Raw genomic sequence first — 144,179 nt, 5'->3', positions numbered from 1 at the left:
AGGCTCATTGTTGTTTTTTTGGGGGGTGGGGGGGCTAATTAACAACTCAGTATAAGACACTTGAAATACAATTTTTCAAAATTTGATTTTGTTTCGCAATTGTTCTAACTTTTAGAGTAGTTTTTCTTATATGAGGAATGTTATTTAATTGATTGTGGTGTGGATTAAGTCAACTAGTCAGTGTAAAATCTTCCAGATTTCGATTTCCCCCCAAGGGTAATCCTATTAATCTAGACATGGCAGTAGAATCAAAATCCCTTCAGATATGACAATGAACTCGACAGTCGTTTATCGTATCGGCATTGTACAATTTAAACAGAAAAATCAAATTACAAAGGTATTTTAAACTCCCGAGTGCATTTTAACATTTTCCATATAGGAATCTACCAATTTTTGTAGAAAATGTTTTGAATAAAATGCTTAGTCAACCGGGTTTGGATTAAAATTACAGTCAGATTTATTTTGCCAATCAGTTGTGCCATTTTTGTACGACTCAAAATAAAAGTGCGAAATTTATTTTTGGGATTTAACTTTGCTCGCGATTACGTCCCAGGTTGACGTATATACCGCGTTTCCAATTACAATTGAACTACATATTTGAACTTTCTAGGTAATGATTTACAACAGTTGATTTGGAATTTTGCTTTATTGATTAAGGATTTATTGATTGAACTGATGGAATTGAAAAAAGGTTTGTTATTAAACTTTTGTGACTAAATACCTTATTATGTAACGGGTGCACTGTGCTGTAGTGTTCAGCGTCGAGGGGAGTTAAAAAAGCGATTTGTCGTTGAATGCGGAAGCAAAATATCCCACAATAATATTTGTTATCAACAAGACAAGCATTAAAGAACATCGATTTCCACACTGAAAATAAATGTAACTTTGTGGTTGCTGTGATATTTTCACATCGTAAGTCGCAAATCTCAAGTAAAGCGCTCATGACAGATGAATGATCATCTTATTCGAAAGCATAAGCAAATTGCTGTGTCGTATAAAACTAAAGACTTCCATTTTTAGATTGCTTCAATTAGATTTGGATTGCTCCAGTCGTAAAAATTGATTTCTAGTGCTTTTAAAATACCACGAAGGTACTGTAAAATTGGTACTAAATTGATCTTTATTATGAAATTTTTAAGTGAAATTGATCTGTCATGCACCATGGTATTAGTACTAGTGGCTAGCTCGACAATTCTCAATTCAGCCTGCAATAAGCCTGAAACAACTGTCGATATCATGATTGGGAATGAATCAACAACGCAATGTACTGAACAAAATTCAGATGAAAGTCCAGCTCCCTTGTCATCATTATCACCGTTGCAGTTTAATAGAAAGAAAATATACTTTGGACTAATCCTCACCTTTGGGGTATTGATTGTATTGACTGTTCTTGAATTCAAACATACGCTAAGAGGGTATTCCTATCAAATAGCCAGTAAAAAAATCGAAAACTTTTGCACTCGTAAATGGGAAATCTCATTTCATCTGGGGAAATTAATCCTTAACCTTTTTTGCCTTTTGTGGCCCTTGGTACTACCTTGCGTACAACCTTTGTCGTCGCAGTTTCAGCTATTTTCACTCCAACAAGTTTCATCACAAATAGTCATTTTATTAACAGAACAAATAGCATTTAGCTTGCTGTTTTTACGTGTCATTGAGTGGTTTCTTTCTACCATTTTCCCAACCGGATATGAAAATCCCCCAATTCTTACAATATTTCGTGCAATACTACTGGTCCGCCAAACTGTGGTGATGCTAAACAATGTTGTTTCGAGTTGTCTAAAAATACGACAAGTCATGCAAATATCTTATCAGTTACATGACGAATTGGTTTTATCAGAATCATTCAATTTCAACATTACGACTCTTGAGAATATGGAAACCCGGCGCAATATATTTGTTTCAATTATCAGCCTAAACATATACATATGCATGGAACAATTGAAATATATAAAATTACATTTGATTCCTGTATCAGACAAGAACAGTACAGATTGTAGACATGAAGGTTTTTACGCAATTCATTTTGTAAATAATCGATGGAAATCCGATAAAACCGCAGAAACGAAATTATTGGAATATAGCAAACCCACCATAATTCTTTTATTGCCAATTCACAGCATGTTGACAGAATTTTTAAATCCTAGCATGAAATGCCTGACTGATAATATTGTGGTGTATGTCTCAATACAACAGTATCGGTCAACTGATTGGTTTTCTCGGTTTGTGAAATTTATCATGTTGGCTCTGTTCAAGGTTTACGTACCAAAAATAGAAATATTAATTGGAAAGAAGGCCGATATTCTCTGCATAGTTCCTCAATCAACTATAGCGTCAGATGACACAATATCCAACTTCTCCACTGCTTCGTTCCGCAGTGACTTATCATCGTCGAACTCTAGCTTATCAGACCCGGATATATATTTTGATAACTCTTGTAATGATAGCGGTGCTGATTCCGATTCCAACATTTCGTTTTGTCCAGAAAACTTTAAAGTTGAAGCTTGGTCTGGTTCCGAATCATTTTCGCAGAACAGCGAAGATAGTTCAGTCGGTTATTCGTCTCTTAGTGATGATTTAAGTGAATAATGCACGTATCCTTAAAAACAAAATTATTTTCGCTCTGTAACACTTGATGATGAACTATATCATAAACACCGTCGTATTTTCCTATAATTATTCCTAAAATACTCTTCTGAAATATGTTTTATATTTATGATAAAAAAAAAGATTGATCGGGCCAAACCTAACGAGTTGGTGGCAGGCCCTTTTTCTACTACTGTTTTTCTACTAAATATCTACTGTATGAATATATTTGGTAGCTTCAAGTTTCACCTTGTCCAGTTTTTATTAGAGAATTAATTTTTCATTTGACGTTTCTATCACTTTAACTAATTATAGAAGATTTGCTTTTTTTACATGTTCAAATATTTTCTTATATCTTATTATACCATCGATTACTCCATGCTCTGATTTTGACAAAAATGTAAACATTGATTCTAATTATTAGTATCAAATAAAATATTCTGCATATCTTGATATCGTGGAATTATCTGAAATTGTTTAGAATATCCGAAGTCGCAGAATACTATGATTTTATCTGTTATTTTTTTTTTTTAATTTGAATGGTTTTCTTGGATTACTGCATTTAATTTTACAAGTTCGGTAGCTTGCAAGTACTCTTTGGTCGTGTATTAGTATATGCTCTTATATAAGGATTCAAAAAATATTGATCGAGGCGGCTACTGCTTCTCACTTTGTGATTGTGTTTTCCAAAAATCGGATAAGTTTTTGAAACTTATTTTACTGACTCGCTCAGAACAATAAGTCGGTGGGCTAACATAGTGACAAAAACTTTAGTTTAGAGCAGTGGTCGGTTTCTAACTATTTTTCTGATGTTTCTCCTTTTTCCTATTTTTGAACTCTTTATTACTCCGTCCCTATACAAAAAAACAACTTTATTTTGTTAAGTCTTCAATGGATATTTTGTTAGTGTTATGTGCCAGTCGCATTCCCATTTTTGAATGGTTTAAGTTGTTTGTTATGTGTTCATGAATAAGTATTTAGGTTTAGGCTGTTGATGGGTGCTAGATGCTTCCAGTCACTTGTTTGCACCGGTTGTTTTATTGGCCTTTGCTGCTGCCTTTGTTTCTTTCACATTCCCGCACTTTTTGGTAGTAATAAGAAAATCTAAAGAATATTATTACAGAAAAATTTAAAGCAAAATTTCATTTCAAGAACTGCAAAATTCTCCCTAGTTATAATCGTTGGTTTAGCGTTCTATTATGGAACTCAATTTTCTCGAGCATGCCCCACATATAGATTGAGCGTCAATGCATTCACCCCTATTGACCCGGCTGAATATAGTTAAATGTTTTGTTTCTATTTGTGTACGTGTCACGCGATACGACGCGCAGAGTCATTTGCGAGTCGTTTTAAACGAGCAGCATTTGTTATGTAAAGATTTTACTAATTTTTTTTATATTATAGTGCTAGTCTAGAAATTTCCTATGGCTCCTAAATTTATTATTTTATATTGGAAATTTTTTTTAAGCGGAATTCCAATATTACTTCCAATCTACACCAAACCTATATCTAAGGCGAATAGTGGTAGCCAATGTTCAACATTGAAGTCTTAGAACTTAGCCTGCTCAATATTCAAGGTGTGAATTTTCAATTTTATTTTATCTATAAAGTAAATTTCAAATAATGTAAATAAATTAGAACATATTATGTTTCTTTGTCTCCTTACAAAATTAGAAACCAGGCATCCAGATCATCCTAACCATGGTCCACAGTTGGAAAAACGCTGTCGATAAGCCATTTTTGAGATTCAATTTTATCAAGCACAACATGAATACCACGCAGACCGAGAACGTAATATCACGTGAAGTTTTGGTCTATTAACTCCGACGTCGGGCTTGAATTCTACGTGAGTGATCGTGGCCCACATCAATAATCGTACCATTTTAAAATGAGATGGTTCTGTATTATAGGATATTTCGTACAATCTTGTACACTTATAGCCTCCTGAACATTTTTATATGTTCAAATCCTTCTTTCTTAAATATATTTAAAAATGATTCTGTTTCACAAAATCAACGACTATTGTTACTTCGCCCTATTGAATATAAAGTTGAATACTAAACTAAGTAATCGCAATGGCGCTAAATGTCAAATTGTGAGTTGCCAGAAATTACCACATGACAGTGGATCGGTTCTTGGATTATTTATTGTAAACTTGTAAGATTTCCGTTTCTCTATTTCAGTAACATATTACCCAGAACGTATATTAAAATTGCGACCTCCTGATGTACGCGCACCAAGATGGCGCACAACCTGAACTCAGGATGTGTACCAGGTTAGGGTTCAGGTTGTACGACATCTTGGTGCGCATACTTCAGGAGTACCTAAAATTGTTTTTTTTTGCTAAAAATTTTTACAACAGGACTGCATCTGTATATTTTGCGTTTGTTACAATTGACCTAAAACTATGAGGTTGTTACCTGATAAGTTTTTAACGTCTCGAAAAAAGCTAAAGTAAGTCAGTCATTAATGCTTGTATTTATATTGAAATATGCAAGATCCATTATTGAAGTTGGTTTAACCATACAGATGTATCAGTTTCCTCAAAACCATAACCAACAAGGCGGAACATCGCTTTTCAATGTTAACCAAACTTCCATACCCGGTAAATCCCCAGGGTTGGTTGCTGAAATTAGTTATAATAAGTTGGTGTTAAGCAGTAGCTAGAAGTTAAATTCGAAGAGAGGGCGAATTGCAATTGAGCACAAAACAAATGAAGTTTATTGACACTCGATGTGACCTATGATATCGTAATTAATTGTTAATTGCGAAGCTTAGAATGTAAAAGGGTTAGCAAGTGTACATCAGTCGTCTAATGTAGATTGAGTACAATATCATGCGATGCATATATTTTAAAGTTTATAATCCAATGGGAATGTTTGAGCTTTTAGTTTGCAATTGCACTGAAGTTTGGTCACGAAACGGAGAAAGGCCTATTTTGAGTCGTCAACTTATGCTTCCGTTAATTTCGGATTGTTTCGGAAAAGCGAGGTACATTATGATTGATATATCAGTATATTATCCACCGCATAGAACAGGGGTGACCAACACGTCGATCGCGATTGACCGGTCGATCGCCAAGTCTCGAGTTTCTCAGATGTTTAGTGAAATAACAAATCCAAAAATTGCCCTTAAGCAGTTGCATGCCGCGCCTGGTATGTGTGTTGAAACAAGACGAATATAGTACTGTACTTGCGCAAATAATTCGAATAAATCTTAAATAAATGATGTAAATTTATTCCTGGTACAATTACATATTCAAATCAAATGGAGCATATAAAATACGAATTTTTGTGTCGTTTTCTTTAAATATGGTAGATGTGGAATTTTTTGTATGTATGTGTGCAGTTATCTGAATGTTCGGTACTTATTTGTTTTTGTGTAGAACCTTATTACCGATCAGTCGAACGCGAGCTATATTGAAGATTTTAGTCAATCACGGTCAAAAACAGGTTGGCCACTCTTGGCAATTCGTTGTATGAGTTTGTCAAGTAGTTCACAAGGTCATAAATGGTAAATGTAATTCAGCTTATTTTGGGCATTTGAGCCTATTTTTTAAGTTTTGTGTAGTGTTAGTGTTAATATGCTGGCATGTAATCTCTGCGACGTGTTTTCCTTTTCTGGGGCACTGTATCAGCAGTTTATAAAATTCATAAATCCCATTACCCATCTACTTAGACATCATTTCCAGTGTATCCGTACTACATAACATGCAATTTATATTAAACAAGGTGTACGCCGAATCAAACATGATACAAGTTTATATTTTACAATTTACGAACGATACTTGTGCCTCGACATTACATATTCAGTAAAGATAATTTTATTTGATCGTCGTCGGGGCTAACTGGATTGTATCGACTATAACTATAAAAACTGAAATCGTAGCTTAAATATCAATCATCGTGTTTACAAAATTTCGGTATTAACAATAAGGAATCAAAAATTTTAACCGAGAGTATTCTGAAATTTCCAATAGCAGTAGCATCGCTTCGAGAAGAAATGGTGATATAGCAAACAAATTTTGTGGCCTGAATTAATGATCCAGTGACTGGAAATTAGTCACCTATGAAGTTTTCAAAAGGAAACGTTTATCCAGGGGTGGGCAAGGTTTTTGGGCCAGGGGCCAAACATTTTGCCACCTGGACTGGCGGGCCGTGTATGTGTGACGTAAAATGTTACATTTCATGAACAATATTGACAGTGTTACAAAGGCAAAAATAGAAAACAATGAACCCCGTACCAAAACTTAATTTAATTGCAATCTCAACAAATTCATTGAGCAATTTTTCAGCTAAAACAACAAAATTTGGGTTGTGTCAGGCGGGCTAGATTGAACTACCAAACGGGCCGGATTTGGCCCGCGGGCCGCAGTTTGGCCTTGTTATATATATTTTTAGATTGTATTGCATTCTAGAAGAATAAAAGGTTTTATTAGAATTATTAATAGATTATTAAATATATATGTTACATTCAAGCCAATTGGATAATCACCCTCTTTGGAACCGTTCTTTTTTACCTGAGAACGAATGTTAAAGATGTCATAATACACATTCTTAATGAAAAGAATTTTTATTGGATGAACATTTGCTTGGTACTGGAAGATGAAAACATCTGCAATTTTAATGATGAAATCCGCTAGAGGTTTGTTCTTGTATATAACATTTGAAATTTATTCAAGTTTAAATATTTTTGTATTATTTAACACTTACGGACCCAAACTCATGACAGATCGCTTCACAATGGCTAATTTATTTTAATATAAAGTGTAATAATTTTGCCGCGGAAATATCATATATTATATGAGTATTGCATTTCCGTTTATATGTTCACCGTATGCTTCCAATCGGGAACTAATCTCCTTAAAATTATATTATCATTGAACAATCTTCATCTGTTCTAACAAAGTCGTGGTTAATCACTCATTTTATGACGTGAGAACTGCGCATTCGAAGGCCTAGCTTGCGGATAAAGCGCTGGTGTCAATCAGCGTTGGCATCGCAGGTTGGTTACACATCTTGGGTTCAAAGCTCATGTCCGATGTGTAATGAATTCGGTAAGATTCCGTAAAACTTCGGGAATTTGCAATAAGATGCATCGCCTTCTGTATCAGTGAATGTCATAAGCTCCTAATACAGGACCTTGTTCAAAGTGAATGGCGTGAAGAACGTCGTATAACTAAAATTAGGTCTGGTCTAGTTTGAAATTTGCCAATAAATATTTTGTCCGTGACGTCCTTCTTAGCTATTATTTCATAAAACATCTATTTATGTCAACGATAACTAGAATTAACTATATGTATGTTTATTCGCTTTAAAAATGTAACAGTAAATGAATAATAGTTCAACATTATAACAGAGACAGGATACATGTTCAAGACCTTACTGACCTATGACACAGATATGTCACATATAGCCCTGTACTAGAATTTTTCAATTGGATGAGTTATTTTATGCTCTAATGGCAGATTTCATGAACATCATTTTATGTTGAATCTTTAGAATGGGGTATCACATTTTAAGCAGCGTACATGAATTAGCAAACAATTCTAAGATTTAAAGCTTTATTTTAAATGATTGATAGACATTATGATCCTATATAGAAAGTTAAGAAAAAAAGAACTGATATCAGTATATTTTATTTTTCATATCTTTCAGGTGAAAGACGTCTGTTTGTAGCTGCAGTTGTACTCCTGGAAATTTCTCTGCTTGTTTGTGTCGCCTTTTTGTTTCATTGGAATCTCGTAATGATGATCTTCGGTCAATTATTTTCAATTGCTGGGACAACTGCTTTCGCCATATTTGACTGTAGAATTAATTTTAAGGAGATTATCTCTGAAGAACATGCAAAAAGTCACACAAAGCGCTACGTTACCAAATTGAAATTCAAATGTTATGTTGCGAGATGGCTGGGAATAATATTATTAAATGTAGTGCCTTGGATTCGTCCAAACATTCCAGCGGAATCCAAGAAAGTGATTAGTTGGCTTTACACATCAATAGCAACTTTTGTTATGACATGGACAGCTAGTTTCAGACTTTCAAAATTGTTGAGCAATGACGTCGAACGGAAGTTCTTAGAGATAGCATTTCCTCGCCAAACTTCAATGCACATAACACTTCACTATGCGTTATTAATATTGTCTTGCGGAATCGGACTATTTTTTTTTACTTTCTTCTATAGTTTTGTTTCCAATTCCGATATTGATGATCTTTCAATATCTTGGTCAACCTTAATGCTTGCTTGGTTAGGTGATATTATATGTATGAATATTATGGCTGCTATCAGTTTAATCAGATTTATCAATCTGTACCGAAAAAAAATACGAAAAATAAACGAGGAGTTGGTAAAAACAGAACAAATGAAAATGTCACTTCTCAATACTTCAACTCACAACATTGAAACAAAAATAACTTGCATTGACCATGTAATACATTTTGATCCAGATGTGTCATACCAACAAGGAAACCTCGCTATATCCAAAATGACAAAACCTGACTCTTTCAACCTGAGAAGGGCTTCTTTGAGTATCATTGAATCGCAGGCTCGCACCAACCGACTGCATAGTACGATTCCTAATTACTTTGTATCGCTGCAATTACCATTAAATAGCCAACAGACACCTCCACAATCAAAAGACTCAATCTCGATTTTTTCAACTGCATGTTCACACTCCCGCATCTCTTCTTCGTATTCATCCAGTGTCCCCGATCTTCGATCCGTCGGTAACCGAATTAGCACATCAATACCCAATTTGTCTGTATCGCTGGTATTGAGTCGTTTGCCAATTAATAGTCAACAGGCATCTCTCACGATCTCGAATTTTTCAACCGCATCACTCCGCACAGACCTTATGTCATTAAACAATAGTTTACCGAGCTCAGATGCAAATTTTCTGTCTCAAGCAAACGATGACAGCGAGGCAAGTTCAGGCCGCAACATTTCGTCAAATCATGATAATGTTGAGTTCGATGCTTGGTCTACTGAAGGGAATCCGAGCAGTATTTCAGTTCCAAGCGAGGGGTTAACCAACACAGATATACACACCATGAGTGCTATGTTTCATCAACCAAGATCTTCATATTCCTCTAGTGACCTCGAACTTTGGTCTGCACGAAACCTTATTAGCATATCGATACCCGGTCCAATTTTGTCTCAGTCACTGAATGCCAATTTGTGTAGTTTCCCATTGAACGATCAACAGGAATCTCCAAGATCAAGCGAAACGATCTCGAGTTTTGCAACTCCATCCATGCGCTCTGACAATATGTCATCAAACAATAGTTTACCGAGTTCGGGTGCAAATTCTCAATCTCGAACAACCGATGACAGCGGCGCAAGTTCAGGCTCCAACATTTCTTCAAATTACGATAGGGTTGAGGTCGATGCTTGGTCTGGTTCTATGTCGTCATTAAACCCCAACGGTGGTAGTTCAGCAGGTTATTCATCACTTAACGATGCAGACGCTAACCAATAAGTCATATGGTTTTTTGCGCCCCATTTTACGATGTATATAAGTATTTCCAAATAAACAATAAAGTTCATCTTTATACAGCGTGAAGCAACTCCCATACGTTTGTCCCCTTCGTGTTTTATTTTAGGATACGGACATTACGTAAATATAATAGCATCCCAATATAGATTGCAATATGCAGCAATCTTCGCTGTATCCTTATTAAAGTCAGGTAATTTCTCTCTCTCCTTAGGTGGTATATAAGACTCTAAAATTTAATTTGTTATAAATGTTATTTGTTTTGTGTTCGTTATTTGATTTCCTTGTTTCTTAGTTTTACATTTTGACAAATTTGGATTTTATATAATTTTTTCTCGATATTTTAATTCTATTTTCGTTCCATTTCTGGATTTTTAGTAACTTTCTCCGAGATATTTTTATTTAATCTGCCTAATAGTCTCAAATGTGTTTACTGTCGCAACTGCTGGTATTCGGTAATTGTGCCTAATTTAACTTTTTTATATACTAACCTGTATCAGCGTTGTATATATCGCTACTTGAAGACCTCTCTAGGTTCCTCACGACTCCGGTCACACAATTAGCATATTTATTCGATGTATTAGTTTTCAATACATCTTTCGATGACTAATAAACGATTAATTGATCACAGTTCATTAAATATAGACACACCTCGCTGCTATCCGAATATGTGTCTATTCAGCAATTGTGCGCGCAATTAGTGTAAGTAAACCCGCACCAAACCTTGGATAGTAATTAATACCATGAACATCATTGGCCTGATAACACAAAATCGTAATCATTTTGGGACTAATACCATTTTGTTGATAAATTTTGTATGTTTGACGCTTTAAGAAAATAGCATTCATTTTATTTTTAAGCTCTTGACTATGATATCTCATTATTGTGTTATCTTGAAATTTTCATATTATGTAGATTTTCAATTATCAGATATTTTGTACAAAACCCCCGCCACTTATGCAAAAATATGAGATTTGACAAAAACACGCTTGCCACGTTTGAAAACGAAAGAACAATAAATATCCAGTTAAGTTTAGTAAATATTCAAATTTCCCGCGCAATGTGCATTTCTAATCCTAAATATATAATTACAAATTTTCTTTCGTTTAGCGTTGGCGGGGGTTTAGTACAAAACATCCCAATCATCTTATAAAACTGAATTAATCATATTTCTATATGGTTTTTAATTTGTACTGTATTTTCGGTACTCTCGTAGTATGTGTACCAAGTTAGAGTTAGGCCATAATTTTATTCCGATTTTCCCCATTTTAAGTTCTATTACGAGCTCGGGGACTGTCTACGTTAGCCAAGTAAATATACACTCTGCCTATAGGTTTCAGTCATTTTACACAACTTGATGTAAAATAGGCGAACAAAATTAGTTACCTCCATATTGGTACACATACTTCTGGAGCGCCGTATTTTCTGCATCATAAAGCACAACCGCACATGATTGACATGTTCAGGAACCAAACCCGTTCAATGACCCTCCACGGAAGAGGCCACTCAGATATTCATTCATATTAGCCTCATATCCAACCCTATCCATAACTAACTATTTACATGGCAGCAAAAAGCGATTCAAATCCCAAATAGTGATTACCATTTCTATTTAATAACCCACTATTTATATCACATACCAATAGCCCTTTACCGTTGAGGGCATTCAAATAACGATTTTGATTTTATATACTTCCCTATTTCAAACCCGCTTTATATATCGCAGCCCAATATCCCTCTCGTGAGGGGGAGCATTCATATAGCGATATAGGACATATATCCATCCCCATTCCTAGCTGGTTACCATTGATATCAATGTCGAATGCTACGATACACAGTCAAAGCCAGATTGTTTTTACGCCACATGACAATATGTTATAAGTTTGTAATATAATTTCAAATTTTGAATCATTTCATTAGACCTAAGTTTTGTTTAAAACACATTAGTATTTTTGTACTGAATGGTGAACTTTATTGTTTCATTCATGACGGGATGTATCGGCCACCCGCGTTGTCGATCAGCCTGTAAAGATACCCTGCTAAAAAAAAAGTATATTCGATTTGGTTCACATGTGATTATAGCAAAGTAAAACAAAGCAGCTTTTCAATGGTTTGTTTTTACATTCACGAACACCATTTCCAATCATGGCATGTCCAGTCCACCCACCAGCCAATAATTATCACCACTCAGTAGTGTTTCAAAAATATTCAAGTGTTTACTGATATATTCGAAATAGTATAACAGATTTCTATTTAAAACTTTCGATTCGCGGATACTTAAATTAGAATTATAGTGTCTGTTACTGAGTTTATTAATCTTCAGCGATGAATTCGTTTATTGTCATTCACTCTTTTTTGACTAAACATTGCTGTTCATATTGCTTCAAACACTTTTATTTTTATACATTTCAAGGAAATATTTGTAATCGAAATTTCCTATTTTTCCTCCAATGCTTATATATGCCTAACGTGTTCCCCCCAAATAAGACCTAGTCCGAATTTAAAAAATGATTTTAATATCAACCCTTGAAATTAGACTAGCAATTTTCATAATAAAAATATAATAAAGTGTTATTCATAATTAAATGAATATCGGTTTTCATATTTTGCATATTTGAAAATCTATTAATCCTCTACTTTGTAATTTTGTTTTTGATAAATGAGAGGCACCCTTCCAAAATAAGCCCTAGTGCTATTTTTTGAATAAAAAGTGAAACACGGTAGGTATTTGAATCATAGCATAGATTCCCATTTAATACAATGAAACTCCTCATTTGACAACGACCCTGCCAGAACCACAAAAGCATGTATATTTCATTTATGAAAAAAAGTAACTTGTTTTTATCTAGCTTTATGCTGTTTATAAAACCTTTTCGTATTTTATACAAGTACTTGTAATTTCACTTTGGATTAATTTTCATATTTTTGTAAGTATGAGTATTCCGTTAAATTTGAGTTTCGTCAGTACTCTCAACAGTTCTATATTCTACTATTGTTTGTATCTAAGTATTTTTGATTTCAAAAATCAGTGTCTTTGTGTTTTGATATTGCTTGTTTCATTAATAAATTATACTCATAACATCTTTTGTGAATGACAGACTCAAGACGAGTGTTATATAATCAGACACGGGCACGTATATATCGTACACGGATCGAGTATGGGCCGAGCACTAATTTACGTCGTTCAGTGAAGGATTGGTTAATTTAGTGTTTTTGCCGTAGAAAGATCATGGATAAGCCATATAACTATTATTAACCCATATAGTGTAAAGGGTGTCCATAAAGTCTTTAAAAAGCTCAAAATTCAAGTGGGAAATCATCGATATCATATATTGTTTGGCTCTCACAGATGTATTGAATCAAGTAAAAATACTTGAACAATTCCAGATTAAAAAAACAACAAACCTGGTCAAGATATATTGAGAACTGACTTCATAATAAAATTGAAATAATAAAGGGACTTTTTGGACACCCTGTATATTTAAAATCTCACCTGAAACAATATTGTCCATCTTCGATATGGCCTGAGTGGACTTGACGTTATTATTATTCATGTCCATCAGCATCGACGTATTGGACACCAGTGATTTCACAAAATCAGTACGGTGTTGTCGCCTGTTTTATACTAAACCAGATTTTTAAAGTGGTATTTTTCTCGTGTAGCCCTGTTTTTTTTTTTTTAATTTTCAATATAAAAAAGCACTTCGTAAATTAGCATTTCATGCTGAACTTTAGAAAATATGTCACTCAAACGTAATGAAAAAACACTTCAAACTATTTGATTGTAGTAAAATTTACCACACTGAACCACGTTATTTTACCGATTACAGCAATTTTTTTAAAGCAGTTCGTCAACAACCGTGCTGCCGTCAGTTTTTGTTTTGATTGTGATATATCGTTTTCAGTATACCGGTATGTTTATTCCGACCGTTCAATATCGTATTTTTACATACAGCCCGCGACCGCCTGCGACGCTTCCCGCTTATTCAATAAACAAAATAATATTATTACACTCGAGACTAAAATCGGGCATCAAAAGTAGCGAACTTGACTTACTTGTTTTCACATCGCGCTGCTTTGATTCAACCATGATCCGCCACGACATAATATTTTTATCTGCGGACTATTTCATTTTTCAGTACGCTGACTTCTTGGAGAAGTCGGTCGCGTTTGAGTAAAGCTTTGCTTTCGTCCTTTGGTAAAGTCTGGATATGGCCGGGGCCTTGAAATAGTGCAACAATAACAGCTTTGAATTCCATCATTTAAAGGTTTGGCACTCAGTATGCTACTTGGTGAATTTTCCCCGATCATAAAAAAACAGCACGTTTGCGTCCAAAAAACATTCAGCTCAGTTGTTGCGCTTGGACTGCAGTATCAGTATCACTCAACTGGCCGTAAGAGTAAGATTTCGGAGTACTGCTGCGGCTTTCAATTGTGACGTAGGAATACCATTTATCAAAGTCTGTTTTATCATAAAGCATACTTTCCAAAGCATATCTCAAAAATGTGTTTGCTGGTATACTGCGACAATTTATTTTCATCTGGGGTCTGTCTGTCGACCCATGCTGCATAACATAATACTTCATTTGAGCACACATGTTGCGTTTCGCTCCTTGTCACCGTTGGGTGGTTCACGTAACCGCTGGTCGGCCACGTCTTTCTCTACCAACAAGACCATGCTGCCGAAAACTAAAAAAAAAATGGCTGACTAATCCCATACTCGGCATGGACTGGTAACCAGACCGGAGAGGCCATGGTTCGCCATATGATTAAGACGTTTTATCTTTCCTCTTTCCCGGGATAAATATGTAAATCCTAGCCTATTAGCGAAACTGCACCGCAATCATGTACCTCCAGCACGTCTTGGAGTTCTTGGTGTTTAATAACTATATGTATAAAAAGAGATATGCTCCTCCTAACTCAGTGAGCTTGGCTGAAGAAAACAGAAACGAAAATTAATGCTTTTGATCGTTATCTTTATTTTACTCACAAAGTCGAATTAGATAAGTCAGCGAAGAAATAAAAGCAAAGATTAAATATAAACAGTTAAAACTACTAAAGAAACCAATTCTTAGGTTTTTGTCAACAAAATTCTAAAGCAAAAGTTTATAACTCACGCATGGTGAGGAAGAGTGTATGTCGAATCATAAAGGTCCAAGGATGTTTATATATTAATACTAGTAGTATTCTGGAAATCCGTTTCAAAAATAATATCGATTCGGAATATGTTCTGAAGAAATCCATTGTAACAGAATAGTCTGTGGATGATGAGTCAAATCACAATTTTGTTATAAAATGTAAATAATTTCACAACAACAACAGCAATTTCAATCACTGAATATATTTCATTCCTAGTTTCGAATTTAGCAAAAATCAAATTTGTTAGTTATTCAAATCCTATACCCATTCACGTATCATTGGATACTTGCATGATTCCGAGGCGATAAACACTTAAATATTATTTTGGTATGAGATGACGTCCGTTGATATATTATTTATTTTTATGTGCGAAAATAATATGCTTTGGTGAGCGAGTAGGACAGTACAGTTAAGACAGAAATTTTAATATTTATACGGACAATAAATTTTCAGCAAGCCTAATTGGGGGGTGATATTATAAATAAATACAACAAAACTCAGGGACTAAAAAACTTATGGAAACGAAGCTACCGTCATATGCTATCCATTGGGCACAGACTGTCCTCATCGACCAGAAGAAAATACATACGGTGGAGCGGTTTTTTCAATAATCAGCAGAACACAATATTAAAAACATGTTAGGCAATAGGAAAAATAAAAACATTCTTAAGGGAATAAATTTCTGGAAAGCATTCTCAGCATTAATTACCGCACATTTCAATCGCGTCACGTTATTGCAGTTTATGGAATTTTGCCCAAAAGCAATAAAGAAATGCGATTAATAATACATGATTAATAACATCAAAATTATAAAAAATAATAATGACAAGCAACAAAAGTTAGCTGTAGTGACGTAGATGAGAGCTCACAACAGACTTTGCGGATCAATATGACATGAACACCAGGTTTCTCATTTCCAATGGTAAAATTAATCCAGTGGTAAATTAAATAAACAAAAAATTGAAACGGCGAGGATCAATATAAATTTGTAATCGAATTCATAGCCCTGGTTTCAATTCTTTCTGTGCAAAGGTTCATGAACATCCCAAAATAAAATTAAAAAAACAAACACGTGATATAACCATATTTACGGAGCAGACGCACTGCCACTAAATTAACTAGATTGAGTTGTTATCCAGACATAAGTCGCATCAGGCTATTGGACGGTTTTCAAAGCATTTTCGTACAGTTTTTACGTGTGGGCGAGAAAGCGTGGAGTATTACCTGATCAATACATTAGGCGCACCTGCTTATAAATCGCACGATGGTTTTTTAAGAAAAAAGGAGGAATTTAAAGTATGCGTATGTTCTGTAAAATACAGTACTATATTCCAGCCTTGAGCAGATTGAGTTAAAGCGTAATGTTATGCATCAGGTTCCCATCCATTCAGGGCGTAAACTTGATTAGCCCACGACCCGCCTTTGCCATCGCTCTTGCATTTTTGAGAAGGACCGTATTTGGAATACGTCTCATGAGCAGACGGCCCAGTCGCGCACCTGAAATGAAAATAATCGCTCGTGTAATCCATATATTGGCTTAGAGCAAGGTTTTTAACGTTAGGTTATTAATAGTGATGAAGGAGTGCCAGAATAAAATATAAAAAGATAATCTACCAACCCAACCCAGGGTGTAATTAATTAGGGGGAATGCTGAACCGAAAAGATTTATCGCATCTGGAAACTTTAGGAGGGCTCTACAGTCATTACTCCACATCTGTAATAGATGACTGTATCCTTAGGCAAATGTTTTTGTTTGCGAAACTACTCATCTCTGTGCTAAAAAACATTTAAAACGCAAATACTTTGTACCCTTCCTCAGAGGAAATTTTGCACACCCAAACCTCTCATCACGGTACACCCGTAGTGTGTTTACCAGATTGGGGTTGGGGAATAATTTTATTTCGGTTTTTCTTTTAGTTCTATTACGAGTCCGGGCACTGTCTGTGATAGCCAAGTGAACCCTGCCCATAGGTTTCAGTCCCTTTACACAACTTAATGTAAAGTAGTCGAACAAAATTATATACCTCCATATTGGTACACAACCTTCTGGAGCGCCCACATCACTATGCTAAACGAAAATCATTCATTTACCATCCTCCATCTTGGACAGCAAATACTCTGTAGCCTCCCGCAGCGGCGACTTTCGCACATTTTTCAATGGCGTTAACTCTTTGATGATAATTGTCCATCAGAGCGGAGTATTTTTTCTCAACTTCAGGAATAGCTCGTGTCCTATAATCTTGGAAGCAACCTAGGGTAGCATAAGACACTGGAAACAAAGGAATGTCATAAATTGGTTTTCGAATTGTGATATTATTTAAAAAAAAAGTTGTGCTTAAGTCTAATTAGAACACTTTTTTGCTTAATGACTTTTAGTTTTTGGACACGAAATGAACCTATGGCTCGTTCTTGCGAATTGTTGTTGGATTGTTCTTCTTCTTGTTACGTTATGTAATATATCCCTTTTCTCATTCACCAAAGGACCGATTGCTCTGAAATTTTCGATGGTCAAGAATTGTATTTTTCATTAGAAGGTTATTACTTTTATTTATTCCTAAATTTACTATGAATTCTATGAGATCCAAAATTTTACTCCATTTTTATTTTTTATGGAAACTCGATTTTTAATAATAAGTGTGACGACGTTTTCCGATGTTATCCGGAAGTCGGAGAATAATTGGTACCGGTATATATGGTACAAAAAGTTCTTTGTCTTAGACTTGGTGTTCATATATTTGAGCATCGCTCTTTTCTTATTTTATAATGATACGAATGAGAAATATCTGTCCAAACTTATAGGAGGTTCTAGACATTCGCGATTGGGAAAGATCCATATATGTAACAGCCAATCAACCACAATTGTACTCGTTACTCCTAAATGTCGGAACGGGCATCAGACATTGTTTATTTGATTGATTGTTAGTTTTAAGTGTATAACGGAAAAATCGGCCTAAACTCACTAGTAGGCTTAGAATCCGACAGAACCGGAATAATGTTGGTGTTGATATTCATATTATCCATGTTAGGATTAGCCGCTAGTTGGCGCTGAAGTGCTTCGGTAATGAACTTGATAATGTCAGGGTTGTTTTGTATGTCTTGAAAAATAGAAAAAAAATTACATATTTATTATTCAATTTATCAATGCAGCATTCAACAAAACCCTTGCCAAAATAGTGAAATATTGTCAAAATAAAATGTCTGCAAAAGCGTGCAAAAACAATGAAAAACCACCAAAAACGTGCAAAAACAAGTAAATAGGCATACAAATTGTTATTGCGATGTGTCCTATAAATAATGCTACCCCATTGCATTGACTGGAGAAAATATATTGCAAACTACAAGTGAGGCAATAATTTTTTCAATAGATATAGTAAAAGTGATGACGTAATTTGCTATTTTGTATATATGATTACCATGCTTGTTGAAACTTCACATACAAAGTATTACAAAACACGAATTTGAATACAGATACTGCTAAATCGAAATATAGAATGGTATAACTGTAGTAAATAGGGTATATACTTGCGAGAAAAGTGGATAGTTAACACGTACGTCACAACTTTACTCGTGATTAAGATTCCAAAATGCTAAGACTAGATATGAAAACGTCTCATAGTGCTTTCCTCAGAGTAGAGATTTGAACGCACCCTTTAATAATTATTAAAAATCATCATGATTGCGATATAGTTTAAAAATCTCCATTCATTAAAAAATGTCGCTACTTACCAAAAACCTCTTCCTGTAAAAGGAAAATAAAATTAATTTCTTTAATTTTATCATGTTTTGATCAAAGTAAATATTTACATTAACACGAAACAGTGGTTTAAGAGCTTCAATTCGTATAATTCTAACATCCCATTGAAATACATAGTTATTACGTTTATTGCCTAATTAATAACTTACTCTTGTTTCACCCAAATTCGTTGTTTCATAATGGGGTACTCCCGAAGTATGTGAGCCAAAATGGACACCGAAGAGATTCGGAATTTTACTCTGAACCGATTCGACTAATTTACTATTCGAATAATCGATTCGAGGTGCTCAGCCTTTAGTAAGGAATTGCGCAATATTTTTTGGCCATATGAGGCTTTTGTCAAATCGCACTGCAGTAAGAACATACAGTATTAGAAATAAGCCAGACCATGCGTTGAAAATTTATTATCATCAATTCCGCAGTTCCCGAACTTTTTGTTTGTGCGGCGCCAAATTATCAGGGAAAAAACTCACGGCCACTTGCACCAAAAAATGAAATTGAAAACATGTAGACGTGAAAAATGAAAGCAATGTCAATTTTTCTTCCTCATCTCTGATTGACTTGGCTTTGAAATACTAAACATTTAACTCATACTCGCTAAACTCGTTACTTTCCGACTGCTATGAGTTTTTTTGTTTCAAATTAAAAGTATTTGGAATATAACTTACCGCGGTAAGAGAAAATTTCTTGCACGTCCCACCGTTGCAGTCCGATTCATTTCCTTTGACCGCCGTGAAAATTATCCCTGAAAAATTAATTAGCATTATCAAGGATCAGGTCCTCATAAAATATAAAGAACATTTTCAATTCGTGACTGCTTGCACAGAGCCATGTTCATTGTAAACCAACCAACTGCTCGGCTGTGGGTTGTTGCGCGATGAAGCCTTTCGCTCTGCCCGAGATAAATATGAAAAGTTAAAGCATAAAAATAAGTCTAAATTACAGTGATGTGGGATTCACGTGACATCGCACACATAATTATTTTCTTATGAAACAGAACATGGCCATTTCGTGGATATTCGAAATTGGTTGCGTAGTACTTCGATACATTTTAATCTGGAACATATTGGACGGGAGTATTACGCTAGGCGTAACTACGTAACTCTACGCAACTGTTTTGATTTTATGAATGAACTCCCATGACCTTTCGTTCTGCATCAGGAAAGCAGCAAAACAACAAATAAAATGGCCGACACGTAGGCGCAGTGATGAACAATATTGTCACATCATTGTCATGAGGTATTGTAAACTCCGCGCATGGAAAATCATTTCGGGCAATTATGTAAATAACGATCCTCTATTTAAAAAGCCACCCATCATTTTGCTGTTGGATTCTACTTCAGAACAAATAAGTACATGGAGGTTTTTATTAATGCAATATTTTAAATTAGAGAAAACATGAATATTAATTACTTAATATATTTGTAGAGTTTCTAAATCAGGGATGCAGTCATGTTCTTTGAAAAGGAATGATCACGTCAAAGAAACTCCTCTTGCAGCGGCCTATAGAACACTTGCCGACACCCGCTGAAAAGCCTGATTTTTTTATTTAGTGATTCATTGTTGCAAAAAATATTCAATCAATGGTTATAACGACATTTCATAGTAATTACATTCAATGTTATTACACAGCTGTGTCGAAATCGTCAGATGACAGCATATTATAATTTGTTTTTAAATTAAAAAGTTGAATCTCAAAGATAATAAATTAATTCAAGTTACCTTGCATTAAAACATTGACCATCAGTGCACCAATACCCCAGAGCCTCGTCATAATGTCTTTTAGTTAAATTCAATTATTAAACTGAATGGTAAGTTGCAATGTGAGTTTTGGAAATGTGATCAAATACTAAGGTATTTAAACTTCCACTGGTACTGCTATCTCATCGGTTCCAAACTGGGTACCATGCCCGTTTGGATATAGCTATGGATAATGCCAGGCGCAAAACTGATATATATTAACTTTTCCATTTCACCTAGAAAAAATTCCTGTTCTTCCTAGTTTTATTGCTTGATAAGGTTATTTCACAGGGTGTTTTCGCTCAGTTGACCATAAGTGTTTGAATATAATAGGATTTGGAATATATTAATTAAAATAACACTATAAATACTATTGGTTGGAATAATAAACAGGGGGCCATGAGTGCTAAAAGCCTCTGGAAAGGGAACGAGGCATAAACAGTTGGGAACCATTGTGCTAATTCAACAGCTCGACTCTCACTTCTTTGTTTTAAAAGTACCAACTGAGACCTAAATAAATTCAGTCATTAGCTCAACTCCTCAAATTAAACTATTTATATTTAACTACAAATGCTACCTAAATTGTCTCAATACCGGCCCCATCGTAAATCAAGCTTCGACGACACTTTGAATTTTTTTTATTGCAAATGCACACCATAGAATTTTATTGTTATTATTATGATATATATAGCATAGACACTTTGCAATGAATCCATTTTGCGCAGATATTGATCACACTTTATATAAATATAAGATAGTACATTTAGTACCTAGCATGTAGCTCAAATGCGTTGTTGCACTAACTTTTAATTTTTCCAAATCATAACCAATCTCGACATGCAAATGCATTTAAATTTATTGCTTGCTCAAAATGCAATTTCCGCAAACTCGCAGCGGTAATAATGAGGTTGAACTCAAATGATTTTGAATAAATCTGCATAAGCTCGTTTTTAATCGCAGAGCATGTGCTATATCTGGTGCCTGCTTTTCAGTTACGTTTCTCCAAAAAAAAGTATTCGATTCGATTCTGAAATCATCAGGTATTCGAAAATGCCCAGCCCTATAGTCATATCCAATAGGAATTGAAAATATAGTGGTATACCTCACGCTCTAATATCACGAAATTACCTCCTGAGAGGCTCCTCATGGCACTTCAATGCTTCAAAAACCAAAGCCAGTCTCAAAATGAGGTACTCGTACATTTATAAATTCATAAAGCAATGACAATGCAAAATATTTTTGTCCTGGTTTTCTGTTAGCTTGTTAGCCCTGCAATGACACTCATCAGCTTATTACCTCGTTAAATCGAAATGTAAATTACTTCATTATGACGTGTTGAAATTATGCCTGTCTGATTCGGGAGGTATCATTGCTCATGATTGTCACGTGCCTATCTTTCAAATCAAATCTGCTGTCTGTATATTTAGCGAGTCATGGTACATATATCAACGAGGCCATTCGAATGGCGGGCGGGGCCACACAGCCGTCCTTATTACTGACTTGTTCATTATATTGCCGCCCAATAGCTCTTCGTGGAAGAGGTCATTCAAATGCCGACTGAAGTCATATATCCACCCCTGTTCCTAAACTTCGTGTACTCTGTATGTGACACCCCAACAGACCCCTACGAAGAAAGCCATTCAAAAGACGATTATGGCAAAGCATTCAAAGTGATGTTATTTGAACAATAACTATTGGTTTCAAAGTTATTCTGATGGAGAGTCAGAATAGTATCAGCGCAACTTCATACACACCGTCTGTATTTCGAGTTTGGTTAACGCTAGAGTTGGGGAAAAAATCCAAACTCAATGCACTTAGTTGGGTGATTGAAAGTTGTTGCATCACACTTTTTCACTGTTTTTGCAAGGTTTTTGGTGGTATTTCATTGCTTTTTAAACTCAATGCACTTAGTTGAGTGGTTGAAAGTCCTTGTATCACAGTTTATTTTACAAACTAAAAACTGCTTTTTCACCAAGAAAGTCTCAAACTTTGGCCAGACGAAATGATACAGATAAAATAAATTTGAGAGTACGATACAAGACCCTGAGATACTCAATATTCCATCTTCCCAGTCCGGAAAATCGTGTTAAAAAAGGATTTTTCTCTTATATTGATAGAGTGCCTGTAAAATTATGGAACGCTTGCCTAATATAACGCTGTGGCAATCACATTCTGGTAACTAAGGAAGTCTCTAACTTCGGTCAGACGGAATGATACATAAAAAAATTTTGAGAGCACGATACAAGAAGCTTAAAGCGCTCAATATTCCTATATCCCGGTTAAAAGAATCGTATTATTGAAGATATTTGCTCTTATATGCTGGGCAGAGTGCAATATATAAGCCTATGACAATCACTGTTAAGGTTAGGAACTGACCTCCCACTTGATTATTTCATATGAATGCTCGTCAATTCTATCTCAAAGATACATCATATTTTGAGCACATTTAAAATGAAATACCACAAAAAAAAATAAAAACGACATTTCTAAATACACTGTATATAAGTATTACATCAGGCATATGGGTAAAATAGAAAAAAAACTTATGTGGTGTTTACGTGGACAAATTTAGGTTATAATATTGGGAGCTGAAGTCGAAATTTAATTTTGTAATTAACAGAGTTTTATATGTTACGGTTTCGTGTGTCTAATCGGGTTGTGCCGCTTTTTCCAGTTATTTTAGACCTCATTTTTAGGAGTCTTTTGAATGAACTCGATGACAAGTTTTCAATATTTTGGCTGCAATTTTCCTCCATACATATTGTTTTAAATATTTCAATAGACAGTTTTTGCTACTTTTATCATAGAATGAACAAATCCGACTTCCAGTCAATATTGCGCATGCATTTGGCAAACAAAATAAAACTAAATTTTTTAAATATTATTCGAATAGTTTCTTAGATTCGGGGCTCATATAAAGACACTTTCCATAAAGAATTGGCACACTAGAAAATATACATATGGTGTGAAGCCAGACTTGAGATATTGATTACTGTTTAATTTAGTTAAAGTTACCTATAATTTTAAAGTTAAAACTAGTTTAAAACTAAACTGAGTGCGTAGGTTTCATAGCAACCGTTAAACATTTTGATATAAAAACGAATCGACTATTCATACAGTCCGGTACGGGAGTTAACCCATAAGAGAATATCTTAACCTCAGCTTATTTTATATAATATAAAACCGGACTAATATAAATTTATGTAGTAGGTATGTTAACTAGTCTCTAAAGGTACAAATATACTACACTCTTTGTAGTTTGCATTCTGGGCAAAACAAGTTAGCTGAAATAGTATTGCTAAGAAGTAACGGGAGCCCAATCTAAATGATATGATAAAACTTGAGATAAATTGGAGACATTTGCTGACGAATTTATTCATCTATCATAAACGTAATATTTCAAAGCTAAAAGCGATGCATGGCTAATTTTTTTTTAATTTTTTTGTCACGCTCGCTGTACCGCACCAGTACACTGTAAAATAGCGATAATGAAACATTGTAAGAGCTATATATAAATCACCTTTGTCAAAATGGCGCATCTTTGACACGCAACAATTACATTGTGTTGTTAAAAATTTCTTGCAAAGACGAGTAAAACAAATATAAAAAACGGATTCGACGATTTTACAACAGTTTGTTAAACTTTTCCTTCCATTTTTATGGCTAAGGATTGTTTGTACGTGTTGAATGACGTCTGGTCCGGGGAGGGCATGACCTTCGACACTACGGGTTCATCACGCATGCGTCGTACCCAACTTTGCAATTTGAGACATTCGTGATGGTCGATTTCTGGCATCCATGATCCGATCTGTATAATAGATTTATTTATATTCAGATAAGACTCAAGGTAAGCGAACCTAATTTTAACAAGATCTGGTCTAGAGGTTATTCGGCCTTTCGCGTCCGTTTGGTGTTGAAAATTTAATTTAAAATGAGGAAATGAATATTTAATTACACTAATAATATATTCATACAGAAGGACTAGAGATCGATGCTGAAATATATGAACACGGAGTCCAAGAAAAAGAACTTTTCGTAACGTACCAACCGGTATCAATTAATCTCCGAGTTCGAAATATCAGATCTCGTGGGATTCATAGAAAATTTAGTAATAAATAAAAGTAGTAACTTTCTAGCGAAAAATACAATCATATCCCTAAAGTTCAAAATAAGGAAATTAGTAATTATCTCGTTAGGGTGAGAAATGCTGATTCCGCTGGGAATTCAATGTTTCAAATCATTCCTGGATAATTCCACAATCTGGATAATTAGTCATTTTTATTTTAAAACGTGGCGGGGCTGTTTTTTTTTTCAAATCTCACATTTTTGTATTAGTGCAGGGGCTTTGTACAAAACATACTCGTTCAAACAAGTCTCGTTCACTTTGGAATACGTTCGCATGAACTTGTATCGAGGCAATTTGGTGCTCCAGGAGTATGCGCACCAAGATGTCGCACAACCTGAATCCTAACCGGTACACACATACTATTTTCAGGTTGTGCGCCATCTTGGTGCGCATACTTTTGGAGGTCCGGCAATTCTTTATAATAAAGCCAATGCAACAGCACATTTCAACATAAATTCAGATTTTCATTGCAGTGGTCGTAGCCTATAACTTTGCTAGGATATGAGTTTTGTTTACTTCTGAGTGATACTGATATAAGTAACTATGCAATTCAATAGTCCTTCTGCACCCTAACACAAATGTATTTCTGTAATGTTTCGTGCAGTTTAAAACCTGTTGATTTTGCTCAGACGAAACGTTACAGAAATACATTTGTGTTAGTGTGCAGAAGGACTATTGAATCACTTAGGATAGTTATTATTACTCTTGCTACAGCAGCCTTGCATTATACGCATACGGATATACTAGCACGAAGGCATTGGGAGTTACCTAGTCCCGTGCTACCTCTACTGATAGCGATATAAGCAAGATACGGTAACTAAATCGCGTTTCAGCTAAAAACCAAAGAACCGCGAAAATGAATTAATGAAGTACATCCACCTTTTCAATCCATGGAAAAAGACCATAATCGAGAATATCAGGGGATTTCCCCCCGAAGTAAGGGCCACTGGTCAATCTGTTCTCAAGGTATGATAAAGCTTCGAAGAACAAGTCAAGGCCTTCTCTGGGGTTTCCAGTAAGCACAGTGCGGTAGAAGAGTGGCTGGATCTAAATAAAAAATTGTTATATATCAGTTTTATTCAATTGTCGACTAACTAAAAAGTATTGAATGTAATGCTTGCAACAAACGATGTAATAGAGTATAGTTTTGGTCGGTCAATTGAAAAGATCCCTGCCATTCCAAATAACGATAGCTACTTACATAGGGTTAGATACCACTGGCTGCTTGATTGAATAAGCTTCGTTTAAGAAAATAGAGCGTGCACTGGAACCGTCGTGCTATTTTATAAATTGATCGTAAATATGAAGACCAACTAAAATTGATTCGAGGAAGGCACTATAGTCCAGTGTTTTTTCTAGATGTTCGACGACTGCAGAAAGTAGGCGTCATTCACCGCAGATGACGACTAGCGTTATAATTGTCATTTTAAAAGTTATGTTTTCGGTTTATATAAAGCCTGTCATTTTAATATAGCTTAAATTGTGACATTTTCTAAAATGGGAGAACCCGTTGTTAGTGAGTTCGATACAAAAGATAGTCCGTCCCTAGAATTTTGAATCATCACTTAAATTCGAAAAGACATATACTGGACAAACAAGTCAAACGATTTATTTACAATTTTGCTTCTGGCAACAAATTCATCCATCTGTAACCAAGCATAACCGTAAAAACGGGCTTGTCTAGAACTACAAGTTCGATGATTTCCGATTGGCTGACATACACACACGCCCTTGGCGAATAACCAATTAGAGAAAGAGTAAGTACCGCCTTGTCTGTGGCATAATTTATGTGTTTTAAAGGCTGTTTTTGTGCCTCGTGATGAAATGTAAATCAAATGAGCCAATAATTTTATAGTCGGTTCACGAGAATTAACGCTAAATATAGGAGTATCTACATGCATTTGAGCCCATGCTACTGCTTTTTTTAAAGTAAATATAAGCACGACACTTTGTTTTCAGCTCTACCAGAAGTCATACGAGAAATTACCTCCATATTGGTACAAACACTTCTGAAGCGCCCTAAATATTTGTTTATGAGATAAATAACTTACATTTTTCATAAAATATTCCAGAAATTTTTTTTGTTCTTCGTTTAAATCTGACTTGACAACATCCAATGCGGCAAGATAACTCACAGCCCGGCCATTACCGTTCTGGATTCCAGCTGCATTTTCCGAGTCTCCTTTAATATCAACTTTTTCATGTCTGAAAATGAATAATTTTTTTTACTATTTTGACCTTTCACCTCTATGCGTAATAATAGGAAATGTAAAAGCGCTAAATCATTGTGATATAGTCTATTACGTCACAAAGTGCAGAATCAATATTTGCTTTGCAATTATTTAACGGTTGAGAAGTAAACGTTCAAGTACTATTCAAAAAGTATGGTTAAATTTAATAAAAACACAATGTAATGCAATTTCTTTCAGATTTAATCGCCGTGTTAAATTAGGGCCACATGGTAATCTAGTTATTACTCCTTTTGTCTCTGCCTTAGTGTCAGTGGATTCATATACACCGACTACAATGATCCATAGTTCTAGGCCAATCTATAAGTCTTTGTGGGGTAAATTAGGGTAACATGTATTTGATACCATTCATTTTATCTCTGTCTTCATGTCTGTGGAACCATATGTGCCGCCTGCAAAGATACTAAAGGGCTAGACCGCCGGTTCCTAACCACATAAACTTTTTCAGATAAGCCACAAATCTATTAAAATTCCTAGACCTTTTGACAAATTTGTTAAATTTTGATTGTATTAAAAATGAATGATAATGTTGTTTTGCTACGAGTTTACGAGCTCTTTTATTTTCTTGTCATACCAACGACTTGACCTTTGGTCAAACAAAATATAAAAAAAACAATTCATTTCTACCCCTGTAGTTATGTCCAGTTTTGATAAACAATTATTACAGTGAAATGCTCTAACTTGCCCCATAGGGAATAACAAACAATTTCTTCGAAAGTTTCAATGAAAGGCCAATAAATTATCTTCCGGGCAGAATTACCGATGCCAATTAACGAAATTGTCGGCCACGTTTTTTCACGCTACCATCATTATCCAAATATCCAATCTCGTTGGATATAAATACCTCTCGGAATATGTATGCACTTGGCTGTGTAACGATTATTTCCCTATATTGCGTATGAATGACGAGCTCGCGGAATAAATCATGTAAGTGCTGTGTCGAAATAGTTTTAATTGTGTTATAATAGACCGAAGGTTTATGATTCCACGTCACAAGTTTTCTGAAGGCCGTATTAAATCGGCCAATGGTTAATTCAACAATAAAAACACCCAGAAGACCTTAGGTTTTCATACATTTTCTCGGGGCAAGGGGTCACTGATATATAAGAATGTACAAAAGCTTGAGAGTGAAATGATATCTAAGAATTATATCGGTTCAGTAATTATAAAAACTAAACATTGACGTATGACGAAATGGCGTAACAAAGGGTTCAAAGTACGAAACATATCATTTACCAAAGTGCATCAATATCCATATCTGCTTTTATAATTATATGAGTGAGTTATTGTGAGTTGCAACGCATTGATATTTACAAATATATTTTGTGTTTCTAAGATTACAAAACCTAGTTGCTTTACCGCCCAAAGCAAAATAGTCCTGTTTGAAATGTACTTTGTTCATTTTCATGCCGCGTTTTATATTACCGCTCCGAAATTGGCGCAAAAAAGCAAAGCATTTACTATATGCGGATGTGCTTCTATAATTACGAAACCGATTTGCGTTTTCACCACAGACAAATTTGTCCAGTTTGGAATGTTCTTTATTCAATTTCAAGATGCGTTTTATATTGCCGCTCCGAAGGCTTAAAACAAGCAAGGCATCGATATTTACAAATACATTTTGGGCTTCCGAGATTACAAATTCTATTGCGTCATCGCCCCAAGCAAAATTGTCCAGTTTAAAACATTCTGTTTATTTCCATGAGGCGTTTTACATTGTCACTTGAAGGAAGGCTCTAAACAAGCAGGTTTTTGCGGTTCTGAGATTACAAAACCTCATTTTGTTATCGCCCCAAGCAAAATTGTCCAGTTTGAAACGTACTTCATTTTCATGCAACGTTTTACATATTCGCTCTGCTCAAAACAAGCAAGGCATATGTACGGATATATTTTGTGATTCCAAGACTACAAAACCTAATTGTCGCCTCAGGCAAAATTGTCCACGTTAGAACGTTATTTGTCAATTCGCAAGCCACGTTTAACATCGTCGCTCCGAAGTGATTCAAAACAAGGCATCGATATGTACGGATATATTTTGCGCTACTGAAATCGAAAATGCTGATTGCGTTACCACCTAAGGCAAAATTGTCCCAGTTTGAAACGTTTCTTGTTCATTTTCTTGTCATGTTCCACATATTCGCTCAGGAAAAGGCCGTAGACAAACAAGCGATTTATTTATATTCATGTACGAAGTTACTGTGTGTTATAAAGAACTGTGAATGCAGCGTGAATGAATCGTGTATATTCAAAGTATTCCAATTAAAATGTTTATTTAAAATTTGGAAGTTTCTATACTATTTGAAATTGTTTCTTTGGAAGTATTTTGACAAAATTGTCACTTATACATTTACAGCAATTACCTTCAAAGTACACCCTCGCCTTCGACGTTTTTAGTTAATGACACTCACCTAAATACAGATGTACAAAAAGGCATTGCATAACATTTAAGCTGTCCAATGCCTCGTTTGACAATGGAATGATAGCTATTTTATTGGTCATTGTATTATGATATATAGATGCACCAACACCACAGTATAGAAATAGACGTATCTTTACGTGTTTCGTAATTGTTTTAACCATTTGTGAGTAAAGTAACGCAACAACTGTAATAAAATAATATTAATAACAATTTAACAGGTTGTTTAGAGTGTTTAGTAGGTGAATAACGCCACGTAACAAACTCGTAACGTCATATCAAATAACATACTGCAATAACGAGCGGCTTCGAGTATCATTTGGACAAAACATTTCCATGTGGACGCCGTATTGAGAAACTTATCGAACGAGCAAAAATATCGGGTGACGACATCGACGAGGAAAACAAATAATGAGGTCTCGCACGTACGCTTCGATGCCGACGTGACGAAATGACCTATGCGGGCGCGCAAAACCAAACAAAGAATCAACGATGGATAACGAAAACAATATAACAAATAGGGTTGGTCGCCAGTATCGTGTTTCCCAACCCTTGTCTTTTTCTATGCCCCTCAGTTGATTGCGTAGAAATATTGCAAATGTAGGCCTTACATTCACACATCGCAAATTTTATTTTGTAACGTTTAGTTTGTTTCAAGTTATGCTCCAAAACATGAGCAGTTTACAAAAATTTACTTGCGCTTGTATCAGGAAAAAACTTCCAAAAATGTGGTACAAGACATTAAAACCACGAAGCCTTTTTGATTATTGCTAGCGCACCCATGCTGTCAATGCCCAAGGAACAAAACTACTCAAATTCTGGTTGGAGTAGTGATCATTGGTTTGAGACCAACATTTTTAAATTACGACATATGTCCAATGCATAAAATACCATACCATGGATCAGGCGACCTATGATTTTAACCAATAATACCAATTATATACAAGTACTTACGGTATCTGCTTTGCCGCCAGCAGGAGCATAATACTTTGTGATGCGGGGTCACATCTGTCGTTGTAGAAAGTCAATGTTGCCATGTTATAGTGTTGGAGAAAAACCTCAAATAGATAGTTATGTAGTAATAAATCTTTAATAAAAAAAGAAAAATTCGGTTGTGATAATTTTCACGACATTTACTTGGAACAATGCAGGTGTATCCACTGAGTTGTGAGTAGCTACTATTTTAGACTGGAAAGATCTTTCGGGTTCGACGTTTTCAATCCAATTTAATTACATCTTTACGGACTGGTAAGCATGTGATTTGAAATCGGGATCTTAAAACGCTTTGACTCAGGGTTGTGCAACATTTTTTGTCGGCAAGAGAAGAGAAGCGACTAACGCTCAGCCTTACAGTAACAAATTCACCCGGCAAATCGGCAACGACAAGAGCAAAAAAATGTGTATTTTATCTATGCAAGTGCTTTTTCAAATACAAACTGTCGGATTAAAATGCGATACTTGATGGGGTAAAGTCTGAGTGTGGACAAGAGCGACACGAAATGGCTTGGCAGACCGGGTTGTGGCCGCGGGCCGCCTGTTATGTACAACCTGCTCTAACTAATACACCACTGCGCTCGCTACGATAAAAGTATAAGTTTATATCAATTCGAGATAGAAATTTGAAAGCGGCCAAGGTTCGCGTACCCAATCGTTCATTTTTATTTCTTTCATTTCACAAATTAATGAAAATTTTTTGAATCGTTTTTGGTTTGATCTCAATAAGCCAGATCTACAACAACCTTCGATTATAACCTATATATATGATATACATATGATACTGTATATCCGTTTCCACTTTTTTTTCTCGCGTTAAAAATAGGATGTCTCACAGACTGAATGAAATTTTGTGATCAATAAAAGTAATTTGATTGCAAAGCCAATGGCAAATGCTTATCCTGCTAATCATGTCTGCTCCTAATTTTATATTCAGTCATAATTACGTGACATGTCATTTAATTTTTAAAAGTTTATCATCAGCCGTACCATCCAAGTCTATGCCGCAATTGCACATATTGATTCTGAATACCCAAGGCAAGCCGTTTTGAATAAAATTAACTCATATGGATGTTCATGAAAGTTCGTTTCAAACCTTTAATCCGGACGAAGCCCTAGAACTGACATGTGAACACTGCGGACCGCGGGACAAATCTGACCCGTTGAGTAATTTAATCTGGCACGCCTGATGCTGCCACAACCAAACTAAAACCAAATTTTGATGTTTTAGCTTAAAAAAATAGCTCAAGGAATTCGTTGAGATTACGAATAAATATAGTTTTGGCACGAGGCTCTTTGTTTTCCACTTTTGCTTCTGTAACACTGTATATAAAATTCTGTTATTAAAATATTGTTTTCTATGTCGCGCTTGCGTGGCCCGCCAGTCTAGTTGGCCCCTGGTCGTAGAACAACCGATACCTAAGGAAAATCTGAATCTCAGCATTGCTTATTTAATTATTTATACCATGGGTGCGTTGGGGCGAGATCTTGGAACATTTACGCGAAAATAGTCAAGTTACCGTCCTAACTAATGAAGCCGAATTTACGCCTGATTTTATTGACCACAAAATAATTCAAGATTATTTTCGAAATTTATTTATTTTGAAAGGTGTATGCAACGCACTCGCCTGACTTCACTTCTATTTTGAAATTCGAAAAATTATCATTTTTAATCCTAGACCTTCAGAACTTGGAAAAATTCAAACATTTACATTAAAAAATGTGAAAAAAAGTGAACAATGAAGCTGATGCAATAGCGAATGAGAGTCGAATAACGCGACTCAGGTAGGCCATTACCACACTAGCGACGCGACGTCTTATTACAACCTACGGCGCGTGCTAATCACAAAGCATTGTTTGCAGAGCAGAACGGATTTCTGAATATCCTAGTTCTCTGATCAATTTCGAAATCTTCTCCGGGGTTCAACAAGCAAAGCGCGTTTGTCAAATTAAAAGGGCTAACCCCACAAGAAATACGTAACGCTTATCGCGATTATCAAAAAGTTTTGGCTTTTAGGTCTCTGAACACTTTTTCATTTCTTAATTCTATTTCTAAATTTCCTCTTCCAGTGGCATTCATTTGAACTAGTACTGTATTAGGAGTTTTCCGGGCAACCCTTGCTGCTTTAACGATGTGCAAAAAGTATAGATTGTCAGTTCAATGTATCAGTAGATAAGCCAACTCAACCATCCCCCAGAGTGTAAGAAATTTGGTTTGAACTATCATTCCGACAAGCAGAACGCACACCCTTTGAAAAGCACACGTTCATAGTTCTATCAGCAAATGAACTAGCTCGTCCGAAGTGTAATAAATTAAGAAGAAAATGTCGAAGTAGAAAGTTTTCAAAATAGTTGCAAACTGCGAGTAATTGAATTCTTGTTTCAGCGCGCAGGTGTTGAAAACCCAATACCGGTACCATTACATATGAAGTAGCATGTGGCAAAAAAACTAATAATTTGCTCAAGTGCTTTTGGTTACCGCGGTTACCCAATGAGTTTATTGAGCAATTAAACCCACACCATCGCGATAACTATTGCCACATAACGTATGAATGGCTTGCCTCTTGTATACACGGTGGTATCTTATCTTCATTTAAAAACGAGAAATTACGAACCCTTTCAACACTGTCTTTTGAGACTGCCAAAACAAAATACGTTTTTAAAATTGTCTGAAATTTCTTTCCTAATCTGGTATATCATTTTTGGCTTGTCTCGCACTTACATCGCGTCTGCTTGCCGAGAAAACCTGTTTGCGGTCTCATTCGATACAATTCTTATCATTAACAGGGTATAACTTACTGTTTCATTCTGATACCATTTATAAAGTTTCCGCGAAATTTCCCGAAGAAAATTTGTCAAAAACTGGCGGCAAGAACCATTTCACAATCACTTTTAACTGAGACGTCTTCATTTCATTGCGCAGAATTCTCGCTCTTATTCTCTTTTATTCCGACGCGATTTTTTTTCTCTCCTTTTGTTCGCGTAAACGTGCGTTTGTTTATTATAATAACTTCTCTCTTATTTTCTCGTTTCTCTCATTTTTTGCAAAATTGAATTTGATTGGTGAAGACAAATCATCTGTTACAAAAGGGAGCATATGATTGGCTGAGAGATGCTACGCCTTGTTACGACGCCGGCATCGACCACGTTCCAATTTCAACGTCCGCAGAAAAGCGACCTTTGTACCAAACGAACTGGCATGAACTCAGAGAAGTTTATGCGCCAACCGGGAACAGTGGTTCGCAACCTTCTTTGCTACCTTTCTCCCTTTGACTATTTCGAAACCCTTCCTTCCTCCGTCACAAGGCATAATTGTTTCAGTTGTTATTCAATATACAATGTGCCCTTAGCTAGTGATATGTGCACTCGCACTTTGGTGTTTAAATAGTTCATAACCTGTGTATAAACATGTATTACACTATTAATACTACACCCAAATTCCAAGTAACATTTCCTACCCCAAAACAGCCTTTCCTTGGCTCAGAAACGCTGCCATAGAATATTCAAAACTAGTTGGTTAACGGACGGCATTCTTTTTTTCCTCTCACCAACTGTAACGTTCTTTGTGGCCTAATTCGTGCGCGCTCGATTGCCGGCGGTTAAATCAATCAATCTTTGTAATTAATCTTGTACAAGATCCGTCTCGGAAACGTTGCCGCGTTCAAAAACCCAGTATCTTTGTGTAAAGCCATTGTAATACGCTTACAGATTACGCCCCCAAAGGACATGGAAATGAATACACAATGGCCTACTAGTGGCGTGTTGGACTTAATCAATTTTCATAGAGTGCCATACAGGGGTCGGCAACCTACGACCCGCGACGCTTCACTGAATTATAGTAACAAAACAGCTTTTTTACAATTACATTTTTCACGTTATACAATTCATTGTGAGACGCGTGTAGACTAAATTATATTATAATCAAACAAATATAAAAATCACAATTACTCGTTTAAATGAGCCTATAATTTAATTATAATTAGACAACTGGCAACAAAACACAGAAAAGTTTATGCTAAGTGCAAATGGTTTAATGGCGCAGAAAAATATTCAAAGGGAATTTTCTGGGATGTAATGCAACAAGAAAATAAATCTATATTCTATTCGACAGATGTATCACTGCTTGATTTTTGTTATAGTAGTATCATCCGTTCGGTTTTCGAATTTAAAAAATATTTGCGGCCCGCCAATGACTTGCAACCCTTCTGTGGGCCTGCGAGCGACAAAAGGTTGCCGACCCCTTGGTAATACATTGGGCAGACAATGCCTAACTGGTAACATTCAAATTTTTCTGTGCATATAGGTCATTGTGTACAGCGATTGCATATCTATGTATAGCGGGTGTCGCTGCTCGATAACTAGCTTTGGTTCCCCGCGACTTCCCTTCCCCAATAAAACTGTGTAAATTATCATTTTCTCTTAATCTATGTTTGTGATATTTTTTTACTGGTTGGAAAAATTAAACTTGACTTGCAGTTGTTCCCAACCTGCTATGGCTCGTGGGCCGCTCCGAAGGCTTTTAGCACTCATGGCCCCTTGTTCACCATTCCAGTGGTATATATAGTGTTATTTTGATTGATATATTCCAAGTCACATCATATCCAAACAATTCATGAACAAGAAAGTGAAAACACCCTGTAAAATACCCGTATCAAGCAATGAAACTAGAAAGAGTCGTGAATCTTCTAGTTAGAGGGAATGTAAAATTAGTTTTGCCCCCAGCAGTGTGGCACCCTTGTGTTTCGGATCTGCCTATTTAATGTATTGATCGAGCGAGCAAGAATCAAAACAATGAAAATTATACATGATGATGAATCTTATTTCATTGATCGCATTATTTTTTATGACTTCCACTATGAAAAGAACCCCGAGCGACCATCTGTACCTAAAGTGCCAGCTTTGGTATAATGACCGAACTTTTACGTTCTTGCATTGCCTATCCATTTTAGTTTTGGTGGACATTGGGAGCGAATCCCAGATTTAATTTGCGACGCCAAAAGCTAAGTCGAAAACTTCAGCCATCAAACCAGTGGTTTCCAACCAGGGGGCCCTGGGCCCACCAAGGGGGCCACGGAGCAGTTGGAGGGGGCCATCATGCCAGGCGTAAAACTGATTTAACTTTACTGGAAAACTCCATGTTCTTTCTAGTTTTTCATTATTGATAAGGTTATTCACATCTTGTTTTCACTTTATTGAGCATGAATTGTTGGAACATAATGGGATTTGGAATCTGCCAATCAAAGTAACACTAAAAGTACCGCTGGAATCATAAACAGGGAGACATGAGTGCCAAGAGCCTTCAAGAGGGGGTCACGGGATATGAAAGGTTGGGAGCCACGGAATTAAACCATTATTTAAGCCTTAACAGGTCTTTGAAAATAAATAATCCGTCGCCTTCGAGCTTGTATATTGACAGGTTAGATCTCGAAATTCCTTGCATCTTTTGACCTATGTAACGAATAAACGGACCTCCAGAAGTATCGGCACCCAGATGGCGCACAACCTTAACATATTATGTGTTTACCGGTTAGGATTCAGGTTGTGCGACATCTTGGTGCGCATACTTCTGAAGCCCCGAATAAACAATAAATAGTAACGTTTGAGCTGAAAGAATATCGTGTCAAGCATGATTGAACAGGCCACGCCCATGTATAATTTATCCTATCATATGCCGAATACGAAGAATAGAATAACTCGCCTCGGGGTAGCGCTTTTTCAACGGATTCGAAGCGACCACGTGCAAATATATACTCGAGGGGTTAAAACGACGTAATCGGTATTTATACAAGATATTGGAGACTGTATTGCGCCAGACAATCTGCAAACATGGCGGAGCAAACCAGGCCATATAATAAATAAACCATAAAGAGCAACGTTTCAGCTGAGCGAAAATCGTGACACGCTTGATTGAACAAACCACGCCCATGTATTATTATTTTGTATTATTTCGTCTCGGGGCCGCGCTTTTTGTGCAGATATATATTTATAGGTTGGGGGTGTAACGACGTAATTGGTATTTATACAAGATATTGCAGACTGTATTGCGCCAGACAATCTGCAAACATGGCGGATCAAACCAGTTCATTTTGCGCAATAATTAGTTACTGTCTTCTGGCTACACTGAGTATTTTTAAAACGTCTTTTATTACACTTTAACGAATTTTATTCCGTAACGTTTTGTCTGGTCAAAATCAATAAAGAATATTATAATCGTCAATCATGCAAGAATGATGTATGCTATTAATTATTCGAGTTATTGCGTGTCTGCATCGCCTATTCAATTTATTACAACCAAAGTGAGATAATGGCCATTGGCATAGGCGTAGCCATCGGGAAGGGACGGCTGAGGGACCACACTCTTCGTAATTTCTTACGCTTTTTCCAACATGATTATACTCTATTTTTTAACGATTCAATGAAAGATGACTTTTCCCTGTGCGCTTTGCACGACGAAGTAAGTCTGTTCGGAGAAAAACGAACGAGTAACGACGTAACTAGTATTTAAACAAGTTGTTGCTGACTGCTTTGAGCCAAACAATCTACAAACATGTGGAGCAAACCAGGTCAATTTACGCAATGGCCCCCATTACTCTGAAACTTATGTTGCGCTTTTTACAATGGTTCCGAAGAGACCATGTGCAAATATATAATCATAGGTGGCCGTACATTTGAACTCATGTGTATATCCACGGGTTCAATCTATATACATGTGCTAAAACCCAGGGGTTAGGGTTAGTATGGGTTCAAATATCCGTAAAACAAAAAAAATACCATAGGTGCAATTGTCGTGGGTTCAAATGTACGTGGGTTCAAATGTAATGGAACCATAACTATAGATTAGGGATGTAACGACGTAACTAGTATTTAAACAAGTTGTTGCAGACTGCTTTGAGCCAAACAATCTACAAACATGCGGAGCAAACCAGGTACGCAATGACCCATTACTTTGAAACCTTTGTTGCGTTTTTTACAAAGGTTCCGAACAGACTATGTGCAAATATATAATTATTGGTTAGGGGTGTAATGAGGTAACTAGTATTTAAACAAAATGTTGCAGACTGTCTATCGCAAAACAATCTGGAGCAAACCAGGTCAATTCACACAATGGCCCATTACTGTGACAATTATGTTGCGATTTTTACAAGGGTTTCGAACAGACTATGTGCAAATATATAATTATAGGTTAGGGGTGGAACGACGTAACTAGTATTTAAACAAGATGTTGCAAACTGCCTTGCGCAAAACAATCTGCAAACATCCGGAGCAAACCAGGTCAATTTACGCAATGCCCCATTGCTGCGAGACTAATGTATTAATTTAATATACATTTCAAGGTAAGCTTACAAGTTTTCCACGGGTAATATTTGCTGCATTTTAACCAACATTTGGTAGTCCCGAAGTATGTAAACCAAGATGGCGGACAACAGAACGTAGTATGTGTACCAGGTTAGGGTTGGGCCCTAATTTTCTTCCAATTTTCCTTATTTTAGGTATATTACGAGGTCGGGGACTAGCCAAGTGACTCCCGTAGTATTTGTACCTGGAATTATAACCTAACCCTAACCTGGTACATTACTACGTTTCAGTGTTCGCCATTTGGTTGACATACTTCGGGAGTACCAAATTTTGTAATCAGTATATCTATTTATTAAAATACTGCAAATGGTGAGAACGCGATACCAACCACGACAGACGTGATGACGACGACGACCGTCCTACCGTCGCTTCAAACCTAATTGCAAAATAATGTGCCATCGCAGTTCATGTACACAATGTGATTACCCAAATGATGAGAGCCACACCGCATCTCATCTATCCGTCTGATTAGTGTTAACTTGTAGATTTTGTTTATGGTCACTATTTAAGTTGTAATATTGAGTTTTGCCGCTGTTCTCAATAAACGGAGTTCAATTGTACGCGAGTTTTTTATTCTAAGCTGATAGCAATTAGGCAACGAAACAGTGCACTCAACAATGCAAAGTATATCGTTGTTATTTGCTGATATGGAAGTTATGTATATATATAAATATTGGTCACACGTCCCACTGCGTATCTTCACGTTGTTGTCCTATTGGCTACGAACAAGACTCAAGTGTTGGCTAACCAACAACCATGCGCTGATAAGTAAATCAGACTTTGAGCGCGTCCATCAGGCACCGGCGGAATGAGCTATTGGTGGATATCTCGACCACTAGCATAAAGTGGGATTCATGATGGAATGGATGTTTACCGGACCCTAGACCACTACAATATTCTCCATACATATTAATCATTGCAAAATTTACGACGAAGGCGCATACAACGTAAAAGTATGTGACGTCAAACTTCAAGAATGAATTGTCTACGCCAGCGGTTCCCAAAGTGTGCGCCGCGACGATTTGCCAAGTGCGCCGCGAAAATTAACAAAATTGTGGTAAACATTACTCATTATGATTGAATATATTACATATTGTATTTATTTTAAATGTTTCATTGCTTTTTTTTTTTTTATGATGTGTATATTCAATAATTTCATCATTTTTGTGCATGTGTGCCCTGATAATTTGGCGCCGCACGAACAAAAAGTTTGAGAACCGCTGGTCTACGCAACATCTTTTAGGCTTATATGGCGCAATAAAAAACCCACAGGCAGGGATAAATTGTTCGGCCTGCGGAGGAGAGCCAATTTTCAATGGTGTGCGAACTGCGAAACGAGTTTTTGATTCAATTTAATCTAGTGCGTGCGAGTAATTCCAATTCTTTTGAGTTGTAAAGCATATACCTTAAATAGTGCGAAGCGAACAACGGATGTCATAAGATAAATATCCTAATTTTGAGCCTGAACTACCAGAAAACCTATGTTAAATAAAGGTGCGGTCGGCTGTTTCGCCCAATTATTGATATCTGGCCTCCATTTTTAAAGGTTCACACCTCTGCAATAAAACCTTACAATTTCACTAAAATATGTTTTATTTAACCTTAAGAGGAGATCTTCCTAATAGGGATTCATTCCATGGTATAAACTTCAAGTTAACTCGAATATCAAATAATTAATCATTTAAAACGTGCAGGGGAGATTTTTTGCTATCGACTAGGTCTTATTTTAAGGGGAAGCTCATTTTGGGGAACACGTTATTTTTATGTATGTATGTATGTATGTATGTATGTATGTATGTATGTATGTATGTATGTATGTATGTATGTATGTATGTATGTATGTATGTATGTATGTATGTATGTATGTATGTATTAATGTATGTATGTATGTATGTATGTATGTATGTATGTATGTATGTATGTATGTATGTATGTATGTATGTATGTATGTATGTATGTATGTATGTATGTATGTATGTGTGTGTGTAAGTGTGTGTGTGTGTGTGTGTGTGTGTACGCAACATCTTTTAAGCTTTAATGACGCAATAAAAATCCCACAGGCAGGGACAAATTGTTCGGCCTGCGGAGGAGTGCCAGTTTTCAATGGTGTGCGAGCCGCGAAACGAGTTTTTAAATAAATTTAACCTAGTACGTGCGAGTAATTCCAATTCCTTTGCGTTGTAAAGCATATACCTGAACGAGTGCGAAGCGAACAACAGATGTCATAAGATAAATATCCTAATTTTGAGCCTGAACTACCAGAAAACCTATGTTAAATAAAGGTGCGGTCGGCTGTTTCGCCCAATTATTGATATCTGGCCTCCTTTTTTAAAGGTTCACACCTCTGCAATAAAACCTCACAATTTCACTAAAATATGTTTTATTTAATCTTAAGAGGAGATCTTCCTAATAGGAATTCATCCCATGATATAAACTTCAAGTTAACTCGAGTATCAAATAATTAATCATTTATAACGTGCAGGGGAGATTTTTTGCTATCGACTAGGTCTTATTTTAGGGGAAGCTTATTTTGGGGAACACGTTATTGTGTATGTATGTATTTATGTGTGTGTGTGTGTGTGTGTGTGAGAGAGAGAGATTTATTCGGGGAGGGGAGATTTATTGCTATCGACTAGGTCTCTCTTAAGGGGGGAGGCTCATTTTGGGGAACACGGTATTTATGTATGTGTGTGTGTGTGTTAATACACAAACGAGAAGTGATGCGTGTCGATATTTCGCATAGCGAACATTACCCAACGTAGTATACTGAATTCTGACTATGAATCGCTGAACCAGACATGGGCAAAGTACGGCCCGCGGGCCAATTTAATCTGGTCTGCCTCATGATGCCACAACCAAACTGAAACCAAATTCATACGTTTACCTAAAAATACCTCAAGGAATTTGTTGAGATTTATTTAGGTTTATTGTTTTCAACCTTATCTTTGTAACACTGTAGATATCGTTCATAAAATGTAACTTTTTACGTCACACTTACATGACCCGACAGACTGGGTGAGCATTTTCTTTTGACCCCTGGTTCAAAAACCTTGCACTAAACCCTGAGGCAAACGCAACGGCACACTTGATTATAATTCTGATTTATTTCACATATATCTGATGAAAAGTTGTGAATCGATAGATATAAAGATTACTGAATCGTAATGTGAATCGTAGTTGAATCGTAAAATAATAAAATACAATAAAATTACTGGTATTTACATGTAATCAGTTGACCATAATCCACGGGATGAATTACAGAATGAAAATAAAATACAACAAAAGTAAATTATTCACTCAATTAGAAATTTCTACAATAGAATTGTTCACTTCATTTAGTAAATTTGTTCCATAAAAATATTAATCCATAATTGTAACCGAGAGAGAAATACTTCAATATCTAAAGGCTTTTTAGAGACTCTTTTAATAATAAGGAAGGGTTGCCACATGGCATATAAAAGTAATCTCAAATTGGAATAAAACAGGAAAATTTGGAGCTGGAATATCAGGCCTGATTTATCGAGAGAAATTCGAAAAAATTGAAGTAACATCTTTCTTGACTCTTTTTCTATATGTAGGTGTTTTCATTAGGGCTGGGCATTTTCAAATACCTAATGATTTCCGAATCGAATCAAATATTTTTTTTTCGAATCGAATCGAATCTCGCATACCTGAGGAATGTAAAATTGTATGTAACTTTCCTATTCCAGATACATAAATTATTGAAAACATAGAATACATCACTCGGTCAGATTGCTGAGCGTTCACACACAATAAAAAACAGGTCATCAATAACTCACTACAGAAAAAAAGTCATATGTCAGAATTACGTTTAAAAAATATGGCTTCAATAAAAAAAATTGAAAAAGTTACCTTGACCAATGGCGGAAGGAAAAAAGCAGCGGCGATTGGAGATTTTGCTTGAAACCGGTTCGAATAATTTACTATTCGATTCGAATATTCGATTCGAAATGCCCAGCCTTAGTTTTTATATGCCAAATTAAAGTGTTTCCATGAAATGAAACAGTGAAGTTTTGAAAGAATATTGGGCCTCGATTGATTTAAAGTATCGAAATACCATAGTATCAGACTTCATCTAAATGAAAGTGCTCCCATATGCCATAAAAATGTGTTCTCATTATTAATCAAAATAAAACCATAAAATTTTGGAGAAAATGTTGCTCCCGGTGGGTCTCTCAAAAAAATCTCTAAGTTCAAGTTCAAAGACTCTAAGTTCATCGAATGAAAAAAAAAGTCACCCGAATCATGAAAATAATCATATTGGGATAAAATATAATAAAAACAAAGTTAATTTACTGGATTATGAGTATATGTAATATTCACAAAACGAAGTTCCCCTCAAATCTGTTACAAAACAATTGCGATTAATAGTTTGTGAGATCTTTCGATTGAAATAAGATATTTAGAATGTCAAACTATGAGTTTACGTGTCTACACAAGTAAAACAGATAAAAAAAATTTAACAGCATGTATCCGACTTGAAGTAAACTATAGGCGAACAAAATTAGTTACCCTTCATATTGGCACACATACTTCTGGAGCGCCGGATTGTTGTTTTAAAAATTGATTTTGAAGTTTTTTTATGTCGCTTATTATCTTCCCTCATTCAGTGTAATCAGTATTCAATAAGGCCACTAAATGCGAAACTAAATGAGATTGATTTTGAATATTCATTGTTTGAAATAAATTAAGATTTTCCGGTGCGGATGTGTGTGGATATCAGGGTGAGTTTGCGAGCGCGAGTGTTTTTTTGATCAGCATCTACCAATTCAATATCTTTCTTTCTATCAGCTTCATTCTCATAATCAGTGGCATTTTTATAAGCTTCAATGGCTTTAATATAATAATAATCTGCTTCTTTATATTCCTGCAGATCATGATGGTTTAGACCGATATTATGCAAGGATAAACCGTATATTTGATATTTTGAAGCATTTGAACGGAATTGTTGATCAAGAACTCCGAGTCCGCTAATGAATAGTGTTATACTTTTTTCGTATTCATCTGCCAGGGTATAGATGGACCCTATGAATTGTAAGCACGAAGACTCACTCAATGCTTTATTAACCGGATCAGCGTTTTCTATTACGCGAATATCATCCAGCATTTCTGTCATGTATTCTATGCCGTAATCTAATGCTATAGTTTTAGATCGACCACCGGCTTCAATCATTGGCTTTATGGCTTGATACATCTTATTAATACAAAGTCTAATTCGATTTATTGCATCGTCAGGGGATGTTACTCTAGCCTTGTACATATCGCTTGCTATTTGAAGCAATATTATAGCGCCAATGTGAGCGGAGTTCAAAATCAAGTCAGTAGCAAAGGCTTCGACGTCATCTGCGCTGGTTACCGATGACGTCATCGATATATTTCTGAGATTGCCAATAGCCGTTTCTGCTTCGTTTCTTCTGCCAAGATGTATGAAACACTCGACCACCGTAAGTATTGTATCCAAATCCTGATGGTTTTGTAGGGTTGCCAGTTCTTCTAAGATCGGGACTGCTTCTTCATAATAAGACTCGTTGAATAACTTGATTGATTTTTCTAAAAATAAAATAGGCTTCAAAAATAAATGACGAAGAAAACAATTAGGTTATTAGCTCAGCTTATTGTCTACTGTGCCGACGCATTGACCGCCTTTGTAAAAAGTATATATATCACTTATATGCAAGTGAAACCAATGGACATGTGCTAGCTACTTGCTATTATAAAACGAAAATATAATATGATTACATTGCAGTATTCATGATTTCATCAAAATATTCCCAGGTATTGGGTCGTTTGGGTCAGGCAAACGACAATTACATAAGAATGATGTTAAATTTGCTGATTTTTTTAAAGTATAGGATGATCCCCCAAAATGGAACCCAATCTAGATGGAACGTATTATATGAATTCCGTTATTGGACCGCTCTGTGTATATAAATACAGTTGCAAAGCAAGCAAGGGCTCATCGATTTAATTTATTATAGCTATATTGGTGTCGCAAGTCAATAACTTTCTTTGAGGTTTGAGCTGACATGCAGCGCCCGGTGTACTGTCCATTAACCTTCGGCCAGCGGAGTTTAATAATCTGGCCCGGGAAGCTTCACTGAATTATAGTAACAAAACGGTAGTTTTGACGATAAATTAATTTTATAATTCACGCTCCAGCAGTTGATCATATTCTCCACGTAACAGAATTTATTGTAAGATATGTGTAGATTAGAATATAACCTAACAATTTAGTGAACATTATTCGTTTAACGAGCCTACAATTTAATTATAATCAGACAAATGGCAACAAGAAGTAAAGTTGATGCCGAGTGCAGTCGGTTCAATGGCACAGAAAATATTCGAATGGAGCCTCTTGGAATGCAATACAATGTGGAAATAAAATCCATATTTTATTCGAGAGATGTATCACTGCCCAAATTTTATTAAAAATATTTTCTTAAAGGAAATCTCTATCCAAATTTGACACACCATGTGAAAAAATTCACATCGATGTTTGGAAGTGCATATGCGTGCGAACAATTACTTTTGAAAATGAACATTATAACGAAGAATCTGATTACTCGAATTAGTGGTGTCCATTTAGAAAATGTTCTAATCTTGGCTTCATGAACTGTTCCGCCTGATGTCGAAAAGCTATCGAGCATGATGCAACAAAGTGTTATTACTTATCGATCTTACGATCGGTAAGTATGTTGATAGGTATTTGTCTGTTTGTTTGTTTGTCTGTCTGTCTGTTAGATACACGCGATATCTCACGAAAGCGAGGTTAAATCTGCTCCAAATTTTGCATGTGCATTCATCATAGTTCGGAACAGAAGCCTATTAATTTTCGATGAATTAAGTCGTATAATTAGCGACTTATTGATTAATTAGTGATGGGACACACGGTGTCACTATGGAGTAAGAGCGCTGTTTTGGGGTATCCCCTAACCTCTGATCGATAAGTCTTCGGTCTCCGACCGATATTCTCGTATTAAATGTCATTTGTAAAAAAAAATCCTTCAGTTAGACGACTGAGTTGGGTTCTCTAGTTGTCGCAGTCTTTGCGTGCTGTTTGGAATCGAAAATTTCAACTTCTGACCTGCGTGAAAAAATTGTGATTCATCGGGCATTCGTTTGATTTTTATTTTTCTAAAAATATGTGCTGCCCGCCAAGACTTGCAACCCTTAATTTCGACCCGCGACTGACAAAAGATTGCCGACCCCTGAATACATGATTTAAACCTATGGATTTTGTTAGTCCTGTTGTTAAGTGATCTACTCACTTCGAAGAATTGAAATCTTCAGAGAATTATTCCCACGTCCTGCACAAATTCTACATGCTGACGTACTGGGAGGCGGCGGTGGCGCCCTTCTTTTTCGTCGGGTCGATTTGTCCTTCGTAGATTTCAATAGAATGTGTTGGTCCCCGAAATCACCTGGTAAAATAGAGATTCCAGGATAAAGGATAAAGCATGATGACTAGAGATTAGTACTCTGATTAATCATTAAAGTGTGATGAATTACCAAATTATGTTGTGACATAAGCCTAGCTTGAGTAAAAAACACACTTTAACGTTAGAACTGGGCGATGAATATAGAAGGAACATAAAACTCTTTATAAAGAAAAAGTTTTAACTCATCATTGACATGTAAGGCTATTTTATTTTCTGTTAATATCCAGCCAATTGAGACCGTAATCCCTACTACACTAATGACAACATACATATATATCTCACCTTTCCTTTTATTTCCGTCACTTTTTTTAACTTCGGGATTTCTTGTGGACAAATTCAAGGCGTCGACACCCTCAGCAATATTATCTGGTGGGACGTTGTCAGCTTCCGGTTGTTGTCCGACATTTTGAGCATCCTGTTGCGCTGCTGCCTGTTGAATATTTACCAGCCCAATATGCTTTGCAACAATCTTATTCGTTGTCGCTGTATTCCTTGTTCTAAATAAAATATTGCAACATAGATAAAGCGCATATAATTGGCCACATCCTGCTGACTATAATCAATCGTTCATGTATATTTAGTTACAAGAACTCAGCCCCTACGATTCGATATATTCAACTATATATCCGATATATTCACTGGTTGAGCCCACTGCTGGGCCACATCAACTCAGTCAGGTGGGCAACGAACACGTTGAGGTATTAACGAGAATATTGGTCAGAAACCGAGATCTTATCGATCGAAAGTTAGGGGATCCCCCAAAACAGCGCTATTACTTCATAGTGACACCTTGTGTCCTATCACTAATTAATTAATAACTCGCTAATAATACGACAAAATTCATCCAAAATCAATAGACTTCTGGATGAATACACATGCAAAATCTGGAGCAGATTCATTCTCGCTTTCGTGAGATATCGCGTGCATCTAACAGACATACAGACAGACAAACACACAGACAGACATATACCTATCAACCTACTTACCGATTAAAATCGATAAGTAATAAGTTGGGCGCTGTCGCTGCGGGGTAAATTTTGATTGTAGCTAGCAAAAAATAATGATACTGTTTTTTTATTTTGCTACTGGGGGGGGGGGGGGGGGGGTGATATTTACTCTAATTATTAAAGTGAAAGTGTCTGTTTCTGCAGACATGCTTCCACTCGCATGAAAAAGTTAATGGGCCCCAGAAAAACGAAAGAAAAAAGGTTGAAAACCACTGTTCTGGATCAAATCTAGGTTAGGGTTAGGCCATAATTCCGGGTACAAAAACTACGGGAGTCACTTGACTAGTCCCCGTACTCTTAATAGAACTAGAATAACAAAAATTAGAATAAAATTATGGCCTAACCCAGAGTCGTCCAACCCGTGGCCCGCGGGCCATATGTGGCCCACCAAATTTTCCCGAGTGGCCCGCATGGTATTATTGGAATCTCAATGTTTATTTTACAAATCTAAGTCATTATTGAAACCTTTAATAAAAAAATTATTTATCGTCGTTCAAACGCGCGAAAAGCACCACCCAGCTATCGAAAGCCTTTTTATGTCCCTTTGTAGGCGTTTTTGCTGGAAAGAGATGTTTGAATTTGTTTTGATTGTTTGCAAAGTATTTCGATCTGTTTTCATGTCTTTTTTTCTGTGAAGCTAGAAAAGCCGTTTTTACATGTGACAACACTTACATGTACGAGAAAGTATTTACACGGATGAACCATGTCGAACCCTCCGTGAGATCACTAATTTCTGACAGTCATATAAAAATTAGCGCTGCATTGCTACATAGTCCATCACCCCGAATATTGACAATATTATTGGATAAAAGCGGTGTCATACGTGACATTGAAATATCTATGTGTGGTAAAAACTTTCGACTTTACTGTATCTTCGTATTTTCAAGTTTCTTATAATTTTGGTGTAAGGGTTTTGTTTGTTTTTTCATCAACTTGTAGTCAATGTAGTGAAAACTAGAACATAACTGCCATGTCAATTGCCCGGCGCAATCATTCGTAAACTAAATGTGGCCCTTCGGCAAAAAAGGTTGGACAACCCTGGCCTAATCCTGTCCTGGTACACATACTACTTTCCTATCTTGGTCATATACTTCGGGAGTACCGAATCAATTTCTGAGTTAAATCTTAATGAACACAATCGATTTAGATATTATATTTTGTCCACGCACTATCTGCTGCATTCAATCAGGTATTTATTTGGATAAAACTAAAGTAAATTAACATGAAAAATGAGATCCTGCACAGCTATGACTGCGCGGTCTATCAGGAAATCATATTACACGAACTGAATTTATGCAACAAAAGCGTAGCCAATACATTTATAACTGAGCTATCGAATATCCAACTTACTGTATAATTTCCCTTTGGTTTTGCGCACTATAAATATTAATGTTGAATACAGTTTGCTGCTGGTTTTGAGGACCACCCTCAGCCATGTTCTCTTCTTACATTAACTCCCTCAACGTTTTGGCTTTGTTAAACTAAATTGCAAATAAAACTGTTCAATTTCAGTAGAGTAGGACGAGGCTACAACCAACGGGTCACGTCAAATAATTTTTAACGCTTTGCACACGTTGATTTGATAATAAGCAGTTAATATTGTAACGTCCGGTGTGTAAACTTGTTAATCGTTCACAAGCGTGGATTTTATAGAAAAAATAATAAAAGCGAAAACAAATATTGAGTACTGTTCGTTCTACGGGCCGAAATCAACATGCGGTTACACTGCAATATTACTAGTTGAAACATGCATATTTTTTTTGTGCTGAAAAAAAAAATGACTTCGGCAAATCGTCAGAATATTATTAATAAAATAAGATTTATACGTCATTGATCGTGCGCCCTTGAGTCGGTGCGCTTACGCCAGTGCTTTATTGCTTACTTTCAGAACCAGTACCGGTATTACTTTAAAATCGTTGAATATTTTAGCCCGATTCGTCTTATGTACGAGCGGAAACCTAAGTATTCTATTGGTAGTGCGGCACATGGAACGTAAAATACGGTGATTGTATGAGCACAGGTAGGACTTGTAATCATTGTTCATTTCCGCGAGCTAATCTGTAAAAAGCAGAAAAACATTGACGCACTTGTATACATTTTTATACAGCATTTATACTCGCGCATTTCTTTCGAACAAAGTCTTGCGGGAGAGTACATAGTGACCTTGGGACTTTTTTTCTACATATTTATTATTCTATAGAACACGATTGATCAGCTACAGCAGGGGTCGGCGACCTACGGCCGGATAGGATCCGGCCCGCGACAATTCACTGAATTGTAGTGACAAAATAGCTGTTTCGACGAATATATTCTTTACGTAACATAATTTATTGTGAGGCATGTGTAGACTAAACTATATTATAACCTAAAAAGTATATAATTCACAATTACTCGTTTAATGAACCTATAAGTAATTGTAATTAGACAATTTGCAATAAAACGCAAAAAATTGATGCTAAGTGGAAAGGGTTCAATGGCGCCAAAAATATTCCCATTTAAACTTTTTATAGATGCAATGCAATGAGGAAATAATTCTGTACTCTATTCGGGAGATGTATTACTGCTTGATTTTTATTAGAAAAAGTATCATCCGTTTGGTTTTCAGCTTTCTGAAAATATGTGCGGCCCGCCAATGACTTGCAACCCTCAATTTTGGCCCGCGAGCGGCAACAGGCTGCCGACCCCTTAATCACTCTTGAAAAATACACATTCTACACTTCATCCAAAATTCTATTCATTTTGCGTCACTACGCGTCATCTCGCCGGGCAGACTCCGCCATTCTTTAGATCAGTGGTACTCAAACTTTTTGAGCCGCGACTTTTTTTTTTATAATTTGCCAATTCACGCACCCCACCTCAAAAAATAACTAGCTAACAATAAGCTATAAATAACAGACAGTAAGACGAAAATATGTTTTATTAAAAAAACACGTTGGGAATACGTGGATGGAACGTAAATATTCATAATAACGAAATATAATTATCCAAAATAAGTAACTATCTGGTAAAAAAAAATTAATGTACTAAAATTACACCGCTTTGAAGACGATTTTGGGGGACAAAATTTGAAATTTTGAAGTTTCAATGAGAAATAACAATGCTCTTCACTGAATATAAATGTCAACAACCACCGCGTTTCCACGTTATTCAATTTTCTTTCGCAAAATATCACTAGAGCCTTTTTTGGAGGAATGTATTTTATTTTTATTTATCAAAAACAAAATTGAAAAAGTAGTTTCAAATATACAACATATGAAAACCAATATCAGTTTACTTGAAATAAACACGATTTTTAGGAAATTAATTGCTAAATATAGATTAATAACAATTTAAAATACGTAGGAACGATTTCTTGTTATCGAATAGGTCAAAAAATGCGCGCCGCCACTGGTCTTATGGGAGAGCTTATATTGATATTATCTTTAAAATTCAGGCTAGGTAAGCACCCAAGTTTTGTTTGTTCCCATGTTTGAGAATTTTCAACAAAACGGCGCCCCGTGTTGTGCACCCCTTCTCTAAAGTCTAACCAGTGGTTCACAACCTTTTTTCACGAGACTCAAATTATGTAAAAAATCAAATTTTGCATAGTCTCGCGACACATATGTATATTGGTACATATGTTGGTGCATATTGCGCGATGTTGATTGTTTGATTCCATTTATTATTCTCTGCGGCTTGACTATGCATTTAGTGCTTATGTGACCACAAAATTGAATTACTAATAACAAAAAACAATCATTTTTACATAGGATTTATTTCATAAATTTAACATTATTATTTGTTTGTCATCATCAATATTTTAAATCATGACGTGGCTTTACTCTCGCAAAATTAATGCCGACAAGTTGTTACGTTGTGATACCACATATACAATTACTATGAGAGCGAGTGTTGAGTAATCTATAACATAAAATACGAATTAAAGAATAAATTGGCTAGAAAACAAATCACTAATTTTTAGATTTTGTCGAAAAATAAAACGACCCATTTTAAGCCGAATTCGAAATCTTTAACTTTCTTTGATAATGACATACGCAATCACGTACATCTATATGAGCTATTTGTAGCTTCTCCTCCTCTATTGAAGATTGCACACCCCTGCAATAAACCATTAAAAGTGCACTAAAATACGTTTTATTTAACCTTAAGTGGAGATCTTTCGGATAGGAATCATCCCATGATATAAACTTCACGTGAAAATTCAAAACACATTCGCAAAATTAAAAATTAAGATCTCAAAAATAGATTGAGAAATTGAGTTACAAATCATTCTACTAAAATATGGAAAAGTAAAACCGCCGATAGAATAAGCAATCAAATACTTCGGAGATGAAAAAAGCAAAGTAAGTAAAAAATTTGTAAAAGTAAATACATAATTAAGCATAAACACAGACTAAAATGTGGGATTAGGTTTCGAGTTGAAAATGCCTGCCGGTAATAACGATTTGGCGAGCGCTAAAAAAAGTGTATTAAAAATAAATATAATCGGGCACTTTATCTCACGTTATTCTGTCCCCAGATTGTAAATAGTATTGCTTTTATATTTTGTTTTAGTATGAGTTGAACCGATAGTTACCTCGAACACAATTAAAGTAAAATAGAAAATTTTAAAATTTCGTATTTGTCATAAATTACAAATTACAAGTCATTGAACACTTTTATTCGCGGCGACCGTTTCAGAAGCCGTTGCATGGAAGATTCCGATTTTGACACCCCTCTTTTCAAAATCCTCGCTTCGCCACTGAGGCCTGTTATATTATTCAGAATTAATAAATATCTATGATACATTGTTAGCGATGGCAGGTCGGTTTTAATATGTCATTTAGGATTTCGAGCCCACCTCTACACAGGGGTTAATACAGTCATTTAAATACGATGGGATTACATTTACATTACATCGAATTTTCTTGTTTTTCTACATTACATAGTATCGCAATATTCCACAGGCGGGAATACTTGGCGACAATAGTCGAGTGCGGAAATAGCACTTAGTAGTAAACATAGCCCTGAAGTAAACCAAAGGTACGAATTCGAAAGAAATGGTTTTGCCTATGATGACGTAATATCAACGTATATGAATTCAATGGAGACAATGAATAAAATACAAAATTCGAAAAGCTATAAAACATGCACAAGCTTTATGAAAACAAGCCACTGTATCCAAATGAAATAGGGGTGGATATACGACAGCAATCGCTATATGAATGACCTCCATTGGATGGGTTTGAGGCAACAGCTACGACATGTATACAAGTGAAACCGTGAGAGGTATTTCTCATTAGAGGGAAAATGTAATACTGTGAAACAAAATCCTTATGTCTAAAAAGAAGCATAAAATATTGTATATTCAGTGGTGTATGCAGAAATAGACGAGACGAAAAAGAAAAATTTAGTCAACTGGCATTCACTTAGAAGATAACAATATAAAAAATAAGATAGCCATGAAGAGGAGAAAATTAAAATTATTCATGTTATCTTATGACACAGTGTGTTTTCAATTCATTATACACAAAATAGATAGTACCGAACCAAACCACGATTTTGTTTTATCCGAATATAAAATGCTAATCATTTTGACCATTATCAAAGGTTTGTTTCCAGCTTTCAACAGAAAGTGCATACGCAACTGGTGAGCGATCTATTGCCCTCATGAAGTGTTTGTATAAACCAGTTATTCACGGCATTTTATGGCCCGTGGGCTCCCTTTCGGAGGCGTTTGACGCTCATGGACCCTGTTTATCATTCCAGTGGTATTTATATCGTTATTTTCATTGCATTCAAAAACCAATTACGTTCGAACAATTCAGGCTCAATTACCGGTAAGTGGAAACAGCCTGTGAAATAATTATCGAGCCATGAAACTAAGAAGGACGGGAAAAAAACGGAAAATTTCTTGTAGAGTAAAAAACGAAATCAGCTTTGCTCCTGACCTGACATTCCCTCCTCATTCGAAAGCCATGAGCACCCGGTTGGCCACCGCTGGTATGAACATGGTGAAAATTAATATTGTTCGCTTTTCCGATAGTGCGTGTACTTACTGCCGTAATCATTCAAATCTGGAATCACGTGAAACGTCACGTCCCAGTTGCACCCATTTTTGTTTGATAGACGCGAAAGTTATTTTTTGCTGCTTACTTATGAAACGTCACACCCAATATCGTTTGAAATGTGGCAAACAATATTTCTTAGCTGCTAACACATGGAACGCACATGAAATAGACTCGAATCGCAATTTGAGCGGCTCCTGGACTGTCATATAGAGTCATAGACAGTGAGTTGAACAAAATTTTGCTGTTTATCTAGTTAAGGTGAGAATAAGACTTGGTTGTGTAATCATATTCACATTTGCCAATACTTAATGAAAAATATTCCGGCATTTAAATAAACTTGGTTATAAAAATGTTGAGAAATAAAAATGTACGTAAACGGTTTTGCTGAAAAAACATTGTAATATAACGTTTAATCCTATCACATTTTGTATTAAAATTGTGGAACTTTCTTTGGCGATGTAGCTTTTGTTTAGCAAATTTATAACGATGTCTTCTGTGGGCAGATGAAACATGTATAGTCAAGACTGGCCCGATTTATTACGCTTCGATCAAGTGTGTTCTGTTAGAACTGAAAATGTGTTGTGTGGGGGTAGTTTTCTTTGTTATTATCATTATTGTTTTGCGTTTTGTTCGGTTCGAATAAATATGAGAATCGAATTACCTCAAACACAAAAAGACGTCAACTGAATTACACAGTGTCTGAAGGATGAGAGATTGATATGTTTAGAGTGGAGTTGAGTTGGAATATGGCTTGGCGCAGTGGTTCACAAACGGTGTAGCGTTGAGCTAATTAAAAAAAATGGATTCGATCTTGCTCGTCCAATTTATTTCTACCGGGCCAATATTAGGGTCTGATAACTCAAATTGTTTCATTAAACACTAAGGCACCATCGAAAAATTGTCTTCCAAATTTCTGTGGTGCATGCCCTCCTTCTTTTAGTGGCCTAAGCACGCGCTTATTTTGCTCAATAGTTAATCAAGCCCTGAGTTATTGGTATCTCAGGTATAAAAGTGGGATTCATGGTAAGATTGATATTGCGTTCCAAATGACATCAAATCAATGGCAAACCACTTTGCAAACGCAATACACCCAAACGTTGCAAAATACAGTGTGACTCCAAAAAATAGAACCCAGTTAATTTGGAATATATGTATTCTAGAAAAAATTTCACTTTTGTACAAAGCGCCCTTGATTAGTGAAACTTCTGGGTCTAATTCTACACAAACATAAGTTCAAATGTCAAAAGTGTAAGTTGATATTTATGACGTCATTATTAATGGTTTGTTTATGTCGATTGATGTTTTGTCGAATATAAAACGGCCCATTTTAAGCAGAATTCGGAAATCTTTAACTTCCTTTGATAATGTCATACGCATCCACGTACATCTATATGAGCTATTTGTAGCTTTTCCTCCTCTATTGAAGATTGCATACCCCTGCCATAAACCAATAAAGGTTCACTAAAATACGTTTTATTTAACCTTAAGTGAAGATCTTTTGAATAGGAATCATCCTATGATATAAACTTCACGTGAACTTGAATATAAAAAAATTTAAAACACACTCGCAAAATTAAAAATTAAGATCTCAAAAATAGATTGAGAAAATGAGTTACAAATCACTGCTGAGCTCTCTTTCTCTCTCTCTCTCTTATAGCATTGCACGTTCCCGATTGCTATGATTTATGATGTTTTTATACATCCATGATAAACTCAAACATCCTGAACAGTTCTTACAAACAAACAGATAGCAGGAGATTACAAGTTAAGTGTTGAAAGTCTTCGGATAATAAGTTTAAAAAGTAGTGATCTAACCGAAAAGCATTGGCGACGACAGAATACCTAAAGTCAATATTAAAGAGCGCCAAATGTTTTTATTATTACCTAAACGAACAATGTGATAATACAACAATTATTATGACTATTTAGCTCATTTACCACAAATTGAAGACCAAAACATCTCGGCATTGCAGTCAAGTTTCTGAAACCGTCGGTTCGAGTATCTCGCCATAGCAGAACCCATTAAAAACTGCTTTCGGCAAAATTCTGTTCTTTCTTCTGGGGTGCTTGGCATTCCTACGCAACTAATAGGCAGTACGTAAAGTTGGAAAAATTGTTAATAAAAGGTCCCAATCCCGTGCCCGTGTTTGTTCAATAATTGCGTGACTGACATTCGTCCCATGTGCATTATTCGCCAGAAAATCAGTGGCAAAACAAACAGTAACATTGATAATACGTTACTTGAAATTTATTTTTAAAAAAATGAAATTTAAAATAATCAGACATTTAGCATTAGTATCGACCAAACTTTCATTTAAAAATATACTATATCTTCGTATAAATACGGAAAATGACCCAAAATGACCACGACATGTATATATAAAATGTGAAAAATCCTATAAGCTATACGAGGCTAGTTGAAAAAATCAAACGCATACAATAAACTTGGGTGGTGCAACCTGCGAGGCAAATACAACCCACAAGGGAAACTTGTGCGACCTTGCATTCCTGCAATGAACAAAATTTCACTCAATTACCTTCACCTTAATTAATTGAGTGGATATCTTTTGAATAACAATGCATACTATGATATAAATTTCAAATTAAATGAAATATCAAATAACCCAAAACACATTCGCAAAATTAAAAACTGAGACCTCAAAAATAGAGTAATATTTAAGTCACAAATCTTTCTACTTAACATGGAGCACTAAAAACGCAGGGTAAATAGACAATCAAATACTTTGGAAATAAAAAAGTCAGCGTAATAAATATCACAAACGAAGATTGATAAGCGCAATAACAGACTAAAATATGAGAGATTTCAAATTGAAAATGCCGAATTAAAAACTATCTATGGAACATTGTTGGCGATTACAGGCAAGAGCGTAAACAGCCCAAATTATTGGAGGTGGGCCAATTTATCTTGTTTAATTACGTAACACGAGGCTCATACGTGCATTTTGATCCGAACAAAGACCTTAGAGAAACTCTTTACAAACTTCGCTGTCGAGCCGTCCGGTTTTCAGAAAATGGTTCAAGGATAGAGCAAAATGATGGTAAAAAGTGTATATGCCTCTCAGCCCCCTTCCCATGGCTACGCCTACGATAGGTTGATTTTAATTATACATTTGGGCTACATCAGATTATAGATCAGAAACAGGGGCTAATACAGCCATTTATATGCAATGGAATTACATGTACATTACATCGAATTTTATTGTTTTGCTACATTACATAGTATCGCATTACTTTACAGGCGGGATCACTTAACGACAATAGTCGAGTGCAGAAATACCACTTAGTAGTAAACATAGCCCAGGAAAAAAATAAAAGTTCAAATGAAATTGTATTGCTTATGGTGACTCAATATTAACGCATATGAATTCAATGAGGATGAAAAATGCAATACAAATTACGAAAAGCTTTAGAACATGATAAAGCTATATGAAAACAAGCTACTGTATCCAAATGAAATAGGCGTGGATATACCTCAGCAATCACGATATGAGCTCCATTAGATGGGTGTAGGGCAACAGCTACGGTATGTATACGAGTGGGAATTATATCTCACTGGAGATAAAATGTAATGCTGTGAAACAAAATCTATATGTCTACAAAAAAACATAAAATAAATTCAGTAGTTTGTACAACAAAATAGACAAGACGAAACATAAAAATTTAGTACTCTACAATTCAATCAGACGAAAAAATATAAAAAAAAAGGGATAGCTATGAAGATAATAAAATAAAAATATAAATGCTTTCTTTTAACACATTGTATTGTCAATTAATGAGACAATAAATAAATAGTATCGAACCACGTTACGATTTTGTTTTATCAGACCATAAAATGTGACGATTTTGACTATTAGGTTCGTTACCAGACTTTTAACAGTAAGTGCATACGTTAAGTTTAAAGAGGTATGTTTTATAAACATTCGGAACTTGAAATATTGATATAGTTCGCTTTTCCGATTGTGCGTGTACTTACTGTCGTAAGCATTCAAATTTTTGGACATGACAAGCAATAAAATGTACGCGTTATATTTGTCCACCAATAAAAGTCGACATGCTTACAACATAACTCGGGAATATATATAGAGAGGGTAGGAATAAGCGCAAAGAACAATCCGACTTATTGGCTCATATTATCATTACCTAGAGATGAATAACCTGCTGAACTACCACCGCTGTGAACGGATATTGACATAGAACCAGACCAAGCATTGACCTCAGCGATATCGTGATTTGAAGAAATGTTGGAGCCTGAACTTGCGCCGCTGTCATCGGTTGTTAGAGATTGAGTTTGATGACATATTGTCAGAGCGCAAGGATGCAGTCGAAAAATTGGAAATCTTCTCTCCGGATTGCAGAGATGCCTGTGGACTAATACTTAACAAACGGCTCATATTGGTATCCAGTGATCTTGACAAATAGGGATTACGTAGTATTGAGCTCATTCGGTTGATGAGAGCCTGCGCTTCGTTACCAGAAGAACAAAGTGGTTGTGACTGACTGAACATGGAATTCTTCGTTTGAATATCTGTGTTAGTTAAACCCTCGCTTGACAGTGGAATACTACTACGAAACGATGCAGTGGAGAAATTAGAGACATGCGTAAAAATATTTGTTGTCTGGTATTTCAACTGAGAACAACTTCTGGATTTTGAGTGTGAAATATCTTCAAACGTGAAGAAATCAGCTGAAATGATTCTGGATTTAGAATGGGTTTTTTGTTGGTTTGACACAACTGGACTGGTATATATTATGTGATCATCGGTGAAGCTTTTGGTTTCAATATCAAACGTCGAAGTTTTGAGCGGTGATACTTGATTTTGATCTGCGGACATAAGGTTCCTTTTATTAAGAAAACGTATCCACCTGATTAGATTGACGGTGGTCATGATAACCATGGCTATTAAAATGCAAAACCAAGTATAAAACACAGTTTTTAACGCTGGTAAAAAAATGGGCGAGTTAAAATGGATAAAGAAAATGGCGCAAAAACACAATAAGATTCCGATAGAAAAGAATAACAGCGCATGGTGAAATATTGTGCATATTGATGTTTTGCGAGGAAAAACCATCCCGAATAACCTCCAACTGGCGTTAATGCTCATTGATTGTGAAAGCATGAAACTAATTGCCCATGTCGTGCAGAAGGTTACTATTGATGAAGATAACCACGATAGAAACAAACTACCTGGCGTTGGATCAGTCCACGTAATAATAAAACACAAAGAAGCTACCAGCCACATAAAGAAGAATGGTACTAATATCAACGCTGTTTCACAGCATATCGTGTAGTGTTTTGCTGTTTTCCCAAGAGCAACTTTTCTGAGCTTGATTTTACATGAGATAATAATATTAATAATTAAGGAAGTTATTCCTACAATTGAAAACAATTGCCCAAGGATTGTGATTCCCTGTCTCCAGTGCAGCAGTGATACGCCAAAAATTAGGAGAGAAATATCCATAAATGAAACTGCTGCTACGAACAGGTAACGGTTGCCTGAAAAATATAAAGTATAATCAAATTATTTTTGAATTTTTTTAAATTAGATGAAAAAAGTCAGGAAAGAAACGGTGCTCATCCTTCAAAATGATGTATGAAATTTGGGATTTGTGCTCTCGAATATTTTCACTCCCAAAAGAAGCATTATGTTTATGATGGGAGGGGGGGGGGGTATGAGTTGAAATAGCCCAATCAACTTATAGAGTACAGACATCGAAAATAGCTAGCTAGCAATAAACTACAAATAAATTATAGTAGAGTAAAAATTAGTTTTTTTTAAAAAGTTAAAAACACACTCAAAATACGCGGAAGGAACATAAATGATGAAATGAATGAAAAGTTTTAAAAACAAGCAAAATTTGTAGCTCTCTGCCATCTCTGAACACTAAAGAAATGTAGATATCCCAAAAAAGGCGGCAAGATATATTCTAACAAATATTTTTATTCTTAGTTAGCACGTCCCCTCAAAAAATTGTCTACAAGTTGCTCATAGCATTACGACGGCTAACGTGACGGCATCCATTTTGCTAATTAAGGCCATGCATGCCACGACTTCGTAAACGAGTGCAGTGCAGCTTCCCCAATTTGAGGTAAAAAAGCATCTGATGTGAAAAAGTTTGTTTTATATTTGTGATATATTCAGGACTACATGTCGTTTAGTATTTGAGCATATCCTTGCTTCGGTGCTCCCGAAGTATGCGAACCAAGATGGCGGACATCGGAACGTAACATGGGTAACAGGTTAGGGTGAGGCGATAATTTTTTTCCAATTTTCCTTATTTTAGTCCTATTATCAGTTCGAAGACTATCCAAGAGCCTCCCGTAGGATTTATATCTAAAATTATGGCCTAACCCTAACCTAGTACACATATTACATTCCGATGTCCGCCATCTTGGTTCGCATACTTAGGGAGCCACCTTGCTTCTCTAGATTTTACAAAAAATATTTTTCAAAAAATTTGGGTTCGCTTGGAAAAAGGTTGGGAACCATCCTCAAGTATACAAAATTATAAAAGTTCGAAGAATATGCAAACCTTTATATAATTTCATCTTAAAAACTTGAGGTCTTCTCTTTTCGTCTTGCTAAGAATCTACTCATTCGTCAAAAATACCCAAGTGTCTTCTTTACTTGAATCCACGTCTCTATGGGTTTCTGTTCACTGATGAAAATTGAACCCGCGATAGATAAGTTGGAATCAAAGTTACAAGGCTTCAACACAATTCGTCTTTTTTTATAAAAGTCATACGAATATTTATAACTGAAAAATGAGCTTGAAACGAATGAAAACATTTTTTTAAAGCACATCCAATTAATGGTAGAAATTAGGTATTTAAAATACTCATGGTGTCTTAATAACAGCTAGTAATGCGAAAGTATGTTTTATATAGAAAACACATTCAAAATACGTGGATGATGTTACAAAATCCGCTGACAACTATCCTGAGTTTAGCTGTTATCAAAACGTTGCTGTCATGAATTAGGAATGTTACAAAATCCGCTTTTTCGCGCCAAAAAATGTACGCATCACGTCTGCGAATTACCGTTACGCCGTGTTGGAATACCGCTCATAAAAACGACTACGGACTTTCCCAACATTTGACCTTTTTAAAAATTACGCTCCAGTTATACGTAGTGCAAATTAATGATATTGTCTATGGACACAAATAAAATTTACATGGGCGTGTGTATTTCTTTCCTAACTTGATACTTACCAGTTTTTATACAATCAGAACATTGTTAATTATTACCCACACTGGAACACTGTCAAACTATCATGTACAACTCCAGCGTTTATTGCGACGATTTTTCGGCGGTGTCAATGACCGTTGCCATAATAAAATCCTGAAATAGTCTCAATATTTCATAGATGTGACGCATATCGAAAGATTAGCTATTGATATGTGTTCTTTTTTCTTTATTACATTTTTTATCAAAAAAGTATTACAATCCTTATGGAAAAAATTGGCCTGTCAGGCGGTACTAAAATTACAATATCTCCGTTATTTCTTGACTGTTTTTTATAAACTTGATATCGTTTTCTATTTTTCTCTCAGATCTATACACCGGCGCAGTTTATTTAAATCGGATAAACTTTAATTTTTTTGTAACATACCTACATGAATATCCACATTTAAGCAGTACAAAAGTTAGTGTGACTTGTGAAATTGGAGCAATACGCGAAGGACCACAGTTCTGTTAGCGCAAAAAGCACATTCGACGTTTATTTTAGCACAAGAAACGTAAAGAGTTTCGTCGAAAGCACGCGCCATGAGTGTACAAGTTCATCTTTCGCAGAAAACGTTGCGTGCCAGGAGAGAATTTTTTTAGCCTATTTTGTCCCAGCTATTTCTAGACTAATTTTTCATCACTACTAATTAAAACTACAACTCCTAAGGAGGCAAATGATGATTGACTTATTCGATTCATACTTAAATTTCCGAAACACAACCAAAAACTAACGAATTGCATTCAAAGTTGCAAAAACGAAGTATTGTTTCGGAATCTGTCAGGGTGACAAAAGTGTCTGAGCGAATGCGAAAAGGCCTATTATTACGTCACTTTTTTTTGGATTTTGCTGATTGGCCAATATTACGAAATAAACAAGGAAGACGATGCTCGGGAAAATCTTCCTTGGAAAAAAATTTAGCCAGTTTTGCGTGTTATTGCGGGCCGGATAAAATGACGCCGCGGGCCGTAGTTTGGTGACCCCTGCTGTAAACAATATGGCCAAACTATATTCCAACCTCAACTCAACTCTAACCATGTCGATCTCGAAGTGATATCTCCCCTCTTTCAGACACTGTGTCATCCAACTGACGTCTTTTAAAAGCAAACTGCTTTGTGTTTGAGGTAATTCGATTCTCATATTTATTCGAACCGAACAAAACCAAAAACAATGATAATAAAAACAAAAGACACCACGCACTTCATGTACTGTACAAAACACGCTTGAACGAAGCGAAATAAGTCGGGCCGGTTTAGGCGATACATGTTTCATCTGTCTATAGGAGAAATCGTTATTCTTCACTACATTACTTTACTTTAAAGCCTCATCGCCAAAGAAAGTCCTTCAATATTAATACAAAGTGTGATATCATGAAACGTTTGTAATAAATAAATGTAGTATTCCGCAATCCCTCTTTTGTGCATTTCTAATTCGCAACATTTTTACAATCAAGTTTACTCCAATACCGGAATATTTTTCATTAGATATTGGCACATGTGCATATGACTAAATAAATATGTTTTTATTACGGGAGCGACAATAATTTAGCTATTATTTATCACTGCTATAGTGGGCAGGGGTTCACTGGCTTGTATCATTGGTCAAGACCATGAAACCGGAAGCACACACAGTACATTTGCTCATCTATACTTTACCTGTTTATAGACGACAATTATCATTTACCGCAACCCATTCATGTATAGTTTCTTTATTGAATTAAATTTAATAACTGAAGATTCTGTTTAAATGTATATTTAATCGGAATAGACTGCCATTTCAAACAACATTATCAGAAATGAATATCGGTTGCATTCGGGTCATAGCCAGTTTGAGGGGTAAACTCACGATCGATTTTCGCCCCCAAAAAACGATTCAAAGTGCACCATATGGTTTATAAAATTCGGTATTGAATTTACTTTTATCACACCGAAATCGACTTGTTATGAATTATTAGTATATTACTATATTATATAGGTTGTCCATAAAGTCTCAAAATTGCAAAGGGAATTTAAAGATATCGTATATTGTTTTGGCCCTCACAGATGTATTGAATGAAGCAAAAAAATTGCAATTACTGATCAAAAAACAACAAACCTGGTTAAAATACATTGAGGACTGACTTCATAACAAAAGTGAAATTGTAAAGAGACTTTATGGACACCCTGTATATTATGTCATACGCGATGTTTTCGATGAGATATAAATCTTCCATTAAATAATAAATATATATTTTCTGAAAATTTGCTGAAGTCGTTTTTTTTTCAGCACGGATAATATTGCAAGCCACGGCGTCCCGATTGATGGAACAGTACTCGATATTTGTTTTGCCTTGAAAATTTCTGACAATTAATTCATTCATTTTCAGCCCGGATAAAAATATGCAGCTTGTATCCAGAAATGGTGTCGCAGACTCATGATGACGAGTTCTGGCCATTTGCTGCAAAATTCTGTCAATTGCTATAAAATCTGGTATTTTTGTGTCTCGATATGAATTATTTGTGATTTCCTGCATGAAAAAATGAACTTATTGTCTATCGCCTATTGGAATGTCACGGTCCCAAATGAACAAACAGTACTCAGTATTTGATTTCGCTTTCATTGCTTTTTCTATAAAATTTCTGACAATTTGCCGAAATCATCAGCACGAATAAAAGTTTGCAGCATTTACCCAAGTATATTACAATGTCACGAGGCAATAAACTTGGTCCCAATTGAACAGTGCTCAGTATTTATTTTGCTTTTATTATTTTCTATATGAAATCCATGCACGTGAACGATTAACAAGTTTACATACGGAACGTTACAAATATATACTTTTTCAATTATAGAAACGCGCCATGTTCTCGTCGATTGATAGATGTTTTGAAGTTCATTGGTTGTCACGAGCTGTCCCTCCGTGGGCACGATGAACGGGCTGGCTCTTCTAATAGAGGGGTATTTTTGGATATGGTGGAATACACCGCATCCCTAGATACAGTATTGAGAGATCATCTTGATGCCGCAACTGTTTCGAAAGGGACATCTAGGGATATCCAAAATGATTTGCTCGACTCAATGTATAAAATTTATTTACAACATTTGGCTCTGGAAATTGAGAATTGCCAGTTCTTTTCGATTCAGTCTGACGAGACAACTGACATCACGTGCGTTTCCCAACTGGCTGTGATTTTTCGGTTTGTGAAAGATGGTAAACCTACCGAGAGATTTCACAGCTTTGTACCAATTGTTGATCGCACGGCTTGCGGGATATCGGCTGTACTGAAAGAAGTGTTACAGCCTTACAACGCGAAGTCAAAATTGATAGCTCAAACTTATGACAGTCATGAGTGGGTCGAAACATGGTGTTCAAGTTTATATAAAAGAAGATTTTCCTAATGCGCATTTTTTACATTGTTATGCACACCAATTTAACCTCGTTATTAAAAATATGTGTCTTGATACCCCTCTCGTCCGTATATTTTTTGCAAATGTTTCGGGGTTTTCTTCATTTTTTCCGTTTCGCCGAAGCGCTCTGACCTCCTTCGCCAGATATGTAGCCGCCGTCTCCCAGCTTTTGCACCAACACGTTGGAACTTCCAATCACGCGTGGTGCAGGGCGTGTTCGAAATTAGGTCTGAGCTCATTGAGTGTTTCAATGGCATTCTGAGCTCTCCGGTTTGGGACGAACGCTCTGTGAGGGAGGCGGCAGGTCTAAAGCGTCTGCTAGAAGATGGTGAGTTTTCATTTTTTCTCGTTTTTTTCCCCACAATATTCTATCACGTGGATGTATTATACGGCGCATTGCAGTCGTGTATTTCAGACTTCTGCGATGCTGTATCTCGTAGCCGGGAAACAATAAAATACGACGACACATGGAGTGCTTCTTTACGCCGCGGGCAAACAACGCAGCGTTTGATTTTGTCTGCAAAGGAATGCTGTGACATTCTGGTGAATCAAATAGGCGATCGTCTGCGCACTGAATACCTTGCCGCGTTCTCTTTGATGAACCCCGAAAATTTTTCAAAATTTGCACGTCAATTTCCCATCCATTTGTTGGCTACTGTCTCCAAATTTTACCCCATGATAAACGTGGGTAAATTGGAAAATGAATTGCGATGTATATACACCAATCGAACTTTTTTGAACATCACATCAACTTGCACGCTCTATGGGTTCCTCATAGATAACACTCTAGTAACTACCTTTGCGGCGTCTGCAAAATTTCTGGACATCATTTTGACGACGCCTATTTCTTCCGCCGACATTCAGCACGCTGAAGCGTATTAAAACGTATATCAGAAACACAATGAAGCAAGATAGATTAAATTCCTTGGCTGTTTTATCCATTCACAGAGACGTTATTTCTGGGATGCATGACTTTAATCAGCGCGTTATTGAGCATTTTGCTTCCAAGAAACCGCGGCGTGTTGCATATATGTTCAAGCAGTAGAAGTCTAGCAGCATATATATCTATGAGTGAGCGCCGCATGTCCTTATCTTTGCATTAACTTTCCTTTCTTCATAGTAACGTTTTAAACCTTATTTTAGGTTTTGTCTGCTTTCCCGAAGTTTCTGTTAATATGTCATTGTATTTATCTGGATATATATTGCCTTTCCTTTTGAAAGAGGTTTCAAAATAAACTATGTCTATATTTATTAATCCCTTGACTTGGACCGGTTTTAATGACACTTTCTTATCGTTAAAAATTGTCGCTTTTGCCGATTGGTTGTTACCGATGGAATGGTTTTTATACTCATAAAATGATGGGAGAACTTACAGCGCTCATCCTGTCCCCGTAGATGGGGGTGACTTGGTCGCGCAGTAGTTTGACCCGGTTGTCAAAATGACCACGCGCCGCCACTGATAAATCCTATAATATTAAATAATAATTATTTTCTGAAATTTGCTGAAGTCGTTTTTTTCAGTACGAATATTATTGCATGCCACGGCGTCCCGATTGATGGAACAGTACTCGATATTTGATTTGCTTTGAAAATTTCTGACAATTTGCCGAAGTCATTCATTTTAAGCCCGGATAAAAAGCCAACTTTTATCCAGGAATGGTGTCGCAGACTCATGATGACGAGTTCTGGCCATTTGCTGCAAAATTCTGTCAATTGCTATAAAATCTGGTATTTTTGTGTCTCAATATGATTTATTTGTGATTTCCTGCATGAAGAAATGAACTTATTGTCTGTCGCCTATTGGAATGTCACGGTCCCAAATGAACGAACAGTACTCAGTATTTGCTTTCGCTTTCATTGCTTTTTCTATAAAATTTCTGACAATTTTCCGAAGTCATCAGCACGAATAAAAATTTGCAGCATTTAACCAAGTATATTGCAATGTCACGAGTCAATAAACTTGGTCCCAATTGAACAGTACTCAGTATTTATTTTGCTTTTAATATTTTCTATATGAAATCCATGCACGTGAACGATTAACAAGTTTACATACGGAACGTTACAAATATATACTTTTTTAATTATAGATACGCGCGCAAGGGGTTAATTATTTGACGTTACAAAACCTGTTCGTTGCCTGGCCCCGCCCTACTGAAGTCGAACAATTTTGTTCATACTCTGGATTTATGAAGCTGAAACATTGAGCGAGTTATTGTGATAATAGAAAATGGCTGAGGGCGGACAGCAAAACCAACAGCCAACTGTATATAACAATTGTACTATTGTGAACAACCAAACGGAAATTGTACAGTAAGTGAATTATTTAATTCGATACTTGTTCTTGCTAAGTTTTTGCCTGTAAGTTTTTCTGAATAGAAATTCGAAAAGTCACCAAGTTATATCGTTTTGCTAACACTGGTTGTGCTTTATTCATCTTCGACACAAATATATCTGGTGCCAATCGTGCGCAATACAACCCGATCGGTTTATTTCAAACAGTAGGATGTGGCCGGTTTTACAAGTGTCGTGATATTTTGTTTAGAATACCAATAAAACTGTTACAATTATTTCTTGGAATATGTGGTCGGTGTCATTAGATTGAAATGAATATATCTATTACTAGATATATTCATACCATTAAATTATTCATACCATAAAACTAGAGTGCTTAAATTGACTGACATCTATAAACTAGAAATCTCAAAAATTATGCATCAATTTCAAAACAATCAATTACCAGCAGCTTTTGACAATTATTTTGTCACGCTAAGTTCAGTGCATGAACATAACACTCGTTCTTCAACAAGGCGTAACTACTTTGTTCCTCGCTTCTCACTTGCCAAATCCCAAAAGTCCCTCAAATTCATAGGTGTGCGAATTTGGAATAACCTACCCCAAACCCTACGTGATTCGTCTTATGCCGCTTTCAAAATAGAGTATAAAAAACTCATGATTTCCACCTACCGGTCCAGTTGAATTTGCAAAGTGAATTCTCCAGGATTACTTGATCAAACAATGAGTTTACTCGACTTGATCCACAGTCCTCGAGTCCAAGTAACCTGTAATAAACATTTTACTATTCTTAATAAACGGAATTATCAATGTTTATTTGGCAAATTTTTCGGATATCTACTTAAAATACTTTTATTGATATATATTGTTAATATACTGACTCACTTATGCCCTCACAGATATATGTGGAGGTACATTTACGCTTTTTCAAAAAACAAAATGTCTCTAAAATTAGAGGCAGCATATGCCAGGATTCTGGTTCCAGTAGATTTGACAGCACAGTCTAGGCCAAAATAGGATTATGTTGATCAGCTACTACAGCTGTCCGACTGACCCATACTATTAGTATATTTATTTTATATGTTTGTAATTCGGTGAATTTTTCATTTTTATAATTGAGTGACTTATATATTCTGCATGAATTGCCTTATCATAGTAGGCTATTGTACTGCTGTGACTTTAAATTTATGTAATTTATTGACATAAATTCTGCATGAACCGTCCTATTGAACTGTTGTGTATATACATTTTTTTAATTCAATGATTTCTATATTCTACATGACCTATTCGATCGCACTTCAGAACCGTTGTGATTTAAAATTCTGAAATTAGTTATATTTATGCCACACAAAATGACTATTTGTAAGTAATGTAACTCAATGCAATTACCTGGTTTAGTGATCTCTTAATCTGTTGCCCAAACCTGTAGATACATTTTATTCTTTTTTCTCTCTTCATATTATCCTCGTGTACAAATTCGTCCCCAGCCTTTATGAACCATGCATCAGCACAGTGCCGGTACCGTCCAACTCAGCTTGCAATATGGTGCTCCAGTCACTTAGACGTTACCGTATTTGTGCCGTAGTTGTCATGGTTATCTGCCAGTCGGCGTTCGGAGTCGTTTGCTTAGTGAGTCCGGAAATATCCGGTCTTTTTGAACATATTTCTGCCAATGTTAGTATTTTGGCGTCCGACTCCTCACTTTAGTACTGTATTTAGTTCGATTTTTGTTCTTGTATAACCCAATGTTAGACTATTCATAGGTGTCGTTGCTCGATAACCAATGCTGGTTTATCGCGTCCCCTTTCACCCTGAAATGCATTATTTTCCTTTCTTTTCTTATCTCGTTCTGTATGTACAGTGTGTATTTCTTGGTGATAAAATAAATTACTGATTACTGATATATACACTAAAGATACACTAAAGATTTATAAATATTAGATCAAAAAGAATGAACGCCAGATTCTCATACTTGTAGCCGAAATGGTTGGAATAAGCCAAATGTGGCGAGTTTGAAACGCCTTATCTATGTCTCCGTATTTTATTCAGAACAAAGACAACTGAGATTACCGCAGAGGAGATTGGACAGATAATTATTCCACAGAGAGATGAACAACAGAATTCCCACAATGTCAAGCAACAACATGAAGCTGCCAACGCTCCACCAGATAATACTGCTGAAGGTGTCGACGCCATGAATTTGTCGCAAAGAAATTCCGAAGCTCCTCAAAGAGGTGATGCCGTTAGCGTACTAAGTTTGGGGGGATGACGCAAATATATTTTTTTCAAAGAATATCACATCAGAATTGTGCAGTTATTATATTAGCACCAACCCTCGCTTTCAACAAAATCCTGTGTCGGAATTTTTTATTATTTATGATTAATTGCCTGAAAAGATAGTAGACTCTAATGGCCATTGCGCAGTTATACCGTTAAAAGTTAAAGGTGGTCGTGCTTGCTTCATTTTTCGTCTGTTTGGTTAAAACACCCAAAAATTTGTCTGCAAATTATAGTTGTATATATAATGTATAGTAATTAATAACTCTATAGTCTGTGGTCATCGTGTTCCTAAATGTCAATAGAAATCTATATTTCTTCCAGATGATCTCAGAGCCCAAGAAAATTCAAGAAATTCTTCAAGAGAATTAGATCAACTAAGACCGCGGTCATCTCTCAACACTGCAGCAGGTGGAAATAACCCTTTGAGAATTTCAAAGCTGCGAAGTAAGTAAATTACGTAGCAAAATGCCCAACAATCTTAACAAAATCCTGCTATCGGATTTGAACAAAATGAGATTTTTCTCATCCTATCACGAACAATGAGGACAATCCCGAAGTATGTGAACCAAGATGACGGACACCGAAAAGTAGTTTGTGTACCAGGTTAGAACTAGGCCATATTTTCAGATACAAATACTACGGGAGTCACTTGGCTAGTCCCCAAACTCGTGATAGACCTGAAATAAGAAAAATTGGAATAAAATTATGGCCTAACCCTAACCTGGTACGCATACCACGTTCCGGTGTCCGTCCGGTGGTGCACATACTTCGGGAGCACCGAAGTTTGACCCGAATACTACACGTCAGCTAAAACCTCATAGCAATGGTCTTGGACTTGCGACGCCAATAGAGGCTGTATTTAAACGCACTAACCATTGGAATGCCATGATTAGTGATATTTCCTACAATTTTCTAATTGCAGCTGAATATGCTGTTAAAATGTCGGAAAAATTGAACTACTTTATTTTCCAGTTATTCAGTTCGTTCTCTTCACCCCGAAGGTTTTGACAAAATTGTGAATTACTCGTGAATTATACAACTCATTGTATTTTCATTTGTTTGACATGTATTCCTATGTCTGTTTGCAGCGAAATATGCCCAACTGGTGCCCCTCGTACTAGCTATGCTATGTCTCTGATTGTTTCGTTTGCCATTTATTTTTAAACTTTTTTCCAGTGATATCCTCCAAGTTATTGGACAAGTCTAAATATGAAGAGGCAGTTGGGATCTTAGAGGAACTGGCAACCCTACTAAACCCCCAAGATTTTGACACGACTCTTATGCTGGCCGAATGTTTTCTACATCTTCGCAAGCGGAACGAAGCGGAAAAGGCAATCGACAATCTCAGAAATATTTTGACGTCATCGACGGCCAATGCTGATGACGTCAAAGCTTTTGCCACGTTTTTGATTTCGAATTCCGCTTACATTCGCGCTATAATATTGCTTGGAATAGCAAGTGATATGTACAAGATCCGCGCAAAATCGTCCAATGAGCTTATGAATTGGATCGAACCTTGTATAAGGGAAATTTCTAATGTGCTAAACAAAAAAGGCAGTGGTCGATCTATAAATATAAGAGTAGATTACGGCATAAAATGCATGAAAGAAATAAGCAATAAAATATTTACCGACGAATTTGAGCAGCAGTTTCATGTGAAAGCTTCAGAGTATAAAATCTACGGTAAATTGCTGCATAATATCGGTGTAGCGTATCAAAACCGAAGGAATTATGCAGTAGCAAGATCTTATTTTACCAAAGCCATTGAAGCTAAACAGTATGCTACCGACTATGAGAATGAAACTAAGAAAAAGAAATCAATTAACAAGTCAAAAAAGACTCGCGCACAATGTAACTGAAATCAGGGCACCCTGCATATATCGCATACTCACGACAAATCGTGATTTGAAATCGTAACTGAAATTATGTCAAACAATGAATTTTTAAACATTTCATTTAGATTCGTATCTTATCTAGTTGTACAATAGGCATAAATATTCAAAATTCATCCCACCCCGGTACAGACAAAAGCATAGAAATATTTTTTCAAACTTTGCCAGAATACCAAGATTTTAGATTGACCATTATCAATCAAGTTCGAAAAATTTACACATACTATGTTCAGGTTGTGCGCCATCTTGGTACACATACTATCGTACGGCCGCAGGTTGTGCACCCCCGATTCATGGGAACACTTATCATGCGATATGGAAGATGCACATGAAAGCCTATTAATTCGTATTTTATTTTTCAATTTCTTGTCCCAAGGACGAGCGATTCTACTCCAAATCTAAGCGTTTTACTTTAATCTATGGGATCCCTTTTACGTGATAGAAGTGCCTGAATGGCTATCAAATATTACTAGGGAACGCTTGTTCTGAAATATTGGAACACTATATTTTTAGTGAATGAAGTGAAATTTGCTTTTCAAATATTTTATGTATTTCTAATTAATTAAATTGATTTTTTTTAATTGTATTTTATTCGATTTTTATTCGCTGAATTGGTAAATTTAACTCATATTTCAAATGTTACTATATTTTTTTTGATTACGCATTGAAATATCACAAAATGTGATGTTTTATTTATATACCAAACCATAAAATTCGAAGTGATAGTAAATTTTAGTCAACATGTCAAACTTTCTAAAAATTATACTCATTCCGTAGTTTACTTGAATCAAGTTTTTTTTATGACATATGAGAACACTTTTATACTAAAGATGTCTCACTTTAATGATTTGATCCTTTTTTTTTGTTATTTGGGGATAAAAATATACTTCCAAAATAAACTACATGGCTGTCAAATATTACTGTTCTGGGTTTTGAAGAGATGAATTCGTTTGGTATAATGGATCACGCTAAATTAATTGAACTTCGTTTTCTGAATATTGAACATATTTTTAATCAAACACATTGACTTTATTTTATTGTATTTTATCCCGATTTGAATACTTTCGTGATTCGAGTGATTTACTTTTATTTTTCATTCAATGAAATTATTGTATTTTAGACAGTATGATTCAACTAATAAGTTTCTTTATATCTATCGATTCACAACTTTTCATCAGATATATAAACCAGAATTATAATCAAGTGTGGCATTGGGTTATTCCCAAGATTTTGCGTTACGTAGCTTATGGCGGTTCATAAATACTCAGCGGGATTCAGTATTCTACGTTTGGTAATGTTCGCTATGAAATATATCGACATGCACCACCTCTCGCTTGTGTATTAATACATACAAAATACGGCGTTTCCCCGCAAAGGCACTTCTCTTAAAATCATACCTGGTCGATAGCAAGAAATCTCGCCAACACGTTTTAATGATTAATAATAATCTATGTTTAGCAGTTATTTTAAATAAAAACGTGTTATTTATAAGTAAATGCATCTCGATTTTCATATTTTGTATATTTAAAAATTCTTCACTTTGTAATTTTGTTTTTGATGAATAAAAATAAATGACATCCCCCAGAATAAGCCCCAGTGTTATTTTTCGAATATTGAAATGAGATCCGATTCTATTTAACGACTTTCGAATCTTTCCACAGAGAATGAGAAGCATTTGAAACGCTTGGTTAAATCGGGAATTGACCGCAGGCCGGCTGTGTTTGGCCGGATGTATAATACGAGTGGCAAAAACAGGTTGACACGGACGGTAATAATTAGCGGCGACAATAACCGGATTTTGACTACTCTATTCCACCATCTAGCGGTAACAAAACTAGAGCATAATAAATCTGTTTTCTCAATTTTATTCCAATTTCCTAAATCATGGATGCGCAACCTGCGCCCGGAGGCAAATGTGGTCCACAAAAAAAAAATTGTGCTGCCCGCGCAGCGGTTTTATTTTTAAAAAGTGTGCGGCCCGCGAAACTAGTCTAGTTTTTAGCAGGCGTGTGAGTATTTCCAATCCCCAATTTATCATATATGCGTATAATGTTATAATGCTCTAACAGCTAGCTTGTGCGAAGCGAAATACACATCTCATAGGATCAATACCCCAAATTTTTGTGTCTATAACTACTAGAAAGCATAGGTTGATTGAAAATGCGGGCGGAGGTTTCACCCGGTTATTCCTATCGGGCCTCCTCAATTAAATGTTGCAATGTCCTAAGTAATAGTGAATTCAGTAATCGCAGTCGTTCATCAAATCAAAATGAATCGATTCTACACCATTTGACATTGCCCTGAAGCTAATGTTTATAACACCGAATAACAGCGTGGTTCTCCTGATACTAGACGTCTTTTCCGCTCATAGGTTACTAATCGACTGCATTAAAATGTTATTACTCTTTGCAGTCTCATGCAGTGCGCGATTCTAGTTCAACTGTTTGTCTGTGATTTTTCTACACCCAATACTCACCCCGGGGTGACACCCAGCTCAAATTACACCAACACTTCCCCTGATTTTCAGGTGTGACGCTATACTTTAAGTATTAACGTAAATATAAATGAATCCGAATATTCAGAAAGTGGGTCATATGTGGGTGAAGATGGCCAGTCAAATACATAACACATTTTTATGAGCCCCCCCCCCCCCCCCCCCGTTTTAAAATAATGAAAAACCTGTAATTACTTATCGATCTTAAGATCGGTAAGTATGTTGATCGGTATTTGTCTGTTTGTTTGTTTGTTTGTCTGTTAGATACACGTGATATCTCACGAAAGCGAGATTGAATCTGCTCCAAATTTCGCATATGCATTCATCATATCTCGGATCAGAAGCCTATTGATTTTGGATGAATTATATCGTATATTTAGCGACTTATTTATTAATTAGTGATGGGACACAAGGTGTCAATATGGAGTGAGAGCGCTGTTTTTGGGGATCCCTAACTTTCGATCGATAAGTCTTCGGTCTCTGACCAATATTCTCGTTATTCAGTAAGCGGTATGAGTGCAGATTGTGTTTAATTTTAAATCCTTCCTACCTAGTCCCAACTGGATAATTACGATGTTTTTATTTTACAACGTGGCGGGTCGTCTCAAATCTCACATTTTTACATTAGTGGCGAGGGATTTCTACAGAAGATCTTAGTGGACTTGTGGGCATTCATGGGAACGATGGAAAGGAGACGGAATTACGGCAATTTGCAGCGGACTAAGCTGCACATCCTAGGTTGCAACAAAAATACCTGATATCATCGTTCGTATATTTATACATAACATAGTCTAGTTTGGCGAAAAGGCGCTCCAAAATATGTCTGCCAATATGGAGGTAACTCATTTTGTTCGCCTACTTTTCATCAAGATGTGTAAAGTGACTGGAGCCCATGGGCAGGGAGTACCGGCAAAAATATAAATTTCACACTGGGTCGATGTTAGTATAATGCCAACGTAGGGTATAGAAAAACTCAGATACCGGTAGGACAAGACACACCTCAGAAATAGGAAAACACCTCACTTGCCTTCTTCGATCTACTAATGAAGATTTGCAGTATATGCGGCAAAATCAAACGAATCATTCTTGAGTATCCATGAAATCCTATTTTAAAATGCGCCCTGCCAGCCTCCCAGAAGTGTGACATACTTTACAAAATTGCTTGCCCGGTGTCCGCCATCTTGATTCGCATACTACAAGAGTACCCTTTATTGTCCATAGTTATATCATAGACAGGACAGTGAGTTATTACAAATGATTTAAAAGTTTAAATCTATCCTCCAAACCTTGCTCGATTGTCAGTTTATTAAGAATTTGTAAAAAAAAAATGATTTGCCCGAAATATTGTTGTCGGCCTCCTGTTCTACACAATATGAATAGGAAAGCATATGACGGATAATTATCGCAACAACTGTTAGTAACTAATAGTATATAAAAATGTTTGCAAAACACTCACTTCGCTGCTAAAAATGTCGTCACGTCTTATCCCTCCCACAGCCGGTAAGCCCATATGGGCTTTTCAGCGCTATTAAGGCTAGCTCATGGTAACCTACTGTTACTATCGCTCTTAGCTGTTTATTGACGTAATGCCCTGGTATGAGAGAAGCGATAAAACCTTCCAGCCGTGACGCAAAGTGCGAATCGTATATATAGCGTGGATTTCAAAATTGCCTGTCAGACGTCTGAAAATGTCGACTCAGCTCAGACAGGAAATACTCCTTTATAACGACTTATTATTGTTTTAGCATGTATTTTCAGTCATACTAACCATCCCTGACCATCCCTGGCGCTGTGTTGTTTTGATAAATATGATTTCGACTGCTCCTTAGTTGGCAGAGGTATGGAGATTTTTTGTATGTAAAAAAAACGTAAAATTAATGGTAATTTTACCGCGTAAATGTGCGTATGGGATTGTTTACGTCGTTCTACGCGCATTTCCGTCGAAAAAATTTAATTTTTTTGCATTGGGGGTGGTCTGTGCAGTAATAATAAGAGCTGTGACGTCATCAATATCGGTAATTTGACCTTGAACTTGACAATACTGTAAATACAATTGTGAATTTCAGAGTAATAACCATTTATGCTATAATAGTCGTTTTGGTATTGTTATGTTAGGAAAAACTTGACGAAAACGTTGAAGAAAAAATTAATTAATTAGGAATTAATTATTAACCCTCTACTGTACACAAAATATTTCAAAGTTCAATTTTTTTTTAAAAATTTTTGAAATTTTTTTGCAAAAAATTTTTTTCGATGAGTGTGTTTTAAAGATATATTGCTGAATAGAACTCTAGCAGACGCTTTCAAAAAGCCATGAGTTAAGATTTAGGGCTTAATGGTTGACAAAAAAAATAGGTTTAAAAAGACCCCTAAAATGGTCAGGGATTTGAGCTGTCCGAAGGTTATAGGTGTCGTACTCTGACATGGACAAAGTACGGCCTGCGGGCTAAATCCGCTTAAGAAATTTATTGAGATTGCGATTAAATTTAGTTTCGGCTTGAGACTTATCGTTTTCCACTTTTGCTTTTGTAACATTGCAAATATTGTGCCAATGATTTGGTTTCTGCGAGACAAACTACTTATCCTTCCTCTATGCTTTTGTGCCGGCGGATCCGTATGCATATAACGCAAGGATGCTGTAGCAAGAGTAAAGATAACTATTCTGAATGACTATCCTATGTATGTCTGAAGAAGTCTGACCTTGGTCAGACGAAACGTTACAGAAATATATTTGTGTTAGTGTGCAGCAAGACTCTTGAATCACTTAGGATTGTAACTTTCACTTCACACTTAAATGACCCGCCAGTCCAGATGGGCAAAACCTTGTCCACCCCTGGACTGTTACGAGATCGGCCTTCGCTTCTGCCAAAACTGGTAGGTGAATAGTTATTGTCGTTAAAACCTGCCCAATCTACATTTCATGCGAAATATATTTGCAGAAAATCTATTGCGTTGAAGAATCAGTATCCTTTACAAAATAACAGTAGGCTACTCTTTACATAGACTCGTCATATCGTATGAGAAAACATATATTGTACGGAACATATATTTCTGCTCGATCAAACCTTGCGAAACATTGCTCAAGCGTCGGTACTCTCGAAGTATGTGAACCAAGATGGCGGACAGCCGGACACCGGAACGTAGTATGTGTACCAGGTTAATTGCTGTGTCAACGAATTTGGTATCGGTCGAACGAATATTTCTCAATATTTTGTATTCATGTGCGATCTCTGTAAAATATGTTTCACGTTAAATCATGCATGAAGAGTTAGATGACTTATCACACGAACAAATAAGACTGGATAAGATTTTCGGAAGAAAGTCGTCTTTTCGTAAATGGCCACATGGCTTAGTCAGCGTTCCAAATGTCTATACAGAGAATATCGTAACGTTCGTTGATAAATTGATCGTTTAAATTAGAAATTGGCTACATTCAAAATTGTTTTGGTCCAGATTTGCCCCACTTGTCCCGCCTATCCCACTTTTACCACTTGTTCAATTTGTCATACCCGTGCCACTAGTCTCAGATTTGTCCACGCTCTTTCACACTTGTCCCGCTTATTACACACTCATCCCACAATTGTACCACTTTCATCAATTGTTCAATTTGTCATACTTGTACCACTAGTCCCAGATTTGTCCAACTTGTTTCACACCTGTCCCGCTAATTACATACTTGTCCCACAATTGCTTCACAATTGTCCCACTTTCACCACTTGTCCCACGTCACTGCCGCCTATCCCATATTTTCCACTTGTTCAATTTGTCATACCCGTACTACTTGTACAAGATTTGTCCAACATTTTTCACACTTGTCCCGCTAGTTACACACTCGTCCCACAATTGTCCAACTTTTACCTCTCGTTCACCACTTGTCCCAATAATTCCACACTTGACACCAGTACATCAGTAAACATTTACCCGTACCCATCCTTGTACCCATATTATGGACCAAAACCTTGAAACACAATTTCTGAAAAAAGCCGATCTGTATGTAAAGCTATTGAAACATTTCAATCACAGACATAAAGTCGTGCAGTATAAAAGTAGGATGCTCCCGTAGTATGTGCACAAAGGTGGCGCACAGCCTGAACATAGTATGCGTACCAGGTCAAGGTTATCAGGTTGTGCGCCGTCTTGGTGTACATACTACGGGAGCGCCGAAAGTAGTATTCATTTGACAAATAGAAAGACAAGATCAAATAGCATTGAAATTAGCCAATGAAACTCTTGCAATCAATAAATTATTCGTCGTCACAAAAAACAACAAACGCACAAAAAATTGGTACAGGAAATAAATACACTAATAATGTTAGTTGTGCGACAGCAGTCGCCAGGGACCTTGTTAAGCCTTCAAGCAGCGCTGTTACCGGTTCAGTGTAAAAAATAACCACATAAGCTACAAACATTGACTATGCAATAGTCGTTATGGTGAACATATTTTGACTTATAAATTATTGAAAAACTTTGCAGCAAACGCAACTTAAAATTATATATTAGAATAAAAAAAAGAAAAACAACTCGAGGAGAAATTTACAAAAGGCATCTTTGGATAAATGTATATAAGTTATAAAACGAACGATAAGCGAGTTTTGCCGAACCGTGTGTGACGTTGATATTTTCGAATTGAAAGGAAATTTCTTGCGTTCTTTTTTCTAATTTTATATAGAGGGCAAACTAAAGTTTAGATCAGGAGTTTTCAATCCGCAGCCTCCGCTCGCTAGGAGTCCACGAGCAGTTGTCTGGGATCCGTTAGCAAGATCGTGCCAAACAATTCTATTGACCTGAGCAAGTTTCTAATAATGATTCCCCTTGTAACAAACACTGGCTTACATCTTGCAGAGTCTCCTAATACTATGCACAACATAGAGCTGTGGAGAGATGTCGAAAATTTGATCCGAACCATTCGCCTGTTATGATGATGATGTATACTCGGCTTGCATACAAGTAAATGGTTGTATTAAAAATGAAACTTGGCTGCTTTCTTCGATTTGATTCTGATTTCGAGACATTGGTCCGGCCTAATCATCTCTTATTATCATTAAGATAAATTGACATGATCACAGAAAGGCGTGTACTTATTCAGTTCGGGAAATTGTGCTCACTCTGGCAGCACATTAGGTTAGTTTTTATGGGCAAATTGAAAATGCTTTGTCGGTATCTTTGCTGAGTTTTATTATGAAACCTTTTACAAGATGTTTTTTAAAACATGCGGTTTAAGAAGCGCCAACATAATTAGATCCGATGCTATCCACGACTAGGCCAATGGTTCCCAACCAATGACTCGCCCAAATACTAATGGTAGAGCTGGGAGAACAAGAGTCGTCGAAATAAAATGAGTTCAATTCGTCATCAATCCATTTAAATCACTATTTGACTTGACTTTTATCATAGACTCGAAATTCGTATAACCCGTGACTCGGCCTGACTCGTGGTTCAGGGAATTCCACCCAGCACTACTACGATTACTGTATATTGTTTATTGAGCACTCGCTCACTAAAATATCTTTTCAGAAAGTCAACTCATCAATGCTCTTTCAAAACCAGCAAATTTGGGGTTAAGTCAAGTCAAGTCTATTTTTTCAAACCAGTTTAAAAGTAAATAAATAATACAAGCACAAATTACGAGAAAATGATAATGTACATCTTTTTATTGGGAATGGGAAGTCCAGGGGAACCAAAACTGGTTATCGAGCAGCGACACTGAGTTGCCAAAATAGTTAAATCCAGCGCTAACCACCCGGCCAATGATTTTCAGCAGTGTCCCTCTAAGGCACTGGTTCTCAACCAGTGGGCCATGGCCCACTGCTGGGCCACAGGAAATTCAGGGGGCCACAGACCTAATAAAAATAGCTAAAGTTGTTGATAAATTTAGGTAAATTTGATTGTAGTAACAACGAATGATGATGCATTCTGTTACAGGGCGGTTGTCTCCTAATCAATATTATAATAAAAGTGCGATTTTTGCAGCAAGATTTCTTTGTTTTTCTTGTAGTTTTTACCTAGCATGAAAAAGTTAGTGGGACACATAATTTTTGTGCAACAAAAATGGGCCGCGAAAGAGGAAAGGTTGAGTACCACTGCTCTAAGAGAACCACAGAGTGAACGTGGGGGGCACAATTATATGTGAAAATTTATGTTTAATGCGATTTTATTTGAACAGTTTTCACTCGGAAGAAAATGTCTCTTTCACCGTAGTTACTACTTCGAAGGTTATTTTCAGTCACACGGTCTTTTCTCGGTACTCTCGTAGTGTGTGTACCAGGTTAGGGTTGGGCCATAAATTAATTCCGATTTTCCTTATTTTAGTTCTATTACGAGTTCGGGGATTGTCTGTGTTAGCCAAGTGAATATACACCCTGTCCATAGGTTTCCGTCCCTTTACACAACTTGATGTAAAGTATGCGAACAAAATTACGACGCTAACCAATTAGTCTTTGCCATATAATCTTAAAAATTCTTAGAAGAAAAAAACATTAGTTATTGATAACACGAAAAACTGAATATATTTGCATGAAAAAAAGTTATGAAAAGAGTAAAAAACTATTAAAATATTAAGATCTGAATATTTACTCTGGACACGTCTAGGAAACGAAAATAAAATATTAAATTTAACGTCTACGCTACAGTTGAATTTATTTGCACAAAAAAAAAATTCCGAAAAGAAAAAATACTCTAAAATATAAAAAACTGATTATTTACCCTGGACATGTCTATAAAACGAAAATAAAATATTAAATTTAACGTCTACGCTACAGTTGTAGCGTTCACTCGGAATGAGGGCATGTACAAACGTTCACTAATATCTCACGATGTTCAATGGGCTACTAATATTGGAAGAATTGGAATCTTTCCGGTTCGTAATTTGCGACCCCGTCTACAACCTCCAGTGTGTGGTGGTAAGGATGAGATTTGAACCTGAGATATGTAACCTGCAATGCAGATATAGTTAACAGCTCGCGTCGGATCGATGGCCTAGCGCAGAGCTTTCGTCGCTCGCGGGCCAAAATTTAGGGCTGCAAGTCATTGGCGGGCCGCACATGTTTTAGAAAGTTAAAAAAACGCACGAATGGTCGATGAATCGCATTTTTTTACACAGATCAGATCTCAAAAAAATTCCTTTGAATATTTTTTGCGCCATTGAACCCTTTGCACTTCGCATCAAGTTTGTTGCCGTTTGTCTGATTATAATTAATTATAGGCTCCGGCGGGTCCGGCCCGCGAGCCGTAGAATGCCGACCCCTGGCCTAGCGGGTAAGGTGTTAAACTTAACTGTGATAGCATTACAGATTGCAAATTGCACCCCACGTCGCACAAGATGTAATAAATCGTGAGGCAATGCCAAACTAGGCCTCCAAATAACAGTGGCTTGAGACATCAGTTGCCTTGTTCGAGGCCTAAGGCGATGTAATCAAAAAGTCTATCGTTTGACCTCCATTTCTACGGTTAGTATGGCAAACTTATATAATGATATTAGTTTCAAATAATTTCAAAATAAACTATAACAGGCCATGTCGAACCGAAAATAATTCCGAACTTCATTTTCTAATATTATTTTTTTTAAGTTTTTCCGAAACAAGGCATACGTGCAAAAATTCAAACACCAAAAAAAATTACGGATTGGTTATGAGCTTTGGAAATGATTTCACGCATTTGAGTTTAGATTGCATTAAGTACTTACCCTGATAAGTTTCAATCTTTCATTCTAAATAAGACTCTGGATAAGAAGTCAAATCTACATACATAGATATATAGTTTCAAGGAAAAGCCTCTCCCATTTATCAGACTTTGCCAAGGAATTATCTACCCGAGTTCCAGTTTGTATTTCCGGGTTCAAAAAAGGTCATGACCTCGAAATACAAATCTAATAACAGGAAGTTTCAAAATTTTCATTTCATTTAAACATCTCTGTTCCGGGATTTCAACAAAATTAAACTAAAACTCAATTATTCTTAAATTGTACATCTGGTATTGTGTATGGTTTAAACTTGAGGCTTTTTATATTGTGATGTCAGGAACCAAGGCAATAACCACTAGGCCAAAGCTGATAGCGTAATTAGAAGTCTACTTCTCTTCTTGAATAGTTAAATAACACGATTACTATACTTGAGTATAACTGGTCTAATTTGCGCTACGGGAATTGCCAAAAGAATCAAATTAATATTCTTATAGTGCAGCCGCAGGTCCGGCTTGTACTTCCTGATTGAATAAAGGTTGTGACCTCGGAATACAAATCTAATTGATGGAAGTTTGAAATTTTCATTTCTTTTGAAATCAGTCACTGCGTCGCGATTTCCACGGAATTGTACTAAAACTCATTTATCTTTAGAACGCTGACGTAATAGATTTAACCTTTCTTCAGTTTTTGTTATTTCAGACCCTTTCTGTCCTTCGTATTCCCAGTCGTTTGAAGCGTTGTATGATTTAAGGGCATCAAGAAAGTGTTTTTCAGCTTCGGCGTAATTTCCTAAATGCGAATGAGCCACTCCTGTGTTGTGTAGTAATTGGCCATAAAAATAGTGCTCCATTGCACTGCTTTTGTATTTTCTCTCAAACAAATCCATTCCCTCGCGAAAATACGTGATTGAATCTAAATTGTGATTTAACCTTGAATGAGACACACCTACGTTACTTAAAGTCCAAGTTTCATATTCAAACATAACCTCGGCATTAACCGATGTGACGTCTCGTAGATTTCCAAGCATTTTTAGAATAATATTCACACCAAAGTCTTCGGCTATTGTGTGCATTCTTCCTCCGATATCCTTCATATGTCTAATGACTTGATCATATTTGTAAGCACAAGAAGAGATTTCATGTCCAGCCGTATCTGGGTCGGAATCCGAAACATGCAGCTCAGCCGCCCAAGAAAGCAAAACAGCAGCTTTGATATAGGATGAGTTATCAAAATATTTATCGGCGATTTCTGTTACCTCGGCTGCTTTGGGTCTAGTTGATGACGTCATCAATTTCTTGATCTCGCTCAAACAAAAATTTGCTTTTGATTTTCTCCCTGTCATAAAACAGTTGTCAAGCTCATCCAGTAACGATTGCAGAGTACGTTCTTTCCTTTTTATCGGTTTTATAGCATCTGGTGTTGGTGTATCTATAGTAAAAAGTATGTCGTTTAGGGATTCAATTCATCGGGTCGGCAAACAGTGGCCCACGGACAATTGAATTGCGTTAATTGCAACTTTGGAACTTCCTCACTGTTGATGCATAAAACCAAATCATCTCATAAACTCATTATTGTTGTCTGCACATCAAATTATGTCGTAAGAATGGTCTGCATACGAAATAAGATATCATTCACTGTTTGAGGGACACGTCATCATTCTGAAACTATTAGAAAATATCACTCAAGGTTCAAAGGTAATAGGTCAAAGATCAGATACCACTCACCTTTTACTTTTGACTCTGCTTTCTTTGGTTCGGAGATTTTCGTTTCTGAGTTTCTAAAGATTTAAAATTGTATTTGTAACGCAAGGATAGCAAATTTGCTCAGAAAGTTTAAATATGTGGCAAACTACGGCATATCGTCCGTAAAATAGCAACGATATAGTAGAAGCTAAGACGTGAATTTGAATCATGTGTTCCTAAACTTTTTTGGCCGCGGGCAAAAAATTAGAATCTGGAGGATGTTCGCGAGTCAGAAAAGTGTAGTGCCCGAAAGTGCGCGACGGTTTAGCTGGGGTTCTGTTGATTCACTTTCATTTAACATTTGTTTTGCAACATGTTTGTTGGACTCAAAATGGCGCTTAAAGTCGTATTCTTTCAAAACTAGTATAGTTTATTGGCAGAGAACACATATCGCTGAAGTCTGACTCGTTTTAATGAAGAAATACGAACGCTAACATTTATCCAAGACACGTCCGTTTTCAGCGTCTTGTTTTGTTTGCTTTTTGACATCTCTAAGCTTCCACTTAAGCTCGGCGAGCCATTTTAAATCGTTATGCAGGCCGGATTCGGCCCGCGGGCCGTGGTTTGGTAATCCCCGATTTAAATAATTTAGCAATACATTCGTTCAGAATCATCGAGCTTGGATTCTCAACCAATGTAAAGTTTATTATCTAATAAGCACGGCTTGTGAAGTGTATCTTTACCCTCGGGAAGCAAGTTTTACAAGATTTGGAATTGTTAGATGCGAGGTGATCGGAGTTTCATAATTGGAATCAAATCCGAAGTCATAATTTCAAAATAACCGGAGTCGGAGTCAAACTTGGGAACTTGGGTGCTGTTTTTTAAAACCAAATTTTCTCGCTAAATTTTTCCTATAATAAGTATCCTAAGTTTCGACAACGTGACAAGTTTTACTATGCAATTCAAGTGTCCTGCATGGTCATGTTCATTCCTGCTACAGCATGCTTGTCTTACAAGCATACGCACCCACTAGAGCAAAAGCATTGAAGAAGGAATAGGAAGTAGTCTCGCGTAACCTTCAGTGATAGTTTCAGTTATTAATATTTTTAGAGAGGAATCTGGTTTGAAGACAAGTAATTCATATCTTTCACATGATTTCGATTATTTTTGATTCATAAACAACAATTTAAATAAGTGGTTTTCAAAAGGTGAGGCGTGCTGCACAAGGGGGTGTGTAGGGGCCGTGAAGTTATTAAAAAAGTGTTAGATTTGGTCTTGTTAGCCTTATTAGACACGTAGTAGACATAGCGATTGTTTCAATATTATGTTGTTGTTGGACTTGTTGTTCTTTGACACGTTTTTGAACACCTAGTGGAAAACCTAAAAAGTCATTTTTCTTTTTGATTACTGGACCAATTGCTCTGAAATTTTTAGCGGTTACAGATAAAATTTTTCTCCAGAAGGCAATTACTTTTATTTATTTCAAATATTCCTGTTAGCTCTGTGAGACTTGTTTTTGTTTGCTATGACGTCACCGAACATTCTGCGGACATCGGACGCCATTTTGTGTCCGGCTGTACTGCTTCGCTTGGTGTCAGTATATTTGTAGAGTCTGATCTGACGGTACGGTAAACCATACTGTACTGCAAGCAGACGTGTCCATATATTAGGGCGTAGCTCTCATGTTTTAGATATTTACGTTTAGTACACGTATTTTCAACGTGTTTTTATTTTCTAATAAAACATACTTTCGCCTTGCTATCTGTTATTTGTAGCTTATTTTTATTTTTGAAGTGAGAGCGAAACTTGACAAATTCTAAAAAAGAGACGTGGATTAACAAGTTTGAGGACCATTGATCTCAATGCTGGTAGGTTGCTAAAATCACAAGATGGCTACTCACACTCCTTTTGCTGCATCTTGACGATTTTCCAAAGTTTTCATTCTCTTTTCTAACATCGTCATCCGCTCGAATAATATTTTATCGATTTCCCGAATATCTAAAATATTTTGAAGAAAGTTTTCATAAAGTGTCGCATAGTCTTGTTCAAACTATTCTGTGATTGAGCTAAGTAGTTTGTTTCCAAAACTCATTTCCACGGGATGTGTCAAACTTTTATGGGCGCTCCCGAAGTATGTGAACCAAGATGGCGGACACCGGAACTTATTATTTGTACCAGATTAGGGTTAGAACATAATTTTAGTCTAATTTTCCTTATTTTATTACGAGTTCGGGGACTAGCCAAGTGACTCCCGTGGTATTTGTACCTGAAAATATGGCCTAACCTGGTACACATACTACGTTCCGATGTCCGCCATCTTGATTCACACACTATCCTTTTATAATGCCAGGGCGAGTTTTTGGTAATGATGCCCCTTACACTTAACTTCGAATGAATAATTCGAGGGAATATAGATGTTGGTATACATTAGAATAAACAAATTAGAGGTCATGTAAAGGTGAAATGTTTGAAATATTATTATTTAAATCATCGAACTTAGCATGCCATAGACACGCCCCTGTTATCCCCTATATTTATTATCAGGTATTTCGACATATCTATGCCACTGCTTCCGGTACTCCCGAGGTATGTAAACCAAGATGGCGGACACCGGTACGTAGTATGTGTACCAGGTTAGGATTAGGCTATAATTCAAGGTACAAATACTACGGGTGTCACTAGGCTAGTCCCCGATAGTAATATATATTTAGTAATATAACTAAAATTATGGCCTAACCCGGTACACGCACTACGTTCCGCTGTCCGCCATCTTGGTTCACATAATTCGGGAGTACTAGAATTTCTATATTACAAATATCCCCTTCGTAATTTCCAAGACAGATTCAACTTGGATCTAATGAAATCTCGAGTCAACGCTTTGTACGAATATTTTGGTATCTTGGGTGGTGATCGGATTCGCATTATAAAACATTGCGGATTCGAAGTAAAAACTTTTATTTTAATTAAAGCAGAATAAACTTTATTTATAAATCGATATTTTGAGAGACGGAGTCGATTTACCAAGATCTGAAACCGAAATTAAGTACAATAAGTTCAAATATGATTAATCTGATGGGGGAATCAAATCCGGAGTCAAATTTAATAACTGGGGTTTAGATCCGGAATCGGATTCAGATGGTGTCATTCCGAGTAAGTGTTGTCATATAGTTGTGAGGTAGAGCTAGAGTCAATTTTTTGGTAATACCGAAGTATGTGTACGTGGTGTATTTTTACTTTTACCTTCTGAGCTTGTGGCTCTTCTATCAGGAGAGAAGTCTTCGTACGAAGTAAGATGTGCAATGTTAATTGTACTGAAATCTCTGTCTTTGTATTCTTTTCTTTTTTCTGAGTAAAATCAAATGGAAATTTGCTGAACACCTGGGTTGTACTGGTCGAATCATAGAGTATGGCGGAAATCAGGTTAAATATCACTGATCTGGAGCAGGGGTGAGCAACCTTCAATACAGTAGGGCCAGATACAAATAACTGGATGAACCGGCGGGCCGCACCTTCACTTAACATAGGCTTTCTAGTAGTTGCGGACCTATAAAATTTGGTTATTGATCTTGTGACATGCGTTGTTTGCTTTGGACAAGCTCAGATATAGGCATTGCAACTCAAAGGAGTTGGAATTGCTCGCACATACCAGATTAAATAAAAAACTCGTTTCGCTGCCTGAACATCATTATTCAAATGTGGCGCTACTCCGCGGGCCGCACAATCTTTCCTTGCGAGCTGAGTTTGGCCCGCGGGCCACAGGTTGCACACCCCTGATCTAGAGAGATGGAGTCATTTTTTAAACCAAGTTTTAGGGAAGTTTTAATTGAATCAATCTGATGGAAGCCTAAATCCGGAGTCAATTTTATGAACCGGAATTTGAATCCGGAATCGGTTCCCAGATAGCGTCATTGAGGAAGATTGTTATTCTATAGTTGTGAAGCGTCGTCAATTTTTGGGCCGAAATTGGAAACCGGAATCGGATTCCAGACATAGCCATTGAGACAGATTGGTGTTAGAAAATCTTGAGGTAGAGCTGGAGTCAATTTTGTTTCAGAGTGAGTCAAGTCCGGTAAAGAGTTAGAATTTCTCCAATATGAAGTTGAAGTCGGATACTCGAATGACATGGAGTCGAATCGAGTCCGCATTTTTACTTTTACCTTCTGAGCTTGTGGCTCTCCTATCAGGAGAGAAGTCTTCGTACGAAGTAAGCTGTGCAATGTTAATTGTACTGAAATTTCTGTCTTTGTAGTCGTTTCTTTTTTCTGAGTAAAAAATGATTTATTTCAATATCTCTGTATATCAGGAGTTTCAACCTTTTTGTTGGAGCAGAATCAAATGGAAATTTATGGAACACCTGGGTTGTACTGGTCGAATCATAGGGTATGGCGTAAATCAGGTTGAATATCACTGATCTATAGAGATGGAAGCATTTTTTCAACCAAGTTTTAGGGAAGTTTTAATTTAATCAATCTGATGGAAGCATAAATCCGGAGTCAATTTTATGAACTGGAGTTTGAATCTGGAATCGGTTCTCAGATAGCGTCATTGAGGAAGATCACTAATCCATAGTTGAAAGCGGAATCAATTTTTGGACCGAAATTGGAAACCGGAATCGGATTCCAGACATAGCCATTGAGAAAGGTTGGTGTTGGAAAATTGTGAGGGAGAGCTGGAGTCAATTTTGTTTCAGAGTGATTCAAATCCGGTAAAGAGTTAGAATTACTCCAATAAGGAGTTGGAAGTCGGATACTCGAATGACATGGAATCGAATCGAGTCTGCAATCCTACTTTTACCTTCTGAGCTTGTGGTTCTTCTATCAGGAGAGAAGTCTTCGTACGAAGTAAGCTGCGCAATATTGATTGTACTGAAATCTCTGTCTTCGTAATCGCTCCTATTTTCTGAATGTAAAATGATTCAATTTCAATATTTGCGTATAGAATGAATGTACAGTAAGACAGGGTTTCCCAAACTGGGGTCTGCGGACCCCTGGGGGTCCAGGACAACAGCACAAGATGTCTGCAACAATATAAAACAAGTCTGAACGATATTTAATGATTGATTTCAATCAAAAAGCAATTGCATATTTTTGGTCGAGCGTTGCGGACGAATATCCATTGCTGTCAGAAAAGGCAACTAAAATTTTATCGCCATTTGCAACGACCTACATGCGTGAGGCAGCATTTTCACCTCCTATAAATATGATGAAACATTATCTTTACTCGTTGGTTAGGCTCAAAAATTGATAGGACCATAGGATGGGGGTCCGTTAAAACTGAGATTCTTAAATATTGGGTACGCCACCCTAAAAGTTTGGGTAACTCTGCAATAAGGTATTATAAATGAGAAACAAGTTTGGTTTGAGACACGAATTAGACCTGAAGAACGTTTTGAAAATTTGTACGCCATCTAAAAAATCGGTGCTCCTGAAGTATGCGCAGCAAGATGTCGCATAACCTGAACCCTAACCTGGTACACAACCTGAGTTCAGGTTGTGCGCCATCTTGGTGCGCATACTTCAGGAGGTCCAAAAAATCTTTGCTCGCGTTAAAATTAACAAACATGAAACATCAATAGAACATGACAGAAAGTATTTTAAGAATATAGCTTCAATGGAAAAAATTCACTCTGGCTTTTAGTGGCCGAAATAAAACAAAGCCACGGCGATATAAAATATCTGTCTGAGCCGATTCGAATAATTTACTGTTTGATTCGATTCAAAAAGCTAGTCCACGTCCCATGTCTTAGTCCTGTTTTCGGGGACACTCTGCGTCATGTTTTATTTACATACCTTGTGCATACTGGGCCTGCCTGTTCTGATCATCTGGTTTAGAATTACTTGCGCCCTCTTTCAATTGATTCGGGTCTTCATACTCCGAATGTGGTGCGGACCTCAAAGGAAAAGTAATATATTATATCAGTGGTTGCCAAACTTTTTAGAGTTGGTACCCACTATTTTTTACCACAGCTTAACTTTAATAAATTAATAAAACATTGATGGAGGAAACAAATTCGTTTTCTCAAATTGAATTTTCAGTGAAGCTAGTCAGAAAGATGAGATTGTTTCTTGCTATTTTCCATAATAGACTTGACATTTATTTCAATTTCAGATAGTTTTAGACGTAAAAAATTGAAAAGTTTATTTCGAAATTTGCTTTTAAATCTGCTTTGCCACCGATCCTAATACCCAGTATAATTAATCAAAGCTTTCTACATCTTTTCACGACCCACTGAGATTCCTCTTTCGACCCACCAGTGAATGGCGACCCATAGTTTGGGAACCGCTGAATTATACCACTGGTTCTCAACCAGTGGGCCATGGCCCTCTGCTGGGCCACAGGGACATTTCAAGTGGGCCACGGTCCTATTAATACTAGAGTTGTCGACAAAGTTAGTTAAATTTGATGGTAGTAGCAATGAATGATACATTTTTTTGTGACAGGGCGGTAATTTTCACTTAAATATTATTGAACTGAAAGTGTCTATATTCGCAGAAAAAATTCTATGTTTATCTTGAAGTTTTTCTCCCGCATGAAAAGGTTAGTTGGCCACAGCATTTTTGTGAGACGAAAATGGGCCACAAAAAAAAAGGTTGAGAACTAATGCATTATAACAATTGTTTTCAATCGGGATTCCGCGGTAGCCATTGTCTCCCCCAAAGTACAGTTTGGGGGTTTTGCTAGTTTCCATTTAAATCCGATAATCTATATCAAGGGTAGTATGTGTTAGGGTTAGGCCATAATTTCAGGTACAAGTACTACGGGAGTCACTTGCCTTGTCCCCGAACTCGTAATAGAACTGAAATAAGGAAAATTGGAATAAAATTATGACCTAACCCTAACCTGGTACACATTCTACGTTCAGATGTCTGCTATCTTGGTTCACATACTACGGGAGCGTCCAAATAACTGGGTGAAACCGTGGGCCAAAATTAAAAATTTGTTTCGCGGGACGCACACCATTCAAAGTTGGCAATTCTCCGCGGGCGACACAATTTTCCTCATGAGCTATAGGTTACACATTCTGGTTTATGTTATATGCATATTATTTAAATAGGTATTCCCGAAGTATGTAAACCAAGATTGTGGACACCGGAACGTATTATGTGTACCAGGTTAGGGTTAGGCCATAATTTCAGGTACAAATACTACGGGAGTATCTTGGCTAATCTCCGAACTCGTAATAGAACTGAAATAAGGAAAATTGGAATAAAATTATGACCTAACCCTAACCTGGTACACATTCTACGTTCAGATGTCTGCTATCTTGGTTCACATACTACGGGAGCGTCCAAATAACTGGGTGAAACCGTGGGCCAAAATTAAAAATTTGTTTCGCGGGACGCACACCATTCAAAGTTGGCAATTCTCCGCGGGCGACACAATTTTCCTCATGAGCTATAGGTTACACATTCTGGTTTATGTTATATGCATATTATTTAAATAGGTATTCCCGAAGTATGTAAACCAAGATTGTGGACACCGGAACGTATTATGTGTACCAGGTTAGGGTTAGGCCATAATTTCAGGTACAAATACTACGGGAGTATCTTGGCTAATCTCCGAACTCGTAATAGAACTAAAATAAGGAAAATTGGATTAAAATTATGGCCTAACCCTAACCTGGTACACATACTACGTTCCGGTGTCCGCCATCTTGGTTCACATACTTCGGGAGTACCTTCAAATATACCTAAATACTTATTAGATTTGTCCCTATCATAAAACTTGCTAAATTTTGAAGATCTTTTTATTTTGCCAGTATTAGGGTTTGCTTATATGAATATATTTATAGTTTATATAATTCAGACAATAAAAGCCAATTAAACCAGTGTGCATGATGTTTCATTAGTATTCCGTTCAAACCAAAGGGGTTGAAAACTGCTGCATTACTAAAAATCATTTTTATCCCAGGGTAGAAGAAAGTCTATAACGCGCTTTAAATACAAATCGCACAACTGCCTCTCGTCCCAATTCATGCCAGGTATGGGATTTGTTAGCAAGTTATTCGTTTCAGATGTATGGACTTCATAGTGGAAAAAGCCGTGGCCGACTAGTGGTAATTTGACGGCGGTGATAATTCAGCATTCCTCTCCCATATAAATAATCCATTGTTTCGGTCTATTGTACAATAATTGCAACGGCAACTCTTTCGCTAGTTGTCTCAGCTAGCCATAACACTAGTCAATTCAGTGTATTTAGTGATGTAACAATATGTCAAGAGATTTTTCTGGTTAAATTCATGACAAAAAAACACCAACAGATTTTTTGATGAATCTCCGAATGCGACGCGGGCCACCGCTAATGAAGCTGCGGGCCACATAATCAGTAATTGTTCAAGTATTTTACCTTCATTTGTGAGGGCCAAAACAATATATGGTATCGATAAATTTGCTTTGCAATTTAAAAAAAAATTAGGACTTCATAGACACACTATATCAGGGTGGTCCAAACCCTGGCCCGCGGGCCACATGTGGCCCGCCGCTAGATTATCTGTGGCCCGCGTCGCATTGGCGGGCGAGTAAAAAAAACGCGTTTGGTGTTGTTTCGTCAAAAATATTTTTTTTTGCAAGTTTTAATGGGGTTTTTGCATATTTTAGCTTGATAAATGACAAATATTGAAAAGAGTTTGTTTTGTATTGCTCTGTTTACCTATTCTTGACACTATTGTGGCCCGCGAACAATATGAAAATAATAGTTTGGCCCGCGAGACCGACAACCTTGGACCACCCTGCGCTATATATTAAAATTATGAATTACCCAAATTTCTTCTCATACTTATTTTTAGTCCCAGACTTTTGATTTTCTTGTTTGCAAGCCATTTTTGGACAATATTTTTCAACAAGTTATACTCCAGGTGGATTCTGGGTCTTCAACAAAAAGTGAAAAGTAGATACTGAAGAGTTGTTTGCGGCATGTTTAAAGAACTATATATATATATAGGTATAGGTTTATTACTGCTAAAGAGATGTATGTGAATATCAAACGCCGATTGATTCGATTTATTGTATTGTTAAAATTGTTGTTGTTATTTATTTAATATTGTTAAAATTAGCTGGTTCGATGTATCATTTTTAACGAAATCTGATATAGGTCAAGTGAACTCTGTTAGGAACCTGGACAACCTGAACATAGTATGTGTACCAGGTTAGGGTTCAGGTTATGCGTCATCTTGGTACACATACTTCGGAGCGCCGGGAAAAGTATGGATGGAAAGGAATAACCCAAAGCCACCCCATTGAAGAAAAGTTCTGACTGAATCCGGATTTCAAAAAATGACTTCCGGTTTCCATTTCACACTCTGGATAGAACAAAATTTTGACTCCGGCTCTGGAATAACAAATTAACAGGGCCGTAACAAGTTTTAAGGGGAATTATACAAAAACCCGAAGTTAAAAATTTTTTGATGAAGCGGAAACCGAGCGGATAGAACAAAATTTTGACTGAAGCTCTGAAACAACAAATTAACATCGTCGTTATCAATTTTCTTCTGACGAGTAGTTAGTTCTTAAACTGTTATAATCGTTCGGAAAATTCTAACCTAGTTTCGCTTTAACGAGTTTTCATCGGTTATTTTACGCACCACATTTGAATGATAAAAAAACCAACAAACTAAAGCAAATGAATAAAAATTAAACAATTGGACGAATCGCAGCCAATTTGCTTTAAATTAATGCATTCAACGCGAATATTGCCCAGTGAACCCTTCGCTCGGGACCTCTGAGACCGCTCCGGAGCCGCCCACGAGATCTGAACACTGATCTGATCCCTTTGAAAACTGCCTTACGGTCTTTATGGGAGCCGAGGTCATGGAAACCGATTGGTTTAGCTATCTCTATATTATATGTATCCTGCATAATACGCTGTTGCCTTTTTCTTTTCGTAAATAATAGTCAATCTCTTCACGGGCTCCATAACACAAAAAGTTTGAGAACTCCTACTCTAGAACAGGGCTACTCAACTGGCGGACCGCGTTCGAGTGTTGGATTCTGGCCGCACCTAATTCTTCATTTTGATCATTAGCCCCACTTTTTAGGTTTCTCTTTATAAAATGACTTTGATAGTTTTGAATATATATGAAAAGAACTATAAAACTATATTAAAAATCTAGATTTGCTCAAAATCATTAGCCGACAGAGGAAGTGCGCGTTTAAGGAGGCCGAAATAAAATTTCTGGAAAGACAGGACCCAAATATTTTTGTATGCGGATTCTAGGTAAAAATAGTTGAGTAGCGTGCTCTAGGTCTAGGACAGGGTGGTCCAAACCTAGGCCCGCGGGCCACATGTGGTGCCGCTTCATTATCTCTGGCCCGCGTCACATTCGGGAAGTAATCAAAAAATCGCATTTCGTGTTGTTTCGTCATAAAATGAATCAGAAAAATCTTTTGACATATTGTCATCACTGAAGTCACTAAATTAAATAGTGGTATGGCTAGCAGGGGAAACTAGCAAAGTTAAATGATATGCCTGGCAGTCTGAATTGTTATCTGGCTTTCTAACTTTTTGGTCGGGAATAAATGCTAACAATATAGGCATCATAGAAAACTAAAAATCGAATGCAGATTCTATTAGCTAAAAATGGCTAAGCCTGATAACTATGTGTTTGCACAATAAAAGTGTTTGTTTTGTATTGCACTGTTTACCTACCTATGCTTGGCACCATTGTGGCCTGCGAACAATGCAAAAATAATTTTGTGGCCCGCGGAACCGACAACCTTGGATCACTTTGCTCTAGGGCATGCTATAGCTGGTGTGTATTTAACCTGAATATTACGTTGTTCTATTTCCCTGTCTGTCTAAGAATGCTATACTGGATTATAAACCCGTATTTACGTTATATCAGTCAATATTAGATTCCAAAATATTCCAAAGACTTTGAATTTACCTGCATTTTGAAGTAAATATTACTTTATTTATCAAACGCTATTATCCCATATATGCTAACATCTTACCGTCTTATGAACCCCATGTTGCTTTCACAGTGTTATAATTAACCAACGACAAACGAATCTTGTTTCAAACTACATTTAATAACCGTTATTTGTCACTGATTTTACTAAATATTATTCATAGTGCTAGCACATTGTTTCCGTCTATTGTTCAGTACTTGCAACGCCAATAAATACAATTCCAATACTCGCTTACTCCCGTCCATTACTCTTTAAACTGTTCTTGGACACATTAACGTCTTATGTACCTATTGATGCTTTCAGATTGTTGAAAAAGGCAACGGCAAAAGAGGCTTGCTTCAAACTATTTTTAATAACCCTTATATGTAACTGATTTTACTGAATACTGCTTACAGTCATTACTTCCGTCTATTGTACAATTATTGCAACGCTATGAAAAGAGATGGGTACGCAAACTGTTGACATCCATCGATGGGAAATATCGAAAATAACTAACAAGCTAACATTATTACAATATTGTTACAGCGGCCTTTAATCTCATGCTCACTTTGCATTCTGTTCGCAATAGCTTTGTGCAAATTAAGCGTTTGATTCAGCGAGGCTCAAATTCTAACGTAAATCAGAACTCGTATATATATTTAAGTTTGTGGCCCAAGAAATGTTGATTAGTTTGTGCGATTTTGAAATGGACAAAGCAGACAAATCTACTTTAAATAAAAAATATTTAAAAATAAACCTTCAAAAACATTTTTACATACATTTTGTTTTAGTCACGATCTCCAATTAAAAATACCTACATGACCTTAATTTCCTGTGTGCCATTTCCAAGCTTGTCAAGATAATATTGCCCACTCATTATTGTAATATTTTCAGTCGACAATTTCAAAAACACGGTTCGCCATATGATTGAGCCCTACTATTAAGTCGTCTATGACTAAAAATTAGGACAAAATAATCAGTCAACAATGCACATTCGGACTCGAACTGTGTTGAAACGGGCTGGACAAATATTTTTGTCAATGCAATATAATAAATTCCCAAAAGTTTGGAAATCCATTCAATTCATTAAGCAATATAAATTCTACATTTCTGAATTCTTGAATATTAAATTCTATATCGCAGAATATAGATCAAGAACATCATAGCAAAACAAATATACAAGATTTCTAGACAACTATCTTGAGGTTAACTGTTTGCAAAACAATTGCTGTCATGAATATCCACATGCCGCAGTACAAAAGCTAAAGTGACTTGTACTATTAGCGCAAAATGCAGGCTCGCCGTTCATTTTAGCACGAGAAACGTACACAACACTTCGCATAAAACGTGTATCGGTAGAAAATTTTAGCCTATTTTATCACAGACAACTTTTGATTACTGCAATTAAGGGGCTCCCGAAGTATGCGAACCAAGATGGCGGACATCGGAATGTAACATGTGTACTAGGTTAGGGTTAGGCCATAATTTTAGGTATGAATACTACGGGAGGCTCTTGGCTAGTCTTCGAACTGATAATAGGACTAAAATAAGGAAAATTGGAAAAAAATTATCGCCTAACCCTAACCTGTTACCCATGTTACGTTCCGATGGCCGCCATCTTGGTTCGCATACTTCGGGAGCACCGCAATTAAACTACAACTTCTGAAAAGACAAAATTATGATTGACTTATTTCATTTATACTTAAGTTTCGGAATCGCGATCAAAAACGTATAGCATTCAAAATCGCGAAAACGAGGTATTGTTTGAAACCACGACTGAAAATCTGTCCGAGTGACAAAAGTGTCTATTCAAAAGGGTCTATTGTTACGTCATTTTTTGCATCTTGCTGATTGGCCAATGTTACAAAATGAACAAGGAAGTCGTTGCTCGGGGAAACATCCATTGGAAAAAAACGCCATTTTTCTTAGTGTTATTGCGGGCCAGATGAAAGGACGCCACGGGCCAGTCAGTGGCGTGCCTAGAGGGTGGCGAAAGGCAGCCGCCCCGGGCAGCACGTTGTAAAATAACAAATTAGTAATTATCAAGTTAGAGTTAAGGGTGAGGAAAGATTTCAGTTTCCATCGCAATCTACATTTCTAACCCTATCTAGATAACTACTGTTTTTTTTTTCTTGTTTTTTTTGAGCGGGGGTGTTTTTTGACGAGATATTGTACAAAAGATCCCAAATGCCTTGTCAAGATGGAACACTGACACAAAAATAATACTTCTTTTTCCAACTCGATTTTATTTCAGTATTTTTTTTAAACAAGAAAAGTTATTTTGTAATTCCAAACAGTTTCTTCTCAACATTCAGTATGTTCCTAATCGAGTTGTCCGTTAGAGTGCGTCGTGCTGTTCAAATTAAAAAATACAGTATATATATTTTATATGTATGTTTATGGTGTAGCGAATGTGGAATATACCTATAAATTCAAAAGTATTTCATTTCTGGGTGTGAATAGCATGTTGAATTCAATGAAAATAGGCCATTTCAGAATTCTCTTCAACTTTTTACTTAAAGTTTCAATCCTGTTCTAACCTGGAATATATTTCGTTCTGTTACGATAACTTCAACTTTAAGGACAGATTTTGAAACTAGCAGAAAGACTATTCAAACAGAACTTTTCTCCTATGGGACGGCTTTAGGTTATTCCCTCCCATCCGTATTTTTCCTAACAGAGTTAACTTGAATTATATCAGGTTTTGTTTACCTGTTATTCACTTACATCTTTTTGGCAACAATACAGGGTGTCTTAAAAGTAAATATATACTTACCATCAATATTTTGTATTTCTTGTGAGATTCCCAACAATCCCCCTGAAATTAATAAAACTGAATTTTGATTCCATACGCAAGACCATACGCTAGACAGAAGTCAAAATATGTTGTCTGGAAGGACGAAACCTTTCCGGTTCGGCTGCAATGCTGAAAAGTCAAGTCTAACGCTCTAGCTGAATGTTGATATGAAGAGAATTACATTCTGTACAGGTTTTTACTTATCGATTTCAATCGGTAAGTACGTTGATAGGTATTTGTCTGTCTGTATGTCTGTTTGTTTGTCTGTTAGATGCACGCGATATCTCACGAAAGCGGACCAGAAGCCTATTGATTTTGGGCGAATTATGTCGTATAATTAGAGAGTTATTAATTATTTAGTGATGGGAAACAAGGTGTCACTATGGAGTAAGAGCGCTGTTTTGGGGGATCCCCTAACTTTCGATCGAGAAGTCTTCGGTCTCTGACCGATATTCTCGTTTGTACCTTTGCGGCTGCAAAATTGCATTTTTTGCTGTGATGGAAATTGAAAACAAAACCGAGGACAACTTCTTAGAATTGACGTACCGTCGTTGAAACATGTAACATTAATTTTGTCAAATGTAATAATATTTAAAACTTTTATTGGTGATAAATGCGCTGCCACGTTGTGGAACCACTACTCTAGCCGCTAGGCTACGGTCATCTTTATATGATGCCAGGAAAGTAAAATATCCCTAAATTATTTACAAACAAATTTATAACATTATTACCTGGCGTTGATGGATCAAGCTCAACTCCGGAACCTAAAATTAAAAGTTACCGATAAGTAACGTTTGACGTGACCTGGTCAGAAAAACAGGCCTAGAGATGCACGGAGTAGCTCTTTAGAAGTCTGATGTGAAGCTCTTTAAGATTGGATTTAAAGATTTATGCCGGAGAATAACTCGTTGGCTTGAACCTTGCATTGTATAAAGAAGATTGCATTAGCATCTCTGTTGCAAAGTAAGTTTATGTGCAGACGGTGGTCTTGATCAAAAATTCCATAGTCGTTAAATATTTCAACTGATTATTGAACAATGCAATGAAACTATAAAATACTCACTCGTGACAAATGTTGATGAACCCCCTGAAATATATTTGATAAATTGAAAAACGGCAAAATAAAACCAAAAGTGTAATACCACTAATAGGAAATTTCGCACTCGAGGCGCATACATGATCATAAGCTAAAATTGTGCTTTCTCCGTGCCTAAATGTCTGTTTTTTTGCGCTAAAAATCCAGTCAAATGGGTAACAGGATGTCGAAGTCGTTTTTTAATCGATGTTATTCAGATTGAACTACTTTTTCTCTGCAAATATAGTATCCAGAATTGGCCTTGAACTTCGCAACGTTCAGCAAGATTCTGCAAATACAGTGACGTGCTGAATAGATAACTTATTGGGGAAAGCTGTTGTTTTAACAATTTCATGTTTTTTCTATCGATCCTGTTTTTTTACCATTTGTCCAGAGATTCATTAAGAAGGAAGGTATGGAACATCCAAGAGCGTAGCCAGCCCACAATTTGAATTTTGGGGGCAATTTTGTTTTGTATAACGACGTTATTAGACGCTTACTCGTGTCTTTTGCTTGGAATGTTGTGTCCCTGACACTGACTAATGAACTATACAAGCATCCAGCTTGATAGAAACATCAAGTTTAATGAAACATCAGTTTAATGAAAACAAACAATAACACCGCTTAGCAAGCAAACTTAGAACAGCGTACCAATCCACTAATATTTCGTTTCGTTCATTAGGGGGAAGGATTAATGTACAGTTATCCTGGAAACATCCGGTTTTCAGCAAATTGTTAGGGAATAGAGCAAAATGGTGTTAAAAAATGGTGTCTTACTGCAAACGCTGCAGAAATGCAGTTCAAGTAAAATGTGAATTTTTTTTTAAGCGGGGGGACATAGCCAATGGGGATATCCCGTAAAATACCTGATCATTGTATTGAATTAAAGTCAAACCTCCCGATCCTTCGCTTTGCATGGCTTCAACTAATCTTGTCATTTCGCTGAAGAAGTCTTTCATAGACTTATAATTTGCGTCTAGATAGTTGTATCTGGCTTCGGGCGAGTCAGGTACTGTTGGAGACAGGTAATTACCATCGAAAATGTCCAAACTGTCTTCGCATCTGGCAAGTGTGAAAACGACCCATAAGAATGCTATTTTGAAACAATACATTGCTTCAGTTGTCGCACGTTGACTAATCTTTACTTAATCTAAATATTTAATCGAAAAAAAAAATTCAGTTGAGGCACTCAAGAACATGAATAATATTTTTTTCTGAGCTTCTGCAACTCTTCTTTGCTATCTTTTAATAAATTTCATTCAATTATCTTTTGCAGCGGTTCCCAAAACGCGGCTCGCGGGCCAATTACGACCCGCCGTTTCGGGCGAAACGTTACAGAAATATATTTGTGTTAGTGTGCAGCAAGACTCTTGAATCACTTAACAAAAATCGTATTGTAAAAATTTGATCTATAAATATCAATACCAGTGGTTCTAAAAAGTTTTAGGCCGCGCTTCCCTTTTTAGAATTTGTCAAGTCTCGCGCGTGCCCCCAAAGTGACTAGCTAACAATAAGCTACAAATAACAGATAGCAAGGCGAATGTTTTATTCGAAAAACAGGTTGAACATACGTGAATGGAACGTTAATATCCATAATAATAAAATGTGAATATCAAACAAATATTTTTTAGTTAGCTTCCCGCCCACCAAAAAATTGTCTACGTCTTACTTGCGGGCGCGCCCCGTTTGAGAACTAGTTGTCTATACGCCTTCTTTCAATTAATAACTTCACGGACTAGCACTCTGTCAAATATCATGAGTATGAATAGCAGTAGTCCCAAATAGTATTAAAATTTTAAAATTTTACAACAAATCATTTATCTTTTACCACTTGGCGAATAAGTCCTCGCTAAACTGAAAATTCTTGGATATCTTCGTAGTTATTTCGCAAAAGTATTAACCATATTGAAGTATACGCAATGTTACTACGCTGTTCGGTATTATAATATATCATAACCACCACCGCACAATGTGCGGTGAGATAGCACTGAAACAAAGTAGGGCCTACAGCCAGTCGCAACAACAATACAAACAACAATATGTTCAACACACGTAAGATTACTACGTTATTCAATAAAATTGTTTTAGCATATGGGCAAACATACATCCAAAGAATAGCTGTATGGAGCCTATTGTATGGAGATGTACTATTACCACTGGTAATTCAAGTAAAAAATTATTTTCCAATATTTTATTTGTTGGTTTGTGTGAGGCTGACACACATGGCAGGCACCCTTTCCTCCTCGCATCTCTCCCCGAATCAAGTAAGTTTCAACCAGTACAAAACAAATTGTGTACAAATAACCAGAAAATAGCACTTACAGTTTTAGTGGGGAAGAAAAGCCGCAGGAAACCCAAAACATGTTGACTAAGCAGCGATATTCAAGGTGCGAATGCTTTTAAAATTGCTGAGTTATGGAGTATGAAAAAACATTGGTGTTCAGTAATACTATTTCTATAATTAAATTACCCGATCTTTTTAACTAGATATTAGAAGCTTACGTGTCGCTGCTCGATAACTAGAATTAGTTTTCCGTCTGGAATTAAATAAGTAAGTAAGTTTCGGTATTGTTGTGAGAAACACTTCAAACGGTTGTTCTCGGCTGGCGTTCGTTATTCGAAACTTCTTGCTTAAAAGAAGCGATGAGATTGGACGGAAATTTGAAGTTTCAATTTTTCTTCGACTGCTCTGGGGCTTCGTTGTTTTTCTCACCTTATATATATATAATTTATATTTTTTATTCACCCCACGCTTGCTTGCTACGCACGTCGTTTCTTCTTTTCATCGTCACATTCTAAAAACACATTTCAGGTGTTCTCATAATGTCTTCAGGCAGCGACACCTGAATTGTATTATATTTTTTGCATAATATTTTCTTGCTTGCACTCCGGCAGCACGATTGTACCATTTCGTGACCAACTTTCCTTCTGGTCCTTTGCCTGCTGGTCGGGCCTATTTCCTCTCTCCTCGACCAGTCTGCTGGTAGCGTCCCTTGCTCGGCGCTCCTCTCTTGTGCGGATCAGCCTGCCTGCCATTTCTTTTCTCGGCCGCCTTTCCTCTCGTCTTGTCTGCTGAGCATATCCTGGTGGCTGGGTCTGCTGCCCTTTCTTTCCTCGGTGCACGTGCTGGTCCTCTACTGCAGCTCGGTCTGCCTTTTCTTTTCTTGACGACCTGCCTGTCTTGTCTGGCGGTGCTATCCTGCGGCTTTGTCTGCTATCTCCTTCATCGACGGGCCCGCTGGTTCTTCCTCCCTATCCTGCGGCTGGGTATGCTATCTCTTTGCTCTGCGCATCTGCTGGTCTCCTCTTCTACGGCTCACAGCCCGTCTGTCCTTTCTTTTCTCGACCACCTGGCTAACCTGTCTGCTGGCCCTCTGCTACAACTCGATCCACCCCGTGAGTTTCGAACCTGCGCTCGTGCCTGACCTGATGTTTGACAACGTCTCTGCGTTTCTCCTGCGCCACCGTCACTTACAAGGACCGAGCTGGCCAGAAACTTGGTTATTTAACAACGTCACGCTTAGCAGCCCACGACAAAACTAATTACCCCGAAATAATTATTACTTTAAACATACTGCGTTGATTCGAAGCAGGTGTATTCACGTTTTAATGTATGCTAAGTCGTTCAACTGGGACTATAGTGTGCGCTCCTGTAACTCTTAAATGTGCGGATTTGGAAAATAATATGATATCCTGTTTCTAATCGTGGTTCAGTTTAGTTCTTTTTATAAAAAAAAGGAACAGTAATTCTGCAATCATTGTCGATAATGTGCGTTAGATAATTAAAAGAGCGAATCCGTAAACCCCAATTCTGACTGTCAGTAAAGGAATACAAAGACTGGAAGACGATTCATCGATTTGATCATTTTTTACCTCTTGTGCTAACTGACCGCCCTATATCTGGTTTACTGTTTCTAAATTTAATAAACATCTCACGAAAAATCTTGAAATTGGCGCGGCGTTATGTTCTTTTACAGAATAAAACGATATTATACAAACTGGTAATAAAACGAAAAACCCGACAAGTTTTGCCCAGTGACAGGTAAAACATGCCATCCCGCCTAATGCACTAAAAATGAAACGCAGTAAATTGCGCGTGCGATGTACCTTTCTATTCGCTCAGTATCTGCGTCAAAGCCACACGCCATATTTTTCCGGATTATGATGAAATATAATCTAATCAATGTAAAGTAGCCTATGGTCGATCAGTTTCTAATATACTAAAATAAATGCATAACCGTAGGATTTTATAGCAGATCTTCTTCATTTCTATATTTCCCTGTGAAGGTTCATATCCGAATATCTACCTTCATATTCATTTACGTCGTGGAAAACTAATAAACAATATGAAATAAATAAAATGCATGAAACAAATTACAGAAACAGATATCGGCTTGTTGCAGTGGACGAGGTGTCGCGAAAAACTCATCAGTCCACAAGTCAACCAGTCAACGACACTTTGAAGCAGCAAATATAGCAACGGAAGAACCCAATATTAAACATTTACCTAATTAGACACAATAATATGATTAATAACAATAAAAAGAATAAGAAATAAACTACAGATGCCACAATGACTATGGAATATTACCTAAATGCTTACTTAGTAATTAGACACAATCATACAAAAAGAACAACAAAAATTCAAATTAAACTTCGAAATGCCACAACACCTATCTGTTTTGAGCATTAGCATGATTGATTAGTTTGATATTTTTTGCAGGGGGGGGGGGGGAGCCTAATTCCTTATCTGGTGTACCACGGCCCCCCGTCAGATTACGACCAGTTTATGCAGGGTAGGAGATCAGTTAGCCAGATATTTGTTCCAGTTGCATGGGCTTGTTTGGGATTTTCTTGGTCGAATAAGCCTAATCGTTTCTTAACTCTCATTTGGAATTATCAAAAATAAAATTTTTAGGTACAAAAATTTACAAATGTTTTTTTTTTATGTAGATTACGCAAGTCGTTATTTTAAATCCGGTTTTGACTGAGTATAAAATTTAGAAATATTAAATAAAAAATAATTATTAGATTCTTGGTTGTTATTATTCATATTATTGGTAAACTGTTATTTATGTTATGCAATTAATTTTTCATTTCAAGTCTCAAGTATATTTTATGTCTGTCCCATTTGTGTTATGTAAATACGGCTATAGACTCCGGTCATCGAGAACATTGTTTTTGCACTTGTTTTGCCGTCGAACGGGCCGCCCTTTAATGCTCAGCTGATTCCCAGATTAGGTGCTAACGTTTACTTATGTCTGTATTTGAAAAAAAATTTATTGTGAATTAACATAAAATATATAGTGCACTAGTGCAGTACCGATAGTCCTAGATAAGGATACGAGAGAGAGAGAAATTTATTTTTCGTAAACCAGAAAAAAAATACGGAAATAGCAAACAATAAAAAGTTATTCAGTATAGACTGCTACCGGTACTAGACTAGACTACGAGCTACTGAACTGCGACGTTTTTTGATCCACTATGGCTTCTATTTCTGTATTTATAAAATTAGGCCTCTATCTGTCTATAGCCTGTACAGCTGTACGGTTCTCCAATTTCAAGAATGGTCCCCACATTGAAATACATAAATTAGGATAAAACGGTGAGTGCAAACCTCTGGTTTACGAGACAGTTTGGGCCCCATAAATAGGCATATTTCAGTAATTTGGCAAACCAGTTCTGCGCAATAAACTAAAAGAAAGCACAATCTAAAACCTCACCATAGGATTCCTCATAAAAAAATGTATTGATGAAAAATTTTTTACAGTAGCATATAAATATATTTTGGTTTTCTCGTAAAAAATATCATACACAAAAACCAAACAATGAATGCACAGAAGATTAGGAAAATTGGGGGAACTGGCAAAACCTCTATAAAGGTTTAATGCAAGTAAATATACATGCAAACATGCTGCATAAATATGCACACGAGCGTTTTCAGCAAAATGAACACAATTTTGGTCTTGTGACGGCCACGTTCAATTTAGATCATTATCGAGACGAGCATGGTGCAATCTGACGCATCCGCCATCATGCCAGACTCACTCGTTTCAGGATCAAATAGAGTATTTGTTTAATTGAACAAATAGTCTGGCAATCTTGGAATCGAAGAACTGTGTCCTTCTGATTGCCAATGATGTTTTCGTTATAACCATTGCTATGAAACATTCAGACATTAGCCAAAATACAGCAGTGAGACGTAAAGTTTTCAAACTTATTATAAAACTGTGAACTATGAATTATACAAATTTAATTTGAACTTTTCAAATTAATGTTGAAAAGTAAATATTAAAAACATTCATAAGCCACCATTTTTGGCAGCGCCAGATCCAACTATTAGGAGGAGCTGCATTAAACACAGTGACCCTGCGGCTCCAGCTCTGGGTAAATATCTCTTTATCATCTCAATTTGAAGGGGCACTACATATTGACGCATCGTGCTAATCTTCAGGAATATGCTGACCACCGCATCTCTGGTTATCCTGATTGGGTTTGCAGGTTCAAATCTCATGCAGGGTTAATTATGTGCGAGAGGATTGCTGGACTCCACATCCAGTACAGCACACTATCCAAATTCCAAGAATTTGCCTCAATAAAACAAACACTCCATGTGTCTCATAAACGAGGGGCGTCTGGGACCACGACAGATGCTTCATATTGCGCCATGCTTGTCTCAATAATAATCTAAATTAATCGCGGCCGTCACATGACCAAAATTGTTGTTTTTTGCTAAAAACTCTCGAATGCTACGAAAAAAAATTTTTCTTTGGTAAATCAGATTATTTTTTCTCAAGGAATTCAATGATGACGATACTAGATTGCGCTTTTTTGTAGTATTTTGCGCAACTTCATCATACTGTATTATTACTAATATTGAGGGACAACAATGTCCAGATGTCTCCCGAAGGAGGGGTCTGATCATCTAAAAGTAGGGTTTTTCTGAAACGGGACAATGTCACCCGATTTGTATAGTGTGCCGTACTGACATTGCCGGAGGGTGGTTCCATAACCCCTCTCCACGATCAATTACATGCTTCCGAAATAAAATAACTGGCTAACCAATCCCATACCTGACATGGACAGGTAGCCCGACGAGAGACTGTGGGTTGCCATATTATTAAACTTTTTATAGGGTGTGCTCGTCCCTATGATAAATATGTAAATCCTACCCATATTATAGACTACTAGACCAGTAAATAAATCAACTTCCGAAGTTGGAATAAATTTTTAAAATAGGAACACTCTTTATTTTGCGATTACAGTTAAAATCTAAAAGATGGCGACTGCTGCGCCTTTACGGCCTCCACAGGGAAGTACACATTCGTCCACGAGTTCGTCATCGCCCAGCGTTCATCGTAGAATGCTTAATCGATCTGGTGTTAGTTGGACGGATGATTTACCAGTCTGTAATTTGTCGGATATTGGAATAGCTCCGAACGTTGTCTATCTTCAGGATGGTAAAACAATGGAAGCTCATCAGTATGCCGACTTTTCTTTCAATTTCAGGTTGGTAAAGATGTTTAAAATGAGTGCAGCAAGTCTCATGAATTGAATAGAATAGCCATTTACACTCTTGCTACAGCATCCTAACGTAATACACATACGGATCCACCTGCGCAAAGGCATAGAGAGCAAGGAAAGGTAGTTAGTTTCACGCAACCTCAACTGTTAGTAAAATTTGTACGTTGTTGTTTTGTTCTGTAAAGCTTTTTTGAATAGAAATATCAAATTTTTATAATTCAAATTGATTTTATTCAAAAATTATTATTTCAATCAGTGGTTATATGACAGTCAAAAAAATGCAGTCATTCTATATTCAAATATGTAAATCATTTGAGATATTTTGTACTCTGTCTGTCTGGTGCAAGATTTCAGGAGTGAAGTTGAATGTTTTATTAAAATCGAAATAATTTTGAAATGCCAAATCCAACTATCTTTGCATTGGTTGGTTCTTCAATAGCTTTGTTTGCTAGTTGACCATGTAGTGATGACTCATGTTTATTGAAGTCCTTGTCATTGTTATATTTAGCAGATTCAATGAATTTATTGTTTATTGGATGACGCATATTTCAGCATTTTTATGTTGAACCAGTTATGTGTGACCAATGGCCGAGATGTATCATGATTATGAATATAGATAGTTCTATATGGGTTCTTTAGTAATACAGGCAGTTATAATCATTACTTATTGATCTTTAGATCGGTAAGTATGTTGATAGGTATTTGTCTGTCTGTCTGTCTGTCTGTTACATGCATGCAATATCTCAAGAAGGTGTGGTTGAATCTGCTCCAAATTTTGCATGTGCATTCATCATATCTCGGACCAGAAGCCTATTGATTATGAATGAATTCTGTCGTATAATTAGCGAGTTATCAATTAATTAGTGATGGGACACGCAGTATCACTATAGAGTCATGAATCGAATCCGCAGTTTCGATCGATAAGTCTTCGGTCTCCGACCGATATTCTCATTTAAATATTTGTCACAAAATTTTTCAAAACCTATAATCTACTACGGTAATTTAGTAGTGGGCAAGGTTTTCGGACCAGGGCATCATAATGAGAGTGACATGGAAGTTACATTTCATGAACAATATTTACAGTGTTTCAAAACTGAAAGTGGAAAACTTAATTTTATCGCTATCTCAACAAATTCCTTGAGCTAAAACATCAAAATTTGGTTTTGGCAGCGTCAGGCGGGCCAAATCGAATTACCCAGTCGGCCGGATTTAGCCCATGGGCCAAAGTTTGCCTATATGTCAGATCTATTTTATTGCCAATTAGCGACTTTTTCGACATACTGGACATGGGTTCTTTTCCAGATTTTTCAACTGGCCGTGTTCATCATTCTAAATATCTGAATATTCTCATCATGGTTCTATAGTCTGAAGTAATTCTGCCATGCTGTACATTCAAATTAATATTTCAATAGGTTTACATTTTGTTGTACATTATTCATGGTAAAAGTCACTTAGTAACTTTTGAAATTTATTCCAGATTCTCTTTGATTTTGACACAGAAAGACATTTAATTGGGGCCTCCAGCGGGTTCCCTTACTTTTTCTATTCATAGTTTTTGCGCATTTCACTCTGTATAAGGAGTTACTAGATTTTGGGAAGAAAATAATTTTATTTGGTTTGGCATTTCTTATCTAATTTATTACACCTTGGGTGGCCGTAGCTGCATGGGATTGTCTGATGTTATTACTTATCGATTTTAATCGCTAAGTATGATGATTGGTATTTGTCTGTATGTATGTCTGTTAGATGCACGCGATAAAGCGAGATTGAATCTGCTCCAGATTTTGCATTTGCATTCATCATATCTCGGACCAGAAGCCTAGATTTTAATGAAAATTTGAGCTTCTTTCACTGGACTTTTGAGTTTGGTCATGTGGTGGTATCAATAAGCTTGTACATTTTCTATAGCATAAGCATAGAGCGATGCTTATGGGCCTGTTTTACAGTAAGCCATGGTACAAACTACAAACTGCTAAATTTAACATGGTTTGTCTAATCTTAGATGATTTGTACATCCATCCTCTACCATACCTCAGCGACCCCACCGACTCCATGACCTGTTTGCAACCCTACCTAATTATCACTCCGACCCAATTTGGGGTCGCGACCCCTGGTTTGGGAACCCCTGTATTAGACTCTCAGTGAGGGGATAAGAATGATTGATAAACTTAGGACAGGATTTACATATTTCACCTGTGAGAAAGGAAAGTTGATAAGACGGCTCAATCATATGATTGACCTTCGATTCGACCTATGGTGAATAAAAAAAAAACAAGAAGAAAGCCGATAGGACAGCTTAATCATATGGCGAACCACGGCCTCTTATCCGGTTACCGTTCCATGTCGGGTATGGGATTAGTTAGCCAGGTGTTTGTTTCCGGAAGCATGGACCTGATAGGGGAGGAAGGTGTAACCGATCAGCAGTTACGTGAACCAACCTACGGTGGCGAGGAGTGTAGAAATCCATGGGATTTGAACCTGCGAACACGCAGGGCTGTGGCGAGCATATTTCTAGCTCTTAGCATGTTGCGCCACACCATTTAACCTGATATGTCATTATAGTTAATCCGGACGCTTTAGCCATCTCGCTTAGTAATGAAATATGTTACAGTTTATTTGTCTACATTGCAAACATTTCTAGTTGCAATCACTCATAATTTAGTCCTGTCTCATATTAGATCAAGTTGTATTTCAATAACTAGAGAGTAGTGTTTACCGATGTGCTCAGAAACAAAGTTTTCAGTCTATAGGTGACTCATTTTTATGCACATGAATTTCAAAATTTTTTTTGTATGTGGACTTTGAACGGGCTATTCCAAGTGACACTACAAGACAATTCCAGAAATTTTTCATGTTGTTAGATGCAATATATTTTTACATTTTCAGCTACATGTTTTGTTTTATTGTCCAATCAGTTGCTTTATTGAATATGTAAAAAAAAAATTGCACAAAAGTTAAAACCAAGACATACTTAGTGGATATAAAAAATAACGTAAAATATAGTGTGACAACACAGGACAGCAAATCCACCTTGCACTAACAGTACTTATGCTGTAATTTTTTGCGATGGTACAGCAGGAGCCCATAATATTTTCTGGTGCAGTAGCTGAAGGAGCTCTATGTGTAGCTCAATTCACCTAATGTAACAGTGTAAATCCATGCCAATAATTTGCATTTTGTATGTGACACTACAGGACGATACACCACAAGACATTTTTCCACTTCGGAACAGCGGCCTCTATCATCTCTCAAAATTCTGGTAATAAATTGTTAAATAGGCGAAGAAATTTCCTACAGCACTGCAAACATTTAAACTTTATTAACTTAAATTCAGTGAGTCCATTTCATATGAAAAAAATTTATCACACAATCAAACACTTTGTGTCACGAATCATCACAAAATATGCCAATTATACCACAATTTCTACATTTTAGGCCATTTTTTAAAAACCATCAAAAACCTAGGTGAAATTTCAACTTTTTCGATGAAAGGGATGCAGTCCAATAAAATTCCAATGTCATTTAATATAAAAAATACAAAAAAATTACTTTCACTACACTTTTAAAAAAATTGATGGAATTCAACTTTTGCTTGGAATGGCCTGAACATGCTGTTATATAAATTTGAACCAATGCACTTACATAAAAGTGTTTTTATTCTGATGGTTATTAAAACCCTTAATGATAGTTACAGAAATCAATATAGTGTTTTTAGCAATGACTTGGAAGTGTTGTGTATGAATATGATTTAATAAATCTTTACCCAGAATATGTGCTTCATAATTAGAAGTTCCAAAAGTAAATTTTTGACATTGGTTTTTACATTGGTCCTCGCGGCATAGCTAGACATGGTTGATTGAACTTAAACATTTATTGGAATATCAAATAATAAATTTAGAATGTTTTTATTGAAAAAATATCGTTTTTATGCATTGGTCATCTCACTAATCTGACAGTCAAACAAATGCACCTTCTACAAAAGTTGTTTATGTACTTAACTGTTCCGCGTTATTAAAATATTTAATTTCTGAACTATCACTAATTGTAAAATTCGCAAACACATTTTCTCAGCTTCAGAATTGCAAATAATTTGGTTTTGCCCATAACAAGTTACAGACATTTACGACGTTTACTTTTCCACACATACCAGTTATATAGGGTGTCCATGAATTCTCTTTACAATTTCAGTTTTGTTATTCTCAATATATCTTAACCAGGTTTGTTGTTTTTTAATTGTTCAAGTATTTTTACTTCATTTAATACATCTGTGATGGTCAAAACAAAATATGGTATATAAATTCACTGTAATTTTAGAAATTTATGGACACCCTATATTTATGTAATATATATAGTATTGAGGCATGTTATTGAATAAAAAATTGTGTTCAGTTTGACAATCTACCCTTTTGTGACAAGTCTATGTACTGCAAAAATTATAAACTGACAGGCCTAACACTGTTGTAGGATCAAATATCTTTTTTTATTATTCATAGTATCAGGTATTGAATATTTCGAATGCTTTCAAGGTTTAGTGAATTCAAGGTACAGAATAATTGATTCACTTGCAATAAAAATTGTAATCTTATGGTTTCAATTTTTTGAGTACATAGGCTACCAGATTTAGGAATGTTACATGTTGAACAAGGCCTAGTAATTTCATACTCTTTAAAGAAAATTTAGAGAATTTATTTGAATGGGTAAACATTCTATATGAAAGAATGAATTAAACAGATTTCAAGTTATCTAGTTTAGTTGAGCATTGTCTGATATGTCCTAGTAATTCCATAATTGTTTGAAACATTCAGGAGAATTTATTTGAGTGGGTAAATATTGAATATGGAATGTTAAATTGGGAAGTTTGAGGGTTAACTAGTTCAGTAGAGAGTAGAAATGTATTGTTAATATCGGCCATTTTTTCGTATCTGTATCGGCTAAATGTCGGCCGATATTTCTGATATATTCGGATCGGTAACGACAACAAAAGTGGCATCTGTACATCTCTAGTTCTTCAGAATTCTTCTTTGTTTGATATGATGATCAATGCTGTGTATGTTTTGGTCAGATTGCCATTTCACACTGGTAATAATTGTGCTTGTGCTATTACTTGTTGATTATTACTTTTTACATGTTTGTGTGAGAGTGCTTCTTTTGTGATGGCACAGAAAAAGCTGCACATGTTCAATCTGCATTGAGGAAAGTTTGACTTTTCACATAGGCTACCGATTTCAAGATATTCTGGCATATTGTGGAAAATCATTATTCAACTTATACCGAAGAGTTCTATTGGTCTTTTTAGTCCACTGAGTAAAGTTTATTGAACTCCATCAAAACGAAAGTTTTTCTTTGTCTGATATAATGATTCATAATGTTAGGGTATAGGTATGATTTCTGTATGGCCAGAGATAATTGAGGTCACATTTCTTGTTATTAAAGTCAGCCACATATTTAACATTCCAGAGATTTTTTACATTGTGTTGAATTTACAGATTAAAGGTAAGATAACCCTAACATTTGAATGATCGCTCAACTGTGTCAAAATTACCAGCAAGGTTCATATCTAGATAGTTTGGAATGCAATATTCCTGTTCACATATTATTTTGGAGTTTGAGATTTGCAAGAAGATTTACATATTTATCCGAGGGGGGGTTGAGAAAGCCGATGAGATGGATTAATCATATGGTGAACCACGGTCTCTTGTCGGGTTTGAAATTAGTTAGCTAGTTATTTGTTTCAGATGCAAGGACTTGAATTGAATGCATGGATTTGATGGAATTAATATTACAATTCGATTATTTTGTAAATTTTATTTCAACCATGCTTCAGGATGGAAGCAGCAAATTTTATAACAATTTGTAGTAATGTCATTTATTGAATCATCATAAGCCTATTTTCGAGGCTTTTTGCACTGGACAATGGCTTGCATAATAAGGACTACTATGTATGAAATGACCCTAATTATTTCATCTCGGCATTCTACCCCAGCGGTTCCCGAACTTTTTGTTTGTCCGACGTCAATTTATCGGGAAAAAATTCACAGCGCGCTTGACACTAAAAAATATTGCTACCTTTAAACACAAAACTCAATTTTGTGTTCGTTAATGAGTACTTTATGCTTGTAAAGTTTGTAAACATGATAGGCCTGAAGAATAAAGGCTAAAAGTCAACTCTTCTTTCTCATCTCTGTCTGATTTTCTTTTGAAATGCTAAAAAATCACTCATGTTCGCTAAACTCTGTCCAGCAGTTAAATGGACTGTATTGAGTAGTGTCTACCTCTATTGTTATGTAACAATAAAGATTGCTTTGCTGAACATGAACCAATTTGGTAAATATTCCTACTTTGAAAACATTATTTTTAGAACATCTTTGGAATTGTTGATTATTTTTCAAAGCCATCTGTGGCCTAAAATAGCAAAAAACACGTTAATGAAGGCCACTGTAAATATCAGACCAGCCTTGATAAAGCTAGTTCAGATATACTGACTCGGAGTGACTCCCATATGTTTCTAGTGGAATATGACCCAAACCCAATGCCCTACTTGATATTGCATATCCATGAATATTATTTTAAAACATATCTTCAGGATAGATTTATTTTTGACCTTGGTCTCTTCTGGTCTAAAATAACAAAATGGAACCGTACTTATTAAGACTACCGATATTATCACACAATGCTTAATAAAGCTAATTCAAATGTATTTATTATTGACTTGTTGAACATGAACCAATTTAGTAAAATATTTCTTATTTAAAAACAATATTTTAGAACATATATTTGGAATAGTTGATCATTCATTTTGGTTATCTGTGGCCTAAAATGGCAAAAAACTTCTGAAACTTGATGAAAAAGGCCTCTACAATTATCATGTGTTCCTAGTGAAATACAGCTAAATGTATTGTATAATATACTTGAAATTCCATATTCATGAATACTATTTTATATAATTGAAATAGTCGATTTATTTTTAGCCATGGTCTGGTCGAAAACAACAAATACAAGTCAGTAATTAATACCAATGTAAATATAACAGAAGGCTTTAAACTTGAATCAATTTAGTAAATATTTCTTGTTTGAAATATTATTTTAGAATGTTTGACATTCAGTTTTGGCTATTTCTGTGGTCTAAAATAATAAAATAGGTGTCTTTCAGACAGGCTTAATGAAGTTAGTTCAAACAATTGAGTCCATGTTGCTATAAATTGATTTATTTATATACCAGGGGTGATTTTGACGTCAAAGAAAACTGATTTACATACAACTGTAAATAATTGGCTCAATAATTAAATTTGGCCAAGGATGTTGTGTAAGATTATCCATGTATTATGTTACAATCATGTCTGGTTGTAGAAATTTAATGATCTGTTTGTAATTCTATACACAATAGACCAGTGTCTATCAAAACGGCATGCGTAGTAAAAGCCTCTTTCTCCTTAGCCACACAGGCGTGTCGATTATAACATCACAAACTGTCGCACAATAGAAATTATTGTTAAACAATAGCATAGATTGTGAACTTATAATAATGGTCAGAATTATGCATTGTCTATGTGGTTTGTCATTTTATATCATTATGATATATAAACTCTTGCTCACACTGCCGTTATTATTGCGGATTGTGGGTGACGTAAATCGGACTCATTATAATGGTAAAATGACTGAATATCCTGTGGATTATGGACCTTTACAAGATAATAAAATGTTGTTCATGCATTCATAAGCTGAATCTCTATGTATTCATAAGCTCTGTGAATAAAGATATTTATGACTATTCAGACACATACGAAATTTGTTATGGTTTTTCCTAATTTTAATAAAATCACCCAATATGCTTTGCAACTTGGTATCTCTAAAATGATTATTTAAATACTTTTTATGATGATAGGATTTACATATTTATCCCGGTGAAAGCCAAGTAGATGGCTCAATCGTATTGCGAACCACCGGCTTCTCGTTCAGTTACCAGTCATGTCGGGTACGGGATTAGATAGCCAGGTATTTTTCGTCTAGGAATGGATGCCATTGAAAGTTTTGACCAATTTTTATTTTGTAACACATGACATGCAGGAAGCCGTAATTGACCAGTGCTTAGTGAACCACCTTATGGCGGCGAGGAGTCCAGCAACTTTTTTATCCCCATAAACATAAAAGTTCCATCCTAAATATAAATTCATTTTTAGGTCCGATCACAACTGCTACCTCTATGGATTATTTGACGGACACGACGGAGTAAAAGCCTCACAGTTTGCTGCCTCTCGACTTCCAGCGGAATTATTACTCGGACAAATAAACCCAAACTATAATCCACCAGATTCATCAATACGAAAAGTTTTATATCAAGCATTTAGCATTGTAGAAAGAGGCTTCTTTGAGTCTATAGACGATGCTCTTGCCAAAAAGACCTATTTACAATCTCAGGTTTGGTTCAACCATATTGGTTAATATTTGGCTTTATTATTTAAGATTTAACAAATTAGTGTTGTTTTGGAAAAATTGCCTTATAAATACATATAAAATTATTAGCGCATATTAGTAACTAATTTGGTTCGCCTACTTTACATCAAGTTATAAAGAGACTGAAACTTATGGGTATGGGTATATTCACTTGGCTAACACAGACAGTCCCCGAACTCGTAATAGAACTAAAACAAGGAAAATCTGAATGGAATTATGGCGCAACTGTAACCCTAACATACACTACGGAAGTGCCTGTTTTTCTAATATATAAATAGTTTGTTTTCACCATTTTCTGATATTAATATCTAGGGTGTCACTTCCTGATATTGTCTTTCTCATTGTTTTTTTTTTATGTCTCCTCAGTTTTGTTATCCATTTTTTATCCAGTCCAGTGTGCTTTTTCAGTAAATAAATAAGGCTTCTAATTATGTACCATTTCAGATTGACGATCGGATGCCAATCGAAGCCGCTGCTAAAAGATATCCGGATATTTTCAAAAGAATGAAAAACCTTGATAATGAGATTAAAGGTGTGTATGAAGTTTTTTATATTCAATACTTTTATATGCCAAGGCTTTGTACAAGTATTCACAGCTCTAATGCTGGGCATTTCAAATCGAATAGGTAATTGTTCGAATCGAGTCAGACTAATATTTCAATTTTTCCCATCAAACTCTCTCATTACATTGATTAAATGCGCAGTAAGCTTTTTCTTGTGTGTTCCAATGTTATTAAGATTGAATTTCTATTTGTTTTACAGAAGGTAGTTGCGTCTCAGTCTCAAAAAGTATAGGGAATCTTTGACTTACATACATGTCATTTCACATTACGATCATTTATGTGCTCGAAATTAACCTCTCACATCCAATTGATTGATTGAATGTGCTAAATAGTATTAAACTTTTTCTTGCGCGATTTAATGTTATTAAATTTAAATTTTCATTCCTATTACAGAAAGTATCCCTAAAGGTTGATGTATAACAAGTCATCTATTTATCATTTCACATTACGATTATTCACTCAAAATTAATCACTTCCGTCGCATTAATTTAACTTTTTCTTGTGAGATTTAGTGTTATCAAAATCAAATTTTAATTGTATTACAGAAAGTAGATATATCTCAAACTCAAAAAAGTACAGGGAATCATTGACTTACGTATTTATCATTATTTTTCAGGTGGAACAACAGCAGTGGTCGCACTTATTATAAATAACAAATTATTTGTCGCAAACGTCGGGGAATGTCGAGCTTTACTTTGCCAACTCAACTCAAAGACTAATCATGTAGAGGTTCGTAGTGAGTAGTGACTGGACAAGTGCTGTTTAGGGTGCTCATTAATAAATAAAAATCTTTAGAGAGAATAATTATTAAGTTTTCCATCGTTTCGATGTACAGTGTACTCTCTTTTTTATGTCTAGTCGTCGGATTTCAGGTGCTTATCAAAGATGAATTTTCAAATGAAGGTATTTCTCAAATATAAGATTTAATATTTTGAATGCAACCACTTTGAACGTATTTAAGTATTCATTTTGAAAATCTCAATCTACTTCTTTTGCTCAAACTGAACTACACATTTTTTGCAGGTTCAACAAATAAGTGTTGATCATAACCTGTATCAAGCGCAAGAACAGGCAAGGTTAAAAATGTTGGGATTGAATGTGGAGAAACTGCAAAATAGAGGGAAATTAGGTGAGTATTGAGGTTTTGTTGATTTTTGTTTGGTAATCATCGGGGCATCGACCTAATTATTGGTACTCCTGTAGTATGTGCAACAAGATCGCGGACACCGGAACGTAGTGCGTGTATCAGGTTAGGGTTAGACCATAATTTCATGCACAAAAACTACGGTAGTCACTTGGCTAGTCCCCAAACTCGTAATAGAACTAAGATAAGTAAAAATTAGAATGAAATTATGGCCTAACTCTAACCTGGTACACATACTATGTTTATGTGTCTGACATCTTGGTTCACATACTACAGGAGCGCCTAATTATTTTTGTGCCAATGACTACTGAGTGGAACAAAACTTCAGGTTGAGGTAAATTTTGACTTCGGTCTTCGGCTCTGAAAAAAAGGTTGATAACATGAACATTTGCGCATGCAATCCTTTCCTATTTTCAGTTGTTATGCTAACTTAACTTCAATCCTTCGAACCGTCACCATTGCATTCATTTAACGGAGTAATTTTTGAAAGTTCGGTAATGAAGTTTGGTCACATTTGTTAATTTTTAATTGTATTCCGTTAATTGGCAAGGCCAAATCTCTTATCAAGCGCTATCCATTGACATCTCTGACTGCAATAACTATTCAGTGTAAGTTACTGGGTTTTCATAGTTTTTTAGTTATGTTTCTCCAATGAAGCAGCCCAAGATTGTCTGGGAGTTCAGTTCCCTCAGGATCAGGGGTGGGCAACTTCTCTAGTCGGCGGGCCGAATGTGGAAAAATGGAGTCTTCGGTGGGCCGGATTATAACATGAATAGTATTTAATATCTTAATCTCATATCTATTCGCTAATGCAAGAAAGAAAGTTATAAATTGTGTTTAAAGTAAAGTTTACACTAGAGACCAAAATAGAGACCAAAAAACACATAGTAAAAGTGTAATATCATAATGTACTGATGTACAGTCAGCGGGCCGGTCGAAATCTCGTCGTGATCCGTATGTTGCCCACTCTAGATTTTTCCATGTTAGTGGTAACTTGAATTGTTCCAAGTCTCTTTAAGATCACACTGTATGCCAGTTGCCAGTGATATTTTTAATAATATTAGCTCACATTTATTGTTGAAGGTTTATTCAACTTCCTAACGGAAGTAAATTAAATTTAAAACTTATATTTTTTTCGGGAGTGTGCCGCATCATGCATTGTGCTTGCCGCAGGTCTGATTATATTTCAGGGATTCGCAGATTCGTTTTCTGTAGGGGAATAATTAAGTGCAAGAGGATTGCAGAACTCCGTTTAGAGTGGTTCACGAAACCGCTGGTCGGTGATTGCTTCCTCCACCATCAAGCCCATGCATCTGAAAACAAATAATTGGCTAATAATCTCTTACATGACATGGACTGGTGACCGGACGAGAAGCCGTGTTTTGCCATATTAATAGAATATCATATCCCCCGCTTTCCACTTTACTCCGAGATTAATATTAAATCCAAACCTATTTATTAGCGATATTAACAGCGCAATTGTTTTACAGGTGTAAATGAATGTACTCGTTGTATCGGTGATTATTCTGTAAAAGGCGGATACAAAGAGATTGAATATCTACGAGATGCCACAAGTGAACCTTCTATTTCCGAACCCTCAATTACAGAAGGAATTATAATAGATGAATATCCAGGTTGGTTTCCTAAATTTTTTATGGAAGGGTTGGGCATTTCCACTTTGAACAGGACTTCGTATGACGTATAAGCAGGGATTCCATACCGTCCTTTTTTCTAAGATTTGTTCTTAATTTTTACTTATTTTAGCTTGCGTCTTTATTTGTCTTATTCGGACTTTGTGTTGTTTGTTTTATCGCCAAAGCTTCATTGTGGCATCATAAAAGCAACACAATCTTATTTGGAACACAAAGAAGCAATGCACAGATAGGCATGGAGCATTGTTAGTGTGGCGATCGTTAGGTTTTATCGTGGTGGTGGTTATTTTAGCCTAAATTTAAAAATGAGCGAATGTAAGAAGTTTTTCGTGAGTACCGGAAAGAATTCAAAATTAAACGAAACTTGAAGAGTAAGTGCTTCGCACACTGTGACGTTTGTAATTGTGACATTAACCTGGAGGGCATAGAAAAGCCAGCTATTTCTGCTCACAATGCAGAAATTTTTTCAGTTCTTATTTTGGGTTCCAGATTGGTGGAATCCCTGCGTATAAGCAGTAATTCTAGGTTTGATCTTGCCCGTTTTATTTTGGACATTTACATTTCAAAACATTTCATCATTTACGTTCCATCCATGTATTTTCAACATGTTTCTTGAAAAAACATACTTTTGCCTCACTATCTGTTATTGTTAGCCATTTATTTTTGAGGTGGGGCGCGAGACTTGACAAATTCTAAAAACGCCTAATAAGTTTGTGAACTACTGGTATAAATCATTTGTACTGTGTCTTATTGACTTTCAGCTCCTGAAATACCGTATTTCTTCGCGTATAATACGCACTTTTAAGGCCAGATTCCAAGTTTAGAACAAGGGTATTATGCATTGACATAGGAAACATCAGAAAAAATATTAACAGAATGCCGGAAACGCTTCCACAAATAAACACCCACACTGCAAGAGAGGATTGAAAACCCAATATGCATATTATGCACGGAGATTGAAAACTGCTCGGCGCTCGCCACAAGTGTACAAAAGTGCATGCGCTCATCTGTCGGTGTGTATTATGCAAGGAGAAATATGTTAATTATCGTAATTACAAAATCCTAAACTCCTTTTTTCAGGTTCTTTTCTAATCCTCATGTCAGACGATTTATACAAATCTGTTCAGAAATGTGCGAAGAACGTCGACCCCAATGACTACATTGCACAACTTACTTCAACAGAAATATTGAAACGTCAGTCTATTGAAGGTATGGTGATTGTTCTTACACGTATATTTGCCTTTTAATCAAAAAAGCTCACCCTGCTGCACTATACGATAATTTAAAAATTTAACAATTGAAAAAAAATTGAAATATTTACTTTATGAATCAGATAATTAATATTACTGTTTTCTAAATTGGTGTACCCACTTGAACGGTATAAACCTGACATGAGCAAACTACAACCCGCGGGCCAAATCCGTCCCGGTGAGTAATTTAATCTGGCCTGCCTGACGCTGCCACAACCACAATAAAACCAACTTTTGATGTTTTAGCCTAAGACTAGCGCAAATAATTTGTTGAGATTGCGATTAACTTTTGACACGAGGCTTATTGTTTTTCACTTTCTCTTTTGTAACACTGTAAATATTGTTCATGTAATATAACATTTTACGTCACACTTACATTAACCGGCCAATCCACTATTCGAACACAGACTCGGCAGGATAACTTGTTGGAATTTGAGCATTACGTTCATATATCTATTATACTCGATTGAGTTCAAATATTAGTTTTGGACATCCTTGTCAACAATGCAATTAATTATTATCTACATAGGTGTGGCATAGCAGGTTGCAAACTCTGACTACTGTCTGTGCCGGTATCATTGCTAAACTCGCGTACAAATATTCGAGAAATGCTTTCTTGTTATATAAATTATAAGGTAGCCTACTCCCGTAGTATGTGAACCAAGATGGCGGACACCGGAACATAGTATATGTACCAGGTTCAGGTTAGGCCATAACTAGCTAACTATAGGGACATTATTCACAAGACTATACCACTCAATAAGAGAGAATAGCAGTCACCATCGCCCGCTTATAGATGGTTACCTAATTAATTACAACAATTATATTTATCAGAACACCTCCCCAACAATGCAATCATTTTTCACACAGGTGTGGCAGAGCAGGTTGTTGAAAAGATCGCGTACATGCACAAGTACTCTTATGGAAAACAACCTATGATGTGTAGAGGAGACATGACATTGATTGTACGAAACTTTACTCATCCTGTCGGTACTACAACTCACCCTGTTGTCACACATAATAGTGAAACATTCAATGGTGGGTCTGCGGATTATTGTGTATTTCTTTTTTTTTATTGCCCTTGCACTCGGAAGGTGCGGCCGTTTGGCTCATCATGCTGGGCGTTGAGAGTTCTGGCCACCGCACCTCTGATTACCCTGTTCGCAGGTTTGAATCCCATGCGGACATGGTTATGTGCGAGAGAATTGCTTGACTCCTCGCCGTTATAGGTTGGTTCACGTAATCGCTGGTCGGTTATGGCTCTCTCGGCCATCAAGTCCAAGCTTGCGAAAACAAAAAACCAACTAATCCCATAACCGGCCTGTAATGGTAAATGGGCGAGAGGCCGTGGTTCTCCATATGATTAAGGTTGTCATCTGAACTTGTGTTCTTTACCCTAACATAATTGGGTGCTCACGTAGTACTTGAACCAAGATGGCGGACACCGGAGCGTAGTATGTCTGCACCAGGTTAGGATCAGGCCATAGTTTTATTCCAATTTTCCTTATTTTAGTTCGCTGACTAGCCAAGTGACTCCTGTAGTATTTGTACCTGAGATTTTGGCCTAACCTGGTACACATACTACGTTCCGGTATCTGTCAGCTTGGTTCACATACATCAAGAGCACCCATAATTGGGTGATATCTAGAGTTTGGTACCCTGTAACTGGATCAAACTCCCTCCCCATTTTGAAATGTCAAAAAAGCATTTTTCTGTATCAAACATGGAAATTTAACATAGCATATTTCTAATCTTTCAGTCATGGCTAGATTAAATTTTTTATAGATTTTCCGATCACAGTTTCAGTACCTTATTCCTACGCTGGGATTCCGACGTGTGAGCGGCCAAACATCAAACTAGTTATGCCAAGCGCAGGAATTTATTCAACTCCTCACAAAGGAATGGGGTCCTATTCATCAAGTACCCCGTCTGATGACACGCCCACTAATCTGATTGGTGGGTCAACATCTGGGATCGATACCGGAACGACAGAAGCTTTATCAGGTTCGAAATACGGAAAAATTTTATTTATAAATTCGTGGATGTGATTCAGGGATGCTCACTAAGGGTGTACCCAGGGGAAGCCCCTCCCCCTCCCTTTTGAAATGTAAAAAAGCATTATTCTTTATCATACATAGCGATTTTATGTATCTTGAAACGCTTTTTAATAAACCTCCAAGACTCTTAGAAACTCGCGTTGTCCCAGCCGTGCCTGCTAGCTGTTTATGTCTAACATGGAAATTAAAATTTTGAAGGCTATTTTTTAGCCCTAGAATAATAAAGGCACTGGGCAGAACGGCGAAAGATTTAATGCAGCGACAAAAGCAAAAATATATTTCGATAAATGACATCATAATGACGCCGATTGTTACATTGTGCATCTTATTATAATTTAATCGTTAGCTGAGCTGTTGGACTAGCTTTTGTGAATAAACTGTTTTTTATTCACAGTTTTTCATAAGCCTGTTGAGGGTTGAACTTCTGGCCCAGTAGCAAGTCTATTATCCATGCCCAACCCTGTATTAGGATAGCTTACTTATATACATTGCTTACATATATATATATATATAGGTAAAATCTCTTTTTGACAACTTTTGTAGAACACATGGTACCCAACCTCTTATGTCACGTTGCCCCCGTCCGAAGGCTTTTAGCATTCGTGGCCCTTATTTGCCATTACATTGATATTTATAGTGATAATATGATTTGTAGATTCCAAATTCCATTAGGTCCAAACAATTCTTGCCCAACAAAGTGAAGACACGCTCTGAAATAACCTCATCAAGCAATTAGACGAGAATATCGGTCAGAGACTGAAGACTTATCGATCGAAAGTTGGGGGATCCCCCAAAACAGCGCTCTTACTCCATAGTGACACCTTGTGTCCCATCACTAATTTATTAATAAACTCGCTAATTATACAACATAATTCATCCAAAATCAATAGGCTCCTGGTACGACATATGATGAATGCACATGCAAAATCTGGAGCAGATTCAATATCGCTTTCGTGAGATGTCGCGTGCATCTAACAGACAGACAAACAAACAGACAAATACCTATCAACATACTCACCGATTAAAATCGATAAGTAACTAGTAAGAAGGGAGTCTTCTTGTAAAGGGATGGTGAACTCTCACCAACTGCTATGTGGCCCCTTTGGTGGGCAACGGGCCCTAGTGGAGAACTGCTGGTATAACATGAACTATAATATTTTCACAGGACCTCGGACATCGAGTCGAACCCATAGTTTATTACTCGCAGAAGATGACAGGGCTGATGACTTCAATGAAGAAGATTTTTTTAGGTGAGTAAATAGAAGGTACCGTAGTATGAGCAATAAGATGGCGGACACCGGAACGTAGTATGTGTACTAGGTTAGGGTTAGACCATAATTTCAGGTACAAATACTACGGGAGTTACTTAGCTAGTCCCCGAACTCGTATTAGAACTAAAATAAGGAAAATTGGAATAAAATTATGGCCTGACCCTAACCTGGTACACATACTATGTTCCGGTGTCCGCCATCTTGTTGCACATACTAGGGGAGCACCAAATAGAGACGGTTCGCATAGAGCTAATATTTTTGAAAGTACTGTAGCCTTCCTGGTTCTACATTGACTACATATTGGGAACCGCTACATTAGTATGTAACGTTACGTAGTTCACTTAACTGCTGGTCGGTTACGGCTTCCTCTACCATCAAATTCATGCATCTGAAAACTAATAACATGCTAACTAATCCCATAGAAGACATGGACTGGTAACCGGACGAAAGTCTGTGGTTTGCCATATGATTTCAAAGCCATCTTATCGACTTTCCTCACCCTGGGTAAATATGTACATCCTATCATATCTTTTCCCAACTTAAGACTGGTAACCTAGCCTGTCTTATCTGACTTTTTTTTCGTGATAAAGATGATAATTATATCCTAAATATGCTATTTTTTCTACAGGCCTGACCAAAGTGAAAGTATGGAATTAGACACTGATGGCCGGGTCGTGTCGTACATCAAATTTGATAGTTTTTATAAAGAGTGGAACCGGCATAACACAAACAATTCTAATGTAAAAAGTAGGGTAGCTTGGATGAATAAAAGGTGACAGAATCCTGGTTAATCAAGTGGAACAAAATTCCGAACCGAAAGTGGTGGAGCTGAACCAAGGGTGTGAAACAGATAAAAATGCGGACGATGCGTGACGTTGCGGTATTGGCACATTCCCTTTTAGTTGAAATTAGTCTGTAAGATCGCACTTCATTGGGTTTTAAACTGATAACATTTTTGACATAACACAAACCAAGGGGGTGAAGCAGATAAAATGCAGACGATGCGTGACGTTGCGGTATTGGCACATTCCCTTTTAGTTGAAATTATTCTGTAAGATCGCACTTCATTGGGTTTTAAACTAATAGATTTCTGGCTTTGCAGCAGAATAAACAATTCCTTGAGGTGTTTGTACTCATCAGTGGGTTGTTGTTATCTTTGTCATTCCACTTCATCATGAATTTGACTTATAAATATTGAAGTGTGACATTGCAGCATTGCCACTCTTGATTAGAATTAAATTATTTTGACAATTAATGCTTCAGTAATCTTTACTCCTCAGAAATGTCAGAATTTACAACGAAGCATGCAGTTGCAGCATTACACTATTAAAATGAATTTAATTATGTCCAGTGATGCTTTATTGGTGATTTCATCGGGCGAATTCACAATAAACTTGAAGTGTAACTTACTAGCATGAATACCCTTCAGGAATGAAATTATTCACACTATTTATGCACCATTGATTGGCATTAAGCCTCAACTTTACATTATTTCAATTCGAGTGTGACCTTACAGCAGGGGTCGGCAACCTACGGCGGTAATACAATCCGGCCCGCAACGCTTCACTGAATTATAGTTACAGAACAGCTGTTTTGACGATTATACATTCTTTACGTAACAGAATTGACGCGTGTAGACTAAATTTTATTATAATCTAACATAGATAAAATTCACAATTACTTGTTTAATTAGCCTATGATTTATTTATAATTTGACAAATGGCAACAAAACGCAAAAAGTTGATGCTAATTGCAAAGCGTTCAATGGTGCCGAAAGTCTTCGAAAGGATTTTTTTGAGATGCAATGCAATGTCACTGCTTGATTTTTATTATAAAAAGTATCATCCGTTCAGTTTTTAACTTTCTAAAAAATGTGCGGCCCGCAAATGACTTGCAACCCTTATTTTAGCACGCCAGCAACAAAAGGTTGCCGACCCCTGCCATACAGCAATGTAGGTACTCTTTTAAGATGAAAATATTCCGACCAGTTATGCTTCATTCGTTCCTGTTCATTGTGCGGATCCATTGAAATCAGTAACTATAGCATTCCAATTATTTCTTTTTTACGATACCAAAGACTGAAGGCTAATTAAAAATATATTTGCGCTCAAATCAGGGAAAATCTACACTAGATCCAATTTTCGAGCCATTTAAAAAACGACTCCAGCTCTTTGTTAACAAATTTTTATTACAGCACCCAAATCAAAAAAAAATTTTAGGTCACAAAACTTATGGCGTATGCTTGTCGTCTTTTTATGGCGAACAAGTTCCGATAGTCGAACACCAATCCGGAACGAATTATGTTCGACTACCGTGGTGTCCCTGTATTTAAACTCTAATCTGTTTTTTAGAAGTACTGACTGTTATAGCTTCATTTTCAAGATTAAAAAATCTTTTCAGGGTCTTTCCACTACCCTTCCGGTTCACAAAAGACTTACATAGGCTTATCATTAGGGCTGGGCATTTCGAATCGAATAGTAAATTATTCGAATCGGTTCAGAGCGAAATTTCGAAACGCCGCCATCTTGTTTTCATCTTTCCGCTAATGGTCGAGGTGAATTCCCCAATTTTTTTTTTCATTGGAGTCATATTTATTCAACAAAATTCTACCATATGACTATTTTCTGTAGTGAGTTATTGATAAAACGTGTTTGTTATTTTGTGTGAATGCTCAGTAATCTATCTGGGTGATTTATTCTATGTCTTCAGTAATTCATTTGTTGAGAGGACCAATTACTATAATAAAGTCGCTTGAAAATATATATTTTCAAGTATTCGAGATTCGATTCAAAAAAATTATTCGATTCGATTCTGAAATCGCAAGGTATTCGAAAATGCCCAGCCCTACTTGTCATATACAGTATATGAGAAAGGGACATTTTTTTATGACTGAATCTATTAAATCGGTGATTCTCGAACTTTTTAAGCCGCACCCCCTTTTTTAGAGTTTGTCAAGTCCTATGTCCCACCTCAAAAATAACTAGCAATAGATAACAGATAATGAGGCGACAATTTTATTCAAAAACTTTGAAAATATGTGGATTGAACGGAAATATCTAAAACAAATGTTAATATTCAAAATAAAGTGGGCAAAATCAAATCTAGCAAATATTTTTAATTCGCTTAACGCACCTTCAAAGAATTGTCTAGGGCAGGGGTTCCCAAGCTTTTCTCAGGACGACCCCAAAGACAACTTTCAAGTGTCCAGTGCGACCCCAAGTCAATATATACCTATATTTTTCATGAAACTTCAAGAGCTTCCTTCACTGGACTTTTGAGTTTGGTCATGTGGTGGTATTAACTAAAATAAGCTAAAACCAAACAGTGATGTCACAATAAGCACCTACATTTTCTATAGCATAAGCATAGAGCGCCTGTTTTACAGTAAGCCATGGTACAAACCGCTAAATTTTGATTTGTCAAATCTTAGATGATTTGTACATTCATCCTCTACCTTACCTCAGCGACCCCATGACCTGTTTGTGACCCTACCTACTTATCACTCCGACCCAATTTGGGGTCGCGACCCCTGGTTTGGGAACCCCTGGTCTAGGGTCCCCTCTTGTGGGGCGGGATACGATTCACCGTTTGAAACCACTGATATCTAAGAATCAAAAAATTGGGACAGTGACACAGAACAAACCTTGGTTCGATTTAGAGGCTTGATAATATTCAGCCCATATGGATATCAGTATAATATTCAAATCATTGGGAAGGATGCACAAATCTTTAATTGTCTCTTGAGAATACTTGGTAGACAATGCCGAGGTGGGGCCTTGCTTGACGGTGGCCAATTTTTCACACAAACTACACTGGTTATAAAAAATAATGAAATTTATTTTCTGTTTTTATTAATAATGATGTCGAGTTTTAATATTTTATGTGTTGATTTTATAACGAGTTTGGAAATCCTTTTATCAAATTCTATTTTTCTTTTTTCTCATAAATTTTTTACATAAATTAGGGGTGAAATGTTTTTTTTTTCAAGATATTTCCTATAGCCTTGGTGGGCCAACGAATCTTATATATTTTATGGGAACATGTTGTTTTTTAAATCTTTTTCAGTCTTAAAATGTTGGCTAAATCAACCTACATGAAGAATTTTTCAAACACTTTGTTAATTTGTTTGTATTCCGAGATTCCAAAAAATCGTTTAAGGGAAATTTAATTAAGGTTGAGAATTCACATTATTATCTTACTATTTTTCTCTAATGCTGATTTTCTGCCACTAAAGTCAGTAATATGGAAGATTTCTATCCTCACATATTAGCCGAATTAGCCATTTTGAATTGCTCCAAAGACATTTCTTAGGCAATATCTATGTACCTACAATCGCCCCCCATTCACGTTAGCGAGGCACCGCAGGAAACTCCTTACATTCTTCGTCCACTGGCCAGGACCACCCGTTTTATGTATTTCTGTTCTAATCTACCTATTGTGGTACTATTACTTTTACATTGTGTTCTTCCAATCTTTAATGCAGTTATCTCGTTTGCTGATTCATATAATATAAAACAATTCCTTTGTGTTGTTGCTGGAACTGGCGTAGCGTCAAGCAGGGCTAGGGGCTTAGATTAAAAAAAAACGACTCAGGACTGAAAACATTTTGATTGCAGGTTTAAGAATAATTTCGACTCCATCTCCCTATTTCACTTACTGCAAGGTCTCTTTAAGTGTCGTTTAGTATGCTCATTTGACTTTTCGTATTTTACGGACCATAAGGCGCACCGTCAATAAATTGCTTAGGTTGTGGTTTCATCCATACATAAGACGCAACCGGTACTGGTTTTGAATGTAGGCAATAAAGCTTGGTTCATACATTAGGCTTATAAGGCGAACGATCGATTTCTTGGAAGGCCTTATGACCCAGGAATTACGGTAATGCTTTTTCACTCTTCGTTGAAAAAAAATTTTTTTTTGTAGAAGTTTGAATTCCGACTTCAACTAAGAAATTTAGGTTTAGCTTTTCACGTACATTCGCATACTAAAAAGGATTTTCGAACTTATCTTCACGAGAGGAAATCTTTATAATTATATAGCGAACCACAACCTTTTCCCCATTTGCAGCCAGTGTCTAGCAATGGACCTGTAAGTCTGTTAATTTCCTTTAGATACATGGGCTTTGATAATAGCAGTAACAGACGATTGTTTATGTGAACCAGTCAACGAGAAGATGCTGGTATCCGTGGGCCACCCTCTATAGTCGTTCAATATAACTTCACCTAGCCTGTCTGTAGTGTCAAACATGATTAGATCGATTAAACAGATGAGGCGAAATGAGTGTTAACGATGTGACACTTTTTGGCGGCCCATCTGTGCTGTCGAATATATAAGTCGGCGGATAGCCGCTTAAAAAAAGGGAGAAAACTGGGGGGGGATAGGAAGAGGAGACTGTGATTTAATATTATACTGTTAATAAATATCTCAGAACTCAAGACTCTGACACTGTATCTGACAAAGAAGGCTTAAAGAAAGTATAGCACTCCGTACTGAGACGTTAATAAAGGGAAGAAGAAACGACAGCGCGCCGGTACGGTCCCTGCAAAGAGTCTGGCGATACACATAACTAACCCCGGGCAAAATTTGATCTTACTACAAACGTCATATTCGCAACCTTACAATCGCGATTGATATGAGAACCTCTGCTCGACGATACGGCACATCGGGTTAAGCGTTGGGAATACGCTCGCCACCGCACCTCTGACTACCCTACGGGGGTTCCCGAATCTTAGGGGAAATAATTATGTGCGAAAAGACTGTTGGACTCCTCGCCGCCGTAGTTTAGTTCACGTAACCGCTGGTCGGTTACGACTTCCTCCACCATCAAGTCCATGCTTCCGAAAAAACAAATGCCTAACTAATCCCATATCCGACATGGACTGATAAGCGGACGAGGTGCCGTGGTTCGCTATATGGTGAGCCCTCTTATTGCCTTCCCTCTCCGAGATAAATATGTAAATCGTAACCTTGTTAGTCTCTTCTCCAAAAATACTTGAACTTAACATGTAACGAATGTTTTCAAGAACAAGGAATTCTGCACGATAAGATGAAGTTTATTAATTAATACTGTAATAGTAAAATATAATATATCTCTGCGTAATTAATGATAAAACACTATGGTGCACGTGTAAAAGTTCTATGCAGTGTCATTCAGTATCTTTAGGACGAAACGATAATAGGGGCATGGCCACAGGTCATTTTCGAATATTTGATCATTTCAAAATCGAATATTTTTTCGAATAGAATCCCGAATATTTAGAAGATATTTAACCGAGTTAGACACAAAGATCGACTGCTATTTCTGAAAGTTGTGTCTGCGTCATAAGAATATAACACGGTTTTACGGAACACGCTAAAAAATATCAGTATGGTCAGCGAACAATACAGAAATAATTCTGGGGGCCCAGATGCGGACAGCCTCGGGCCACCCTAGACTAAATTGAGTATCGGGACAAAAAAACGAAACTGTTTGTATAGGCTGTGCAATATAATATATTACACAGTAGTCGGCTGGGCCAGATCTTAGATTGGAGATAGAGTGTGACCCCAAAAACAGAACCCACAATATCCATAATTACTTCTTTGAAAATGTGGAAAATTTTATTTAACACTCGAACTTCTGTTTGTATATTATTGTATCCAGAAGTTTCATAAAAGTTATGTACTGTCTAGACCAGGGGTTCCCAAATTAGTAGTCGCGACCCCAAATTGGGTCGGAGTGATGAGTAGGTAGGGTCGTGAACAGGTCATTTTTGTGCTACAGAAAATGTAGGTGCTTATTGGGTTGGGTTTCAGCTTATTTTACTTAATACCACCACATGACTAACTTAAAAGTCTAGTGAAAGAAGGTCTAAAGTTCCATAATATATATTGACCTGGGGTCGCACCGGACACTTGACAGTTGTCTTTGGGGTCGTCCTAAAAAAAAATTGGCTAGACAGGGGTCGGCAAAGATTCAGGACCAGAGGTTAAAATTTTGCACACCTAGACTGTCGGGCGATGTAAGTGTGACGTCGAAAGTTCTATTTGAAGAACAGTATTTACAGTGTTACAAATGCAAAGGTGAAAACAATAAGCCTCGTGTCAAAACTTAATTTAATTATAATCTCAACAAATTTCTTGAGCTATTTTTCAGCTTAAATATCAAAATTTGGTTTTAGTTTGGTTGTAGCAGCATCAGCCGGGCCAGATTGGATTACCCAGCGGGCCGGATTTGGTCCGCAGGCCGTAGTTTGCTCATGCCAGATCTATAATATGTTCCAAAAAACGTGTAAATTTTTCCGGTATTTTCTCGGGTCACACTGCATGTGCACTCATGCTTCGTCAAAAGCGTATATTGCAAAACACGTAGATCTACGGATGCAGGATTATAATATGAAGGGGAATTGCACTAGAAAAAATATTATTAATTGTGTCATCATAATACAAAAACCAAAGTCATGATTGCAACGTATGTTAGATATAAATGAGCCAGGAATAACTGTTGGATAAGAAACACTGAAAGTGACGTAATCATTCGTACAACGCGACGTTGTTAACACTTGAAGGCTGGTGATCGGGCGTGATAATAAAGGTACAATAACAAATGCACAAAACAGTAAAATTTCAATGAAAAATAGTATTGTGAATAAAATGAAAAAATATCGCCCAGCGATATAAAAACAATGATGATTTGATTTACACTCGGTCATGGCAGCCATTGCTTTTGTAATCATAATATTTAAATATTCAATACATTAGGCCTAACTTGCAATGCCGATTGTTATCGAAACTTTGGGGTTGTACAAGATTCTGTATATAGAGAGATATATGATAAAACATGACGTAGCCAGAAATTTTCGAAGAAGGGGAAATCTGGAAATTCTAATTGCCAAAATAGATCGTAACAGCAAAAAAATTGTTATGCTTGATACAGAAAAGGGATTTTATTTACATTTCAAATAAGCCTCATTGCTACGTCTCTAGTGTGTTTGATATCGATCGACAATGCAAGGTAGGTCTGGTAAAGAGGCCTAATGTCAGCCTCTGTGTTATAGAATTCTCAAAGTTGTGGTCAGGGATGTCTATTCGAGTTAGAGAGCATTTAGTTCGAAAAAATTCTATACAATTTGATTCGAAACAGCTCTTTAAAACTTGGTTTTATAAAGTACGAGTCAAAGCAATCGTATGAAATTCGGTCGCAATTGGTTATATGAAATTCGGTTCGAAACGGCTCTATAAGATTCGAAATAAAAATTCGGGCATTTAAACGAATATAAATTACATAGAAATATTAGAATTCCAAATTATTCAAACTATTCTGTTTTGTCAGTTATATAAATTTCGGTAATAATAGTTTTTTTTAGATTTTCTTTCAGAATTCGAACGATAAAACGAATATAAATTGCATAAAAATATTTTTAGAAATCCGAATTATTCGAATATATGACATCCCTAATAACAGTTTTTCATATTAGTTTACACCCCCATATTGACTTATCCTTCTAGCGAGTCTGGCTCGTCTCTTTTGCAGTCTTTGTATATTCTTATAATCGTCGAATCTCGGGTCTTTTTGGTCGATCTTCATTGTTATAACTTTGGCAAAACGGTTGAATTCTCCTGACCTCCAGACGACTATCTGGTAGGTTTTCCCCATCGCTAGATTGTTGAATACGGTTATCCGTTGTGGCTGTTGTAGGAGTAATAGAAATATAAATATGTTTTGAATTGGTCATCGACCTAAAATAGGCATTGAACAGGCCACGGTCGTGTGTACTGAACTACAATAATTGTCAAAATCGAAAAAAGCGTAATAGCCGACCGAGTTAGTTTCTCCTGATTCTGTTGTCAGCAAACAACCCGAAACCTCAGTTCCATAGCACCTATTTTTGTATGGACGTTTCCCCGAGTTCCCCGTTTATTACCGTAACAATTACCAATCAGCGGGTTAAGGGTTGGAAAAATGTTGGCATTAGATCGCGGACAGGAACTGTATAACATCTTATCAACGCGTTAAGCTGATAGAGTTCTTTCACGGGCCTAGCTGACTTCAAGCATGCCCATATTTAAAGTCATTTTCGAGTAGATATTTAAAGATGTGTCAACAGTTATTGTACGACTATAAACTAGGGGTGGGATAATTGCGGGCCGGATCCGGCCAGTCGTGGGATTCAGCCGGTTCGCATCGGTTCTATAGAACCGCCTAACGGAATTTTATGAAATCAGCGAACCGGTTAGCATTACTGGTTACTGCCAATGTTGTGTTTGAAACAGAACCGGCTGACTTTTGTGATGGAACCTGTTGACAAAAAATTCGAATCCCACCACTGGATACGGCCCATCGAATTGCTCCATCCGGCTCACTTGTGTCACATTTCATAGCATTACCAATTGTAAATTTAAATAAATTTGGTTGTATGATAAATGAGTACTACAACATTCAATAGCTATAACATCCAATTAGAAACAGGTTGACTATAAATCTTTTTTAAAATTAAAAAAAAAATAACATTTGAATATATAGACTTTATAATCGGGCGAAACCTTTTGGACACCCTGTATGTACATTTAAACGTTAGCTTAGCTGTTGGTCCAGCTGTTGGAAATATCTGTTTTTTATTTATAGTTTTTTATATTGAGCCCTCGGACATAACTAAGTCTATTATGATTATCTGGCACACTCAGAAAAGTTATTTCCCCTGCCGTGAATCCCACTCACCCAAGTTAGCGTGGTCGGAGCACCCAGTGTCTTCCATCCATCAACTATGTTATCGTCTTGCTCTCTAATCGTCACGTAGACATTTGAACTTGGGTCTTGTTTCAGATACGCAGTTTTAATAGCCAGTATCACGACCGTAGAATTTCGCTTCTGTTTGATATTAAATTGAATTTTTTTCTTTCGTTCAGCTGTAAAAATAAATGAATGATAATTTCATGTAACCCGGAATTTTCTTAATGCTGTGGTTTCCAAACTTTTTTTTGTGCGGCGTCAAATTATCAGGAGAAAAACTCTTTATACAGCACACTTGTACGAAAAAAATTGGCACCTTCAAATACAACTCAATTTTGTGATCGCTAGTGTGTATTTTATGTCTTTTAATGTTTGTCAACATGTAGGCCTGAAGAATAAAGGCAATATCAACAAAACAACATAACGTCATAATATTTACACTTGTTTATCTAATGATAAGTGTGCGGCTGCTGCTCTGGACACATCTTTTCAATCATATAACGTTATTACTTATCGATTTTAATTGGTAAATATGTCGATAGGTAGTTATTAATTAATTAGTGATGATACACGCGGTGTCGCTATTGAGCAAAGGATATACGCCCCTAGATCGATAAGTCGGCGGTCTCCGATCGCTATCTTGTTTTTATTTTGCTCGTTTAAAGGAATGGCGGCTATTAAAAAATATGTAGACCAGCTAATCAACTATCTAATTTAATTATCTCACCTATGCATTCATTCGAGTCGTGCATTATTTTATCGTCACAGCTTGGAATTCGGAAAGATATCGAATATGGAGTTTCTTTCATTACTGGATCCCCTTGCACCTGGACGGCGAGCTGAATTCCCATGTTTGCTTTCAATCTCTCGCCATCGCATCGCATTTCTAGACCAAGTTCTTGTTTTTCCTGTAAAGGGAATGGAGCTGTATGAGAAATGTAGTGTAAGAACTCGAATTTTTAAATACCTGGAATACGAATTTACGACTTTTACAGAGTTGGTTGGTAGTGAAGGATGTGGAAATGGGATTGAAAATAAAATATATTCCTGCGGAAATAAATATGAAATTAAGTATAATCTAACCGGTGTAAATCCTATAGCTGGTTCCGGTGTTTGTATCTTTCCGCAGTAGATAGGAGTCGGGTAGCTGTCTGCCATAACGTTTACTTCGTATTGCTGAGGAGAATCTGGAAATAATATGAATTGATGTTATTGAATAGAATATGAACCTATAGATTGTTTAGTAAATTTTAATACTTGTTAAAATACGCTACTCAGGCCGAAATCTTTGAACCTCCCGAAGTATGTGCACCAAGATGGCGCACAACTTAAACATAGTATGTGTACCAGGTCGAGGTTCAATACATCGGGAGCGCCAAATCTTTATATATAATACCAGATTCACGACGGTGCATTATGTCAGTATGCATAGGCGTAGTCAGGTGAAGGTGGGAGGTCTAATGTTCTTTAAGATATTGTTTGATATCTGTGGCAACTTCTGTCCGACTTTGATCGTAGTAAAAGGCACGAGCGAGCGTCGTATTACATCATCATACAAAAAAAATTACCCCCCCCCCCCCCTCTGGACTGACTACGCTCTTTTCAGGTGGGGGTTAGGAATAACATGCCCACTATAAGTACCTTATAAACTACACGAGACCCGGTAGATAGCCGGCTACGGCCTTCACCGCGGTCAAGTCCAGGCATCTGAAATAAATACCTGGCTAACTAGTCCCATACCTGACATGAACCGGTAATCTGCCGTGGTTCGTCATTTAATAAAGCCGTCTAATCAACTTTTCGCTCCCTCGGAGTAAATATGAAAATAATATCGTATTATCTGATAAATTTGATTAAAGCAATCCCGGATCTTTTTGAATAATGTCGCTGCAGCCAGTTATTTCATTCTGACTTTTGAAACTTACCTGGTGACGTTGCTTTAACTGTGATGTTAAGACCCGGATTCCCATCACTATTCAGGAACCACGTCACGATGACGTCATTTAGTTTTGCTGGTTGCGTCACTTTAGGTGTATGGGCTATGACGTCAGTTGCGACACCACCATATAGGAAATTTGGTAGCGGACATTCTGTTAAGAAATAAAATATATTAGTTTCTATAACCTTATTGTATGGATAGGCTTAATATTCTTACATCACGTTTTACGCCGTCATTCAAAATAAGGCACTGTACAACCAGAGACGGATACGTAGGGTAACGGTTTTCAAACCTTTTAATATCGTTACCCCTTAATCGAATTACCAAAACTCAATTACCCCTTCCATAAAAGTTAGAATTGTACGAATGCAATTATCAATCTGACTTATGAATGAAGTATTAGAATTGGGCAGAATAAGTAATTGGGGGTTTGGAGGGACGGGTCAAATGTCAAGGTACCCCTTTTGGGGTGAATTTAAATATTTTGTAGTTGCCAAGAAATTGTAGTCAGTTGCGAAACGTACGTTATCATTGTCGCTAGTTAGAATAACCATGGAATGTGAGTGAATTTTACAACTTTTTATATATTTCCAAGGTGTTTTCAAACGAACACGAGTTTCGTTCTGTCAGACACGTCGTCGTCCATTTTCGATCAGTTTTCGCTAACACAATATTTTTTACTGGTGACTCATAAAACGTCCTTCGGTTTCTAGAAGGGTCACGTTTCCCACGCACTACGCAAAACACGCCTCCATTACGCCTTTAGCGGTTTTTGTTTAAAAATAATACGGCGGTGCTGAGTTACAAAAAATGGCTTGCATCGTGTTTTCGATTCCCCAATACAACAGCATACAAATATAATCATAAAACGTCCTTTGGTTTCTAGAAGGGTCACGTTTCCCACGCACTACGCAAATCACGCCCCCATTACGCCTTTAGCGGTTTTTGTTTAAAAGTAATACGGCAATGCTGAGTGAGAAAAAAAAATGGCCGTCGCGTTTTCAATTTTTCCAATGGCATAGCAATACAGATATAATCGAAGCAACGAAGTTTTTTGTTACAGAAATTTGCGGCACTAATGATTTCTTCTGAACCTGGGTATAATCTCAGCAACTGCCCCGGGTCACTAGTCAATAGACATTTAGGCACGCATAATCCCACTATTCAGTGAAAGCGCGAAACTATACATAGAACAATTCCGTCAAAACGTCAAAGCTAGACAATTTTTTGAATTTTCTCAGATGTTACGTGCTATTGCGTTTTTTTATATCTTTAGTTGATGACTCAGGACCTTGATTTGAACAATTGGGATGAAAATTAATTAAAAATCGACACGGTTACAATTTTTAATTCGGGATCTTTTGATCGAGTTTCATGTCGAAAACGACTGTATGTGGGAAATCCAAATACTTTGTCCTTGTTTACTACAATACGTCATCCAGATAGCAAAACACAAACTACACGAGTCTTCGCATAACACCCACGGCTAAAATGCGGTCACGTTATTTTTATTTTAAAATGTGTTTAAATGACGCTTCGTTGCCCAATATAACAGAATATAAAGTCATTTTTTTGCGGTTCCGATTATTCGAAAATCCGTTGATTTGCTAATTAGCGTAAGTTTTCTATGTTAAAAAAATATAACTGCATTACTTACTTTAATAACTTATATTTCCGAAAAAATGATCTAGGATATAATGAAAGCTTATACATTTGATATTTTGCAAATACATTATGATGCTTTCGTAAAGTTAATTATATGCGACGCTTTTACGCGCCTTTTTCTTCAAACAAGGCCTGTTCAAGCAATAATTGTTGTGGAAAGAGCTACAATTTTTGAAAATCCGGAATCTATTTAATAAATATACTACACACAAGAGAGCGGTGCTCAAATATCTTGACACGAATCCGAAACGTACCGCAAACTTCACGACTAATGCAAACGTAACCGCCACAAGATGCGCAATTTTTATAACATCATCGCACGCAAAAAACGAACCCATATAACCCACAAAATTTTTTGAAATTATTAAAATTAAATCTTCTAGCGAAAAATAACATATTCAACCGCTGAAAATTTTAAATCAATTGGTCCAACAATTAAAAAGAAAGGCGATTTCATCACAACAGGAAAAAGGAAAGAATATCATCAACATATTAACAAAACGATCCATAGGTCTATTTCGTGTCCAATTACTAAGAGCATGTCATGCCTATCCACGAGAAATCAAGAAACGCTTCATGCGTTATTTCTTAATTACGAATGAGGCATACCAAAATTATTAGTTTATTTTATTGTGACACAAACTGAAAATCTATCCATATGGTTTCTGATGGATATTCACGACTGGAAACGAAATTTTATGTTTTGCCGAGTCACTGTTTCGTGTTATTTTCGTAAAAAAGTTTAGAACAAATCGCATGTTTTATGTTTCTTTTCGCTAAATTTAACAAATAAGCTTGCTTTCAAAAAATATATGTTTTCAACTTTCTGACGCAACAGAAAAATAATTTTCTATTTATATATCCGTTACGATTACATTATTCCTATTTTTCAACTCTTCCTTAGTTAACATATATTTCCAAAATGTAAAAAATCGAGAAAATTGCCAGAAAGAACAATTATTTAACAATCAGAATAACGGTCATAATATTTTACTACCAAACTTGGAGGTCAAACTCGTTCGAAACCTCTATTTCATCATAATGGGTTTCAGAAAGGAAAAACGAACAATACAATGACTGGAAAGTCCCTTGATATATGCAAAGCATGAGTTCCCGGATGTTCTGCTTCCTATTAGAAAGCATGAACTGCTTTCTTTTCCAAACTTCAATCGAAAATATTTTCATTTACAAATCGAAAGTTGTTTTGAATGACCTTAAAGTAAGGTCACACGCACTCGAATAGAAGTAACGAACACTCATCAATGAGCAAGGTACCGGCCGACCTTACGTAGTAAAACGTAACATGTCGCCATTCCTTAAATTTCGCTCGATTATCAGGTCTTTTTGTTCATCTTTTATACATTGCCTTTTTTTGTGTGTGAAGTTGTATTTTTATTTGACGGCAGAGGAATGTCGTGACCGTACTTTATGCACTTCGTTCTTTATTTCATTCAATATTTATCAGAAGATTTCCCTTCTGTTTGCCCGAAAATAAGGCAAGATCTTATTTCAATTTTCTTTCGAAAAATAACACTTCTTTTTTAAGGAAATGTCTTTTATTTTCACTTATCAAATACAAAATCACACTTTACTCTTTCACACGTTTTAGAATAATCATTTAAAACGCGTAAGAGAGATTTATTGCCATCGACTAAGTCAAAAAAAATATTATGCGCTATTGAATAGACTAGGCCTTATTTTTTTTTTGGGGGGGGGGAGGGCTTATATTAAAATCCTTTTTAAAAATCATGCTAGGTCTTATTTTTGATAAAACACGGTAGTGAATACATCCTGTCCTAATTAAACATGAATAATTGCCAACATATATATATATTATCATTACGGGGCAATTTATATGTATATGCACATACGTAGATAACATCGTAAGATGAGTATACACTATTTACCAACTTAAAAATTCCTATTTGAAACGCGTTTAGAAAACGAATAATTTCCACATTCTTCGCCTCTTTAGATAGATTCTATATATATGATATTCAAAATTTAATCCTTGGCATATGACGCAGTTACTTAAGTTTGTGGTCCAAAACCAGGCCAATGTGCGAAAAATGTGTTTTGCATATGTATACGTGCTATTTTCGCTTGCATTTTAAATTTATTATGATGTCACACAATATCACCAACGTCATAAAAGAGTAAAGTGCGTCATAAAAGTTTATTCATTGTTATACTATGTTTCGGTTTAGTTGTCGTCATATGCTAAAAAGCATTGTTAGTTTGAATACAGGAACTTTGAATTTTCCGTAGTTCTACCGGACCCAAATAATCCGTGACTTTACGGATTATCCGCATTTACTGGCGCATGAGCGTTTTGGTTGGACAGAGTTCTCGGGGAAAACGTATTGAAAATGACTGGCTTACCGGAAAAAGTAACATAAATATGTACACACATAAAACCAATTAAAACTTTACGCATTGGGGACTAGAAAATTCCTATCGGAAATGTCTAATCATGCGATTTTCAAGGTTAATACTTCCAAAACATGGAAATATGAAACTTCACTGAAATATGTATTCATTTTCCCCTTTTGTCAGATGGCTTTGCTAAAATTCGTACGAGTCGGGCCTACATATTTTACACAATTCCAAGATTAATTCCACTGTTTTGCTGAGACCTTCACCATAAATGACTATGATTTACAACACGTCACCACTTTTTTACAGTATTTATCGTATTTTACTGAAACATCTACGGCTATTTACAGTAAATGAACTTAATTCATGGCAAATCGTCGTTTTTCACATTAATTTTAATATATTTTATCGGACATTCATAGTGAATTAGCTATTATTATTTACTATCAGCCCGTGTTGATAGTAAATCGTGCCAAAACACAAAACATGTTTAAACTCAAACAACGTTCTTACTTCTTTAGACAAATCGTGAATATATACTTCGCTGCGTAATCTCACATGTGTCGTCTATATTTTATTGTTTTCTTATCTGACTAAAATCATCAGCAAAACAGACGAAATATGACGCGCGGTTGCGTCTGTTTTGCAAACGATTTGATTATAGTTAGTAGAGTTTAAAAATGGCAAGATTGGTCATGGATAAGCATGTGGTACTTCATCACGCAAAATTAGAAGGAATGTATTTGAAAACATTGGTTATTATTATTATTATTATTTTTAATAGTGCTTATAACTGCCGTAGTTGCACCAGGACTATGATATTACCAGTTAAGTGTTCAAATGCTTCTGCCCATTAGGAAGACGTATTTCATAACAAAAAATATAATTCTAAGATTTGTTGACAAATTGATAATATTTACTTTCTTTGCAATGATTTATCAAAAATGATCTTGGGACGTCATAGCGGGGACAATTCGCGTACTTGCTAAGGGTAAAGTAAAAATGTAGACAATACTAATCCAAAAGTTTCCGTTTCTTTTCAAAATAGTAGCATCGCACAAGGGCTACAATAGCCTTATTCATAGTGAAATAAAATAAAACACGTAAAGCACTTTGTCAGTTTTTCTGGCGCTCCAGAAGTGTGTGTACCAATATGGATGTAAATAATTTTGTTTGCCTACTTCACATCAAGTTGTGTAAAAGGATTGAAACCTATGAACAGGGGTATATTCACTTGGCTAACACATACAGTCCCCGAACTCGTAATAGAACTAAAAAAAAACGGATAAACTTATGGCCTAACCGTAACCGGGTACACATACTACGGAAGTACCAAATACAGAGCCATGTTTGGGGTTAAATAATAATAGTAATGAACTACTAAAAACACTGGATTGATGGCGTTATTTGGCTCGACGGATGTCGGCGTCATTTAAGATCTGATGCTTAAAGCTCAAATTTCATTAGTACCAACATACCCCTTCTTCTCAGTGGTTAGTTAACTGAGTAGACGATGTCGAAATGGAAATAGTAGTCACATTGTAACTACTGTATAGAAACATGTTCATCGTTAAATAATAATGATGATAAAATTACACGGGGTTGATACAGACATATCCGATGCTCAAATCTCATTATTACCAACGTAACATCCCCCGCCCCTCAGTGCTCAGTGCCGAGTAAACCAAGTGTACGTTATCAAACCTGAATGCTCCCGGGATTTTGAAAATAATAACTCCACGAGTATCATTGAGTGACAGTACAGAGCTTTGTCCGAAGTATACGCGCATTATGAAGTATCGTTGGCATATAATAGAAATGTTTTTTATTCAGATTTTTCTTATTTTAGTTCTATTACGAGTTCGGGAACTGTCTGTGTTAGCCAAGTAAATATACCCCCTGTCCATAGGTTTCAGTCCCTTTACACAACTTGATGTAAAGTAAGGGAACAAAACTAGTTTCGTTCATATTGCTATACACACTTCTGGAGCGCCAAAAATTTCACTTAAACTATCGCATTTTTTGCAGTAATGATGCGACGCCGGCTTATCGCTTTTCAAATCTCAAGCTGATAAGGTGTCCATATTAATACCGAATGCCACTAATACTTATTTAAAGTATAAAGTGTCCATAAAGTCTTAAATTTTTTTGAAATTGCAAAGGGAATATATCGATACCATACATTGTTTTGGCCCTCACAGATGTATGAAATGAAGTAAAAACACTTGAAGAATTACTGATTACGAAACAACAAACCTCGTTAACATATATTGAGTACTGTATATATAAATTTCCTACCTTCGACTTTGCACTGATAACCATCCACAGCTGTTCCAGAACAAATATTGGTTTGAAAATACATGTAACTTAACCCGTTGGCGGTCGAAAGTAAACAACTCCAAAGACAGACAAGAATCAATTGTAATAAAGGCGACATATTTTTTCGAGCTTCGGTAGTAAAAGAAAATTTGACCCAAATTTGACACTTTATACTCGGCGTTTAGAGTTAAAATTACCGATGTTTTTGCTAAAATATTTCAAGTTTTTTAAATTCCTTTTCAGACCTAATATATTCATTGAAGACTGAAAACCCAGCTGGTGGTCGCATTTATATATCTCTGAACGTACAAAAATATTTCCATTCCATCCATCATTTTTTCTATATGCGTAGGCTAGTTATATTTAGCGTTTACATGCGCCGCATGAGTCAAAATCGACCGTGCAGTGACTATGTGTATCATCGTGCAATAACTTTCAAATCTCGTTCAGATCTGATTTAATTTCGGGGGAGGTTGTAGTCCTATTGCGTCTGTCACACGTAAATTAAACGTAATATTCAAAAAAAAGTGGAAATTTTTTGAAATTTATACAAATTCGTGGGGTAATAGAAAGTGAATATTTACATACAATTTTTTTTGGTGTGTAATATGTATTTTTGTGTTTCTATTTGACTTAATTAAACGTGAGCTTATGAATCTAGACTAAATTGAAATTTATAATTATGCATGCTTCTTTATTGCTAACGCAGAATTTGTTTCGGGAAATTCGTGGTACTCCTTCCCTCCTGATATACGTAAACACCGGATTTTTTGTAGAAAACCCCCGTCACTGATGCAAAAATGTGGAATTTGGCGGGGGAATCACAAATTATTCAGTTTGCTTAGGAATGATTTGAAAATTTGAATTACCAGCGCAATCTGTATTCTCAACCCTTACTGGATAACTATAAAATTTCTTATTTTAAGCGTTGACTGGGGCTCTGTACAAAAGATCCTAAATACCCCAGTAATAACTAGAACTGGGCATTTCGAATCGAATATTCGAATCAAATCGAATAGTAAATTATTCGAATCGGTTTAAATCAATTTTTCGAATCGCCGCTATCTTGTTTTATTCTTTCCGCCAATGGTCGAGGTAAATTTTTTAATTATTTTTCATTGAAGTCATATTTTTTCAACACAATTCTGACATGTGACTCTTTTCTGTAGTGAGTTGTTGAGGAAAACGTTTTTTTTTTTTATTATTGTCAGTGATGTATTCTATGTTTTCAGTAATTTATGTGTCTGGAGGACCTAAAATAATAAGAAAGTTACACACAATTTTACAAAGTATTCGAGATTCGACTCGATTCGAAAAAATTATTTGATTCGATTCTGAAATCATCAGGTATTTAAAAATGCTCAGCATTCTTTTGTTGTCCCTTTTTGTTGTCCTTTTATATATATATGATTGTGTCGAATTTAGTGACTATTTATTATTGAGTTGTTCGGTTGCTATATTTGCTGCTTCAATGCAGCTACAAGGTGTCGCTGACTGGATGACTCGTAGTCTTTCGCAATCCCTCGTCTATTGCAACAAGCCGATATCCCTCTTCGTAATTTGTTATAGGCCTTTTGTTTATTTTTTCATATCGTATATTGGTTTTGCATGACGCAAATAAAATCTGAATCTGAATCCCTAGTAATAACCCGGTAATACTACATAATAACCGATAATTTATCCAATGCTGATAGGCAGGCTTGTTCAGGGGACATATTAAGTCTTGGATCTTGGTACTTGCTAGCCGTACACACCAATAGCTATGATATTCGGGTAATAGTAGAAATACCCTTAATTCCCAATGAATCATTTCAATTATTAATTCCATCGACGAACAGGGTCGATACATAGTTTCGAAACTCCAGATATGTCCACAATAAGAAAAACGTGTCGAATGTAAGTAAACAAACAGGGGAATTCGTGGCAAATAGAAAGTTGTCATACATGAACTTAGTAACATTAACATGGCAATAAACTTTCAGATTTTCATCGAATTTATCTTTGAGTTTTTTTTTTGAGCCGGTTTACAGTTTTTGAGTGAGTAAAATGCGGGCAATAACCTAAGCTAAAATAAATAGAAACAAAGAAAAGCAGTCATAAAATTTGTGTTAGGTTAATAATAAGATGGCACAGCATTCCTTTACTATGAATCTTGGATCTGAGTACTTGGTAGCCCGGCCCACCATTAGCTTTGACATTCGAGTAATTGTCAAAATATCCTTAATTAAATTCAATGAGTCAATTTCGTTATTAATTTAATCGACATACAGGGCCGCACAAAGTTTCGAAATTAAAGAGATGCCGAAAGAAAATAGATGGAATTCGTGAGCAAATAGAAACTTGACATACATGACATTTGTAACAATAAAGAGGATTTATAACCCAACATTAAGCTATGAAACTTGTATAAATTGAAATTCTTATTCGCCTATGTTTTCTAATCGCATTCATGATGATATCGTGATGCCATCCGCAGCGTTCCGACAAGTTTTTTTACGTTAAATTAGAATAAATTCGTATGTAAGCGATAATGGGACCCGATCTAAAAGAAATCGAATAAAAATAAATGAATTGAAAGCGTGGCCAAATAGAAAGACGACATACATGGCATTTGTAACATTAAGGAGGATTTCTAACCCAACATTAAGTTATAAAACTTGTCTAAATTAAAAGTTATATCAACTATGGCATACATGGTGATATCGTGTTGCCATCCGCAGCGTTCCGACAAGTTTTTTTTACGTTAAATTAGAATAAATTCGTATGTAAGCGATAATGGGACCCGATCTAAAAGAAATCAAATAAAAATAAATGAATTGAAGGCGTGGGCAAATAGAAAGACGACATACATGACATTTGTAACATTGTGTAGGATTTATAACCCAACATTAAGTTATGAAACTTGTCTAAATTGAAATTTATATTCGACTCTGTTTCTTTATTGCAACTGTAGCATTTGCTTTCAGAGAATTTGCGGTACTTTTCAGCCATAAATGTGAGTGAATAATCCAGTACTAGTAGGTTAATGTCATATCTCTAATTTTCTGACATTTTTTCTTTGATATAATTAACTTATGCCAGGATAACTCAGTATGTGGTCGATAACATAACCCGTCTTGAAATGAACCGAATTAAAATTAATTTTACAAATGTCATGCATGTCAACTTTCTATTTGTCCACGAATTCCGTCTTATTTTTAGTGAAGATTAAAATCAGTTTTGCGCCTCGCATTGTGGCGCACTCCGATTTGTCTGTGGCCCTTTGGGAGGGGGGAGGGGGGCACGGGCCCCTTCATGGAAACTGCTGATCTAAGATAAATCGAACCAGAGTTGATATTGAACGATTAGTGGTTGGGCAAGTTCAGGATAGTACTAAATTCGCTTATCAGAATCTCAATTAAATACCATTGGTTTTGATGAAATACCAATGAAACTGCTTCATTAAATCCCCGTGAATCATTTCCGAAAATAACAATAAACCAATCGACATACAGGGCGAAGTTCCGAAACTGCGGACGTGTCGAAAGAACTGTATACGATTACAGTTTCGATTGATTTCTCAGTAGCGCGGTGGTGTAGTACAAATATTCTCAAATTTTTGGTGTTATGGAGCCCGTGAAGAGATTGGATATTATTTACGCAGTTTCACAGTAAATTTATAAAAAGGAAACACAAATCTATTGATGTTCCTGAATGATTTAAAATTACTTTTTTTAATGATCCAGATGTATTTAATGCTTCTTTTGAAAGTTACAAAATTAGCCAACTCAGTATTTTAAGAAGTAAACGAATAGCTCGCGGAGGTTTTTCCCAAGAAGCTCTTTCAGAACCCATAGCGCAGTGGTTAGCATTACGGGTTCAAGTATGTTGGCGCCGCATGACGAAATTTTACATAATTAAATTCTAGGAACCTCGACGTAACACATTTACATTCTTTAGTATTAGAAGTATTACAGGTTTTTAATTTACGAAACTCCTGCGAGAGATAATTTACATTTTTTAATACCATATTCCAATTTTCAAAATTTCAAGAAATTTTCTCAAAGCAAAGTCTCTCTTAGAAATGAAGGGTACTGATTTTTGAACAAAGTTACAGGCTAGCGCTGAAGTAACAATAGGTACTGAAACCATTAAGAAATATAGCGCAAAATTAAAAAAATATATAAAAACGCTTTATTTCATACTTGTCCTGACGCCAGGCGATTGAAATTGACCAAAAAATCGTATATATGAATATATGAGGGTGGGACCAGGGACCAGGGGCGTGGCGAAGTATTTTAGATGAATGGTCTGGAATTTCTAATTGCCGAGTGAGACCGTAACAACTATATTATGATCGTATTAGAAGAATAGGGCAGGGTGGTCCAAGGTTGTCGGTTCCGCGGGCCACAAAATTATTTTTGCATTGTTCGCGGGCCACAATAGTACCAAGAATAGGAAAACAGTGCAATACAAAACAAACACTTTATTGAGCAAACACATTGGTCAGTATTCGCCACTTTTCAAGCCAACCTAGGCTAACAGAATCCGCATTCGATTTTTAGTTTTATATGATGCCAAAATTGTTAGCATATATTCCCGACCAAAAAAAAGAAAGCCAGTTAACAATTTAGACTGCCAAGCACATCATTCAACTTTGCTAGTTGCCTCAGCTAGCCATAACAATGGTCATTTCAGTGACATTAGTGATGTAACAATATGTCAAAACAATTTTCTGGTTAATTTTATGACGAAACAACATAAAATTAGATTTGTTGATTACTCTCCGAATGCGACGCGGGCCACAGATAATGAAGCGACGGTCCACATGTGGCCCGCGGGCCTGGGTTTGGACCACCCTGATATAGAGGTTCACCCAACAGTTTGTCTCTAAAGCCTTATTTATAGTAGACATGCATTTTACCTCATCATAAATGATAAATTTTCAAAGCTTCGGACTCTTTTCAGACACTCAAGACTTTCAAAAAAATCGTGTTTCCAGCAATAACTTAAAAAAATGGGCTATTTCACAACTCCCTTGTTTGGAGTGATAATGAAAAAAGGAAAGTTTCATAATAATACACCCCAAATGTGAAGCTTCGCGCAACAGGAATACACATTATAAAATTGCTCTGGAAACCGGTATTTCTAAATAAATTAATTACCAATACCGGTTAACCGCGATATCACAATGATTTGTTGATAACGTGCTTTGAACCTTACATAACCGATAAATAGTTTCATAAACTCGCTTCGGCAAATTTAATCGTTTCCAGTTCTTGTGCTTTATTTCAAAAACAGAATAACTAAACCAATCGAAACTTGCCCATTAATCGAAACGACAAGTTTTCGATGGACGTTTCATATTACAATGAAATTACAGTTCAATAGAAAATCGTGAAATGACGTTGGGCACAAAAACTAGCAAGGAGTAAAAATTTGTCAAAACGAGTTTATGAAACCGCTACCATGTTGTGGTATATCGTTCAGAGCACGTTATTAACAAATCGTGGTTTTACTGCGGTTTACCGGTATCGGTAATTCGATGACATGATGGTCACTGTAAAGATTTGAGCCGCCATTTTGAGATATATTTTGCGCAAAAAGCTTTATCAACATTGATCAGTGTATTCCTAGCTTTTCATTACGGGGGATTTCACTATTTGTAAATTATAAAAATGTATGTATTTTACATACTATACTCACTGATAATTTAACATAAGTTGAGATGAAATGCTACTTTAAACATTTAACGACTGACACCTTTTATTAGTATTGAATTACATTAAAATGCTATTTAAACATTTCACGACTGACGCTTTTTAACAGTTACTTTTTTTAGGGTTGCCATGACGAAAAATGCCACCTTAATTTTGCGTGACATTTTTAACACCCTGTATGCGGCTTTTTGACGATTCAAATACAATTAATTCAAATTAGGTATTAAAGTGTATACGACCATAATATTAGGTTTTGAAATTTAAGGGTAAGAGGTGTAGGGGAATCACTGATTGTCATACCTCGTAACCTCGGTATAAGTTCTTAAGCAGCCGCTGACATGCAAGAAGCTTTATTTGTTTTTATTTAAAATTCTTTGGGTCAAAATTCCGTGGCAAGTTTGGATTGGTTGAGTTATACAGTTTATTGATAATTTATTGGAGTAGTCGTTTACTATACAGTATACAGTAGAAACTATACCTACGAAAG

The 144,179-nt window shown here is 36.3% G+C and overlaps 8 protein-coding genes across 10 annotated transcripts; 3 read left to right on the top strand and 5 right to left on the bottom strand.

Annotated features, from left to right (window-relative positions):
* The first annotated feature begins 5,026 nt into the window (after positions 1-5,026).
* On the top strand, positions 5,027-13,157 carry LOC144422194 (uncharacterized). The gene is made up of 2 exons (XM_078112112.1): positions 5,027-7,230; positions 8,244-13,157. Exons 1-2 carry the CDS (start codon positions 7,191-7,193, stop codon positions 10,061-10,063), a joined length of 1,860 nt encoding a protein of 619 aa, XP_077968238.1. The 5' UTR covers positions 5,027-7,190; the 3' UTR covers positions 10,064-13,157.
* Positions 13,158-15,059: 1,902 nt separating this feature from the next.
* LOC120326006 (uncharacterized) lies at positions 15,060-20,797 on the bottom strand. The gene is made up of 5 exons (XM_078111817.1): positions 19,640-20,797; positions 18,944-18,956; positions 18,178-18,312; positions 17,309-17,486; positions 15,060-16,714 (listed from the first exon to the last, which is right to left on the bottom strand). The coding sequence occupies exons 1-5, from the start codon at positions 19,733-19,735 to the stop codon at positions 16,582-16,584; spliced, it is 555 nt and encodes a 184-aa protein (XP_077967943.1). The 5' UTR covers positions 19,736-20,797; the 3' UTR covers positions 15,060-16,581.
* Positions 20,798-24,057: 3,260 nt separating this feature from the next.
* Positions 24,058-30,612, bottom strand: LOC120326005 (glutathione S-transferase omega-1-like). Its single transcript, XM_039392203.2, has 4 exons — positions 30,457-30,612; positions 26,889-27,042; positions 25,717-25,884; positions 24,058-24,519 (listed from the first exon to the last, which is right to left on the bottom strand). The coding sequence occupies exons 1-4, from the start codon at positions 30,537-30,539 to the stop codon at positions 24,349-24,351; spliced, it is 576 nt and encodes a 191-aa protein (XP_039248137.1). The 5' UTR covers positions 30,540-30,612; the 3' UTR covers positions 24,058-24,348.
* A 36,660-nt stretch (positions 30,613-67,272) lies between these two features.
* LOC144422136 (uncharacterized) lies at positions 67,273-70,024 on the top strand. Its single transcript, XM_078111972.1, has 4 exons — positions 67,273-67,292; positions 67,339-67,523; positions 67,891-68,013; positions 68,746-70,024. The coding sequence occupies exons 1-4, from the start codon at positions 67,273-67,275 to the stop codon at positions 69,426-69,428; spliced, it is 1,011 nt and encodes a 336-aa protein (XP_077968098.1). The 3' UTR covers positions 69,429-70,024.
* An 8,587-nt stretch (positions 70,025-78,611) lies between these two features.
* On the bottom strand, positions 78,612-90,134 carry LOC144422135 (uncharacterized). Its single transcript, XM_078111971.1, has 8 exons — positions 90,073-90,134; positions 87,105-87,205; positions 86,110-86,214; positions 85,473-85,577; positions 84,556-84,660; positions 83,217-83,313; positions 81,358-81,410; positions 78,612-81,061 (listed from the first exon to the last, which is right to left on the bottom strand). The coding sequence occupies exons 1-8, from the start codon at positions 90,132-90,134 to the stop codon at positions 80,271-80,273; spliced, it is 1,419 nt and encodes a 472-aa protein (XP_077968097.1). The 3' UTR covers positions 78,612-80,270.
* A 4,293-nt stretch (positions 90,135-94,427) lies between these two features.
* On the bottom strand, positions 94,428-97,200 carry LOC144421899 (uncharacterized). Of its 2 annotated transcripts, none has more exons than XM_078111433.1 (5): positions 96,940-97,200; positions 96,062-96,085; positions 95,730-95,762; positions 94,978-95,019; positions 94,428-94,554 (listed from the first exon to the last, which is right to left on the bottom strand). In XM_078111433.1, the coding sequence occupies exons 1-5, from the start codon at positions 97,183-97,185 to the stop codon at positions 94,540-94,542; spliced, it is 360 nt and encodes a 119-aa protein (XP_077967559.1). In that variant the 5' UTR covers positions 97,186-97,200; the 3' UTR covers positions 94,428-94,539. The 2 variants fall into 2 exon arrangements, with proteins under 2 accessions (XP_077967559.1, XP_077967558.1); XM_078111432.1 differs by having other exon boundaries at positions 96,969-97,200.
* A 4,459-nt stretch (positions 97,201-101,659) lies between these two features.
* Positions 101,660-124,511, top strand: LOC120326885 (TGF-beta-activated kinase 1 and MAP3K7-binding protein 1-like). Of its 2 annotated transcripts, none has more exons than XM_078111646.1 (12): positions 101,660-101,678; positions 103,339-103,582; positions 111,775-112,012; positions 112,493-112,580; positions 113,228-113,340; positions 113,635-113,740; positions 115,246-115,389; positions 116,488-116,616; positions 117,528-117,695; positions 118,458-118,661; positions 119,880-119,964; positions 120,614-124,511. In XM_078111646.1, the coding sequence occupies exons 2-12, from the start codon at positions 103,353-103,355 to the stop codon at positions 120,759-120,761; spliced, it is 1,653 nt and encodes a 550-aa protein (XP_077967772.1). In that variant the 5' UTR covers positions 101,660-101,678; positions 103,339-103,352; the 3' UTR covers positions 120,762-124,511. The 2 variants fall into 2 exon arrangements, with proteins under 2 accessions (XP_077967772.1, XP_077967771.1); XM_078111645.1 differs by having other exon boundaries at positions 118,443-118,661.
* Positions 124,512-125,387: 876 nt separating this feature from the next.
* On the bottom strand, positions 125,388-138,291 carry LOC120326899 (uncharacterized). Its single transcript, XM_078111718.1, has 6 exons — positions 137,973-138,291; positions 131,620-131,784; positions 130,778-130,881; positions 130,422-130,602; positions 129,683-129,870; positions 125,388-128,653 (listed from the first exon to the last, which is right to left on the bottom strand). Exons 1-6 carry the CDS (start codon positions 138,109-138,111, stop codon positions 128,438-128,440), a joined length of 993 nt encoding a protein of 330 aa, XP_077967844.1. The 5' UTR covers positions 138,112-138,291; the 3' UTR covers positions 125,388-128,437.
* Between the last annotated feature and the right edge of the window lie 5,888 nt (positions 138,292-144,179).

Source organism: Styela clava, chromosome 4 (assembly GCF_964204865.1).
Source record: "Styela clava chromosome 4, kaStyClav1.hap1.2, whole genome shotgun sequence".
NCBI classification, from domain to species: Eukaryota; Metazoa; Chordata; class Ascidiacea; order Stolidobranchia; family Styelidae; genus Styela; species Styela clava.
This window is presented reverse-complemented; position numbering and strand designations above follow the sequence as displayed.

Bases quoted from the DNA above. Each gene is read 5' to 3' on its own strand.
- LOC120326899 (XM_078111718.1), bottom strand. From the start codon at position 138,111: ATGTCGCCTTTATTACAATTGATTCTTGTCTGTCTTTGGAGTTGTTTA. The intron at 131,785-137,972 runs GTAGGAAATTTA...ATTTCTTAACAG, and splicing joins TTATCAGTGCAAAGTCGAAG to AATGTCCGCTACCAAATTTC. The intron at 129,871-130,421 runs GTGAGATAATTA...TTATTTTTACAG, and splicing joins CGACTCGAATGAATGCATAG to CTGAACGAAAGAAAAAAATT.
- LOC120326005 (XM_039392203.2), bottom strand. From the start codon at position 30,539: ATGGCAACATTGACTTTCTACAACGACAGATGTGACCCCGCATCACAA. The intron at 27,043-30,456 runs GTAAGTACTTGT...ATTCATTTTCAG, and splicing joins CTGGCGGCAAAGCAGATACC to ACATGAAAAAGTTGATATTA. The intron at 24,520-25,716 runs GTGGATGTACTT...TCTATTATACAG, and splicing joins TTTTTCCATGGATTGAAAAG to ATCGGATCATGGATGCCAGA.
- LOC144422194 (XM_078112112.1), top strand. From the start codon at position 7,191: ATGAAAACATCTGCAATTTTAATGATGAAATCCGCTAGAG. The intron at 7,231-8,243 runs GTTTGTTCTTGT...CATATCTTTCAG, and splicing joins AATGATGAAATCCGCTAGAG to GTGAAAGACGTCTGTTTGTA.
- LOC144422136 (XM_078111972.1), top strand. From the start codon at position 67,273: ATGGTTGGAATAAGCCAAAT. The intron at 67,524-67,890 runs GTGATGCCGTTA...TATTTCTTCCAG, and splicing joins TTCCGAAGCTCCTCAAAGAG to ATGATCTCAGAGCCCAAGAA. The intron at 68,014-68,745 runs GTAAGTAAATTA...ACTTTTTTCCAG, and splicing joins GAGAATTTCAAAGCTGCGAA to TGATATCCTCCAAGTTATTG.
- LOC120326006 (XM_078111817.1), bottom strand. From the start codon at position 19,735: ATGCTAATTAATTTTTCAGGGATAATTTTCACGGCGGTCAAAGGAAAT. The intron at 17,487-18,177 runs GTGAGTTTAGGC...CTTTGTTTCCAG, and splicing joins GTCGGATTCTAAGCCTACTA to TGTCTTATGCTACCCTAGGT. The intron at 16,715-17,308 runs GTAAATGAATGA...TTTTCATTTCAG, and splicing joins GCTGTCCAAGATGGAGGATG to GTGCGCGACTGGGCCGTCTG.
- LOC144422135 (XM_078111971.1), bottom strand. From the start codon at position 90,134: ATGGCTTGCAAACAAGAAAATCAAAAGTCTGGGACTAAAAATAAGTAT. The intron at 84,661-85,472 runs GTAAAAGTAAAA...GATTTTACTCAG, and splicing joins GAGAGCCACAAGCTCAGAAG to AAAAAAGAAAAGAATACAAA. The intron at 83,314-84,555 runs GTAAAAGTAAAA...AAAATATTTTAG, and splicing joins AAGAGCCACAAGCTCAGAAG to ATATTCGGGAAATCGATAAA.
- LOC120326885 (XM_078111645.1), top strand. From the start codon at position 103,353: ATGGCGACTGCTGCGCCTTTACGGCCTCCACAGGGAAGTACACATTCG. The intron at 112,581-113,227 runs GTGTGTATGAAG...ATTATTTTTCAG, and splicing joins CCTTGATAATGAGATTAAAG to GTGGAACAACAGCAGTGGTC. The intron at 113,341-113,634 runs GTTCGTAGTGAG...CATTTTTTGCAG, and splicing joins CAAAGACTAATCATGTAGAG to GTTCAACAAATAAGTGTTGA.
- LOC144421899 (XM_078111432.1), bottom strand. From the start codon at position 97,185: ATGTATTGTTTCAAAATAGCATTCTTATGGGTCGTTTTCACACTTGCC. The intron at 95,763-96,061 runs GTGAGTATTTTA...TTTTAATTTTAG, and splicing joins TTCATCAACATTTGTCACGA to GTTCCGGAGTTGAGCTTGAT. The intron at 94,555-94,977 runs GTAAGTATATAT...TAATTTGAACAG, and splicing joins AGAAATACAAAATATTGATG to CACGACGCACTCTAACGGAC.